The following is a 140,543-nucleotide window of genomic DNA, read 5'->3' on the forward strand; positions in this document are numbered from 1 at the left end:
ATATAAAATGTACCCATTTTTTATATAAACTTATATGAGTACATTCTATTTCGTTGATTTAAGAATGTATCAATGTCAAGCTTAACTGAAGAAATTCTTAATAATTATTAAGCCTAATGTCTTTTTTTTTTTTTTTTGAAAAATGTACCATGTTTTGGTAAAATAATTTTTTTGGTTTGTTTGAACGTACACATGTATACACATAATTTATTGGAGAGTATAATTTATCTTTAATATTTTTAATCCCATAAATTATGGGTTTTATTTAAAATATCATTAATATAAATAACTATAAATTTCATTTTTAGTTTAAAAATAAAATAACCTACATAGAAATACATTATTACATTAATGTCACGGACTTCAATCAAAAACTAAAAATCACAAAAGTTTTGGTCAAAGAACATTGATAGTTAAGGATCGTATCAAAGGTGTTCCAAAATGAAATCTATCAAAATCTTAAGAGATGAGACTAGATTTGCTATGACAATAATATAGTATAAAAGCAATCACAGTCCATCGGAATCCATGACTTCTAAAGACTATTTTAATTCAAAAATCAACTATTGATCCAGTTTATCTATTTTGGCTTATTCATTGAGACACCACATTTTGTAGACCACTAAGCAAATAGATTAGGTCCTTTGAAAATGTTATAAGGCACCAAGTCACCTGCTAAGCGACTGAGTGAAGAATGAGGATGGAGGTCGATCGAGGAAGATTGCAAAATCTTGAAATAAAGTCTCGTGTTTCTTCCTTCTTCCTTTCACGTGTGTTTGTCAACCAAACTGAGTAGTAAGGTCGGTCAAACTGGTTCCCACAAACAACCTCAATTATTATTATACAATAAAGAAAAATTCATAAATTGATTAATAAATCACAAAAAGGGAGAAATTGAAGAAAAGAGAGAGTAGTGTTTGGTTGAGTCTGCGGTTGTATATAAAAAGAGAATCTTTTTTCAAGAAACCAAGGCTTCAATTTTCTGGAAGATCATGGAGCTTTGTTTGAGCTTAGGAGGTCATGAGGAACCTGCAGAGCGATCAGATCAGAACACCACCACCACCACCAAAACGACAGAGTTTTGTATGAGCTTATCAATCGGTCCAAGCTGTGCAGCTGGTACTACTAGTACTCCTCATCCTCCTCCAAGACATGAAGCAGCTGCAGCAGATAAAAAGCAAGATGATGATGATGGTGATCATATCCATGTAGATGATCATGTACCACTTCAACTTGATCTTCTCCTTTGGCCTACTCCTCCTTGTAATCAGATTCAAAACGGTGAGATGGAGTTTATTAAATTCATTAATAATTACCATTTTAATTAATTTATCTTTTTGTTTTAGGGTTTAATCAATTATGTTTCTGGGTATTAATTAATGGCATAAATAGCTGGTGTGCTGTCCATGAACGTGATCAACAGAGTTGAGGAAGTGGTGGCTGCTGCGTCGTCATCGCACACAAACAGTGGTTCGTCGTCGTTTCAGATCATGGATATCGGCAGTAATAATCACAGCAAGGGCAGTGCAGGTGATGATCTGAATAATAATTACCACAACGTCTACAACTACAAGAGGATGGCTCACTCTGCAGAAGCACAAGGAGATGATGAGGGAGAAAGGGCATCTAATTCCAGGGTGGGCAGCGATGAGGTGGAGGATGACATCATCAATGGTAACACTAACACCTCTAGAAAGAAGCTCAGGCTCTCCAAGGAACAATCTGCTTTTCTTGAAGAAAGTTTCAAAGAACACCATACTCTCAATCCTGTAAGTGTAAAGTTTTAATTATATATAATTAAGGACACAAAACATATGAAAATGTTCTCTTATTGGACTCTTTGTCTTTGTCTCGCACCATGAATGAGGACCATATATAAACTAGGTATTGTTTCGCAAGGAACATATTAATTACACATATATATATATAGAGATCTAATTTATTTATGATATTAATTAATGGCGCAGAAGCAAAAGCTGGCACTGGCGAAACAGCTTAGTCTTCGTCCAAGACAAGTTGAAGTTTGGTTTCAGAATAAAAGAGCAAGGTATCTATACATCTAATCTAGCTATATCATCTGCATCTGTATTTGTATATGAACGTAGAAATCGTATTACCTAAAAGGGAGTTCTTGTTGACAGACAATTAGTTTACGCAAAATATTGGGACTTGAATAATGGATGATATGATGATGTGAATTAATTGAGTGCAGGACAAAGTTGAAGCAAACGGAGGTTGACTGTGAGTTCCTAAAGAGATGTTGCGAGACACTGACGGAAGAGAACAGAAGGCTAAACAAAGAGCTACAAGAGTTGAGGGCTTTGAAGGCTACTCATCACTCAAACCCATTCTCCATGCAATCACCAGCCACCACCCTCACCATGTGTCCTTCCTGCGAGCGCACAGCCACCACCGCTAACCCAGCCAGCAAAACCACCAACAATACTAATAACAATAATAATAATAAAGTTGAGTCAACTAGTACTACAAAAGTCCAAGCAGCTAAGTTCCCTCTCAAAAGACCCAGCTTCTATCCATTTTTTCAACCCAAATCCCACTCCTCTTCCGCAGCTTCATGAATACTACCAAAGCTTCCTTCCAAATAGGGTTATATTTATTTGGTGGGCATGTACATTACATATACATGTATAGAAAGAAAAAATAAGCATTAGGAAAGTTAACGGTTCATAGTTTTCTTTCTGGGGGTTTGTTCTGTTTCATTCAGGTTATGCCTCATGGGATTTATAGAATTGGGTTTCTTTTTTCTCCTTTATTTTCTCCCTCTTTTCCCCTTTCTGAAGCCCCAACAGTTTATTTGTCTTCCACTTTTCTATTGATAGAGAAATAGAATTAAGAAGGAAACATAGTTAAGAAATTCAAGAAATTAAGAAAAAGTCGGGGTGTGTATTATATAATAAACAAGAATTGTTGGATTTTGATTTCTGAAGCATGCATGCTTTGAAAGGTTATCTTTTGGGATTTGATGATTTCATTTCAAGAAATTGAAAATTCTAGAGGGCGGTGTTGCATCAATTAACATCGTATATCATAGCATAGGCATGCATATTACAACTTGATGGAAATTGGAAACTAGTAGTAGCTGGGAGATGGAGATGGAGATTGAGATGGGAGTGTTCCCAGCCTATAAAAGCAAAGCTGTCGTTGTGGGGAGAAGGGAGAAGAATCAGAAGACAATATGATTTAGGGTTTTAGGGTTTAAATTTTAATATAATCATATCATATCGTACTCTAATTCATCCTTGGCTTTTGAAGGAAGCAAAATAGAAATGGATCGTGCATCATGCATGCAGATGCAGGGTGATTATTGGAGCCCAGAAAACAAGTGTGAATCAGTGATTGGGTAGAAATATTGGTTTATGAATGCATGCATGCGTTGGCTCTCCTTGTCCAATGCACATCACACATGCAGGTGACATGCATGAAACAATAATACCATGTGAGATTGCGATAGGAAGTATGCATAATCATGCAAGTTTAAAGCATAAAAATATGAGACTGACCATGGACTCATCTCCGACGTCCTTATTGGCAAATAACGGGAATTAATCACCTATTTCACAAAGCTTATAAGAAATTTACGCGCGTAAAACAAAACAGAAGTTTATTCTATGTTTTGTGATTGTAAAATTAGTGATTAAGATACCTACCACAACTCTTTTGACATTTCAAAAGATATGGATAAGAACAACATCCTACTATTTTATTTTATATGTGGTGTAGGAAATTCTTAATCCTACACCTTTCCAAGTTTCAACCAATTTAAAGACTAGTTTCTAATTTTAGTTTCTTCTGATTCTTCTCCCCATTTTTTCCTCATTTCAACTTTTAATAGACACATGATAACCACGTATCATCTTTATCTTTCCCACATCTCTTTATTCTGACAAAAGCAAACAAAAATAATAGATAAGATTAAACAATGATGTGTAAGAAAAAAAATTGAGGCGCATTTTCTTTTCATAATTCCTTTATAAGCTCCCTCAGGTCTCATGAGGAGACATCCAATGATTCTATTTTTAAGGAAGATTAGAAAAATAACACAAACTTGAACCATGTGTGGAATACGAATATTGGAAAAGTTAACCAAAAGTTGATGCGACAATATTACACTACCAGGGGATAACATTCTGATGTGAAAAAATAATTTAATAGTTGGACATGAGAATGGCATTTTGACTGTCAGAAGCAACATTGCTGTAGTCAAAGTATTATTCCCTTGTCCAAATATTAGTTTATTATTCGAGGGCAAAAGTATATCGATGTGTGGTTTTATTTTATACATGGCATCGTCTATAGAAAAGATTGGTGTACGAAATATAATCTAGTTGATATGTTAAATAAAGCGGTTTGATCTGTTAAGTTTGAATCTTTTTTTAACATAACTCGTATACTTTGTGCTTGAATGTGTAAAGGTGAATCTCGTGGAGATTATTGACAAATGACTCGATATTAGAGAGAAGAGGAATTGCCATTTTGCATGAGATTTTACTTAATTTTCTCTAATTCAACCAATTGTTTGCGGTTTGTTCGTAGAAGAAGGAAAGCCACATATTTAGGCATAAACGATCGCTTCCGCAAGTTGCTCTTTGTATGTAAATTTTGTAAGAAAACTTGGTTATTTCTCTTTCTACTTTTTGTGACCTCGATCCGGATTGATAACAGAATAGCTTCTTAATTTTCAGTCATTAAAGGCAGGGTAATATTTTCACACCAACTTTGGGCTTAGAATTTTGAGAGGGGCAACTTTTGGCTACTATTCCAAATTTTCTTTCAAAATATGGAACGAGGCCTTCAAAAAATATGACAACTTCCCTTGCTTGCAGTTGCATGTCTAAAAGCTCATCTGTTAACGAAAATAAACGAAAAATGACCAGAGAAGGAATTATTACAATACAACTCAACTTTTTGGTGTCGTAACAGCTCACAACGCTCAACTTACAATCAAACGCATGGAAATACAAAAAATTGTAGCTCACTCGGTTCCCACAATTTTTTCCTATCAACTACCACGCCCACGTAACATACCACCAATGATGTTGACTGTTACAGCAAAGTACAATTTGTACAGCGAACTTGCTTGAATACCGTACACATTTTTCATCATTCCAGAAAAAAACTGATTTGGTAAGGAAGTCCATTGTGCTCAATGTTAAAGAGGTCCGATAGAGCAACATATGGGTCAGTTTCCTGAAGCTAGATCATTTCTGAACTGTTCTACCAAGGGAGGAAGGAGAAGCGCAAGCCTAGACTTGTACCTTGCAATTCGCTGTAAGCGTTCTTCTCTTAATCTACAAAATAAACACCAAATAGCTAGTCAACCTCTGCAGTCTGTTTTATCTGCAGAAAGTGTAATGCCAAAGCTTTTTGGAAAACAGAACATCCCAGGTATAGTGTATGACTTATCTTTACCTAGAGAGTGATAACCCTGTTAAAAAAATATAAGATATCAGGTTGTTAGACCCTTGTTTTTGTTTTTTGTTACAACGGAGGGAATCGAACTCTTGACATGGCCTAATCCTAATCCATTTTCCCACCCTCCCACACCACTTGAGCTATCCCTAAAATGTCTTTCTTCTATTTCTTTTATTTTTCATTTTCTTGGGGCAATTTAATATCTCAAATTAAAAGGTCCATTTTTCCTCCAGCTTTGGACTTCCATTGATTCAGTTTTAGTGGCAACCGAAATTCACTTCTCTTTCGAGATATTTTTCACAATCAAAGCTTCAACAGAAAAATAAAATGGATGAGATAAATCAACCGCAAATATACCCTAACTTAATCTTGCAAATGGTAATTATAATTCATATATGATATTCCATTAAACCCATTAACTTCAACTACGGTAAATTTAATGTTTGTAAATCAGCTTTCAAGGCTTAAAATGACTATCTGTGACAAAGGAAAGTCAACTCACTGTGTGTAAGAACCAGATTGTGAAAAACTTACCGTGCTCGAACCTTTCTGGCGCGTTTGACATGTCTTTTTAACAGATCATGTGGTGATAAACGCTCAATGTGTTCCTCAGCCTGGAAGCAAGAACAATGAAACTAAGTACATTTTTTATAAGCACTATACATCTAATCGTTAGGTATAGGAATCGACAGATTCGAAAACATAGAAGCCTCACTTTTTAATTTATGTGCCCTCTAAGCTTAAAACTTACTTGTTTAAAGGTAAAAACTACAAGCAGAATCAAAAAAAAAAATTCTGAAAAACCAAAATGAAAACCTAAAGACTAGCTAGAGGTTGGGGGGGGCAAGTGAAGAACCTATGATCCTCCAATTTGACAAACAAACTCTTGAAGTCATATATCTCAAATTTTTGTAGCTGGAATCAAACAAACTCTTGAAGTCATATATCTCAACTTTTTGTTTCCATTTATAACAATTCAAAATAATGATTACTGCTGCCAAATATAATGGTTATCATAAAAACCCAACCTCGTCCTTGTTATCATCTCCTTTTTCTTCTGCTTCACCGCCCTCCTTCTTTGGAAGAGTAGCACTTGCCATAGGTATTGGTGAAGGTTTCGGAAGAGACCTTACAGCATCACCATATTGTGGCTGCCAGCAGAGTAAAAATTTTCCAAGATCATTAGGGCAAAATCATTATAAATGAAATAGGTAACAACAGTACTGCATCAAAAATCAAATTAGTATATTCCCACATTAATGTGCAGTTTGAACTGCTAAGGAAAACAATACATCAGTGCAGAATACAATTATTCTATTACTGATGACTCCTTTTGTTTGGCCAAAAAAACCTAGAAAATTCAGGTATGCATATGGGCTTTCAGTTTCCTATCTTGTTTGGTCTAATTATTAACAATAATAATGTCAACAAGTTGTATCTAAATTTTTCCCCAGGGCACAATAGCTGGCGACATTATAGCCCATGATCTTTTTCTATTGTAAGAGGACCATTTTCATGGTACTGATGTGAGACTACTAGTATTATAGTAGGTCAATTTATCCTAATGAATGTGTTAAGACATTAATTGTCTAGATGAACTAGCTGGTAAAGGTAGTAACAAGATGTGGTATCATATATCCACTGTTTCGTCTGACCAGATAATTCACTCAGGAGGCATTAGCACAGAGTTAGACTGGACTCATTCCAACCCGATATTCCAGGGGATGGGTGTCAGCACTCTTGAATTATTAACAAATGTTACATGAAGGCACTTGTGGATCTAGGCTTTTCAAACAACAACTTGAGTACAAATTAGGCTTGTAAAAAGATCGAGTACTAGATTCTTATAGGATAAAAGCAAAGTATCAAATACTACACAAAACAAGATCTCAACCTATGATATGACGCCAACCTGAATTTCTTCAGGAAAACCGTTCCTCATCCATGACCGACAGTGCACATATAGAGAAGCTCCATCTGTCATCCTGACCTGCATAAAAATAATTCCAAATAATTAACACCAAAAAAAAGTATGTGAACTAAAGACAAGTTATAATTTGCATCCTGGTTATCCTACATACATCCAGAAGGGTTTGATGAAGGATCGATTCATTCATCTCAGAAAAGATAAAATCCAGGTTGTACTTGTGGTTTTTTTTTTTGTTTTTTTAATCTCTCTACCGTTTCTGCTGCCATTAGCATTACTTTGATATATAGTTAACCTTAAAACTACTTACTGAAACTACATTGGATTAACTGCAACATAAGTACTATATGTATTTGAAAATTTAGCTATATGGTTGATGGCAATCAACACGGTTGGACTTCATTGTAGGGTGTCCATGGGAGGAAGTAAATATCAAAAAGATGGGTTGCAGTTTCTAACTAAGTTTTGTGTCCTTCAACAGACATCCATCCGAGTCGACTGTGCCCAACAACAAGAGCACATTATTACATTTTCACAAATGGAACATTCATGTGTCTAAAAGGTTATCCTTTGTCTAGACATAAAGTATGTAGAGATGTGCACAATGCACACGCATGCAGAGGCACACATGATATGGGTTTGTAGAATGGCGCTCTCAACCCTTAGATGAATCTTAAATAGATGCCTGCACATTATTGTGCTCATTCTACACTGCCATCCTATTTTGTAGATATGAATATCAAGAAATACTCCAGGTATGCTACCATCAGAAAGGATGATTAAACAACTTCCCTGATGTGAAGGAAAGGGAGGAAGGAATTTAACTGATGGAAAAGAAAGAAAGAAAATATATCAGACAGATCCACTCTATCAATCATTCATATAAACTTAAACGAAAGAGTAACATCGAATGACATTTTTCCCTCAAAAGTCAAAGAAAACAGGCAAAGCAAGCAAAATATCCACACAATCACTAAATACCGTAAGGTTAATCATCAACTCATAACAATCCCTCCTATAAAGGGGGGGAAATGATCTTTAGAACAACTAAAGTCATCTCTCATTACAAATAATTCATGATATGTGTTTTATATGGGTGATGTATGTGACACACCAAGCACAGCTGCTGATTCACAACCACAATGCCCTTTACCTAAAAAACTGAGACTAGAAACTGAAAGACATAGAAACAAAGAAGTCATAATAATAGAGGGCTGAATAACAAAGTAAATGACAGTACAGACTGTTTCTGACATTCTATCATATTCAATTGCACCATAAACTTGAAGAACAAAGCCTTCAACCAACTACTAAAAATATATTGAAAAGCATATATTCAATATAGAATGAGGTAGCCATTTCTGCCACTAATTATGTTCCATTTTTAGCTATCAGTTCCTCTTACTTGAATGAACCTATGAAATGATCAAGGGACCTAAAATAGAAGTGAAATTAAGTGCTGTAAATGGATGTTATAAACCATGCAGCATATCCAAATAAATTAGACAATGATTTAAGTACACGACCCCCACACCAAGGGATCTTTGACATCGACTAGAGCAAATTAATAGATTTAACGAAAGTCTTAATAGCAAGATATTATAATGCATCTATAGATGCAGAGCCAATCAGAAAGCAAAGTGTTTTCTTACTTTTCGACCTCTAATGACAGCTAAGTTATCATCTTTGCTTTTATCCCTGCAGAAAGCACATCAAGAACAAGTTACATCAGTCCAAAATTTGAAAAAACAAATAGTCTTATTGCAAAAAATATTAAAAGAAACAAATGTTGAGACATTATATCCAACATTACCTCATGTCTTTAAAACCATTGCTGTCAGGAACTGAAGATGGAGCAACCTAAACCAGGAAGAAGACATACTGAATAAATCTCCAAATCTTGCATTCAGACTCAACAGGCAAAACTTTTTATGAAAACAAAATAAGAATAAAGCCACAGAAAATAATAATAAGAATTGCAAAAAAAAAAAAAAAAAAAACCTGTATTCGGTTTGGCATAGAATGTTCAATGGCCAAAAAGTTACTACGTTTCGATTGGCATAATATTCATGTCAAAACTAAATCCATTATCTAGTTTACCCATTCTGGCTGGCCAGTTTACTCAAAACTCATATTGCCTACCAAATACTAAAGATATTAACTGCATTAATTTCTTATGTCATCGACAATATTGAACCTAGTATTATTCAGAAGAGAATGAAACATAAGCAAGATGAATGCCTAACTTGACCTGTTCAAGATGTAGAACATTCTTTTAAGACAAGACTCATATAAGCCTGCTCACTGAGGAGTTTTTTTTATTGACCTTGGGCAAGCATTTGCAAAAGCAAATATAAAGTCTACATTACCACCAACACTTCTTTATTCTGATTACAAGTCGGAAACACCGCCAATCCATGTACAATACATACTTCAAAGTGCTAAAAATCAAAGCTTCTGATAAAGCATATTTTCCCTTATGGACTGATAGATACATAGGCAGAAAAAGAAGAACTTTCTACCCATCTTTTTGCTTATTCTAAATAACCTTTCTTATTTTCCGTAATAAATTCACCCCAATACAAGTTTTCAAGATGTTACGCAAAGAAAAAAAAGGCTTCTTTGAGTCAAAGAATACTACCAAACAGTAAAACTTTACTATGTGTTTGTGTGTAGTTCGCCCTACGAATAAATACCTATGTAAAAAATGTAGAATCAAAAGCACACCATCGAAAGATCAATTAAACCAACGAAAAAGAGGAGAAAAGTCGAGACCTCAGGAGCAGCAGAAGAAAGGGGAAGGCCCCTAATAGGAGGAGGAAGAGGAGAAGGTGCTAAGCTGTAGTTGGGTCTCATCAAATGCACAGAAATAGGCTGCTGCGGAGGGAAATTGAGATGGGGCCGAGATGGGTACGAAGTTCCTGCGTTGGCCACAGTGACAGGGGGTTCGCCTCCTGCAGCGGCGGCGGGGCGAATGGGCCGGGTAATGAAGCCTCGGCCTGAGGAAGCGAGTGGGTACAGAACCCCCTGATGATTAGCAGCTGCTGATGCTAATGGTGATGATGATGGCGATTGGGTCCGAATTTGGAGGGATTGGGCTGCGTAAAGATTAGGAGGAAGAGGAGATGATACGGCGGGTCTTACGGGCCTCGTCGTGGGTGTGTTGGGGGCGGCGGCTCCGGCGGTGGCCGTGGCGGCTGAAGCAGTGGTGTGGTTGGGATCCATGGCCATGGTGGTGTCTGCGGGCAGTGGCGGGGAAATTTGGGAATTTTGGTACGCTTTGGTTTTTAATTTTTGAATGTTAAAGAAAGATCCCCACTGCTTTATACACACAATTTGTATATAATAACTATTCACACTTCTCAAACATCCTTTTATCTTAATCTTTAAGTAAATACAATTTTCTTTTGATTTTCTCTCTATTTTTAGTAGGGTTTCCATGTTCTTTACGATGTTTTGACAATTGATAGCATTAGTTTGTCTAAATAGTTAGTTGTTAAGGGGAAAAATCAATAGAGATCAAACCACATTATAGTACAACAACAACAACAACAAAGCCTTTTCCCACTAAGTGGGGTCGGCTATATGAATCCTAGAACGCCATTGCGCTCGGTTTTGTGTCATGTCCTCCGTTAGATCCAAAATCAAGTCTTTTCTTAGGGTCTCTTCCAAAGTTTTCCTAGGTCTTCCTCTACCCCTTCGGCCCTGAACCTCTGTCCCGTAGTCACATTTTCGAACCGGAGCGTCAGTAGGCCTTCTTTGCACATGTCCAAACCACCGGGACCGATTTTCTCTCATATTTCCTTCAATTTTGGCTACTCCTACTTTACCTCGGATATCCTCATTCCCAATCTTATCCTTTCTCGTGTGCCCATACATCCCACGAAGCATCCTCATCTCCGCTACACCCATTTTGTGTACGTGTTGATGCTTCACCGCCCAACATTCTGTGCCATACAACATCGCTGGCCTTATTGTCGTCTTATAAAATTTTCCCTTGAGCTTCAGTGGCCTACGACGGTCACACAACACGCCGGATGCACTCTTACACTTCATCCATCCAGCTTGTATTCTATGGTTGAGATCTCCATCTAATTCTCCGTTCTCTTGCAAGATAGATCCTAGGTAGCGAAAACGGTCACTTTTTGTGATCTTCGCTAGATTGCTCCGGTCATTAGTGTGGATAAGTATATAAATGGATAGAGATAGGAAAGCAAACACAAGATGTACGTGGTTCACCCATATTGGCTACGTCCACGGAATAGAGAAGTTCTCATTAATTGTGAAGGGTTTACACAAGTACATAGGTTCAAGCTCTCCTTTAGTGAGTACAAGTGAATGATTTAGTACAAATGACATTAGGAAATATTGTGGGAGAATGATCTCGTAACCACGAAACTTCTAAGTACTGGAGTGTGGTATCGTCTTGACTTTCCTTATCTGCCTCATAGGTAGATGTGGCATCTTCTCTGGAAGTACTCTTCCTCCATCCAGGGGTGGTATCTATAACTGGTGGAGATGCACAAGGTAATGTATCAATGTCACTTGAAGCTTACTTGTAATTTCAGGCTTGGTCAAGCGCGATACAAACCATGTAGTAGGAGTCCCCCAAGTCGCCGAGCTAGGGGATCTGCTGAAAGAGGTGACAGACAAGGTAAGCAATCAGAGCTCCGGCTGATTGTTCACATTCTCCCTATCTTGCAGGCAGCATGAAGGATAAAGAGAAGAAAAATGAGAAGAGATGATATGGGATACTTTTGCTTTTGAAAAAGTAACTTTCCACAGGCCTATTCTTGAACTGGGCTAGAGGGTTTTCTGGTTTCCTCCAGAGATAAGGCCGACTGAAGAATTTGAGGGTCAAAACAAGTCCATCAAATCTAGAGTACGTTCGCCCCTGCTGATATGGGATACTTTTGCTTTTGACAGAGTAATGGATGTATCGGCACGTGTGCTGTTACGCTTGTCTCCACATGCTTCCTTGTATCCTTCTCACTTGCCCTATCTGTTCCTCAGGCAGATGCGGGATCTTCCCTGGAAGTATAAGGTGTTGAAGATGAGTACTCGAGAGCAATGCCAGGTAAGTAATCAGGTAAGGGGTTCCAGGCAGTCAGTTCCTGGCTGGAAGCTTGATTCCAAGTGCTGACTGATTGCTCTCTTTCTCCTTGTCTTGCAGGTAAGAACAAGGCCAAAGGAAAAGACAGGGAAAAAGCATGATATGGGATACTCTTGCTTTTAACCCTGATGATATGAGATATTCTTGCTCTAGTATAGCTTGTTTACAGAGGTATTATCAGGGGGAAAGAAAGCTGAATATTTCGAAAGGCTTCGTTGGGAGTGCCCTCTCAGATAAGAGGAATGGTTGAGCATTTTTGCAGGTCTGCCTGTCCGTTGGGGATGGAGGTCGACATATATAGGAGTCTCCCTAACATCAAGTAATAATGCTATTCCTTTACCTTGCTTGGTCATAGCACGGTAGTGGGAGCTGCCAGCTTCACAAGTTTTAACATCAAGTAATAATGCTATTCTTTGAATTTTCTTTTGTTGAAGCTTGTATGTTGAAGCTTTGTGAGTGGAGCATGTAGGTTGAGGTAGTGTTCCCTTAATTTCCCGAGTAAGGAAAACTTCTCGGTTGGAGACTTGGAAAATCCAAGTCACTGAGTGGGATCGGCTATATGAATCTTAGAACGCCATTGTGTTATGTCCTGTGTCATGTCCTCCGTTAGATCCAAGTACTCTAAGTCTTTTCTTAGGGTATCTTCCAAAGTTTTCCTAGGTCTTCCTCTACCCCTTCGGCCCTGAACCTCTATCCCATAGTCGCATCTTCTAATCGGAGCGTCAGTAGGCCTTCTTTGCACATGTCCAAACCACCGTAACCGATTTTCTCTCATCTTTCCTTCAATTTCGGCTACTCCTACTTGACCCCGGATATCCTCATTCCTAATCTTATCCTTTCTCGTGTGCCCACACATCCAACGAAGCATCCTCATCTCCGCTACACCCATTTTGTGTACGTGTTGATGCTTCACCGCCCAACATTCTGTGCCATACAGCATCGCCGGCCTTATTGCCGTCCTATAAAATTTTCCCTTGAGCTTCAGTGGCATACGGCAGTCACACAACACGCCGGATGCACTCTTCCACTTCATCCATCCAGCTTGTATTCTATGGTTGAGATCTCCATCTAATTCTCCGTTCTTTTGCAAGATAGATCCTAGGTAACGAAAACGGTCGCTCTTTGGTATTTCTTGATCTCCGATCCTCACCCCTAACTCGTTTTGGCCTCCATTTGCACTGAACTTGCACTCCATATATTCTGTCTTTGATCGGCTTAGGCAAAGACCTTTAGATTCCAACACTTCCCTCCAAAGGTTAAGCTTTGCATTTACCCCTTCCTGAGTTTCATCTATCAACACTATATCGTCTGCGAAAAGCATACACCAAGGAATATCATCTTGAATATGTCCTGTTAACTCATCCATTACCAACGCAAAAAGGTAAGGACTTAAGGATGAGCCTTGATGTAATCCTACAGTTATGGGGAAGCTTTCGGTTTGTCCTTCATGAGTTCTTACGGCAGTCTTTGCTCCTTCATACATATCCTGTATAGCTTGGATATATGCTACTCGTACTCCTTTATTCTCTAAAATCCTCCAAAGAATGTCTCTTGGGACCCTATCATACGCTTTTTCCAAATCTATAAAGACCATGTGTAAATCCTTTTTCCCATCTCTATATCTTTCCATCAATCTTCGTAAGAGATAGATTGCCTCCATGGTTGAGCGCCCTGGCATGAACCCGAATTGGTTGTCCGAAACCCGTGTCTCTTATAGTACATAAGCAAAAAAAATTTTTCCACTGCGGTAAAACTTTATTTGCTTTTTTATAATGTTTTGGGGGACAACCAAATCTTAAACGCAATTAAACACCTGATTAACCAAAAATTTGATGTTCAATCTTATTTTTTATTTGTTGTCCTTCCTACTTAGGAAGATGCTCTTCGGTCAGCTCGCTCGCTCCATACGAGTTGTCCAAGCAAGACTCATTGTTAGGTAAAGAGGGTGTGAAGTTTTTTTTTGTGTAAGTTGTAGGAATGAGGTAGTCCATATGGCCAGCCCTGGAATTTCTCTTATTTAGAACCATAAATTTCATTTTAAAACCTTCACTTGTGTTCTTTGTATCATATTCAAGATCATCTTTTATTTTTACAAGCGATATTGATGAATGAGAGCATTTCGCCACATCCACATTTTTTAATTTTGATGCCATCGTTGGCTTGGCTATAATAAATATTTTTTATTGAAGTAGGGTTTAGGGGTGTAACGGTGCCAAGTTCGTTTAAAATCTTGCTCCTTTCTCTCCACATTAATGAATAATGCATGTATCAAATACAAAATAGTTTGTTTTAAATCTAGAACTTGAGAGCATTGGGCCACACAGTTAAAGCATAGGCGGGGTATGAGTTTGAAAGCCCAAGTCAGCCGACTCCCAAACTAGCAACTTTCAAGTCCACACCCACCCCACTCACTACCAAAATATATAAAAATAAAAAAAGAGAGATCAAAGTTTCAGGCCTTCTCACTGAGTTGCTTAAGTTTCGAGTCTTGGTCGTCATCGTCGTCAGACTCCAACTTTGTCCGTCAGCAACCCTCTCCGTCTCTGAGTCTCTCTGTGTGTGTTTGTGTGAAATCATGATCTTTGTTGATGGGCTTCCCTTTTCTACAGACTCTTCTGCATCGCCTCAGGTACTCCCTCCCCCCTCTCTCTCTCTCTCTATAGATATATTGGTATATATGTGTTTGGTTTATGAGAAAAAATGTGGTGGGAAAGAGTAAAGTAGAAACTATAAAGTTGCCCAACTGTTTGCCTTCCTTGAGGCGATACTAATGGAAATATTTAAATTTGTGAAAAGTAGATATTTCAAATTTGTATCCAGCATTTCATCTGCAATTATAATTTATAATGCCTAAATTTGATGCTTATTGGATGGTTACGGTATGGGTTGTAGTTACCACCTTACCTAGCTGATGCGGTTCTAGTTACCACCTTACCCAGCTGATGCGGTTTGTAGTTACCACCCTACCTAGTTGTCTTCGATCATGGTTGTTAATCAATCATAGCCGTTGTAAGTTATGGTTGGTTCTGTAACTATGCGGAGTTGTTGACTCTCCTGCTTTCCTTCATGTATATATACATGTATCTTTGTAATTGTAAATCACAAAATCAATATACAATCTTTTTATCAAATTCCACAATGCTCTAAGTTTCTGATGCCATTACTTATGAAACAAATTTTTAAATTAAAAATTCTAGTTTGTTTGTTGCAACACCTTAATCTGCAAGATGAGTACTAACGAAGTTTATGTTTATTAGATTTACATACATTATTTATACATATAATAATAAAGTATACCGAAACTTCAAATAACTACATTTTTTGAGAAACAGAATCTGGAATTGTCTTCTGACGGATAATTTGCTTGCTCAAATTCCTCTACTTTACATTTTCCATAAAATATTTCTGCACTCCTTGCAATACATTTATAATAGAACTTCAAGCTTGTGCTCGTGAACAGGGACGGGATACTCTGGTTGCTCTACTGGAACACCCTGCTTTGGTAGAAGCCTCAAATTCGTTCAAAGCTATCCCGGAGAGGAGATTCTCTGTACGTGAAGAGTCAGTTCTGGACACATCGCCACGTAGTAAATGGGTTTATTTGTTCCAGAGAGAATATGCAACTGTTGATCCGGCATTGGTGGATGTATGTCTTTCACTATTCCTTTAGGCAAACACTCGTCAACATGTGGCATGAACTTTTTCTTGCACATATACAGCGGAGAGACATCAGTTTAACCTTTCTTTACTTAGTTCACTTATTAGTATATGATGCCAGTACAACCATTGAACCATTCTTCTAGTGTTAACATGCTATATTTCAAAGGCCTATTGAACTCAAAGAAAAGGGTTAGCATCTTGTCCATATGAACTTTGTAGTAACTACTGTTAGTGGAAACATGGTGGCCAAGAACCTTATGCATGTTGAAGGCCTTCATTTGAGGAAAGTGGCATTTGATAGTCCTGCATGCTGAAAGCTGTCCTGCTACTCTTTTCAGCTTTAATTCAGGCATCCTTGTGTTGCAATGTGCAACATAACATAGAGACTGCATGGTGAACTAAAATAAAAAGTACATGGGTTGATGGCTACGAGTATAGCCTTCCTTATTATCTTGTGCAAAATGGAAGTCATCTCATGATTTATTCATGGCATCTTTATAGTTCTTAAAGTTATCATATTTTCTGCCTTAAAGAGATGGATGAAAGCTAGTGTCATTGTAATTGTTGATGGTTTTTCTGAAATGGTTGCTAGCTATTAACTGATCACTTTCATTGCAATTGTAGTTTTAGTAGCAAGAGTACTACTAATTATTCCTTTGCTAACTTCAATTTTTTCTTCTTGGTCTTCCTCGTTAAAAGTTTGTTGGAACTGATGAAGCAACAACCTGTATCGGTGTGGCCATCTGGAATCCGAGAAATGGAATGTAAGAAACGGATTTATTGGGGATATAATTGTTTAGATCATACCAGTTTTCAAATAGTAATTTCATATTTGGTTCTACTTTTTCAACAAGAAATGCCATAGAGGCCAAAACAAACACCAAAATTTGGACTCCAATTGAAGTGGTAAATATGACTGGTTCTAGATCTCTTATCATTGTAACAAGTAAGACATTGTCATGTCATCTACCATTCCATTTGGCGATTAAAGTTAGGAAACTTTTGGTGCTCTAGTACTGTTGTTTCTCATTCTGTTTTCAAACTGTAGGACCTCAGTTGCTCATATGGATTCTCCAAACATTGTGGACACGGGTTTATCCCAAATGTTGTCACTTCTTGTTGACCATAACACGGATATGGAGTTAGATGTACTATTCCTAACCAAAATGATTTTGTGACTTAAATGGTTATATGCTTTTTATTGACTCATAGAATCTAGCATAAATAAAGGAATATTTCATGTTCACAAAATGCAGGTGCATCTAGTTGGTGGATTTGAAGATGTTTCAACTAATGTTTGCTCCAGGATCCTCTACTTTGTTATTGATTTTCCAGAGGTGTAGTTATCTACTCAGAAACAGGATACTTCAAGCTGAAAAATATTGAACTTTGTGTGCAGCATGGTAACTACAACACTGGATCAGAAAGTCAGGAAAACTTGGATGGTTATTCCTTCCCTTTAGGTGCCAAAATTGTTGAAACTTTATGGAAGAGACCGGAGAAATTCCATATACGTACTCTATGCATTCTTGGGCATAACACTAGAAGGGATCCCGAGGGAAATGCGTACCCAAACTTCAACGGTTTCATGGTTAGCTTCAACTCCGTGAATTAAATATCAATTTGTTGTATGGCTTATGTTCATTTAAGTCAGTTTAAAATGAGATAAACCTTCCCATTTTTTGTGTGCTCACCTGTGAAGTTTATAATGTTGTGTAATGTGTGTGAGTGAAACTTCTGTTAAATCCTTCACATTGTAGATATTTTTCACTATTTCAGATAGGAACTTCCACCGGATCTATTACCCCAGCTATCTTTGACAAAACCTCAAGATGCCCTGATGAAGTTGTCAGGAGAATTCGAGTTTCTGTATCATATGAGGACTCTAGTTGGAAAGGAAAGTTACTAGAAACATATGATACTCAAACTGATCATTTCAAGATAGCTCCATGTTGCTGGTAAGAGTTACTTCATCGATTATGCCTTCAACTTTTAATTACTCTGCAACATATCTTTGCTTCTCTTAAAGTCGTGCTCAACTTTGCCAGCAACATTGACCTCACATATATCGTTTCTATTCATGCAGGACACTGCAGCAGTTACATTTTGCTTTGTCATTACAACACTACTCTGATTCAGAAATCCTCCTCATGTGTTCTACTTCACCCTCAGCTGAGAACCCAGATTTTGTGGAGAATATGAGAAGGTATGCACAATCGAAAGTAGACCCGTCTTAAAGTTCTCAGTGATCACACACATGCAGAAAAAGAATTTGAATATAAAGAAAGAAAAGAGGATATTTTCCCATGATAAAAGAAGAGAGAATAAAAGATTGACAGGAACTGCACAGCAAGTTGATCACAAGTAGATGCATTGAAGTTTTTCTTGTTTCTGGCCCGTGTAATCATAATCTATCGGTCAAGACTCGTATACATTGCAATTCCTAGAAATAGGATGATGTTCATCCCATAGAATAATGTTAATTTCCGGATATTGCTTTAACTAAATTTGGTAATCTTGATTCAGGCAATGGGACTACCTAATTAAACACCCAGATTGGAGAGAAACCTTTCCCATGAAGCAGCCACGCATATTTGAGAGGACTGCTGAAGGTGGCTGGAGAAAGCCACAAGGTGCTGATACATCAATCAGTAGGAGGTTCTAGTTATTTTGCAATCTTACCCATGTCTCTAAATTATAAGTCCCGCAATTATTAGCAAACCAACTAAATCAATTTAGATGATCATGCAACAAATTTGAACTATCATGTTCTCGGCCTTTAAAAGAAGGATGTAAGTTGGTAACTCATCGCAATCTTAGCTGTTTTTGTCAGCGATTGCTTGTTGTTAACTGAGTACTTATGTTGCAATTTAAGGGTCTGTTTGATAACTATTTAGTTTTTAGTTTTTAATTTTACTTTTTGCGCTTGAGATATGAGGAAAAGTAAGAAAGGTGGTGGAAGGAAGGGGAAGAAATAAAGAAGAGTGAATGAAAACAAAATATTGGAAGTGAAAACAACTTAAATACTTACCATTTGATGACAATTTTGTTCAGTATTAATTTTTTCAGATTTTTGCTTGAGATATAGGAAGTGTGTGTCTATATATATATATATATGAGAAAAGTGATGGATGAAGAACGGTGATGGGAGGGAGAGGAAGAAACAGAGAAGAATGAATTAAAACAATATCTTGTTTTCAATGAAATGCTTTGTGTCGGTTATTTCCCATGAAATGCTTGTTGGGACTGAAGAAGCAACAACCTTAGGAATGTTGGTGTTGCCATATGGAAAATGGAATGTGAAGACGTGCTTTTATTGGGGACTTACATTAACATCTTAAAAAAGTTTTTAAAGGGTTGACATGCGCAACAAACTAAAATACTATTGAAAATACATGCGTATGTGTGTATAGTACACGTTTACGCGCATGCATATCATCGGCAAATTTATTAGCAAAAGTACAAAACTATAACGGGGCTGTTTGCACCTAAAATATACCAATTTTTACTCATTTAGGTCATTCGGGCTAAATATGGTATTTCAAAGATTATTGTGCAAGAAAGTTAACTTTGAAAGATATTTAGCTGCAAGTGGGGTAGTTTGACATTATAATATTGTTTTTCCCTTTTATTTGGGTGGTGGAGGTTTGCCAATATATTTGTTTAATCAAGACAAATGCATACTTTTTCATTGCAAGTGGATGGAAAGACACACACAAACATTCCTGCAAAGGACTGTGGACATGTGAAAGAAGCCAACTTGCTTCTATTAATTATTAGTTTATTGCAAGTGATGGAGACATGTGGTGAAAACATGTGGTGGAAGTACAAGTTGCCCTTTTTAATATCATTTCACATGCAAGCTGGCAGTGAAGTTTCTTTCGGGCAAGTGCAATGTTCTCAGCAATGGACTTTCTCAGATCTCTATATAAAGAAGTAGAGGCACAAGGATTATGGACACTCAAACAAACAATCAATCAACTCTACTCAAATCAGCTCATCAGCTTCCATGTAGACATTTAGCTTTAGCCAAGCATCCATTGCTTCCCTTGTTTATTAGCTCTGTTACTCACTAGTAGTATTGATCTCCTTTGTAGTTCATGTACAACTCATTTTCAGTTGTTTAAATTACAAGCAATCTACAATACCAGTCATTTACTTTCCTCTGTCAGTTGCACTTCTAGCAACCTTGTCATTTACATATTGTTTCATCTCTTCATATAAGTAAAGTCCTTATCTTTAAGGTAAAGAAAGAACCTTGATTTGAGTCACTTCCACTTAATGACACAATCTCTTGGTTGGAAGTTGAATTCAGACGCATCCTTAATCATTCAGATCCCGTCTACTAATGACATCTAGTAGTGGCACGTCCGCACCCACCAACATGTTTGAGTAAATTTCCGGCATGCCCGCAAGGCCCATGATGAATTTAGGGAGCAAACAGTGGCAATAGAGAGGCACAAAGCAAAGAAAAAGAGAGGCGGCAATAGTGACCTTTGAAAGCCCTAAAAAGCCACCTACTTGGACTCGTCGTGCTTTTAAGAGCCACCAGCCGAATTCCAAATCCAACTCCAACACAAACACTCGTTCAATACTTACAAATAACGAGAAGAACTCAAACTCGCAGCAAAACAAAAACACTTGTTCTCTTTCTCTCTTTGGTTGTTGGAGTTTTGTCTCTCTGAAATTCTGAATCCTTGCCATTTCTTCTCTTCTTATGGCTCTTGTGAGTCGGATTCAGTCTCTCTCTGCCTTCTCTTCTTCCTCCACCCATTTCAGAAAACCCCACTCCTCCTCCTCCTCCTTCAATCCCATTTCTTCATTACGCTTCAACTTCACTTCCTCCAATTCCTCCTCCTCCTCCTCCTCCTCACCTTTTACAGAGAAGGCTTCTATCGAGAGATACCAGCGAGACCACTGGCTCTACAAAAACCAACATTCAGAATCCGACCAACCAGTACCCACTACCTGCTGCTCTCTCCCGCCCGATTTTGATTCCTTGAGGGAAAACGACATCGCTTTGCAGCTACCCGAGCTCAGGAACCTGCTTCAGGTGCTCAGAGAAAAGAGGCAGACTGAAGGTGATCGAGGTGGCTGCGGGCCCGGGAATGTCTTCTTGGTGGGGACGGGGCCTGGGGACCCCGAGCTCCTGACAATGAAGGCTTACAGAGTTATTCAGACTGCTGATTTGTTGCTCTATGATAGGTTGGTGTCCAATGATGTCTTAGATTTGGTTGGCTCTGGTGCTAGACTCCTCTATGTGGGCAAGACTGCTGGGTACCATAGCAGAACCCAGGTAATCAAGCACTCATCTTTCTTAATTTCCATTTCCGAAACCAAAATCCAATTTTGTTTTGTTTTGTTTTGTTTTGAGTTTAAATTGGGTTTCGAATATATGGGTTCTGTGTCACAATAAATTTGAAAGCTTTGTGCAATTTGGTGAATTGGGTATTTGCGTTTGTGTTTGTTTGCATCTGGGTTTGTGGGATTCAAAGTTTTGGTGAAGTCAATTACGAAAACTTTACTTGATCTGATGCTACATAAAATTTGGTCTTTTCAATTGGGATTTCAGGAAATGAACTGAATTTGTTTTCCCCTCTTTCAGGAGGAGATACATGAATTGTTACTGAGTTTTGCCGAAGCTGGAGCTAATGTTGTGAGGCTAAAAGGAGGGGATCCGCTGGTGAGTTTTTATATTGGTCTTTCATAAAATTGTTTCTGTTTTTCCCTGTGATATCATGTTCCGTCTTGTAAAACATATCGATTTTCTTTAGGTGTTTGGAAGGGGTGGAGAGGAGATGGATTTTCTGCGGCAACAAGGAATTGAAGTTAACGTTATTCCAGGTACAATCACAAATCAATGTGGTAGCGCCGTTATTTAGTTGACATTTTTATAAGAATGGTGGAATGTCTCATGGACATAAGATGTCTACATTGTTTCCCCATTGCTTTTTGAAGAGAGAATGTTCAACATTGCCATCTCAACACATTGATAAAGTTTCAGTAATCTAATTTCAGAGAATTTAAGATGGTCCGCAGTCACAAAGATATGCTAAAGCTGAACATTATTAGCTATGCTATCCCTGTAGAAATGTTCTATTTTGTCAGTTAGTCCTTAAAATTATGACACTTCATCGGCATTTAAAATTTTTCCTCGTTGGAAATCATAGGTGAGAAGTCTTCCGTATGCAAAAGGGTGACTGAAAATTGAGATTAGTACACTTTGCTTCTTAATTCCTGAATTTTTTTTAACACATAGGCCATTAAGTATAAAGTTTTGGCTGGGAGCACTTGTAACTTGTAAGATGGAATGAATGGTTAAGAGGAAAGTAAAATGCCAAGTTAACACATTGAAAGATGGGGGGGAATTTTAGGTGAGTCTTCATCCATATGAATATGTTATATATTAGGAGTCTAGGAACAACTTTTTTCCTATCTAGGTTGTGGCCTAAAGAACTCATAGTTTGTGTCTGTTGGAAACAAATTTTCTCTTCCCTTATCCAAATTGTGCATCCATTGTTTTCTTTGACATGATTATTCTCTCAAAAGGTCAAGCTACTTGATCAAAATCTTTTTACCTTTCAGGTATTACTGCTGCTTCAGGGATAGCAGCAAATCTAGGGATTCCGTTAACTCATCGAGGTGTCGCAAATAGTGTCAGATTTCTCACCGGCCACTCCAGGAAGGGAGGAACAGATCCTCTGTTTGTGGCAGAGAATGCAGCTGACCCTGATTCGACCTTGGTGGTTTACATGGGTTTGTCGACTCTCCCTTCTCTGGCTCAAAAGTTGGTGCATCATGGTCTATCGCCAAATACACCAGCTGTTGCAGTTGAGCGAGGGACCACACCTCAACAACGCATGGTAAGGATGGTCTCCTGTTGTGTATTGGTATAGCACCATGTTGGACTTCAGATGGTGTCTTTTCTTTACCTGATTACCTGACATTTGTATCATTTTAGGACCTTTCTTATACAGATAGGAATTCAGATCATGTGAGTTTGCCCATTTCCATAATTCATGTATTTAATGGAATTGATCGTTGTTGCATGTGCATTCATACAGGTTTTTGCAGAACTGAAGGATGTTGCAGATGAAATTGTATCAGCAGAGTTAGTATCACCAACGTTGATCATCATTGGGAAAGTAGTGGCACTTTCACCATTGTGGCCATATGCTTCAAAGGAAGTATCCTGTCTTGTAGAAGCACTATAGGCGCATCTGAGGCTTGACCACAAGTGTTTTGCCCATCCAATTAAACTTCAGACCTTAGGCTCGCGGCTTGTGAATTTCGGTAATTAGAGCTTTAGTTCATAAGCCAGGATGATCTTCGATTTAAGCGGAAATTGTTTTTTTGCAGCATGAGAGCGTGATTTATTAATTAAAACAGTAGAGTTTTTGGAGTTTTTGAATATTTTTGGAGTGATTTGTACATGACAAGATTTTAATTAGGGGTGTTTGATCAAATTTGAAGGCCAAGGTAATGCAATGCGAGTTGGAATTTGAATAGTTTGGGTTGGATGGATGGGTCATCACATTGACAATTTGACGCAAGAAGATAAATATCAACAACTCTAATACAAACAGAGTAGCATGTGTGCATAGTTTCCTACACATCTCCACCCACTGACCCATTTGCACATCATAATTCACGAGGCAAAGAAACCATACCATTTTAAGAAACCAAAGAGAAAGAAACTGTTGCTGTTCACTATCCGCATATGGGCCATCTGTCCTGTTTGGTACGCTAGATGGGATAGGTTGTGACTAAATGAATGGACTTGAGTCCAGTCAAATGTTTGTTGTATCAAAACGTGAGATAGAACATGATAGGTTGTGAATCCACAATAGTGTTTTAGGGTTCGTTTGGATGTGCTTTTAAAATGACTGAAAACGCTTTTAGAGAAAATATTCTTGGGTTCCAAAAGCACTTAAAGTGCTTTCTGCAAGAAGCACCAATTTTGTGCTTCTTCCAAGAAGCACTTTAAGTGTTTTTTTTCAGGATTTACTTGCATTTTTACTAAAGATTGGTTCTAAAAACATTTTTACCAAAAGTGCTTTTAATCATTTTAAAAGTACATCCAAACGAACTCTTATTTAATATATCCTTATATATGGGTTACAAGTCTCTGACAGTCTAATCTTATTCCTAAGGTTAAATCTTATTCAACCCACAAACTCATGTCCCACCCAAATATCTTTATTACTGTTATGTAACGAGTGCCCTAATAATTTTATCTTTTCCTAAAATAAAAGAAAGTCACATTAATTGTAAGAGAATCGAGATTATTTGATAAACATTTTGTTTTTAGTTTTACCTTCAAAATCGAACAAAATAGTCGTTGCTTACCATTTGTTCTTAGTTATTTAATTTTTTTTGTTGTACTTTCTTTTATATTATATAATTAAAATCAAACAATGAGTGACTGAGATTTTCTTAGACCCTAAAATCTTGAAGAACAAGACTCATGTTGTTAGTACCAACATTTATAAATGAAAGTAATGGTTTAATGTTTCAATGTTATATTTGTCTAAATTTTTTCTCAAACAGTCATTATTATGACAACTCATTGTAAGGCTTCGTTCACTCATATACACTCTTAGTGTACATACAATAATAATAATAATAATAATAATTAATTACTTAAGAGATGTGTAAGACTAAGGGTGGAAAAAAATACCGAAAATTTCGGTATGAGAATCGGTCTCACATTTTCATTTGTTCAGTAATCCCGAACCGAACAGAAATAAATAAATAAATTATATTATTTAATTTTAAATATATATTTTGAATTGTAACAGCCGTCCGATTTGGTTGAGATTTATGAAATTTTTATATTTCACGATTTAGTATAGGTTTATGTTTTAGGATAGGTCGTGAAAATTTCTATATTTATGTTTACCATTAGGTTAGGGTTTGTGAAATTTTTTTTCGATTTAGTAATGCCGCTATTACTGGAATTTGGTTGACCCCAAAGTTTCAAGATGATCTGCATAGGTTAATAATTAGCTTCTTTTAAACATGATATGAATGTGACAGACATGATAGAGAATGAGAATTGCTATCCCTTTCTCTGCATTTCTTCTCATGTCTAGAGAATGTTAATGTTGATTGTCTTGAGTTAATTTTTAGGCATGAGGCAGAGGTCATGTTTGTGACATGCTTGCAGCTGAAGCCGACATTAAATGACCAATATGTGGTTAGATAGACCAAAGAATCTTTGAATAATTAAATGACCAATATTGTACCCGTGCATGGAATTATAAATATTCTGATGGTTTTTTATCATGTGTATGGAATGGCTTCCAGAAAGATAGGTTTGCATAAAAATGATCTTCGGTAGTTTATAAAGATCTGGACTAACATAGTTTTGCAAATGGACCTTCCTTATATGCTGTGAGCCTTTTCTAGTAGTGAAACATACTTGAGTTATATTTTCCTTTTGGCTGTGATTAATGTTGTTATAATTTGTTGTTATGTCACACTAATGAATGCTTGAGATATGTCAGAGATTTTTTGGAATACAGAAAATGAGTTGTTTTTTTCCTTCTTTTCTGTGCATGGGTGTTCGTTATATGCTTTTAGGTTTCACTTATTTACTTTCATGTCATCCAGGTTATCAGCACTGCTAGGACATGCAATTGCATTTTAATTGTTCTTGATGCAATAAAACCAATAACTCACATTCATCTAATTGAGAAAGAGCTCGAGGGATCTGGCATAAGGTCAGCTATAGCTTTGTTTGTGAAATCCCGTCCCCAAATTTCACTATTTAAAATTACGTATTTCGTATTCGTATTCTTAGTTTCAACGCTTTTATATTTACGGTGTATAGTTTTTTTTTTTGGATAAATAAAAGGACGAAATTACCCCTATTGTATTAAATGGGATTCTTCACGGATGTATTTGATCCCTACATATTTTTTTCATTTATCTTTACATATTTAGATAGTACTTGTTGATACGAACGCTTGAGCGCAAACGGAATGTAATTTGGAATTACAACGAAGAAGTTATAGACGAGCAAGGACAAGGGCGAAATTATCATTTGATCATTATCTAGAAGGTTCCAGATTTGCTGGAGCTGTGATATGGCATCACGTGTGTGGCCATAATGGAGATATGAGAGGAGATTGAGGGAAATGAGGGATTGGACTAATGAATCAAAAATAGGGGAAAAGTAGTGAACAAATGGGAAGGGAGGAAAGAAGGGAAAGGGGAGAGGGGAGAAACAGCCAACCCGAGTCGTTCCTTTGACCTGTTTCCCTACGCGACCTGACCCAGTTTCCTTTACTCCTTCCCGTCACTTTTCCGGCTAATTTTATGACAAATCACGTCGGGCCAACACCTTTAAACGAGTCACTGACCTTTCCTCTTCATTTCTCACTCAAGTTCGAGCCATCTTGGCTCTTGTTTCGTGAGAATCGAAGTTGTGGGCTTCGTGGGACTCACCGCGACGATCCACCGTTCCTGCAGATACCATCTTCGACTTCCACCATCAATTAACTTTCCTTGAACCTAGGAACCATGCCCAATCATTGGTCGGAGAGTCGGGGTTCAATTTGGTAGCAATTCAAACAACACCCAATTATAGGGTTCCGGCGGATCAAGGTGAATTCAAGCGTCTTTTCGGCTGAATTGGACTTTGGCCCAAGTATGGGTTCTTCCCCTTGTTGTGTTCTACAATTCTGTAAAATTTGGTAATTTTTGGAGTTTGTCGGAAAACTGGGTTTCCGTTTGCCAGAAACCGCCACCATCGGCGACGCGTGGCCAATGGGCCAACTTTGTCTTTCTAGGCTAAATGCGACATCCTGATTTTATATTTGACATTTGATTGATGAAATTTCGTCATTTGAACATATTTTCGTTAAGGTTCACTGCTTGACCATTATAACAATCAACGATCCAACCGTTAGATCGTTACCAAACTTTAATATGTTATAATACGTAGTATTTGAGGATCTTAGGAACTTAAGAATCGAGAATTCGATGTACGGATCTTTCTGAATTGAATTTCTAAGTTTGTAAAACCAAATGTTGACCGCCACTTAATTTTAGTGATTGGCGGAGATTCGGCCGTTGGATTGTTCTGAAATTTTAGGATATTGTTCTAAAAGTTAAATGAGACTCTTGAGAAATTACGGATTGGAAATCCGTGGGCAGATAATCTGGATCGAATTACGTAGGGTTGTGGACCCCACTATTGACTGAGAGTTGACTTTTGGTCAACATGTTTCGAATCGTTCTTAAATATTGAAATTAGTACTACTAGAGACTAAGTGAAGTCTAGTGGGCCTACATTGGTTAGTGAGTGACTTTAATACATGTGATCTGGTTATTACCCTGAAATCTCCATTCTAGTATTCTTTGTGGATACGGCATAATTTTAGAACTATGTTTTATATTAAATTGTTATTTTATATTTAGCCATCGATCTATTTTTATTAAATGTGATTTGACTTATAGATTGGGAATACTTGTGAAATGTGATTTGAAATGCAGGTTGAATTGTTTGTGAAATGTGAGGCCTAGTAGTGGATCGTTAACCCATTGTGATAGGGATTTGTTGCTTCAATATCGTTTCATTTCTTGCTTCATTGATCCGTTCTAAATTTAGTACTTGTGTTTGTTTCATATCTCGTTTCATTGTTTCATTGCGTTGTTATTAATTGAGTACTTTGATTCATGTCATGTTTCTTTGAGCCGTTGATTTGTTTCTTGGACTTTCGCTCAGTTTCGTTGAGTGGTCCGAAAGTAGGTTCCGCTGGGGTTCCGTAAGTGGTCCGGTTCCTTGCTCCGTCTAGATTATGTTGAGTGGTTCAGAATCCCTCATGCTTCGCGATTCCGTTGAGTGGTCTAGAATCGTATTTTGCCTTGGATTTCGTTGAGTGGTCCAATATCCATTGTACTTCACCATTCCGTTGAGTAGTCTGAAATCGTATCCAATCGGATTCCGTTTAGGTTCGGAATCCATTTACTCCGTGATTCCATTGAATGGTCCAGAATCGTATCCTGGTTTGGATTCCGTTGAGTGGTCAGGAATCTCGCTTAGTATTTTGGTTCCATTGAGTGGTCCGAAACCCGATGTTGTTGGATTTCGTTGAGTGGTCCGAAATCACATTCTTCAGAGATGTAGGCTTCAGCCGAATTATGTTGCTCTAACCCTGCATTTTGGTGTATTGTATGTGTTATTGATTTATGTGATTCTGGAATGGTGTTGGAAAGCACTTGGTTGTGTGAATGGCATGATGACAACTCTTGTTTGGATTATGGTTGATGTGTAATGTGGTACTCTTATGTTTTCTGCTAGGAAGTGTTTTACGAACAGTTCAAAGTTTAACAAATGGTGAACTACGAATGCCTTGACCTCGTCTGAGGGTACATAGGCAATCTAACTAGGAGGTTAGATGCATCAATAAAGTATACGAAAAATTACTACGCAATCAGAATCTTGAGTTGTGTTTTGTCCATATCCTGGAGGCGAGGTATGTTAGATATACAGGTACTTGGTGACGTTACGTGTTGATCCTAGACGTATGTCAGGATCAAGGCATGACATTGTTTCTGGTCTGTATAGCTTTGTCATTTTGTTACTTCGGTTTAGTAGATCTTAAGGCAATTTATGCATTGGTCAGTATGCATGACTTTCAAAAGTTCTCTGTTTCGTTTACATAATTTGAATATGCTGGAATGTCAAAATTTGATTGTACCTATGCTCTACATTTTGATTACGTCATATAAGCTCTTTTGGGGATTTCCGATTTGTCCCGAAATTCTGAAAATATTTCGGGATTCTTGAAAATTTGGTTTGGAATTGGTTTTCAAATTCCCGTCCTAAAAATTTTCTGTTTGGAATTCGGGATACTTGTTTCGGGTCGGTATCCCATACCAAACCATCCCTATCTAAGACACTTAAATTGCAGAAGATTATAAGATGAAAATTAACAAAAAAAAAAAGGAACTTTAACGAAAAGCAACCGGTACTGTTCACTTTAACGAAAAACCACATTTTTACACTAAAGAGTCAATCCTACTACTATTCACTTTACCCTTTATTTTGTCCTTATCATTAAAACTCAAAGTTTTCAAGCCATTTTCATTAGTTTTCCTAAAAAAAAAAAAAGATGTACAAGAGATTTAAACCGGTGTTTGAATAGCGCCAGCATTACAAAATAATTATAAAGAAGAAAGGTGCGGTGGTAATATTTGAAAGAAGAAAATGGAGGGATGAGAATGGAATATTGAAATGAAATTAAACCAAACCAAAATAAAATATGGACGATATAAAAAGCACGGAAGCAGCAGACTCCAATCCACAATCCAAACCCATAATTCAACATGAAAGGTGGCACTGCCGCTGCCGCTGACACTCCTAGTTTCAACAACAACAACAACAATATTACTACTACTAGTGATCAAACGACGACCTCTACGTCCTCCTGGGGCACGTGGGAGGAGCTTTTGCTAGCATGCGCCGTCAAGCGTCACGGCGTCCACGACTGGGACACCGTCGCCATGGAACTCCAAGCCAAGACCTCTCTCCCTCCCCTCCTCACCACCGCCTCCAACTGCAACCTCAAGTACCTCGACCTCAGCCGTCGTTTCCACTCCCGCCACCAAAACGACGACGTCCACCACGATCCTCATAACAATAATACTACTAATATTCCCTGGCTCGACGACCTCCGGAAACTCCGCGTCGCCCAGCTTCGTCAAGAGCTCCATGGCTACGACGTCTCCATCGTGTATTTCTTTTTATTTTTTCATTTTAAATTTCACGTAAATTTTTAGATCTGAGCCCGAGCGAGTTATTTTGATTGAATTGGATTAATTTTGGCAGGTCGTTGCAGTTGAAGGTGAAGAGGTTGGAGGAGGAGAGAGAAGACAGCTTCAAAGACGACGACCCCAAACCAGATCTGGAGGAGGAGGAGCAGCAGGACTCCAATCGGCACAGATCAGAAAACGACAAAACAGTTCGAGGCAAACCGGACCACGAGAACCAGTCGGTGAACGGCTCCAATTCGACCTGCTCCAAAAACCTGGACCATGACAACAAGCCAGGTCCAGGAGATCGCGCCCTCTCTGAACCGGGCCCGCTTTCGGCCTGTTCCGATGAACCGTCCAAAAAGACAGGGAGCGGGCAGTCGGATTCGGACTCAGACAAAGGAAGCTCCGAAACGGTGGCTAAGAAGCGGAGGGTACGGGGCCGGCAAGGGAAAGGTGGGGGTGACTCGGCGGGTGAGCTGAGGGAGAGCAGCGAGGTGCAGAGTTCGGTGAGCTTGACGAAGAAAAGGAACGGGAAACGCCATCGCAGAATGGAGGTCCCAGAGCAGCAGCAGCACAATAACGAAGATGTATCGTTGGTGAAATCAGAGCCGTTGATTGAGGTCCTGCAGTTGATCCGCGCGCAAGAGCATGGCTCGTTGTTCGAGCGACGGCTTTCTTCCCAGGTATTTTTGCTTATTTAAAATATCTTTATTTTTTTTTCTTTAGCGACTTTTACGAATCCACTTAGGAAAATAAAAAATAAACTTAAAGTCGGACATGATAGGTTGAACGATTTGTAACACCACGTCAATATGTCGTGATTTCGTGACGAAAAAACACCATGTCTGCCAAGAAGCATGCACAAAAACGAAAACAAGATAGTATAACCAAAAGGAAAAAAAAAAAAAAGGGGGGGGGGGGATATTATTATTAATCTGTTAAAAAACGACTGTTCGTTTTAATCGAAAGCTAATTGAGTTTTGGTTTAAAGTTTTGTGCATATAATTTGGTCATAACAAGGGTGTTATGGTTGCTATGTAATGGGACTGTGTGTGGGCGAAACAAGTGGTCATGATGTTTCCAAAAATGATTTATTGTTGTTGGTTTGAGAAAAGTAAAGTGAAAAATACGCGTGCGGCTGAAATTCCTGATCCGAGCCCTACGGGGGTCTAGGTTTAGGTTTTTGCATGAAAAACTCTCTGGTACTTGCTTACCTGCATTTTGTTAACATATTTATTTACATTTATGGATTAAAACCTAGTATACGATAATTATAAAAAATATTACTCTTCGCAAAATAAATGAATTTTTTTTATAAAATTCTTAAATGTATATGGTTAAATTCATCCGGTAACATTATAATTTACTTAAACTAAAAGAAATTAGAATTTGGATGTTTATTTTTCTGATAAACAATAGTATATCTGCATAAATTAAAGGAGAAATTTAAACACAGGACCTCGAGTGTAAGGATGAATACTCTTAACCAATTGAGCTATAAATCACTTGCTAATTTGGGTGTTAATGTGTAGTGTCTGGTGTCTAGTGAGTTGTGTGTGTGTGTGTTTCATAAAAGAGACATGGCTCCCTAAGATTGAGGAAGAACTCCTCCTCAAGATACGTTGTGGTTAATTTACGGAATTTCGTACTTATGATCAGAATCATTCATATTATAAATCACATTGTAAAGACCATCTCTATAAAAAAATTAATTAAGTATAAGTTCGGTTAGTCAATTAATTGTAGCAAATAGGTAGATGTTTTGTAATTTTTTTATCGGCTCCGTCAATCTGTTTTTATACAATTCGATGACTTAATATTGATTTTTTGCATAGATGATCTTTACAAAGTATAATATAAACAATTTCGATTTTAAATATGAAATTTCATAAATTAACCACGTAATGAATTGATAAGAAACTCCTCATTCATTGAGGAGCCAAGTTAGTCTCATTTCGTAATTCCTAAAATATAATGCTAGGGACACCTAAATTATTTTAACTACTAAATGATGTAGGAAGCACTATAACATGTTTGTTTGTAGTTGGCAAAAATGAGATTCAAGGTTACTGAAATATTAAGAAATAAAATTTGTCACATCAGTTGCCGTTCAAATCAGAATTTAAATTTAATTTTCTTTGAAAAATTAGATTAAATTTAATTTAAATCTTTTGGGTACATCCTTTTATAAAATATCCAGATTCTTTTGTTGCTATATACCTTTTTAAAACGCTCCTTTATTTGGTTTTTAGCAAAATATGGTACAAAAAAGCAAAAGAGACAAGTGCCTGGTTAAATTACCGTAAATAAACAAAAAAAAAAGATTTATTTATATTCTTAGTGCAATGTGGGCCCACAATGTGTGATGAATGTACAGAAAAGCGACAAGTACAAGAGCATTGTCCAGCAGCATGTGGACCTGGAAACCATCCAAAGCAAGCTCCGCAAAGAATCATACTCCTCCTGCTCTCTCTCCTTCTACCGAGACCTGCTCCTCCTCTTCAACAACGCCGTCGTTTTCTTCCCCAAATCTTCCCTCCACTCAAGGACCGCTCACCAACTCCGCCGCCTCGTCTTAAACGAAATGAAGAAGAAGAATCTCATCACTCGGCCCAACCACGACCCTGCGCCCGAACCGTCAGATTCGGTAGTTCCTGCACCCGCCACAAGTCAACAACCCAAACGCCCTGATCAGCTTGAAAGATCAGATTCCTTGCTTGCCAAGCAAAAGTCTACTGCCCCCATCATCGTCTGCCGCAAACGAAGCTCCATTTCGTCAAAGCCTTCCGCTGCTGCTTCTATTTATGGTCAAACTCTCAAAGGTGACGACAACATGAAACTAGCAGCTTTTGATCTTAAATCGTCCATTAAGAATAGCAAGGCCTCTTCAGATGATCATGCAGCAGCTGAAGAGCATGGCGGTTCAGTCGTAGTAAAGAGTGCTGCAGCTGCTAAAGCAAAAGACAACCCTGTGATCACTGCAACCAGAGGCTCAAGAAGGACGAGTACTAGTATTGCTCATCACGAGAATAATACCAGTGCTTCCAAAAAGAAACAAAGTGCGAGCCCGGCAAATTTGAAAGCGGAAACTCCCAAAGCGGATAAGAAGGGGAAAATGGAGGCAGCAGGATCAGACAAAAAGCGAATTGCAGCTGCTGATTTCTTAAAGAGAATAAAGCGGAATTCACCTGCGGACACATTGAAGAGTGGTGGTACTGGCACGGGCACTAGTTCTAGATCAGGTGGACAGCAGAAAAGGAGGGGAGGTATTGGTAAGGCTGACAAAGTTAAAGAAAGGGTGTTAAGGCAAAGTGGCAATAAGAAGAAACAAGCCAAGGAAGAAAGCAGCAGTCCATCCAGGCGAAGTGTAGGCAGGCCGCCCAAGAAGGCGGCTGCTGAGGCTGCAAATGCAGTAGCTTCACCAAAGCGGGCACGGGAAAGTGGAGGAAAGCAAGAGGCTTCTAGGCGCCCTAAAAAACGGTCTAGGAGGTAAAGTAGTCGTCTAGCTTCAATGCTTCATGCATGGCCAAGGAAATGAAGGTGTAACTTTATTCATGTATATTCTAGTGAGGGATAGGGAAACTAGAAATTAGCATTAGGCAGATAGTATTCCCTAATTAGTAGTCCCTAGGGTTTTTGTTTTGGTCGATATATTTCAAGTCTGTGCTTGAAGGATTTATTATTTTGTGTCAAAATATCTGTTACAAGCATATGCAATGTAACGTACAAAAACACACTTACGTAGAATTAACCCAAGAATAATCGTGCATGGCATCAAGTAGAATGACTCTGTTCTTGATCAGTGATAGTTTCTTGCTTCTGTTAGAGAATTTAACATATTGTTGATGACGTCTTTCTCACAAAGTCATTGAATTTGTGATTCATTCTGCTGTTTGTATGATGGATCCTTTTCTCTCCCTTTGAGAGATAACCTATGAGAAGAAGTGCGCATAGATCAAAATGAGGATGACTGAATGAGGAATGCTCATAGAATTGAAATGCGAAAAGGAATCGAAACAGGTTTCTATTGTGTTTATGTTCCCTTACCCGTGCCCTGTTATTATCCAAGTCATAAATTCTGGCATACAAAATTGCAGAAATGCGCGAGCCATCGGAAATGCAGGGTGCATTATCTTCAGAGTTGATAGATGCTGCAACCACAAGAACATGAAATGAGTACATTATTTTCTTCTTAAAAATAGAAAATTAGGACAAGCTTTATAAGAGGTTTAAGTGGGAAACTTGGTACAGAAAACTTACAGCCAGGGGACCAATTTTGAACTCTATGCAAGGTCGGTACATAGCAAGCATTTCCGGTGCCATTCGAGTGGCTGCATGCACTATACCAACACGCCTCATTCTTTTTGTTGCATATCTAATCACCATGAATCCAGAATGAAGCCAAAGTTAGTATGCCGGGTCAGAGATCTTTAAGTATACAGAAGCTTGTTCGTATTCTAATAAGTTACAGTGCTTCAGGATTTGAGCCTAAATCTTGGATCAAGAGATTTAACCCTAACCGTACCTTCTCAGGGCCAAGACAATTGCATCTGTCCTTTGAGCATCGGAGCCAGTACTGGAAACTTGATCAAGCTCATCTACAAGCTGGTAACTGTCCTGCACATAAAATCGTTTAAGTAATGAGTCCATGGGAGCTCAAAAGAGGGTATTCCGTCCAATTTTCTGATATGTGAAAGATAAAATCTATTTCTAAGACCCGATACCTCAACTGCCATGCATCCCCCTATTCCAAGATTTGGCTGCAATGGATGAGCAGCATCACCTAGCAGAGCAACACGCCCGGTTCCCCAGGAATATATCATGTCTCTATCGAAGATATCTCTTTGTAAAATCATGGACTCAGGTGTTTCTTGAATTAGAGCAACCACTTCCTGACACCATTTTCCAAATACCTCCAGGAGCCTCTTCTTTTTACCTGCAGCTTATAAGATTCAGATAACTGGTAAATGGTTAGGCATTACCACAAGTGAGAGAGAGAGAGAGAGAGAGAGAGAGAGTGCCTTCAGGAGGATCAGTGCTCATTGGCGGCTGCTTATGGAAGGCCAACCATTGCATATTCCCATGCCCAACTTCTACTGCACCAAAGTACTGGTTCGCTCCCAAGAAGATCCGATACCTTCAAACCAAGAACATGTTGATATCAAATGAAAATATTTGATCTACTAACTTTATTTAGGATTTTACGCCTTAACTTGTCAAAGTTCAAACATTCAGCATGTAAATATGAAAACATATGCATACCCAACACTATTAACATATGATGGGACAACTTTAGTGAGTCCACTGTAGCAGGTGTAATTTGAGTATCTCGCTTCCCGTATGCCAAACAATTTCGAGCGCACCTAGTGACGAAGAACCCAAAATGTATGAAGTTGAAAAGAGGATATGTTGGAGACATATGGTTCGAAGAAGAGACAACTTACCTTTGACCAGATTCCATCGGCTCCTACTAAAACATCACCATCATATCGTTGTCCATCTTCAAGGATCACTGTAACCTAATTGTTAATAATCCATACGGGAAGAGTTTGAGGAACTAGTACAGAATTCTGAAAAGTTACTAATCATATAAAGTATCTAATGAATTATGGTCTTTGCTGCCTTAATGCTTTTGCTGGGAGTCTCATAATGTTTTATATATTTCACTTCCTAAAAAAACCTTTATTTAGGAAGTGAAATATACAAAACATTACGAGACTCCCAGCAAAAGCATTAAGGCAGCAAAGACCAATGCACCAATATGTTAGGATTAGTTGAATCGAATGCCACTCAACCTTGTTAGGGTCTTGAATGAAGTCAACCACTTTTGATTTGTTTCTCAGAATGTCAGATCCAACTGCATTGACTAAGATATCCAGAAGCTCCATCCTGCATATTACTTGAGTGATAGGAAGCCCCCTACTTACAGCCGGCGATGACAGATCAAACTTGGTAAACCTGAAGCGAAAAGTACAAAACCAAAGATCAAATACAAACACGAACTAAGAAATCAATTAAGTCTTTCTCAATTTAAACTCACTAAACGGAGAAATTAGCAATGATATATCCTCTTATACAACATTCAGTTGCTGCCCGTATATAGTATAAGTGATTCATAAAGAAGTCTGATTCGGTGGTGTTGAGTTTCTATACTTCCAACAGTATTGGCCTGTTTTTAGCCATTCAAGCTTTTGGGGTCCAGTGATTGTCTAATATGGCATGAGAGCTCGGATTTAAGAAGTCATGGGCATGGTGATGAAGACCTCCAATCCCAATTCTCTACTTGTTTGTCGATTTTCAAGGTAAGTAAAAAGGGTGTTGGTTTTTATAACCGCGAGCGGAAGCTTTTGTGGTCGAGTACTTTGTGTAAGAGTTTAACAAACCTAAAACCCTCCAACTCAAAAGTCAGTAATAAATACCACTGGATGCCACTTACTACGGTCTAGTATTTCTCTTCACTTATAAGTAAAAGGTTTTAGGTTTGATTCTCCCCAAAGACGAATTTCAATATTTAAAACCTAAAATTTTCTGCTCCAACCCTTATGGATTAAATTTTTAATTTGAGATCATCAAAGAATGAATTTAGGATTCTTAAAGTAACTTTAAAAAAAAAAATATTAAGTAGGCTATCTAAATTTAATTTTATGAACATTTTAAACTCAAATATTTAGATACCGATAAATATTGGAAAATTACTAAATCAAGATCATGAAACTCGTGGAATACTATGAAAGAATATGAAATAAATGAATATTTTTTAATTAGTTTAGCCGTTTGATTTAAATTTAGACCGTTAGATCTTTTTCTTTACCGTTAGATTTGATCCTATTAGACCTTAGCTGTTGAATTCAATAAATTTATAAAGGGATGTGATATCCACACATCATTTTTTACTTCTCCCACACTCTTCTAATTTTCGGCCATCGGATCAAATGAATTGAAGAAGATCAAATGATAGAAATTAACCAGAAGTGTGTGAGAAAAGATTGCACATATATGATGGGTCAACCCACTAATTCGGTAGGAATTCTAAGCTAAATTTGCCCCAAAAATGAGTTTTAGGTTAAAACTCATATTTGGCCCAAGAATTGGAGCAAGTTAAGGTAGGTTTAGAACCTAAATTTTGAGTTTTACTTCAAGAGTTGAAAATAATCTTAGTGTAAAAATATCGTTTTTCAAAAAAAAACAGGAAAAACAATTGGAGGCTTATACCATTCACCTGAGACTCCGTCAGCATAGCCATTGATTCTGTTGCCAGTATCACAACCTGCTTCCATGATTTGTTTCACAACGTCCTCGTCAATGGCTTCCAGCACTGCCAATGCACTACTCACAAGTTGAATTGGTCCACGTCCTTTCCCCTCCCCTCTCACTGAACTCGAGTCTTTCTCAAACACCTGCACTTGGAATCCTCGGTGTTTCGCTGCCAATGCCAAAACTAGCCCCCCAATGCCCCCACCGGCGATCAGAATTTTAAGCTTCCTTTTGCCACCCTTCTCTTCGTCCGAAGTTTGATCTAATCTACTACTTTTACATCTTATTACACTGTTGCCTCTGATGATCCTAGTCTTACTGTATTTTTTTGCTCTAAACCCAAGACTCTGATGACATGAACTAAGATACAGAGAAAAGACCGCCATTGTTGACCAAAAACAGAAATACAAGGTTGCTTAGTGTGTATATGCATGTATATATATATGCATATCAGGTAACATAGTCATACCATATTACACAATCACATACAACATACACGCTATTGAATTTGTGTAGTTATTGAATTAAATACCCACCAACAGGAGACATGGGAGTTTGAAATTTTCAGTGCCTTGGACTATAAGGATGGTGAAATGTTTTTTTAAGTAGGGATTCTGAAATAAATAAAAACACGTGTCAATAGTGTCAATTTTTTGGGCATATAAATGTCTTAAAAAATATATATTGAAGTATTTTTTCAAGGTGGACCAAATGTCTGGTAAAGTGAAAAAATGAGAAGAGAAACCTTTAAGAGAAGGGATTCCTATTTTTTTTTATAAAAATAGAAATTAGTTGTAGGATCCACATCACATCAAACTTTAACGATCCGAACCGTCTATTTTTCAAGTTGCACCTCATAAATCATCCTTGCAAAATATTAGCCAAATCGGAAATGTTTAAGACATCTAATTGAGTTCAAAGAAATTAACGAATACTTTGTTATATAAGAAACAATGAAATTTTATCTTGATAAATAAATAAGCAAATGGTTTCGGATTGAATTGAATTTTTGTAAGGTAATCTATGAATCGAGACTTACAAAATAGATGGTTCGGATAGTTAAAATTCGATGTGGAGTGGGCTCCACACCTAATCCCTATTTTTTGAAAAAAAAAATTGAGAATCCTTTTGCATAAAGGGCCTGATTAGGGATGTGTAATGGTTATGGCGGGCGGGTAACCGCGGTTATTTATCCATAACCGTTTATTCTCAGACCCGTATAACCGTTTACCTGTTGGTTAATTGCCTAAACAGTTATAGCCATACCTATAACCGTTTATAAATGGTTAACCATACTCATAACCGTATACCCATTTAACCGTAACCGTTGAGTACCCGTTTACCCATTTATCATTTTTTAACCCGTTTATCCTTTCTTTTTTAATTTACTCATTTTTCATCTATCTACGTGTTTTTTTAACAACTTGAAAATTAAAAAAGAAAAATTTGTCATAATTTTCTTTTTCTAACAATTAAACACCGTTATAGGTACATTCATCATACATTTCCGCATTTTAATTTTTTAAGTCCTTATACCATTGCAATAATTGAAATAATAGTTTACGGACGATATTTTTAACTGTTAACAATGAAGGTAATATAAAATTTGCTAAGTATTCTTGGGTAACGAAAATTGTTAAAAGACAGTATTCTTGGGTTATTTAACTTGGAATGTAAAGTATTAACATAATATATATAATGGATCATGAAATTTAAAGTGGTTAAGGAAAACTATATTATATTAGCTACAGAAATCATGCACTATAGTCAATAGCATTGATCAAAGTTTTGTTCGATAGGGAACATGGTTTGTGTTAATTTTACATATATAAAATAAATGGGTAAACGGTTACATGTTTATAACCGCGGTTAATACCCATAACCGCCCATTAAATTTTCGCGGGTAAACGGTTATACCTATAACCGTTTATTTATCTAAACGGTTACGTATAACCGTAATCCTGAAATTTAAATGGGCGGGTAACCGCTGTTACTCATAACCGATGGGTATTTGCCCATCCCTAGGCCTGATGAGATAAATGTCCTATTTATTCTGCAGTTTGCATTGGCTTGTTTTCCTTTTGAGTCCTGAGACATAACCTGCCGGAAGAAGAGCAACATGAATGATATATAAATTTTGTATCTGTTTCCGGCTCCTCAAGTATAAGTTGAACATCTGAGTCAGTTTTGAAAGCTTGATCAACCTCAAGTATAAGTTGGTTACAGTCCTGCACACACAATCACCCGAGTAATGAGCGCATGAAAATATGGTTGCTCACGAGTCACAACTCACATGGACTTATAGTTTCTTTGATCCTAGCCATTAAGTCAAGTTTGAGAAATGTAAAAGCCAAAACGCATGAGGGGAGGGGGTGATTGCTCAACAACAAAATAACAAACGAGTGACGAGCAAAGCAACCAAGCTAAAGCACTCTTAGCACAGAAAATGAAGACAAAATTTTGCTTTCAGAAAACATAGGATTAAGTTGGATAACCCAGACCCCTTTCACGGTTCCCCTTATCAGTGCAGTGTAGAAGTAAATACTCTTAACCACTTGAACTACAAAATCCTTGCAATTTCCTTTAAAGGTCGGAATATTTTTTATTTTTTATTGGCAAAATTGGATCGCAATGACCACAATATTCTTGTCTTTAGAACTTCTTTCCCCCATAAGATTTGATTTTGTTGCTCTGTTGGATCGTGTCGACCACATTGACTCTTTTGTCTATAGAAATTTCCCCCGTAAGATTTGATTTTGTTGTTCTGTTGAATCGTGACAACCACAATAATTCTTTTGTCTTCAGAACAACTTTTTCCGATATTGCAACCAATGGAACCGGATCCCCTCCTGAGCATGGGGACCGGAGCCTACTAAGCAGCCCATCTGGACCTTTGAAATTTGATCCAATGGCTACAAACAAGAAGCCCCTCTAAAAGTTATAATGATTACAACCGTTGAATCAAATTTCAAGAGCCTAGATGGGCTGCACCGCAGGCTCCAGTCCCCATGCTCAGGAGGGGATCCAGTTCCGTAACCAATGAACCTCGGGATGCTCGCACATCCGAAAAATAAAGGTATGAGATAACCAAGGTAAGATTTTTCATCGCGTATCCATTCCTTCTCATTTGTGCCAAGTAAACATGCCCTAGCTTCGCATGATGCACTTCTGACTGGAGTTTAGACACTTTTATCTCCGAGGACAGCATGAGAGATTTGAACTTTTGAAACCTCTTCCAATATCGAAAAGAGAAATGACGCTAGGCCAAGAGAAAGAGAGTATATGTTCTCACATCACATGTATGCAACAGCTAAGGGGCAGTAAAAAGTAATTTACACAAGGCAGCACGCTAATCACTATCAAACAATGTTACAAAAGGCATCAGATCTTTCCTAGGTTGACTTTGCCTGCCCACTATTTATAACCAAGTAATTGCCCGACTGCAGTAGCTCTCATTCTACAATAATGCCTATCCTGGAAAGACCCAAGCCCCAGAGTTTTACACATGCTGGGTTGGGGTATGGAGTTATATAATAAAAAGATATATCATTGTACAAAAAGGCGGCCTTCACTTCAACCCATATCTGTTTCACCTCCACAGCCTAATTTCCTATCCTATCGTCACCCCCCTGCTTCCAGCCTTTTATGGGCTTTTTGACTGCTGCAGATTTTAAAACCAGCCATCTATCAGTCTCAATTCCATCCGTTGCCCGTGCAAGAACTGTGTCCGCGACCATCAGCTGTTTAAAGGCAAAGGTCCTACACGAGGCATCAAGAGAGGAAATAAAACTAAAATAATTGAGCATCAAACAGATGATACACACCAAAGTATTTGTTCTCAACCATAGCATTTGAGATATGTATATTCTATTTCCAGAAAATTACATATGAAGTGCCAGATTATTCAACATAAATTCTTCAAGAAAAATGAAATGCCAAATTAAGTTCTCACTTCTGTGTTTGATGCAACTTTCTATAAAATGACGAGGAATTTATGGGGGGGGGGCTCATATGAAATTGTGCAAGCAGACTTGGTGGACACTAATCAGTTAAAAGCTTACATACAACAAGGTAAGCTTTGAAAAACAAAACAAGATAAAGCAATGATTACCGCATTCACCGTCAGAAATGTCAGCAAGCTTTGCAATCGCATCAATAAGTGCTTGTTCATGATCCTGCTCAAAATCAATAGATCAGTTTTGCAAATAAGAACAAAAAACTTGTCATGAAACTTAAAAATGCGACAAAAGGAGTAAAAAAATTCTAAGGTTGCCCTTCTTACTTTCAACACTTTCTTTGCTTTCTCAATTTCAACAGAGTCTGGACGGTTTTCACCAAAGACCCTTTCTACCTGTTCAAATTTAACAAAGTTTAGTAAGCATCAATCAAATAAAAGTAAATTTATTGACTATTTATGGATTAACTAGCTTTTACTGACCTCCTTAATTAAAGTATCTGTGTGAAGTAACTGGATATTGTCTGGAGCCTTCTTTCCAATGCCATTCTGTGAAGGCGGAAAATCTTTTCTTGTTTGACCCTTTGGGATCCCTCTACCTCTTCCAGGAACTGGAACATTGTCACGGCCTACAAATCTATTCATTCCATGACCAGATCCACTATAACCCCCACGATGAGAGATTCCAGGATCTTCACCTACCCACTGAATATCCTCCGGAGATATCTGCACAAGAAATAATAAGCCAACATAAGAAAATATGTAAAACATCTGAAATTAATATATCATTATTGAGTGAGAAAAATCCACTCGGTCATCGTTCATAAACAGGACATGAAAACCAAATGAATTTCCGTTTCCTTCCTGTAATCCTGTTCATTCTCCCCATTAAGTGTGAACCAAACATAGTGTTAGTATTGTAACCGAAAACTATACGGTTAGTATTCAGTTGATTAAGTTGTCAGGCTTTTTCTTTTTTTTTTCTTTTTTCATAGTCATTATGAGCGTTAAAATATTCAAAACATACCTGATACAGATTCCAATATGTGTGTGACGGATAACCTATGAGCATTTTCATTAGTGCTTAGTTATGCCCGTTTCTAATTTCATAATCTCTTTTAATGCTGGGATGCTAATACTATCACTATGTGGAGCTTGTTTGGTTAAGTGATCATTCGGGATTAAGGGCCAGAATCACTTCCAGGGAGAAGCACCTACTCCCCAGAATCACTCCCAACCTAATTGTGATTTCTTAACTATTAAGCTGTTTCTATAATATTACAAGGGTTTACTTATTGAGTTTGGACCACCTAATTATATATAGGCCCTTGAAACCCTAACCTCCAAATTGTTTGTCCTATCGGTTCACATCACTGTCCCTTGTCAGATACCTTTTATACTTCACATTTTGTACGCCAAAAAGATAACAAACTTTTTTAATCAAGTAATGGTGGCAATGGAATGAACAGGAGCTACTTAGTAGGAGCAAAAGGCAAATATTACTGGGAGCATGTTATGATTAATCAGATAACAGCACCTAATTAGACAAATTGGACAATTCAGAAAACATTGGTTAACAAAGAGTAGAAAGCAAGAAGCAACCAATATTCATTAAAGAAAATTTTTAGGAAGTCTTGTCAGAATGTTTGAAGTACATACTACATACACAGAACATTAAGCACCAAGTACGGTATTATAACATTATTATATTTTTAAAATTTTTCAAGAAGAAACAAACTTCAAGTGGTCACTTATATTCAAGAGTTGACAATTCAGCTTCTACCATAGCATCTTTAATTCTTACCACTAAAATAAGCTTCTGGTATTTATAGCTTTACAATGCATAATTTGCAGAACACAATGTAATGAAAACGACATGCTGGCAATATAACTTCAATGCATCAAGCATACCTCTGATAGATTAACCCATTCCCATGTTTCATTTGCCGAATTAATATCATAGACTAGATGGTGCCGTCCCTAAAATTCAGAAATGAAAAAAAGAATAAATGTCAGGTACACGACCTTACATTACTACAAACTCCTTCAACGCATGTACGAGCAAAAGATACCTCTGCTTGATTGTAGTCTTTTATAACAGCTTCATAAAAAGTGTTGTCATCGGGCCACCTAGTCCTTACTTTCCTCCCAATCAAGGTATCATTTGTCTTTCCTTCAGCAGGTTCACTTACAACGGCACCAGTCGAAACTCTATTCGAAACTTGACCCCTTCCTGTTGGACCTGAGGAAGGGAACTGCTTCATTGAAGAAGCACCAGGCAAAATTTGACCCTGTTAACAGAATGTGACCGAAGGAAAACTAATAAATATGTGAATAAATAACCTGCAGACTTGTTTTTTGTTTTACTCAATATTCAACTCACGGGTTTATGTTTCTTGCCCTTGGCTCCTGATGTTGGGGCTGGGACAGATCCTCGTTTTACAGTAGATGAAGATGGCTGGTGGGATGTGGTAACTGCTGGTGGATGAAATGATGGTGTTGGCCCAGCAAAGGACTGTGTATGTACTGACTGCGTCATCTTCTGTTTCTTGCGTGATACAGAGACAGTAGGACTAGGTATTGGATCATGCACTGCTTGAACAGTACTCAGCATGCCCGGTTGAACCCCACCAGCCTGTCTCCAGTCCCTGTTGGCATCGCCCAACACAGTACCCATTAAAAGACACACACACACACACAAAAAATAAAAAAATAAAATCTAATGAATAGGTCTCATATCTCAACTAAACAAAAAGCCTGTATCTTGATTCTTCAATCTATCAGACCTTATCCTCTCTATGACATCATCTGCTGCATTAACCCGTCCTACAAGTTCTTTGTGCTCCTCATTTGATAACCTCAACTCCTTTCTAAGGTTTGTTAACAGAGCTTCCTTTTCCTGAAGAAAATACATTTCATGTAGCAGTCACTAAACCTGATCAAACAAATTAAAGATATTAGATCCATGAAAAAATAGATCACAAAAGTACCCAAGTAATGGCATCAGCTTGAGCTTTAAAGGCTCTCAGAACTGAACTGTATGCTTCTCGTTCAAGCTGGTGAATTTGTGCTTCCATGTCAGTTTCACCATACATCCTAGGATATGGGACGGAACCCCCACCAGATCTTCCATTCCCCGTAACACGGCCCCCTCTGGGAACTCTATGCTGGTGTGATGGAGGAAGATCGTCATCAGTTCCTGCAATTGTTTTTTGGGGTTCAGAATGGATGCAACAAAAAACAATAATGAAAACAAAATGAGACACGCTGTATGGCCAGAATTCACAGAAATATGGAACACTAGATTAGAAAGAGAATATCTTGCGGGTTGTCTATGCATGACAAGCAAAGAGGGATGCAATCATCTGATTTTAGATTCAGTGCATGGACACGGTTGTACAAGCTTCTAATTGATAGGTCCTTGAGTGAAAATGTATAGGAAAAAGTGAAATTGCAATAAAAATTCTCAAATCTCTAACTTCTAGTATAGGTGCAAACCCAAGAACTAAATAAGATGGCAATTTTAACCGGAAAAAGCTGAAGTTGCCAATTTCCCAAAAAACAAAAAAAAAAAAGAGTGTCTGCAACTAAACCGGAGGTTCCCTTTTTATTTGTAAAATGAACAACACGTTCAATAAACTCATCTTTAGAGTACAACTTCCAGACTAATTAGATCCTTGAGATACATTAAACTACATTACAGTAAACTACATTTCTCCTATCAAGTATAACTTAAAATAAACAAACATCCGGTCCCCAAGAAGGTCATCTCCCCTGCTGTTCCTGAATGGCCTATGGCTTCTAATTTTAATTCTGAGAAAGCTTGAAAGTTTTGGGTTTAACTTCCTTGGGAGCCTCCTGTGACTGGTAAGTTTAAACTTAATGTTGATGGTTCTCATAGGACCATGTCTAGTCAGATTGGGGCGGGAGGTGTTATAAGAGACTCTCATGGTGACTGGATGGGTGGGTTTGCTGTTAATTTGGGCAGGGGGAAAATTTTAGAAGTAGAGATATGGGGTTTATTGTTTGGTCTCAAAATTCTTGTTGATAGAAGTATATGCGATCTTATAATTGAGATGGACTCCGCCATTGCTGTTCAGCTTATCCAGATGTATGAGCATGCAAGTTTTCACCCTCTTTCTGCATTGGTTACTAGCCGCTGTTGTTACTGAGACGGATCAATAATTGTGAAGTCACCATGTCTACCAGGAGAAGGACTGTGTGGCAGACCGTCTAGCTAATGGAGTTTTAATTTGGGTTTAGGCGTTTATTATTTTGCCTTGCTGGGTTGGATCTAGTTTATTTGATGATGTTTTAGGGGCTTGCAGGACCCGTTGATTTGTACGGATAACTTATTGTAGTTGGTTTTGGGGTTCATTCCCTCCCCTCCCCCCCCCCCAAAAGAAAATCAAAGTTTGCCAAGAAAAATAAACAAACATCCAGAACCTCTCAAGTCACATTTATATTGAACCAGTTAAACTGCTAGTATATGCGAATACATAATGTATTGTATGATACAGGAAGCATGTTGTTAGATAGATGCATCCCAATCAAGATACAGGAAGCATGGTGAGATATGAAGAAATGGGAAAAGAAATGTGAGTAAACTGTAAAGAGATACTGATGAAAGAGAAAAGAAAGTGTAATACATCACAAAGAAGGTTTTTTCACAAGTTATTGTAACTTAGGTATGGAATGGAATATGCTTACCATGACAGACTTTGTTTAATAACTGAAACTAAACATGTATCGGACTTCAAGCATATACACTAGTGCCTAACGACACTGAAAAGAAGTTCAAAAGGTGCACAGAATAATAACCCAGATACACAGTGTAGGTGTTCTCCTTGAGAAATCAACGGCTCTTTTCTGTCAGCATGTACATGCTTAAAAGGATGATTTGTTTTTCTTATTAAAAAATTTCTTATGCATTCAAAAGAACTTGGAAAAACCAATGTCTCAAAATCCATAAAGATTCCTTCTTTTTTCCCTCAAACTCTGGAATATGGTCAGCAGCGGTATTTGCAAAGAAACAACAGACAGTCTAGAGCTTTACTGATGTTAACTCTCAAGTGTTCAATCATTTGTATTTAATTACTACTTCTTTCTTTCACATTCTAAAATCCAAGTATGAACTTCTCTGAAAAAATCAAAACCTCGCTCTGTGTCAACTAATGAATGGTCTGAATCGTAAAAAAATTCAATTTCAAATCGTCCTTCAGCAACCCAATGACGTACCCACGTTTTAAAAACAAAGAAGGGCTCATTAATGTATATGAACGTATATAGTAACGAAGTAAATTACATCAAAGAAACATCATGCTCTTCAGAAAAACACATCTAAAGTGGCCAAGAAAGTGAATTTAGGTTGCTCAACACCATAATTACGTTGGGGAAACCCTAATTCCTTCACTGCAACAAACCCCAAAACCCCCAATTACAGTTCCGAGTGCCATACACAGATTTTTTTTTATGAGAGTTTAAGAGAAGAACGTAACCTAAAACCCAAATTAAGCAGAGAAGTCACTTCATAAACCCTAATTACTAGGAAGAATCAATCTTTGAAAGGTAAGCTCACCGCTGCTATCGTAGGGCTCGTAGTCCATGGGCAGTTGATAAATCCTCAATCAAAACCAGAACCCAACAATCTCAAGCGCTGAACTTGGCAGCGATTCCAAATACGCTCCCAGAGACCTTGAGGTCCGAACAGCACCAAACGACACCGCAAGATGCCGCAGCAAAAGGTCGTCGTCGTGGAAGATTCAAGAGTGTTCCTTGTATGTTCTGCAGGAAACAGAATTGGAGGAGGTGGAGTAGTGGGGTTTCGGAGAGTAGAGAGAGTGAAATTAGCGGCGGTCGGTTTCGGAGGAGAAATCACTGCCACTGCGAGTTTCTTCTCATTTTTTCTTTTTAGCATTTTTTTTTAATTTTTTTATTTCCGTAATATTTTTGGTCAACATGATTCTTTCTCTAGTTGTACTTTTTGTTAATTTAGCTAATTATTCGCTCAATTTTTTTTTTCAATTTTTATATCCAATATATTTATGCTCAATGAGTAGAGAATAAATTGACTTCGAATTTTTTATTTTAAAAAAAAATATCATTGTAGTAGTGAATTTTTGCAGTTTTTGAACTTGACAAAAATATATTTACAAAATAATTAACATATTTGATCAGTGGCTTAAGCCTTACAAGGTAGAAGGTGAAGCCAAAGGATTTTTTAGAGCAAGTCCACCGGAGTGGACATTGCCCAGCACTCAGTCCAAAAAACAGCCCAGCACTTTGTCCATTACCTCCAGCCCGTGCAACAGCCTGGGGCCCAGCTCAAAACTGACTGACCAAGAAGCTGGACAAGTGGCCACGTGGCAACTCCCTGGCTCTTGGATTTGAATATTTTTCAAATCCAACAGTCCATATTAATTAACTATATTAAAAATTATAAAAAAATACAGAAAAAATATTAAAAAATACATAAATTTTTAAAAAAATACATAAATTTTTAAAAAAATACATAAATTTTTTTAAAATGTTATTTTTTTCTATAAATAATAAAGTTTGTGGTTGAAGAATAAAGTGTATTTGATGAGTTTATGTAATTTCATTTTAGTGTGTTTTTTTTTATAGTTTATTTGATGAGTTTATGTAATTTTATTTTAGTGTGTTTTTTTAAAGTTTATTTGATGAGTATGTAATTTTATTTTAGTGTGTATTTTTTTTTAAGTTTATTTGAAATTTTATCTGAAATTGGTTAAAAATCTTATCTGAAATAAACTAAAAAAAAAACACACCAAATAAATGCGTTGGGTGCCAGCGCATTTTTTTAGGGGTGGAGATGCCTTGGCCTATTACTGTTCACTCCAGTCTATTACTGTTCACACGAGTGGATAAATGCGCTGGGTGCTGGCGCAAAGTCCTTAGGGGTGGACTTGCTCTGATGTCTAAGTTAGTTTCTCTAAAAATAATGAGTGTTAGGACTTTTAGGGGTAGCCAAAAGCCCTTGATTGATGTTGTGAGATTTGAAGAGGTTTCTCAATGAATCTAAGAGCATCTCCAAATGATATATCAAATATAGTATGTCAAATTTTTATTTGATGGCTGATATGGCAAATTGAATACAAATGTTAAATCTTCTTTTTTTACAATGGATATGTCAAATATTGATTTTATTATTTTAATGGGACTAGAGTTACATTAACTATTAAAAAATAATCAAAATTAGTTTTAGTTTATATTCTATCGGTTGTTAATGGGACTCATGTATTAAAAAATAAAATTAAATATATTTGACTCTTTCTTTGTTTGCTGTTAAAAAAAAAGTTAGAAAGTAAGGAGTCAAATGACTTACATGCCACATCATATATGTCATATCAATTGGAGAACACTTGAATGTCTTTTAATCTTATTTGGCATATTTGACATCTTCTTTAGAGTGTCTAAAGGGACTTCTCAATGGAGCGAGATTTGACAATCTTTATTGATGTTATAAACCGTGTTATATGTGACATCCCACATCGCCCATGGGAGTGAATCTCGTATGCCTTATATGTATATTCTCATTTCTACCTAGCACGAGACCTTTTGGGAGCTCATTGGCTTCGGGTTCCATAGGAACTTCGAAGTTAAGCAAGTTAGCACGAAAGCAATCCTATGATGGGTGACCCACTGGAAAGTTCTTGTGTGAGTTCCCAGAAAAAAAACCATGAAGGCGTGGTCGGGGCACAAAGCGGACAATATCGTGCTACGGCGGAGTCGAGCCCGGGATGTGGTGGGGGCCTGGGCCAGGATGTGACAATTTGGTATCAGAACCAATCCCTGGCTAGAAGTGTGCCGACGAGGACGTCAGGCCCTTAAGGGGGGTGGATTGTGACATCCCACATCACCCAGGGAAGTGGATCCTATAAGCCTTATATGTATATTCTCATCTTTACTTAGCACGAGGCCTTTTGGGAGCTCACTAGCTTCGGGTTCCATCGGAACTCCGAAGTTAAGCGAGTTTGCACGAAAGCAATCCCATGATGAGTGACCCACTGGGAAGTTCTCATGTGAGTTCCAAAAAACAAAACCATAAAGGCGTGGTCAAGGCCCAAAGCGAACAATATCGTGCTATGGGGGAGTCGAGTCTGGGATGTGATAGGGGTCCGGCCAGGATGTGACATTATATCCCTTCTTTGTAACTTCAAAACGTAGTGTACAGTATTCAAAAGCTTGTTTGTAGATTCTAGAATCTCTTTCGCCACATTTATCAGAAACACAATTTTATAGCACTATTCTAAAAAATTTCACCTAGTGTTGCCTAAGTCCCGCATAAGCATTAGGTGGTTGGCCACCGCCTTGATTAATTTTTAAGCGTTTGAAAATTAAAAAAGTGCGCTCAGACATGCTTAAGCATCTGTCTAACCCGCCTAAACCCCCACTTTGATCGCTACTTTCACTTAGATAGAAAATAAATAACTTTTATTTGTGCATTTATTTTTTTAATAAATTATAACAGACTTGTTGAATACTTTGATGAACACTCATTATATTTTGTTTCCCCATATTTTCAATATGTTCTAATACTATCTAATCTACATGTCACTTTATTTTTCAATTTATGTATTTCAATACAATTATGTATTTTTTAAGTATGAATAGACACTTATTTATATGATGTATAATAAGTTTATTTAAATCCGCTCAGTTCACCTAGGTCCTCACCTAACTGCCTAGGTGCTAGGCCCTAATCCACAACCCACTAGTGCCTAAAATCTTTTAAAACCTTGCTTTATAGCAAATGTATTGACGGATGTGGGGTACTCATCTTCTAGTTTGCTTATAGGGATTTGTTTTAGTAGGCAAGTTGGAGACAAAGAGTTATGTCAAAAATAAAATGTCCATACTACTTTTTAATTTAACGTTTATTTAATAGAATGACGAAAATGAAGATGAATTGAGACTTAAAGAGACGAAAATAGCAGTTTTATAAAGTAAAGCGAGACAAAAGCAATTTCAAAGGTGAAGTGAAACTAAATAACAATTTTATGGTGCAAATCAATTAATAAACCTTTTAACCAATTTTGAATATATATTTTTTTCTATTTCAACATATCTAGTTTTAATATTATATGTAGTTTTCTTTATCAATAATATTGTATAATGTTTAAACTTTGGGATAAATTCTCTCATCCTTCACTAAAATTTGCTAGCCACATTATCCACAGTTTTGGTGTAACTTTACCTTTTGGTTGTGTATCCTTCAACATATCTAGTTTTAATATTATATGATAGTTTTCTTTATCAATAATATTGTATAATGTTTAAACTTTGGGATAAATTCTCTCATCCTTCACTAAAATTTGCTAGCCACATTATCCACAGTTTTGGTGTAACTTTACCTTTTGGTTGTGTATCCTTCAACATATCTAGTTTTAATATTATATGATAGTTTTCTTTATCAATAATATTGTATAATGTTTAAACTTTGGGATAAATTCTCTCATCCTTCACTAAAATTTGCTAGCCACATTATCCACAGTTTTGGTGTAACTTTACCTTTTGGTTGTGTATCCTTCACCCAAAGTTATACTAAAACTGTGGCTTTTAGTATAACTATTACTTAAGGGTTATTTTTTTATGGTTGTGTTTAAAAAAGAAAAAATACTCATGTTGTGTTATGAGAAAAATCAATTGTACTAAACAAGTACTAACATAAAAAAAATGTTTTATTTGGTTGAAAAGATAAAACTTTGTTCATTTAAAGATGAGTAGATTCAATAAGTAAAACATCACAAGTTAAATCCGGTTGTTCATCAAACCAACAAGAATTCAAATTGAAAAACAAAGTCATACGAGTTAATCTATGTGTCATTAAATTGGAAGACTGTCAGACATGTGATCAGCCTGGATTAGCAAGTCGAAGACCTACCTAAATGCCAAAAACTCCACATGATACGAACTGGAGATGTAAGAAAATCATTGGACAAAACCCCCCATAAATTCACCATTGTTATCACAAAACACCACCCTTGTGTCCCCTATTTTGTTTGAGCCATGGAGAGCCCCATCAACATTAACTTTCAGCCATGACGAAGGGGTAGAAGACAAGGAACACGGGAACGACAGGATAGAGATGTAGGGACTGGTTGAACCGCAAAAAAAAAAAAAAAAAAAATCCTTCAATCATAAAGAACAACTTATGTATGATGACCGAAATTGACGTGATAATGAAAGTTTATTTATTTAGGGTTGCTTTATTGGTGGTCTACATATTGTCCTCCCAGAAGGAAATGTTTAAGTATGTAGGAAGAAAAAAGATGTGGAAGGAAACGTTAATGTCGTCTTCAATTTTTGTCTGTAGGTTATCAATACGCTGGTATAGCACAATATTCAATAGAAAATGATTTGAGGCATGTTAGGAGTTGGGACTTTGGAGATGTTTTTTATTGTGCCCAAAATATAGAATAGCACATCACTAACCCGCTCCCCGTCGGATTTGGATCCTCTCCTGAGTTAATGGAGATGATCTTCCTGATCAAGTGTTATGGACCGTTGGATTTTCATTCAATGGTTATAGTTATTATAACTTTAAAATGACCAACCTGTTTGTAACCGTTGAATTTTTATCCAACGGCCCATACACTTGATCAGACCACTCTATTAGCTCAGCTCAGGAGAGAGAGGATCCAAATCCCCGCCGACTCCCCTCCATGCGGGTGGGGTATAATAGGTCAAAGTCAACATCCAACGAAACGACGTCGTGAGGATCTACTTCATAAACCCTACCGTGCTGGTCCTTCCCCAAACCCCCTTGTGTCTGTCAGTGCGCGTGAAAGAAGACCCATGGAGAAAGGCGGAGGAGAAGCAGGTACAGCAAATCCAAACCCCAAAGTATGCGAAGAGTGCAGAGAGAAAGCATCCAAGTACAAATGCCCAGGCTGCTCCGTACGCTCCTGCAGCCTTCCGTGCGTTAAAGCTCACAAGCTTCGCACTGGCTGTACGGGCAAGAGGCCCCAAACGAGCTTCGTCCCCCTCTCTCAGATCGACGACAATCAGCTCCTTTCAGGTCCCCTCTTTTTCTAATTTATTCCTATCTTTGATATTTTTGGAATTTAAGTTCGACCCCTTTAAGTTTTTTTAATTAGATTTTCCAATTGTTTCTATCTGTGGGGAATGCATTTGTTAAGCAAATTTGACTTCTTTTTGGTAAATTTCAGTGCTTTTTCTTTCACTGTGAATGTTTTCATGGACAGATTGCAGTTTTTTCGTGGTAGTTTTGCCATTTTTTTGCATAATCTTTTGACTTTTGAGCACCTCGTTTGGGGTTTTTGAATATAAATTCATATTTTTTTTCTGGATCGGTTTGATGTCCGTTTGCGTATGGGTTTTAGATTGCATTGTGAAGGTTGCTACTTGTACTCGCGTATTTTAACCATTGCATTTGTATTGACAATTCTGTTTTTAGATTACAATTTGCTAGAGGAAGTGAAGAGGGTTGCTGAGTCTGCTCAGAGATTGAGAAATAAGTTGTGCAGATACAATAATTTTAGGCTACCCTTTTACCTTAAAAGCCTTCGGAGTGCTGCTGCCAGTCGCAGGACAAAACTCTTATTTCTACCAAGTGGAATGTCAAAAAGGGAGAAAAACCAAACTCGATATGATCAAAGGTAAAATTTATCAAAGCTTTGGGGGACGGATTATTGCTTGGTCCTGTATATAATTTGAGATACGCTCTTATAATAAAGATGATAGTGAGTGGTCCAACATGTTTTGGAGGATTTGAATCGGTCATTACTTTTCTTATATATTTGTTTCTGTTGGTCTGATCTGCTTCAGGAAGAAATGCATCTCCTGGACAATTGAATGGCGATTTCATTCAACGGATGTTGTTTTAATTGACCATGAGTAAGCTGCTTCGCTTTTTGAGAAGTCTAGTAATGTTTAATTTCTTTGTCTAGGCTTGGGTCATGTGTTTTGATAACTGATGCATATTGATGCTCGTGCAGAGTAAATGAAAACATGAACATCTGCTCTGTTATTGAGAACCATCTAAAACCTGGGCCATGGAATCATCACCTAAAGCTATTCTGTGAGGAACAGCTTGACTCTCTCAAGCTTTTCGTTCGTAAATATCCGAAGGTTTGTAGTTTTGTTTCGTAGTCTAGGCCTTAATATATATTTTTTCCTTTTAAATTGATAAAAAAGGAAAATCATTCTTAAGGTGCAGGAATCTTTGAAGAATCATGAAAATGAAAAGAATGATTGGAATTTTTATAGTAAACCAGATGTGGAAGCAGCTTTTGTAAAATCAAGAAGATAGTGAGAGTAGAAAATATGGAAATGGTGACAAGGACAGTGAAAGAAAAAGTTATCGATAGAAAAGAAAAGCTTTAAAGAAGATAAAAGATAGTTTGAACTTTGAAGAAAAAGCTATCGATTATGTTCTTTGTACCTTTCGTTGTGTTAGATGGATTGAGCATCACTTTTGCTGATGTTACTTCATTTTCTTACCACCTCTTAGTCTTCTGGGCTTACCTATGCTTTTTCCACCTGCTATGGGTGCTGAAGTTGCAACCTACAACTAGCTTGGTTTTTCTATGCACACTTTTCTTGCAGTAATGTAAATATCACAGAAGTGTGTACACAAGCACAATTTATACATGGTATGGCGAATAGTTTTGTTCATTGGGTCAAATTAGAATTCACTTTTAATCCTATTGTCGCACTTGGTGCGATGGCAAGTGCCTTCGCCCATGAGCGGTAGGTCTCGGGTTCGAGACTTGGGAGCAGCCTCTCCATAAATGGGGGTAAGGCTAGCCGACATTCACCTCTCCCAAACCCTGCGTAAAGCGGGAGCCTTGTGCACTGGGTACGACCTTTTAATCCTATTGTACCTGCTTTGGTAGTATTTTGATTATTTTTCTCAGAAATATAAAACTACTGCCCCATAATTGTTTCTGATTTTATCTTTTGGATGTTATTACAGGGGGCTAGGTCACCTTTCTGTGAGTTGGATGTAAGAGTTCCGATAAGGCAGCAGTTAGCAAACTTAGTTATTTTGGAATACCCTGTCATTTATGTTTTTCTCCCTTCGCAGAGTCTTGATTTTGAAGTAGTTAAAAATTCCCCTCCTACTTTCGGCAAACCAGAGCTTAAGACTTATGGAAGAAATGATTTGAGCGCAGGAGGTGTTCACTTTAAGGAGGAGGAAATAGAAGAAGACAACAGCTATCCTAAGGTCTTTGATCTCATGAAACATGTGACTTCAAGTTCCCCACCTCATATCTCTAATAAAAGGAGGTGCGAGAAACCACTCACTGATTCATTTGCTAGGCCTTTGTCTACAACTGTGGAAACTGGCAACGATTCACATTCCAGCTCCGATGCTAAGAAGCAAGTGCTTTTTGAAGACATGGACTTTGATTTTGATCAAGGCTTAATAGATGAGTACTCAGATCTTATGGCAGAAATTAATCCTGATGATTTTCTTGATTTGGAAGGCGAATTTAGCAAGGAAGGAGTAGCAGAAAGAAATCTTTCGAGTGTCAGGAAGTTCTTATTAGCAGATGACGACATAGAGGAGGGAGAAATTTTAGAATAATTGGACTTGATAGGATTCCCCAAAAAAGGAATTAGAAGAGGGAACTTTGAGAGGAGCATCGCTAAGAGTTCTGCTGCCAACTGCATTTTAGTTTCTCGGTGATATTCAACTCTGCGGTTCTAGTTATTCTTTGTCTTAAGTAGCTAGTAACAACTGGCTAGAACCGTTTGATTGCTTGATTTGAGATCTTAAGAGGCTTTCGTGTGTACCTAGGTTTTGTCCATCTCCTACCGCATGCCAAGTCGATACTCTGGGGATGCTTTACTGGCAATACAATTACAATCACGGTCCAAATAGGACTGGAGTCCAGTTTCTTCAGCTTGGCGCAATTAAGAAGTTGGATATCCTTGCATCGGTTTATTCAGACAAATCTAATGCTCCTGGCAATTTGTCGCTATGCGGTATGGCTCCGATATACACTGATTTGAGGATGATGTATGTGTAATATTTGTTGCAATGTCCTTTCTTTCCCCAATTTACTTGAAGCAAAAGCTATTGTACAATTATATTTTTTTGACAAAATATTATTGCCTTGTAGTAGTAGTAGTGCTAGTACTAGATGGACTTCAGTCTGGCGTCGGCCTGTACAGTCTTCATCCAAAGATTTCCAATTTTCCAATTTTCCTAGAGGGCTTCTCGGGGACTGTATCATCTGTTTATCAGGTGACATACCTAATTAATGGTCGTTAAAGATCGAAAAATAGAAATCTAGCTAGGTAGTAATCCACCAAGTATCCATGTTATGGATGCAGGACAACTAACTCTTTAACAAATAAATCTCTCTCTCTCTCTCTCTCTCTCTCTCTCTCATGATCTGAGTTTTCATGACTGCCAAAATTTTCTAAAGAGCAATCGCTAATGGTTAAAGGATCTTTCGATTTCATCAACTTACCATCATTAAACTCGTCCACTCCTGCACGAGGATACAAGTCTTGTTAATCTGATCAAAATGGACAGAGCAATACTTGAGAGACCAAATTTCTAAACCAAATGACGTGGATGTTGATGATTAAATTATTACTCAATGATCATAAATGACTTAGTGATTTCCGGTTTAACTTTGCCAAACAAGGTGCTAAGTAAATCAGATGAGTGATTATTTTTTTAATAATTAGTATAAGCTCTTTAAGTTCTTTAATACTGTCAATGGAGTTTAACTGTTGAAGTTATAACGAATTCAACCTATGCTTCGATGAGGGATCTTCAAAAGCACCGAGGAATTTTAGACTCAAAAGTTGGAAATGCACCACAAAGCATTACAAACCTCATGACTTAAATCTTGATTGATTGAAGATTTATTTTATAATTGCACCCTTGTTGGTGTTGAGGGAGGGGGACGCCCTATAGGGAGATGACCAAACCCAGAGAGGATCCCTTGGTCCTAATCCACCAAGTTCAAAGATCCAGATCATTGAAATTTAATCTAATACCAACAAACAGAAGCTCACTCTAAAAATTATAATAACTTTAGCCGTTGAATCAAATTTTAATGGATTGAATCCCCGAACGAGATGGAAGGAATCTAGAGAGGATCCCTTTCCCTTGCTAGTTACAAGCTTTGAAGATAAATAAAAAAAAAATTTGGGGTTGTTGTAAAATCGACAGTGGGTGCAATGGAATAAATAAACAAGACACAAAATTTACGAGGTTCCTTTACAGTCAGTGTGACTAGAGTACATCATCGGGGCAGCATCAATGTTTTTATTATAACCTGGAATAATAGGAGTACAAAGATAACTCCCTCTATTATCTCCTCTCCTCTTCCTTCCTCTCTTTTCTTTCTTTCTTTTCCTTCCTCTCTCCCATGAGTCTCTCACATTCATTTCCTTTCTTCTTCCTTTTTATAAACAAAAGAAAGCACTATTCACTTTACAAATTTTCCACAAATGAATAATGAAAATACTGTACATAAATAGTAACAAACTATACATGTAGGTCATCCACGTATTATTCACAACATGATAAATTATGCTGCAATTTTCTTTGTCTATTTTTAGCAAGTGGCTTGTAGCTCACTTGTTGAGAGCATTCATGCATTCCAAGTCACTGGTCTTTATTTTTTTTTAAAGAAAATCGGAGTATTGTTCTATGAATTTGAGACTAATTGGAACATTGATCCATGAACTAAAATTTCATGAGTGTTGGGCTCTAAACTTGTCACAATGAAGCATTGATCCTTTTCGAGTAACTCTAGATTAGAACTTCCGTCCAAAAAAAAGGTTTAAAGAGGAAAATCAGACATAAAAAATTTAAAAGTTACACAAAGAATTATTCTTCGTCCGTTCGTTTTGAATCGCGGAGAACCCATAATCAAGTCGCGCTCTCTCTCTTCTCTTGCCATCGTCCGTTCACCTCCGGCCTCGCCGGTATACAAAGACAGAGAACTTGGTAGGCGGACAACCATGGCCGACGCCCACTTCCATCTGCAACCACAAGTAGATAGGGAAAAAAAAAAACTTCGGGCTTACAAGTAGATAGATGATGAGTTTCGTTTTCCATATGAAATTTGAATGTGTTCTTGAATAAATCGTTAGGTGTTTTTTTTTTATTTACTAACCTTGTTAATATGGGACTAAAAAATAATGATGTTTTTGAGTCTTTATTTGATATGTATTATTAATGAATGGGCACTAAATTAAACATTTTGATGACACGTCATATAATTTGCAAATTTGGTCTACGTATTATTCTTTGTTGAAGATTAGACTTGAATTAAAACGAATATTTAAAAATAACAACCCACATGGCTACTAGATAGTAACTAAAAATAAATTAACAACCAAACAAAAATTTGTAAAAATTGAAAAGAATAAACATGCACATAACATTTCGAACTTAGGATCTCTTGTTAATTTTAAACAACAAAAATCATTGTTTCTAATTAAACTTTTTAATCATTTAACCAAATTTTATAAATTTATACTCTTATAAAAAGAAATTTGTAAAAAATGGAAAGTAAATAAGCACACATGGTGTTTTGAACTCAAGACCTCCTCATTATTTTCAAATGATAAACCACCACTTCTAGTTAAATTTCTGTGTCTTTGAACCAAATTTTATAAATTTATACTCTTATAAAAACATATATAAATATATCACCCTAATAATTTTGGTGCTCCTAATTTTTTTGGGTCCCGGACGGTCGCCCTGCCTGCACTGGACCTGGGCCAGCCCTGCTCCTCTCCACTTGGCTCTGTCTGAGAGAGAGGATAACACTGCGCGTGGGCGGAGTAAAGGATAATAGCTTTAGATAGAGGAAGTGGAAGATGATTCTAGAAAACAGAAAATGATAACTAATATTAAATATTAGTAGATTATATTAAATAATAATAAAATATTATAGATATAGATTACATAATATAATATTAGAACCTTGTTTTTAGTCAGTCACTGCACCAAACATTTCACTAAATCAGTCTAGCTTAGTCTATTCTAAACTAGTCCAGTTTAGTTCAAGATAGTTTGGTGCAACAAACATACCCTTAAAGATCAAAGTTTTCATTCAACTAAAATTAAGAGATCAATGCTCCGATTTTCTCGTGTTCATGATGAATATCGTTGAGTGTTAATGTGTCATACACCGGGTCCGTCCCCGATGATGAAAGTCTTGATGTAGTGCTTACAAGATCTTAAGCCTCCTTCCCTATTCGTTGTGATGGTAATTAAAATGCCTAAAAGATCCATGGAATCGGATACGATTGGTTTGAGATGTGCTCAGCCAAATGGATGGTTCAGGTTTAGCATGTTTGCATGGATCCATTGGGGGAAGAGGATCCTCTCCTGAGCTTAAGATGAGGATCCTTCTGATCAGATCATCCAGACCGTTCAAATTTAATTCAACGGTTTTAAATAAGAAGATTCTTTAAAAATTATAATAATTATAATCATTGAATTAAGTTTGAACGGTCCTAAGAGAGGATCCTCTTCCTCAGGACTAATCAGCCATTGCGGTATGTAGAAGTATGGTCTAATTGAGGAATTTGCCTTTTCATTGTACGTAACCCAGCCCATAATATGGGACAAGGATTGTCTGCCCTCCACTTCCGGTGCCTCCCCGTGCCCTCCTGTTTTATCTGATCACAGTTAAGTCACGTCAACATTTTATATTATTTTTTTTATAGATATAATAAGAAAAAAATGAATAGTAATATAAAATGTTGACGTGACTTAACCATGACCACACAAACAGAAAAGCACGGGGAGGGCACCATAAGTGAAAGGCAGACAATCCTTGTCCAATAATATGAGTTGTCCGCTTCAGGGACAATTTAAATTACTTTTAACTTTTTAATAATATATATAAAATAGGTCCACGTGAGAAACATGCACGGCTTTTTATAACGTAGGAGTGTGCCCAGTTCGCAATTATTTTTGAACTTTATGAAAAAAAGATATTTTCACATCATTTTCATCAAATCCTTTCAATCCGTCAATCGAATTCTTAAAATTTGATTCAACGATTACAATTATTATAACTTTTAAAAAGAATAAGGATCTGAGGATCCTTACCGGGCTCTCTCTCTGTATAGTATATGATAAGACTTGAGAGGTTGAAGATAGTATTCCAAAATGTTCAATGCATTTGAGCGGCAGAAGAGAACCAGTTGTAGAAACATGTTGGGTACTAAAGGAGGACGTCTTCCTTTTTGCTTCATCCTCGTACTTTTTGCTTTGTTCGCAAGTGCTGCTGTGGAAGTTGAACCGAGTCATTATTCGATGCCATTTAATCGAACTAGCTTCCCACCTGGGTTCATCTTTGGAGCCGGTTTAGCTGCTTATCAGGTGAGTACATTTACTTTCAGACATATTGAGAGCAAAGCTAGCACTACGTGTAATTATATATATGATCTCTTCTAAATATTTTCTCCCACGCATAGTCTGAAGGAGCAGCTCTTGTTCATGGAAAGGGACCAAGTATATGGGATACCTTCACTAGGGAACATCCAGGTCTCTCTCTCTCTCTCTCTCTCTCTCTCTCGTAATTGGAAGTAGAAAGCGTATTAATACTCTGAGCTTAATTCACATCATACATGCTTGGTAGTTTGTTAAGGAAACGAAGAAAGGGCTATATGTATTTTATAACATATGCGGGATAAACGGAACCGGATCCCCTTCGAACCCAATGAAATTAAGCCTAATGATCAAATAATCCGGACTATTGAAATTTGATCAAACGACTACAATTATTATAATTTTTAAAGGGTCTCTTGTTTGTAGCCGTTAGAGCAAATTTCAATGATCCGAATAATTTGATGAGTGAGCTCAGTTCTTTTGGGTCCGGATGGGATCCGATATCAGGCAAACGTGTACTTTTAACATTCTGTTGACCCTAAAAACTACAAAGCCTACGTGGCGCTCAGGCCGAGTAATTAATGAGCTAACTACGTCCTTCGGTGAATGCGGGGTGTGCCAACTCGTCGGCCGAGCTCGGCCGAGGAGTAAATTTGTTGATGTTGCGTGGGGTGCGCGGCTGACTTCTGCGTCTTGCGATTGCGGCCGAGAAAGGAACACGTCTCGGCCTCTTGGGCTCTCGAACCTGAAGACAAGGTTACTATTCTTACAAAGTTCAATATCAAATTCGGCTTTCAATATGCCGAACGTAATAACGTGTAACACCTCACTTCGCTGGGAAGGCTGATGAGATGACCTCGACCAATAAGGGTTCAGAAACCCTTCTCGACCGAGACTTGGATAGGTAATCAACCGTTCTCGCCGCAGTGCTGTTGATGCCAACGGAAGATACTGCGAGACCGACTGATTCTACGGTGACAGAGCTATCTATGCCGACTTAAGATATCACTGGTTGCTTCCACAGTGCTGTTGATGCCAACGGAAGATGTGTCAGCGAAAAAGGAAAAAGAAAAAATCACTGCGCAGGGCAATTTTGTATTGATTTGCAGGGGGCTTCCTTGATGCACAGCTTCCCCTATTTATAGCACTGGACCTTGAGTCCGTGTTAAAATCCTACTCGGACTAGGTTTCCCTCTCCGGATCAACATCACCTCGACCAGTCCTATCTTCACTAGGACTACGAATCTAGTCTTTAACTGAGCCGGATTCGCTTTCTGGATTACTGATCCCGTCAAGACTCCTTATTGTACTAGGACTCGACTTGCGTTCTGATTTAACCGACCTAGGCTTGGAAGCCCATGAGCTGAACGATCCATGGTCCTTTCGCCGCACGGCCTCCCGGGCCGAGAATGATCCTACGCTCGGCCCAAACTATTATTTTGGGCCCAAACACATTCTTTAGTGGATTTTTATCGCAAATGATAAAAAATCATTGTCTTAATTATAAGAGAGAATTTTTCATGGCAGAAAAAATTTCGGATGGTAGCAATGGGAATGTAGCCGATGATTTTTACAATCACTATAAGGTTTGCTCCATCACTCGTATTATATATGTATGTATGCATGTTTGACTGTTAGTTATCCATCACTCGAATATATTATATATGTTTGACTGTTAGTTATACTTTAGGGTAAATTACATATTAGCTTCTCAGGTTTGATGTCTATTACAACTTCATACAACATCTTTAAAATATGTCAATTTCATGCCTCAACTACTATTTTATTTTAAAATAATACATCCGTTACATTTTTCATCTATTGATATGTTAAGCGTTGACATGACTGTCAAATATGTGCCACTTGGCAATTTTTTTTTATTTTAAAGCATTAATCTTCTTTAAAAAAACCAAAAATTAAAAAAACTTAGCAGAACCCACATTCCCCAGCCCTTTCTCCTCTTCACCCCCACCCCCTTTCTCCCTTCTCTCATCTGCAACCCCACCCACAACATTCCAACATATTCAAATCATGAAATTGAACAAAAATTTTCTCAATTCATACACAGAAATCCAAGGCATTAGACCCACAACATTAAAAATTGGTTTTCACATAATTCCCTCAGAGCCAAAAAATCGCCAGGAACAACGACCACCATACCTTTAAGCTCTGGAGGGAGGTGGCTCTGCGGCGACCACGACGGCTGCTTGTCACGGTGAGGGGGGACAGCTTCCTGCATTTCGCAGAGGGGGGGGGGGGAAAGGGGGAACGGCTTCCTGCGTTTCGCGGCGGGGGTGGGGGGAGGGGGAGGGGGGGAGGGTTTGGCTCAGGTGGGTCGCCGGAGGACGAGGGGGGTGAGGAATGAGGTTTTTGTGAGGTGGGTGGGGTGGGGGAAAAGGGTTATGGGTTATGGGTTGTGGGGTTTCTGGGTTTGGGGGTTGCCGGGAGGAGTAGCTTTTGTTGATGTTGTTGTTGTTTTATTTTATTTTATTTTTTAAAAATTTAGAAGTTTCAGGTTTTAAAAAAAAATAAAAAATTATTTTTTTTGTCACATGACACACATTTAGCAATCACGTCAGCGTTTAACGGATTAATGGATGAAAAATGTAACGGAGATATGATTTTGAAATAAAATAGTACGTAGAGTATGAAAGTGAAATGTTTTAAAGATGTTGTATGTGGTTGTAATAGACTTCAAACTTGAGGAACTACTATAATTTGCCCTATACTTTACCTACTTGAAAAAGAAATTAATTATGTTTGGATTAATTGAATGCTATATCGTCACACGCAGGAGGACATAAAATTGATAAAAAAGATCGGCTTGGACTCCTTCAGATTTTCTTTCTCATGGTCAAGAATACTACCTAGTAAGATTATAGATGCATCTATGAATTTCCATTATACTGCTCAAAATTTGACTAAATTATTAACTACATTGAAAAAGGTATGAAACTATGCATATTAATTACAGTGAAACAGAGAAAAAGGTTAAGATTTAGAAAGGAATGAAAGCTTGTATTGATGTTTATGAGCTGAACAGGCTATAGAAAATGAGAAGGAGAGCTTACAATTTATACTCACAAAACAGTGAACAACAAAGTTCTCAAGCCTACAAAATAAACTAACTGTATAACCTTCTAACATACTCTTCTAATAACTTTCATCAGCTAAACCAATCTCCGTCTTTCAATCAAAATCCATTCTCCACCATATATCTGTTACTATAAAAGAGTATTGGTCATTCTTTTGAAAATAGAAAGTGCTAGTCAACATCACAGCCAGTTCCCAATTGTTCTACAATATATATATATATATATATATATATATATATATATATATTTCTAAGGGTCGTAATTGAATAATGAATGTAAGTAAACTAGGTTCAAGGTTCGATTAACTTAACAACTTTAGTTATTTTTTTGTCACAGATGGTACAATTAAAGGTGGAGTGAACCAAGAAGGAGTCAACTTCTACAACAATCTGATAGATGAGCTCTTATCCAATGGTATATATCCACTATTCTTCTTCAAAATTAATGCCTCCCTTTTATTTGTTCATTAATTCAGTGCGATAAATCAGTCCTCCCAAGATCTTTGGCTTATCCCTGCTCTCCCATGTAAACAGGAATTGTGCCTTTTGTGACCCTTTTCCATTGGGATACACCACAAGCACTTGAAGATGAGTACGGTGGATTTTTAAGCCCTAAGATTGTGTAAGTATATTGAACTGAAGGATACAAATAATTAACCAAGTTTTTATCTACCCTGATGATAAAGTTGTATATGAGAATATGGATCATTTGATCATTAACAGGAATGATTTTCAAGATTATGCCAATTTTTGTTTCAAAACATTTGGGGATCGTGTTAAGCATTGGGTGACATTGAACGAGCCTGTTACATATTGTGTTGATGGATACAGTGGCGGTACTTATGCACCCGGTCGATGTTCAAACTATGTCGGAAATTGCACTGCTGGTAACTCTGCCACTGAGCCTTACATTGTTGGTCATCATCTACTACTTGCTCATGCACACGCTGTGAAGATATACAGGCACAAGTATCAGGTTGGCTCCTATCATGTTTTCATTTGTTTTAAAATAGTGCATGGCTACATTATTTCACGGCTATTTCATATGAAATATTCCAGAGTTTTTATTTAAAATGGGTCCGTCTATGGTACCTTAATAAAGTATTCGGTACCATTTAATTTGAACATTCAACTATAATGCAATAATGTCCAAATATAATGTACTATCTTAAGTTCTTAACAGTGTAATCTAACATTCACACCATAAAGTGCAACCTTAGTATGGTAATACCAACGTCATTTGGTGTAATTAAATATAATGTGAAGATAATTATGTAACTTAACTTGGAGTGTACATTTGAAGTAACCTAACGTACAGCGTAAAGGGAAACCTTGGTATAATTAATAATACCAACGTCTTTTTGTTTAATTAAATATAATGTTAAGATAAATTATGTAATCTTGGAATGTAAATTTGAACGATCATGGTGTGTCCGTACTTTAATTGTAGGTTGACATCATGTTGTAAATCATGTGTAAGTTCATAACATTAATCTCTAGTAATAATATATGTCTATACTGTAATAGTACATCATTGGTATATAATAATAAACTTTAATTTCATAATTCAACCACGTTGAAGTACAAAAATCTACACTGACCAGTGGCGTAGCCAGAATTTTTAAATAATAGGGTCATAATATCGATAAAAAAGCTTCATTGGGCATTTCATTGAGCACCTAGTAGACACCTATCAATTCTTGTCAATATATGCCGAAAGTTTATGCTAACATATGTCGACAACTACAATTACTTGTAGAGGCTTGTCGAGGATGGATGCAGGACACTGTGTAGTAATGTTGAAGACTGTCAAGCTTTTTCAACTAAAGTATTTCATACAAGAAGAGATAAAAGGATATATGATAGAAGAAAATAGAAGAAGTAGGAAAATGATGTTGTAATTTAGTTTGTCTTAACTATTTATAGAGGTCAACTACAATATACAAACAAATATATATGAGTTTTTAAATATTGAGATCAAAAATAACTAATGATCCCATGATAGCTCTGCCATTGACTTAAACTTTATCATAATTATTTAGTCTTAAAATGTAAGTGTGAGCTATCATAGTGTATCTTAAATGGTACTGAACGAAAAGTGAATTTTTAGAGAAAAGAAAAAGAAAAGGGTCTGTGGCCCATCTCGTTTGATAGATAGGTGGTGTTTGTTCATTTCGTCCTCGCGTCTCTCATCCGCATCTCTTTGTTTTTCTCATAGGTCACCATATTCACTCTTGGATATTTCTCATTTTTGTGTCTCCAACATAAACTTGGGAATGATCTTATCTACAGAAAAACACTTGGCTCCTTAATTATACTTCCCAAAAAATATTTTTTTTTCACTTATAAGTGAGAGGTTTTAAGTTCAATTCTTGCTAAAAGCGAATTTGAACCACATTATTACTACTAGCTGATTATGAGAATTAACCTACTCCTTCATCCTTTAATATAGATAATATCGTTTGCTAAAAAAAATAAAAAAAGTAAGACACTTTAAAGTTGCTTTAAACTTGAGTTATATATATGCAGGCCTCTCAGAAAGGACAAATTGGGATTACGGTTGTGACATTCTGGTATGTAGCAAAATCTGAAACAGCTGCAAGTAAGAGGGCGGCCTCTAAGTCTCTTGATTGTATTTTCGGCTGGTGAGCAATTAACCAAATTTCTAAATCTCCAATCAAAATTAATTTTATTAGTTAGGTAGCTAGCATCGTTGCATTTGAATTATTAAAAAAATAAAAAGAATTTTTACGTAGGTTTACGCATCCTGTTACATTCGGTGAGTATCCCAAAACTATGAGGTCTGCGGTGGGAAATCGGTTGCCTAAATTCAGCGAAGCAGAATCAAAGCTTCTTAAAGGATCCTTGGATTTCCTTGGTGTCAATTATTACACGAGTTGTTATGCAGATGCTTCCTCACTCTCCACTGTTACAACTGTTAACCAAAGTTTCTATGGAGACTTGAATACTGCTCTCTCTAGTAAGTAGTGCTTAAGCTATATGCATGCTCAACTCATATATATTAATATTAATCCATCCTCATTTACTTTATACAAAATTTGACATATATATATATATATATATATATGTATATGTATATATAACTCAAATGTGTGCGTTTCTTCTGCTAATTTGCTCTTCTGCCATGCGCATGCAGCGGAGAAAAATGGGGTTCCTTTGGGCACACTGGTACTCTCTCTCTCTCTCTCTCTCTCTCTCTCTCTCTCTCTCTCTCACACACACACACACACATTTCAGCCTGCTTTGATTTTTGCAGACTGCTTTGAGCTGGCTGTACATCTACCCAAGGGGAATTCGAGAGCTTATGCTGCATATAAAGGAAAATTACAACAACCCGGAGATTTACATTAGCGAAAATGGTATTGTATACAAATGAATTATTTCGCATAATTGATGCTATATATATTATATGAATTTGAAATGTTAAACTTTGATGTTTTGTAGGTGTTGGCGAGGCAAATAATAGCTCCATGCCTATCAAGACTGCCCTCAAGGATAGTACCAGGATTAGATACCATTATCAACATCTTCAATATCTTTCGAAAGCCATCAAGTCAGTACAAAGGATTTACGGATATGGTGTCAACTACATTTAACTAATCAAAAAGCAAAACACACATGTAATATATACATTGCAAATCAATTCAAATTTTGATACGGCGTTGAAGTTTAATTCAATACGTGTGCAGGGAGGGCGTTAAGGTGAAGGGATACTTTGCATGGGCACTTCTGGATGTGTATGAATGGGACTCAGGCTACACTGTTCGATTTGGGTTCACATATATTGACTACAAAAATAATATGAAAAGGTACCTCAAGCACTCTGCATATTGGTTTAAGATGTTCCTCCTCAAATGATTGATGGTGCAAGAGTGTGGAATAAGGTTATAAGAGTATTTCAATAACTCAAACTCCCTCCATCTACGTGACAGAATATTATGTTTTTTCTTTCTTGCATCAATAAGGTCTGGTAGCATATAGCATCGAGACCCATCAGAAACTGTATCACTTGTTCTTGAGTAGTGTACTATTTAAGAAACTGATTGCTACTCCTGTTTATATTCAACTTTTTTCTTCTTGGTTAGGAAAACATCGGCGTTACGAGAATATTTATTGATATGTTTAATAGTTGATCACACGTTGAATATCAAATATTCGTCAACTATTACCTCGTGAAAACCAGCCCTTTAGATCAGCCCAAACTTCAACTAGTGTATAGCAATACAACAAGCTCCTGATTCAAGGAATTCAATAACCAAGAGGCAACTATATCGTTGTGTTGCCTTTATAGCAAATCATATACGAAGGAACCACCCATACTTGCGCTAAAATTGGTCAATCGTGCAGGATCTTTTGACCTGTCCAGGCTCCTTGTTTACTCGATCGAAACTCAACCAGTCTATAAAGGTCGACAAGCATTTGATGATAAAGCTGCTTCTTTGTTAGGTCTAGTACAGGTTGATTTCTAGTTAGTAGTGACGTTTGGGATTCCCCCCTACTATTACCAAAAATGGAAACCGATCGATTCAATTGGCCATATTGCTAGTCTAAGTTGCCTACAAATAAGGCCCAGCTAGGCTAACATATCAAAATCTCCTTTTTTTCCCCTCTATCTCGTAGAAAATACTACATCTATCTAAAAGGCACTTACATTATTTAATAATTTTTTATACAATGATATATCTACACTAAGGGGTGGAGAAATATTAGTATCAAACTTGCCACCATTAGATTCTTACACAAAACCTCTCATTTACAAGTAAAGAAAAATATTATTCGATCGTAAGATTAAGGTCATCTCTAACCATGGAGGGCTAATAAAAGCTCTAGGCACAATTTTAGCCCTCAAAAATATAATTAAAGCCCAAAACCTAGGGGAAAAAAGTTCAGGGTGAATAGCATTGTTGTCCTCCAAATTCTAGAGCAAAAGTTGAAGGGTGACAACCCTACCGACCTTCAAAACTCTAGAGTCGTGACAACAAGATGGGGTTTCACTCATTTAGCTTATTCATTCGTAATTTAGGCAAACTATTGATCCTTCATTAAGTTTTGAATTTGTAACTTTTTATGCTTAAGTAAATTTTTACGTTCTCATGCACTATAATTATCTTTAGGAGATCAAAGTCCCTTCCATGATGAAGGAGAAGGGATGAATTTTCGTGGTGTATGGGTTTAGAAGTTAGTTAGAACCAAAGGTAGTACATCAAATAATTAAAAGTTGCTACATCTTTGAGGGACAAAAATTTATCATGCAACAAAAAAAGTGTCCAAGAGCCAAACAAAATGGGATGAGAAATTATAGCCACTAGAAGCGAACATGAAATAAATGAACATGGAGGGGGGGACAACACTCACATGTAAGAAACATGGGTCGATCGATCAGCCTTTTGGCATTTGCCTTGTTTCCTCTAGCTACTCAATTCAAAGCAATCTCTGTTTGCTTTGGTTTGGTTCCTCGTTAGCACTCATTTACATCTGTATCTTATCCTCTTTAATTTGTCAAATCATTCTTCAAACACTTTGATTTTATGTTTTTTTTTCTTCTTTTATGTAATTACATATATAAGCATGAATTAAATCCTGAACTTATACTAAATCTAACTTACCTTATCCATCTCTCGTGATCATTTAGGCTAACTTCAAGGTTTGGCACACACTTTCGTATTGATAATTTGATACAAACAAGAACACTGTCCCCCACTTCCCCTGCCTTGTCTGCTAAATTTACACTTCAAATAGTGTAATATATATTTGATGAGCAATGAAAGATTAGGATGGGGGATAGCATGGTTAGTTCACAAGCTTTGCACATGTATGAAAAAGTGCCAAACTATTATTTTGAAATAACTTGGTGCCACATTTCACTGCAAGTTATGTGTCTGTCAAAACATATGAGAATTGATAACCACACATTCTTTTTCTCCTCGTATACAAATGGGGCTACCAAAATTATAATTTTTTTTCCTTCTGTTTTTCTAATTAAAAGCCCGAAGGCTATCTATTATTCAAGAGGAGGCAAAAAATCACAAATTTTCTTTTCGAGAGGTTGGGGGAAAAAAGCCGGGAAAGGAGGCGAGTTGGTTTGCCATTTAATAGTGGTGCATATGAGGAATTTGTGGACCCAATAATCAATACTATTGTTCCACATTTGAGATGTCTAAGAGAAGCCCAACTTAAAGAAATTGAGGTTTCACCATAAAATTTATTGCCAATATGAATAATAGCATGCCGCCTTATAAGCACATGAAAAGTCACTTGCCTTGATCACCTAGTGTTGAACTTGAACCTGTGGATGTCTGAGGGACAATGTTACACTGGTGTAAAATTTATGGCCGGGTGGGATCCCAATAACGGTGGGGTGGGGGAAGGGCGACCTACGACTAATGCTTGATTTGCAACTGCCATTTAAGTCAACATTATGATACCTTCGTCTCCAAGAAAGAATTTGTCATATTTGTTCAGCGATGAAATCGTATGTAAAGATTACAGTTGAATTTGTAGCGTTAATGGGTACAGGTTTTTACCTGTTTTTTTCCCATGGCAAGGTGGGGCAGCTCCACTTACCAATTTCCTTAACTACTTCTAAGAAATGTAATTTTCAAGAACTAATAATAATAATAATAATTATTATTATTATGCACATCTTCTCTACTCTTATTTTCCTTTTATTTAAAAGCCTGGTTGTTCAACTTCTCATTCGTATATGAGCTTAACCACTCAACAACCCCCATATTTGGTTAATATAATAAAATTAATTTTGTTTTAATAATTAATTAGGTGAGTACTACTCCATCAGAAAGATAATGACGATTGGATTGCTAAACATTTGAAGAGTCATTGGAAGACATTCACATGTATATTTTTCAAATTTCTGAGATTACTTTGGTTTCAATGTGCATCTGCCATTGTGGATATCAGTTAGTTGCTTAAGTTATATTATTGTTGAACCAACAAGTAGTAGTGTGTTAAATCTTTGGCAAGATGCAGAAGGAAAGCCAGAGACACAAATTAATTAGCACACGGAGACAACCAGCTATTAGGAAGCGATGACTTTTGCACCTACTCTGAGTCTCTCAGTCTCTCACTTTGGAGACGATAATTCATATAAATTAGTTAAGCTAGGTAGGGTTGGTTGTACAGATAGTACTTTTAGTTATAACCACCCAAATGATATCTTAATTATTTATAGAAACTAAAATGGTTAGGACATATAATTAGAGTTGTTAAGCAATGACAATTACAACTTGATTCTTATATTATTTATGATATAGGTCAAATAACCAGCAACATATGGTAGAACAAAAAGAAGAAAAATTAATGATCGTATATATAGGAGAAAAGAAATAAAAATAGTGATACAAAAATATGTTTTTGATAGATATAATATTCTTTGTTCTTTTTTTCATACAATGATATTGAAGGTGGGAGATTTGGAATGATATTGTAGCGGACGATTTGGAACAAGCCACACAATATGACATCGTAATTAAATATCGAATTTGTCATCAATAAAAGAAATACTACTAAATCCTAATGCATAATTTTTTATTCCTTTGAATGGAATTATATGACGACTATTCTCTACGTCCAATCAATAAGAAGAGACCAGAATGTGTCCAGATTAATTAAGCAGAATCAGTCTCTTTAGTATAAGATATTATTTATGCTAAAGATTACAATATTGAACATGCTTGCATATCTCACAATATACAATAAACTTAAATAATGCTATGATCCTTACATTTAAACTACCATATATTATTTTAATTCAGACATGTATTTGTCACCATCTTGCATCTTTAATTGTTTATAGTGAAGCATACATTTGGAGTTTGCACATATAGAAAAGTCTTTCTGTTTTTATCTTTGTCGAGACGGAGATGGAATACTCTAATCAAAGTGAAAACTACTTGTTTTATATCGGTGTGTGTATGCCTATTAAACGACCACGTCGAAATCTTATTAATAAATTCTGGCAAGTCTCACGAAATTGAGATAATCCTAACATAATATATTGGGTTAATTGTCAATTTGGTCATTGAATTATCACCTAAGTGAAAATTAAATCCAAAACTTTTTTTTTTCCAAAAACACTCAGTCATTGAATTAAAAAAATCTGTTAGTTACATCCTTAATCAGTCATTGAATTAAAAAAATCTGTTAGTTACATCCTTAGTATTATATTCGAAGCTACTATATTCAATTTTCCATCAATTTAAGTCACGTTACATGCATGTGATACATATTAGGGGATAGATTGATATATTTTCATAAAGAAAATAGTGTATGGAGTTAACTTTGAAGGGTAAATTAGACATTAGATTTGCAACCTATATGAAATGTTAACGGTTTATAGGCAAGAAAATGACGGTATTACACCCTAAAGTGTATAAAGTGACTTAGGTTGACGAAAAATTGGATAAAATAGCTTTGAATATAATAGTAGGGATGAAATTAGTAATTTTTAATGATTAGGGACTTATTTTCACTAAGGTGATAGTTCAATGACTAAATCGGCACTTCACCTTTATATATATACATTGAGTTTCAGGTCATTTAAATTCACAATTTATTTTTGTCACACATATCTTTTTTATAACTTAATAATTTTATAAAATGATAAGGGAATTGGCCTCATTTGGCATGCGAGAGCTAGAGATTATGTCAAATTGACTAAGAAAAATTATGAAAATAAAAGGTGGGTCAGAAACTATGGATCGATGCTCATGTTTTACCAACCACAACCATGAATGAAATAAAGAGTGTTTTTAGACAAAAAATAAAATAAAATAAAAACAAAGAGTGTGTTGCGAAAAAAGTAAGAAAAAGAAAAAAAGAAATGTATTTGGTATGCCGCAACAAAGAGCTCTAAAAATTAAAATTCTCCACTTCACATTAAAGTAGAACAATAAAACACATGCAAATGCATCATATATAATTAAGTGCTTCGCAAGTGGAGGTTTGTTAGTGTCCTGATGAATCTATAGCATTTTTCATCTATCCACTACATCTCAGATTTACCTCCTGCAGGCTGCAGCTTACATGCATGATGAAATAGTAGTTGGTTGGCTTGACGTGTATGACTGAAGAATATATGACTCAACTACCTAGACCACAGGCACCAATGGGACGGCTGACAAGTTATTCTGTAGCAGCTAGCTGGTCATGAATCATGACACGATTCATCACTACAATATATATGCAAGGGCAAAGGCGAATCCTAAGAGCATTTCCTCTTCATACCTTGCATTTTAATGTTGTATTATTGTAAAAGAATGTCAATTCAATCATATGCTTCCACGTATTTACATTTATTCTATATCACAACGAGATAATTCTTCGATAATAAAGCTATGTCGCTACCTTAGTATTTCACAAGGTATTAATACAAAATTATTATACATCGAACATAAGACCTATATTTAAGTGAAAACAACTTCTTCTAGTTGAAAATTATTCATAAATTAAAAATTTTGAATGCATCATTCAATATTGAAACAATACAAACTTAAGCGAGGTCCACTAAAGTCTATTGGCATATTTGGTATATGCAATCATACTTGGTGAGAAATGTGTCACAAATGATGAGATATGAGATATCTGCTTTGTGGTCCAATATTCTAGTGGATGTAGTATTGAGTTTCTACTCATGCACCATGATTTCAAACTCTTCCCTCTCCTTAATTATTGTAATAGTTTTGAACTCTCCCCCTCCCCTTAAAATATAAAAATAAATAAATAAAAATTGGCATATGAGATATATGGCGTTTCAGTTGGCATTAGTGCATTGGCGTTTCAGTTGACATTAATTAGTGCATTGGATTTGCACTTGTATAAGAAGTTACAGTGTTCTTATAAATTATGGCTTATGAGATAACTTGAGCATGATTGTAACCTTATGGCCAATGGATTTGCACTTGTATAAATTTATAATGATGAACTCACATACTCGCACTTCGAAACACACTCTCGCACGTAAAGTGCATATATGATGTATTGTAAAAAACTTAATATGTAAGTAATGTTCAAAACTCTCCATCATTCAAATTAATGTAATAGTTTCGAAATCTTTTTTGTTCTTTTTAATTGTTATTGGCATGTGCGCCATTTTTTCCTTCACCAGAATTTTCTACATTCAAGTATAAGAAAAAGAAAGTGGATCACATTAGATAAATAAACCTCGAGTGCAACTAGGACCTAGACAATCAAACATGAACACAAGAAGAGTTGTCAAAGGTTGTGACCTGTTCTAGATATTGGTGTTTTTAGGCGAGTGTGCTAAACTAGTAATAACATCAACTATAAAGTTTGTCTTCTCTATGAATATGACTCCCTGAAATATGTGGACAAAAGAAAAAAAATGACCTAACGAATATCTTCAATAATAGCCTTCAATAATGCATCTATTTTGAATGGTATGAACAAGAAGCTTTGAATCTTCAATCTATCGAAAGAGATTATATTGAATAGAGACTTTATGTGAGTTAGAAGAGTATATGATAAGAGTGTGGTGACTGGCGTGAATGTGGACAAAACAAAAAAAAAGGACCTAACGAATATCTTCAATAATGCATCTATTTTGAATGGTATGAATAAGAAGCTTTGAATCTTCAATCTCTCGAAAGAGATTATATCGAGTAGAGACTTTATGTGAGTTTGAAGAGTATATAATAAGAGTGTGGTGAGTGGAATGAATGTGGAGAGAAGCCATCATTGGAAATTTGGAACCTTGAAAGGAAGATAGTGACACTCTGGTATGAGAAAAAGACATGCGAATAAGATGTTTAAGGCGATTGGCCACACAGATGTCCAACACGAGAGAGGCACAGCTGGAGCCTCCAAGGAGGGTATGTAGGTTTTTCAGTTTTGACCAAAGGTCGAGAATAGCGTGAGTCGTCATTTAGTGCTACAGTCCGAGTGGGCCCCACTCCATAATTCCTAATCCTCTAACTTGTCCATGTCATGGCTTGAGATTTCAGTTTGGTACTTTTCCACTTTGGTTGTTTAATCACCAATCACCCACTCATAATTAACTGATCATTTCTGTGAATTGATCAATAAGATAATAAGGTTAATTACTTTATGAACAAGAAAACATGATTGTATTGTACGTTTGATTTGAAGAGCTTTTCACTTTTATTTTTTGGGTTTGGGGGTTTGAGGGAAGACAATATGAGCTCGTTTGGATATGCTTTTAAAATGGTTGAAAGCGATTTTAGAGAAAATATTTTTGGGTTCCAAAAGCACTTTGAGTGCTTTTCTTAGATTTACTAGCATTTTTACTAAGGATTGATTTCAAAAATATTTTCACCAAAAACGCTTTCAGTCGTTTTAAAAGCACGTCTAAACGAGCCTTATATTTGGATGTATCTTGATTAATCACCTTGAATGGACTTGTCCCTTTCAAAATCCCCCACTCATTCATTTTACAATTATCATGGATTACCCAATTATGATGAATGAGTGTGTGTTGAGTAGTGGTTAAGAATGTACATGCAATTATAGATCCTTGTTGTCATTACAAGTAAGGTAAATCGACATCACTCATCCATGTACCACTCACAAAAGTTCTTTAACCATAAAGAGAATATCGAACTTAAAATGTTTAACACATGGCTTAATGTTTTTAACCAATTGAATCATAAGTCTTTATGGCCATTTTTTTAAGAAACAAATTGTATTACTTTAAACATAAAGATAGTGGTATTTCTCTTTACAATGAAAAATCTTATTGATGACGATTTAAAATCAATTTATTCTCTCACCGTTAAATATAAATATGTCATATTAACTTTATTATATTAACAAGGGAGGGAGAGGAGATTTTCACTTTGAACCTCTTCAAACATTAACAAGAGGAATGTTTTATCAAGAACTGATTTATATATGAAATAATGTCCTTTCTTCACACAAATTTATACGAGGCAATATTGTATATATCTTTCTTGATCTCTCTAGCCATTCTATGTGGACTAGCTAATAGTTTGATTCTTAATAATTGGTTGTAACTACTAAATTTGCACCACTAAAATAATCGTCTTTAAGGGGATTAGCCTTAGTCAATCTGGTCCCCTACAGGAATCGAACTCACAATAAAAATTACTTGCAAAGAACTTAATCACAAAGAAAAGAAGAGAGAAAAAAGAGAGGGTAAATTACACTTTACCATATCAGGTTTGAAGTTTATTACAATCTCATACAACATCTTAAAACATTTCACTTTCATACCTTACATACTATTTATTTCAATATAATACATCCGTTACATTTTTCATCCATTGACCCGTTAAGAGTTGACGTGGTGGCCACATTTGTGCCACGTGGCTGCCAAATGTGTGCCACGTGACAAATTTTTTTTTTTTATTCATTTAAAATATTATAATAATTTACCCTTAAAAAAAAAACCAAATTGAAACCCCCACCCCTGCAAACAAACCCAGAAACCTTCCTCCATCTCCCTCTCCTCCCATCACCACCGCAGCCCTTCCCCATCACCATCGCAGCCCCCAGACCACTCATCCCTCTTCACCTTCTCGACCCACATTCTCCCTCCTCAACTCTCTTCATCTCCCATTCCCTGGCCAAAACCTACCGCCGAAGACGACGCCGAACCGGAACCCAAATCCTTCTGTCTGAACTATTTATAGAGCCTCGTTTCCAACTCCTTCCCTTCCCTCAACTCCCTTCCCCCGCCGCCACTCAACCCCTCGCCTGCCTCTAATTTGCTATCTCTCTCTCTCTCTCTCTCTCTCTCTTGTTATTTTACATTTACTTCCAATTTTTTCTTTCTTTTTTGTGATTCTTTCTTATTTGGTTTATGGGTTGGTGAGTTTGTTTCAGATTTGATGTGAAGGTTATGTGACCGGATTTGGGAATCCCGATTAGGCCCGAACAAGTGGTGAAGAGAGTGGGTCCTGGGGAGAGAGAAGGGAGGGTGGTCGGAGTGGGCCCCGGTAGCAACGAGTAGGTGGATGAGGAGTGTGAGGAAGAGAGGGTTGGACATGGTGGCGATGAAGAGCATCAGAGGTGGAGGGGTTTGGGCTCGGTGAAGGTGAGGGGGGGTCGGGATAGGTGGGAGAAGATGGGTAATCTGGGTTTGTTTGGTTTTTTATTTTATTTTATTTTAAAATTTAAATAGGGTAAATTATTATAATATTGTAAATGAATAAAAAATTATTTTTTTGCCACGTGGCACAAATGTGGCCGCCATGTCATATCTTAACGGATCGATGGATGGAAAATATAATGGATGTATTATATTGAAATAAAATAGTACGTGAGGTATGAAAGTGAAATGTTTTGAAGATGTTGTTTGTACCATACTTGATCAATCCCGAAACTACTAACAACCGGTCAACGTTATACTGTCAAGGACCCATAAGAGTTTCCCTCCAACTAGGAGGTCAATCACAGCGCGACACGTGTCAACATCAGAAGCCAATCACAACACGACATGTGTCTATGTCAAAACAAAGCTAGAAACTTTCTTCTATAAAAGGAGATCATTTTCCCATAATATTTCCTAATGTCATTTGTACTAGATCATTCACTAGTACTCACTAAAGGAGAGCTTGAACCTATGTACTTGTGTAAACCCTTCACAATTAATGAGAACTCCTTTACTCCGTGGACATAGCCAATTTTGGTGAACCACGTACATCTTGTGTTTGCTTCCATGTCTCTATCCATTTACATACTTATCCACACTAGTGACCGGAGCAATCTAGGAAAGGTCACAAACTTAACACTTTCTGTTGTACCAAAGTCCCCACTGATTTTGTGCATCAACATTTGGCACCGTCTGTAGGAAACTAGGGGTGGGCACGGTTTGGTTTGGTGCGGTTTTGAGTGAAACTGAAACCAAAATTGAAATTTTTTACGGTTTGGTTCGGTGCGGTTTTGAAGCCAAAATGAAATGAAACCAAACCGTTCGGTTCGGTTCGGTGCGGTTTCAAACAGTTTTGGTTTGGTTTTTAAGAAAAAATGTACAATTTGCAATTTAACATATTAATAAACATTTCCCAATAGCAATAAGAAAAAGACATTTGTTATGTAAACAATTAGCATGTTGCATGCAGTTGTGATGTTAAAATATGGTTTGTGCAACAAAAGGGTGTCCCGTACAAGGTATAACATAAAACAAGTTAAATAACTTTGAATTCATTAAATGTGAGCGAAACTTTCATACTAGAATATGTGATATCATGCTTCAAATGAGTGGACTTCATTAGATCATTGTTCGACTCTTGATAACATGATTAGTCCACCCTTGTACATGTATGTGTGTGTGTGTGTATGATGGTATAAAATAACAAAGGTCCTTCAAGTTAATGATCGAAAAAAGTGATGAATGATGATATTCTAGTGTGGTTGAGTCCATATTAAGTGTATAGATTCTAACAAGCAACCAATTAAAACATGAAATCTAATATGGACATTTAATTAAATGTTTATTAATATTTATGGTACGGTTTTCAAAAGCCAAAACCGAAACCAAACCATTTTCTATATTGCGGTTCTATTTCAAAACCGAAATCGTTTCAAAACAGCAAAACCAAATCGTTCAATGCGGTTCATATCATCTCTTCTCATTTTTCTTCTCTTTATCCTTCTTGTTGCCTGCAAGATAGGGAGAATGAGGACAATCAGCCGGAACTCAAAATGAAACTTCTGATATGGGATTTTTTTATTTTTTTTGTCAAAGTCTGATATGGGATTGATTGCTTGGAACTCTGATTGCTTACCTTGTCTATCACCTCTTTCGACATATCTCCTAGCTCGGCGACTTGGGGAACTCCTATTACATGGTTTGTATCGCGCTTGATCAAGCCTGAAACTACAAGTAAGCTTCAAGTGAAATTGATACATTACCTTGTGCATCTCCACCGGTTAAAGATACCACCCATGGATGGAGGAAAAGTATTTCCAGAGAAGATGCGACATCTACCTATGAGACAAATAAGGCAAGTGAAAACGATACCACACTTCGGTACTTAGAAGTTTCGTGATTACTCAGCGGCTTAGATCTTGCAAGTCCCCAACCGAGGAGCTTCCCTCACTCGGGAACTTAAGGGAGCACTGTTCGTACCATACTTGATCAATCCCGAAACTACCGAGCACCGATCAACGTTATACCGTCAAGGACCCATAAGAGTTTCCCTCCAACCAGAAGGCCAATCATAGCGCGACATGTGTTGACATCAGAAGTCAATCATAGCGCGACACATGTTAACATCAGAAGCTAATCACAACACGACACTTGTCAATGTCAAAACAAAGCTAGAAACTCTCTTTTATAAAAGGAGATCATTCTCCCACAATATTTCCTAATGTCATTTGTACTAGATCATTCACTAGTACTCACTAAATGAGAGCTTGAACCTATTTACTTGTGTAAACCCTTCACATTAATGAGAACTCCTCTACTCCGTGGACGTAGCCAATCTGGGTGAACCACGTACATCTTGTGTTTGCTTCCCTGTCTTTATCCATTTACATACTTATCCACACTAGTGACCGGAGCAATCTAGCAAAGGTCACAAACTTAACACTTTTTGTTGTACCAAAGTCCCCACTGATTTTATGCATCAACATATGTTGTATGAGATTGTAATATACCTCAAACCTAAGGTGGTAAAGTGTAATTCCCCCCCCCTAAAAAAAAAGTAAAAAGACCATCTCCAATGCAAAGACTCAATTCTTAAACCTATTTTCTTATATTTGAGTCTCAAAAAAGTGGTGAGTGTGAAATTTTTTTTTTCTTCTTCCATGCAAGGACTTGTATTCTTAAACCTATGTTCTTATATTTTGAATTTTAAGATTTAAGTCTTTGCATTAGAGAAGAAAACATTGCATTTTTAGAACTTAAATTTTGAGAGTTTTGACTATGTGCATTGAAAATTATTGTGCTCAAAATTCATATCTTATTTTTTTTGGATGAATAATATCTTTCTCGTTGGCATAGGGTCCATCTTAAACTCAAATTTCATATTGAAAACCAAATTTAAATCTTATTTTCGAAAAAATAAATATAAATTTTCTCTCTTGTAAATTGGAAATGATTGGCTTCATATTTAGACTCAAATATAAGGTTTGAATTCATAAATCGATTATAGCTATTGGTGGGTTCGGTACGGTTACTGTACCAAAGCCCTAATACCAATTACCGTACCAAACTTTCAATTTGGCAAAATCTATTACCATTACCGTATCAAACTTTCAGTGTACCGAAGTTCGGTATTACCAAATAGTTCGGTTGGTAAGGAATGACAATGGTAATTGCCACTTTGTTTTGGGACAGTCTGTTTTTGTTTTTTTTAACCCAATTCAAGGGCATAACTTTTTTTGGGGTACCTTTATCTCATACATTGTAGCCTAAATTCATCTATTATTTTTCATTCACAATTCACACACACAATAATTCAAATGATGCATCAAGATTCATGATGAAAATTAAGTTTACATTCCAAATAGAAGTTACGAACCAAAACAAATAGAAGTTAACAATCCAAATAGAAGTTAAAGTTTCAAACGAAATGAAAATTGGAACTAAACTTCAAAAAGTAAAATTCATTGATCAATTCTTCAAGCTTGAAATATCGAAACTTTTGGAGGTGGCATTGAACTTGTTGAAGATTGAGCTTGTGTCAAACCTAGATTACAAACAAAGAAAACATATTAGTAGTAAGAAGAATTAAAGTTGAAAACCATTTAATAACAAATTTACTAAAATGTTTAAAGCATATCTTACTTGTTTTCACTTCTTCCATTTTCTTGTTAAATTGAAGCATATCTTCCGTTGGGTTCTTCTTGAAATTTACTTTATCCACCCTAAGCCCATCATTAGTACACACTAGTACCTCTATCATTTTAGGAGTCAAGGATGGCCTAAAAGGGTCCATAACCCTCCTCCATAGGCTAAATGCATTTTCACTAGCAACGATAGAAGTGGAGATTGCAAAGATATATTTGGTTATTTGTAAAAGAATTGGAAACTCTTTTGTGTTTGATTTCAAATTCAAGTCACAAACAACAATGCTAATATAAGTAGGTTTTATTTTCAAATTATTGGAATATTATAAATAAATATATATATATATATATATTATAAATATGTGTTCTATAATTATATATTATATTTTTGATACGATACATTAATACTGTGGTAATGGTATCTATTACCAAACCGTACCACAAAATTTTGATATGGTATAATATCGTACCATTACCGATTGACATAAAAAATTTGGTATAAAATCGATATGATACAATTGGTAATTCGATTGACATGTTAATTTGGCAAAAAAATCCATCCATAATTACAGCCAAAAGAAACATCCCATTATCCATTCTTTATTTGTCCCAAATCCAACTCTACATGTAACCTGGGATTAAGTAATTTTTTGGGCCCCAGAAAATGATCAAACCCCAACAACAGAAAAGTAAGAAAAAGGAAAATCCCATGTGGCAGGGGAATTGAGAAGTCACTATCTGCCACGTGGGAAAGTATGCCAGCATGGTAAAGCAGAGCAGTGCCAGTTGGGCAGCTTCGGGAGGGAGTTGGGTATGTCATAGGTCTATAGCTCCCTATTGGTCTGATTTGGGAGGGACATTAGGCATAGAGACCAATAATAATCCAGGCTGTTGGGAAGAGAGTCACATGGTGGTGCCCCCCCCCCTTCACCCTCTCTCTCTCTCTCTCTCTCTCTGCTGGCTGCACCTTTCATCTTGTTTATTTAGCCAGCGGGCTATACTTCAACACGACACGCATACTCCTCGAGATGTAAGTTGTCCCTCCCTTTTTAAAATAAATTTAAAACTGCACCTTAGTATTACAATTTATTAAAATTCTTCTATTTATAAGTAAAAAATTTTAAATTCGATTTTCGTTAAAAGTTAATTTGAACTATATTATTATAAAATTAAATTCACTCCTTCCCAAATAATTACAGTTGCTGAAAAAAAAAAACTAGGTAAATAAACTTGAAACTTAATTTTGTTGACCCATGCCAAAATGTTGCTCGGCTTATACCATTAATTAACCATGTGTTTCTTTTTTGGTCAATTAACCATGTGTTTAATATTGGACTCCTTGTATCCAAATAAAAATACAACCATTAAACACGTATAAAAGGATAATACTAGAAAAATCAAATTTGCATATTAAATGATATGTTACTAATAGAAAATAAGTATGTTAATTGATATTTAGTTAATAATTTAGTCATCAACAACCACATCATTAGGTTTACATTTTGGTCTCTCTAGCATTACCTTAAAATCTTTTACAAAATTCGTGTAATAATCATATCAGTTTTTATTTTTATAAATTAAAATTTATTTTGTAATTACATTTGAAAACTGGAAGTTTTTTTTTTAGTTTTCAAACTTTGTTTCAATTATTAGTTTTCATATTTGTGAAAACTTAAAAAAACTAAAATTAGTTTTCAATCAATTTTTAACTTTAAAAAAATTAAAATTAAAAACGAAACGGTTATTAACTATCTCATAATAAAACAATAGGATGTTTGTAGCTCAAATATATATATATATATATATATATATAACTATTTACTTTTGAATCTTGAAATTCTATGTTCGAATTCCTTGTGAATATAGTTGTTTTTACTTTCTAAATAGGTTGCTCAACAAATTGTGCTAAATAAAGTCATTTGTTAGGAAGATATCGTTGATATTGCTGATGCAGCTAGTAACGCAGATATGACATTGTGTGTGTATATAATCACCGGTATGTGTTTTTGCCCAAAAAAAAAGGTTTATAAGAAACCATGTATAATGTATTTAGAGATAGAGTCCTGTCAGAAAATTAAAAAAAAAATTAATTAAACAATGTTAGGGACAGGATTTAATAGTTCACATCCCACTTAGCCAATTGTATATAAATAAACCAGCTGAAGTCTCTCTGTGAAGCTGCGGGCTTACCTTTCCTACCCCTTGTTCTTTCATAAATATAAACGTTAACGCGTACGATTCTTCTCAGGCTTCCGCGTTCCCGCCGCCTGTTTCACACCATCTCTCTCTCTCTCTCTCTCTCTCTCTCTCTCTCTCTCCCTCCCTCTCCCTCCGAGTGGTCAATGCGAGTGAAGGAATCTCATAAATAAATAAACCCATAAAAAAATCTCAACTTTTTTCTTTTCTTTCTTGAAATAAGAAGAAGAGAGAGTTATTACAGTGTTTCTCAGCCTATCAATGGCGAGGTCGAAGAACAACAGCACCACCAAGAAGCTTTCTTACATTTCAGTCCCTTCTCAGATTATCAACTCTCTGTCTTCCTCTTCTCTGCAATCGCTCCTCGTTTCTCCCAAGAAATCTTCAAGGAGCAAAAGTAGCAGCTGCTTGAGCTGGCTCAGCAACTACAGGACCCCAAAGTTCTGGGTTTTCTTCCTCTTCCTCTTTGGAATTATTGGGATGCTGAAGCTGGGATTCAATTTCGACCGTTTAGTCCCGTACTCTCCATACCCATGTTCCACAACTCAGCTCCAGGACTTGGTCTCCAATAGGTACTTAAAATCACACATGGGTTTTGCTTCAAACGGTGAAAACAGCCACCAAGTCGAGGTTTTGAGCGAATCCCAGCCGTTGATTTCGAGTGGGGTTTTGCAATCAGAGGTGGGGGTTGAGCCAAACAGTGGGAAGGTCGGAGAGGAAGCTGATGGGAGTCAGTTTTGGAAGCAGCCGGATGGTTTGAGGTATCGGCCGTGCTTGGATTTGACGACGGAGTATAAAAGAGCTAGTGAAGGGATAGTGAAGGACAGGACTAAATACCTGATTGTTGTGGTTTCTGGTGGGATGAACCAGCAGAGGAATCAGATTGTCGATGCTGTTGTTATTGCCAGGATTCTTGGAGCTGCTCTGGTGGTTCCTATTTTTCAAGTTAATGTCATCTGGGGAGATGAAAGGTATACAATGTTGCAACTCAACTCACATTTTTCTCACTAAATTACTTGCCTTTTATTGGATTCAATGAGTTAGTGTTGTTGTGTATCATGATTCATAGAATTATGCTAAATTATTATATTTCCTTTTTAGAATGGTTTATTACCCGATTCCGCCCCCACGAATAGTTAGGATTTGTTGTTGTTGGTTTATGAATAGCTTATGTTGCAATATATTTGCTTAGGAGACTGAAATTGATTTTCTGTGTTTCGTTTGATGGGTGCAGTGAATTTTCTGATATATTTGATTTGAAGCACTTTAAGGAAGTTCTTGCTGACGATGTTCGGATAGTTTCTGCACTACCATCGACGCATATAATGACAAGGCCAGTGGAGGAGAAACGGACTCCTCTACATGCTTCGCCTAATTGGATTCGGTCGCATTATCACAAGAGGGTAAGAATCATTGCTGTCTTTGTGCTTGCATTGAAGCAACCCGGTTGTTTTTCCTAAATATTTGAATTAAGGAAATATGGAATAGAGGAAAAGATGCTTTAGCAGTTGTTTAGTTTGTTATTTGTGGGCCTAGTGACACCAAAAAAATTTTGTTTGGTTGTTTGTTTTTGCTGGTGCGTTCCTACGAAAAATGTCAGCTTTCTAACGGTTGTTCTCATATTTTAGTCTACAAGTGTTGCTACAATAGCATGGGAAGCCCTCAATAGCTATAACTGTTAGAAATATAGTCTAACCATGCCGTGGTAACACAATTGAAGAGCCGTCCAGTCCAACCTTTATGACTAAAATATTGTCCTTATTATGTAAACCTTGTGCAGACTGCAGATATACTTTATGTGCTGCCGAACATTTTAACTATATAAAACAAATGACGATTTCAGGGTTTTCTGATCATGCTTAATTCATTTTCCTTGTGTCTAATATCGTAACATGATTTTTTTAACCCTGTTTATCGGTTTTGTTATTTGTGGTTTTACAAACGAATTTCCTGTGGAATTTCAATTGGCACTATAAATTATGCTAATTCCTCCTTTTCTATGCAGATTAAAAGAGAAGGGGTTCTGCTTCTAAGAGGCTTGGATTCAAGGCTCTCTAAGGATCTTCCCTCTGATCTTCAAAAGCTTCGATTCAAGGTAATTCGCTAAATATGTTTATATTTTATTTTTGTATATGCTAGCTGACTTTGTTTCATTACAGAATTGGAACAAGGTCCTATAGACGGCTGACTGTAATCTCTTCCTTGTTTGACTTCAGGTTGCTTTTCATGCATTGAGGTTTGCTCCTCCAATTTTGGGAATTGGTAACAAGCTTGCAGAGAGGATGCGCAATAAGGGTCCTTACCTTGCGCTTCATTTAAGAATGGAGAAGGACGTATGGGTGAGGACCGGTTGTCTTCCTGGTTTGAGTCCTGAATATGATGAGATAGTTTACAATGAGAGGATACGGCGGCCAGAGCTCCTAACTGGAAGATCAAACATGACTTACCATGAAAGAAAACTTGCAGGTCTCTGCCCCTTGAATGCCGTGGAGGTGACCAGGTATGATAGTCACATTTAGGCATTTTAATTAAACCAAATAGATTTTTTTTTTTTTTTTTTTGTAGCAGAGAGTTTTCTGACAAACCAAATCTTGTGTTTTAGGTTGCTTAAAGCTCTTGGAGCTCCAAAAAGTGCAAGAATATATTGGGCTGGCGGGCAGCCTTTTGGTGGAAAAGAAGCCTTACTACCGTTAATTGAAGAATTTCCCCATTTTTACAATAAGGAAGATCTTGCTTTGCCTGGTGAACTAGAACCTTTTGCAAACAGAGCTTCTGTCATGGCTGCCATTGATTATATAGTTTCCGAGAATAGTGATGTCTTCATGCCTTCTCATGGGGGAAATATGGGCCATGTTATGCAGGTATAGTTATTCGTTTTTGTTTTAGTAAATGTATATACTATATGCTAGATAAAACAATTAACAAATATGATCAAAATACATCAAGTTAACCAGTAATGCTTAGATAAATGCACAAAATGCTCAAAATAAATCTAGTGAAACAAATGAAATGCTTGGATAAATGCACAACTGATCTCACATTGTCAACTGATCTGAAATATGAGCGATGTGTCATTGAGGCCTTTCCAATTTGGAGCAATAAAAAGAAATATGTGTTGAGAAAATATGCATGGAAGACGAACAATATGAAATTATCATACTAATAGTTCTTTTACATAGTTTGCTTATCTAAATTGATGGAGACTTCACTTACACCAAGTTTTGTATTCTCTTTCAGGGACATCGTGCCTATGCTGGCCACAAGAAGTATATAACCCCAGACAAGAGGCATATGCTTCCGTACTTTCTGAACTCTTCTCTCCCTGAAGCAGAGTTCAATAGGATCATAAAGGAATTGCACAGAGATTCCTTAGGACAGCCAGACCTCAGGAGTAGTAGAGTTGGAAAAGATGTCACAAAGTACCCCGTTCCGGAGTGCATGTGCAATGATACTAATACTCATTCGTACATGTGAGTCACTGCTGAAGATTTCGAGCACAATGCTAACTCTGCAATGGACCACCTAATCGAAAAATTTGAATTTCTCAGCAAATCCCTTGAATTTGAGCCTTCTGAAAAGTGGTTTGTTCTCCAGTGCAATGATGGTTCTTTGGATGGACGGTGATTTTAAGAGCAACCGCAGCATCACACTCATTTTGTGAGTTTGCTCACATTGTTTCTTCTACACTCCTTCCTTGGTGTACAAATTCAAGTGAGGCAAGACAAATGTCTGCTTATAAGACAACATCGTATAAGGTTCTGTGGAGAGAAACTCTGAAGCTTCACTGTCACCTGGATTCACTTCCGGACTTTCATGAGCAACTCAGCAGAAGGCGAAGGTCCCCTAATTCTTTAATTCTTTGTAGGAAGAATTCTTTTAGGATAGATTTTCCACATTTTGGTTCATTCATTTATTGTACCACGTCGATGTATAATATAGACATACGTGTATATAAGCATACTTCAAGTAATAAGCTATATATCTGTTTCACAAGCTCACATCATGTTGCTGTTGACATATTTTCCGGCTCTGCATACGGAAGTTGCAGCAGCGTCAGTTAGCGCTGAAATTTGTAACTTTCATGTAATGATCTCTGTACTTTGAAACAAAGAAACAAGTTACACTCTGGACCTTAACCTTTCCCATTAGTGATCTGATATTACTTGTTCCAATCCGCAAATTATCTGATGTTACTAGTTCGAGTTGGGTGGAATCATGGAACAGTTTTCATCAGAACTTTAAGCACCCCGTATTATTGATTTATTAAGGGCCAAATAGAATACATAAAGAGTTTTTACAACATCAACCTAAAATCTAGACAGAGATGCTGTTTGGAACACCGATTCCTCATCATCAAATTTAGATAGAGATGCTGTTTGGAACTCCCATTCCTGTGACACCGGAGGTTGAGAATGGCTTCAAAAGCTCGTATGGAACAACGCCTGCTCCAACTCTGTTTTTCAGTTTCATATTGGTATTTCTCTCATCAATAATTCCTTCTAGCCTCTTCAAATTGCCACTGAATCTCTCATATGCGGCCTTTATAACAGGATTTTCAGCCCAAGCTGGCTCTAGACTATCACCAATATACTCCTCATCGGGTGAATGATTCGATAGTACATCTATCACGGCCATCACTGTTGTTGCTTGAATCTGTGAGGGGAAGCACATCAGCAGAGCCATTTCTGGTTTCTTCATGAAGTTCTGGAAAAACTCGTCAGATGGATCTTCAGTTGGCATGTTGGTTCGAGCAATTGTAGGGTGGTTAGGGAAATATCCGGCAAACGTGTACTGACCAAAGTTCACTGCTGAATGATGACCAGCGGTTACCCAAATGATAGTAGTCAAAGCGTGAATCAGACTTTCCGTGGTTTTCAAAACAGGCCACCATGGCTCATCTTTCTTGTCTGCATGACCTTTGGTTCTAACATCTGTCCACCAACCTTGAAGCTCCGTATCAGACTCAATAAGATTTGGGTCTGGATAGTAATGGTTCACATAAGCACTCACCCACTCCTTAATGGCGTCCCACAGAATGAGACCATCATTTGCAAATGGGTAGTCTTCAATTGTTAGCTTCAAGCCATGCTCAGATGTAGGATCCTTAACTGCCATTCCCCTGAAATCCAATCAACCAAATATGAACAAGCAATTCAAATTCTGTGGGATTTTCAGTGAAGTTTTCTTTGTAAAAATTGAAAATCTTCTTTGTATAAAGTTTCCTGCATCAAATAGTTTGGATTAGTCTTATGCTAGTTTTATCAAGTATAATACCTTCTGATGAGATCTTCTGGCAAAGCTTCCATGTCAAAGCGCCAAAGCTGGTCGTAAGCAACAGAACTGAACTCCGTGCAGTACTTTCCAAGTGAAAAGTTGCTCTCAATGATTCCATCTGCATTGATGAGGCTTTCTCGAGCCAGAGCATTGATTGCCATTGTATATCGCAAATGAGGGTGCAGAAGTCTGTAGATGGGATTCATTGCGCGTAATTGTCGATTAGCTGCAATTATGTAAGGCTCTGTACTGCAATGAGTCCTCAGCCTGTGAAAATATAAAAGTACAAACAAGTTATTATCCATGACTTAGTCTCATAGTTCCCAATTGCCACAGCTACAATAACCGAAGTTGCACACTTGAGCAGGAGGCATGATGTGAAGTTCCACATTCGTGGTTTCCTAATTGCTACAGCTTAAATGCCATTTACACGACTAGTTTGGTAGCTCAATGCCAATATAAAAAGGGATTTGAGCCATCTTGGGTACGCGTTTCTTACCAGTGCACGACAAGCTGATGATTGGCAGAGTCATGAGCAAGAACGTGGACTTTAGCAAGAATCCACAGCCAATGACCGGTGGCATCCCAGGTTGGAGTAAAGACTTGCTTCCATTGTGGCTTGTCAGCAACAGGCGGTCGAGTGAGTTCAATGGCAATAGGCCTCAGTGTCCCATCTTCAGTGAGGAAGAATAGTGTACGAGAACCATACAGTGTGGTACCTTCAATCTCTCTTACTTTGTTTATGTAAGGCATGAGCAGGTCATGGTAATCCAAAATAAACATCTTTTTTTCCTTCCAAGGCCTACATTTCATGTTCAAGCAATTTTGCATAACCTGGTTGCATGTTAAAGAGATTGGGGTGTGTTTATTATATCTCATTGACAGTCATACAACCTTTGATCGCCTTCTCAACCACTTCTGTTGTGATCAATGATTCAGGGGATCCATAAATCTCGGGGTCAAGTTTACTATTCAATTGCCATTCCTGCATCAGGAAATTACAGAATTTATTGCCACTAGAGGAAAAAATAGAGTTTAACCAGCTAAAACAAGATACGCTTGTAACTCTTTAATTACTTGATCACCAAGGAAGATGGCGACCTCGGGTGATAAATGGAATATACAAATTTGAATTTCTTGATTGAAGTGAAGGAGTTCTACTTGTATCAGCAAAATAATAAAGAAAGCATACCGTCACTATCTCGATACTACATGGATTAAGACCAGCTAGAGTTTGCCTGGAAAATGCATCAACTCTAAACCAAGCAAATTTATCACCTGCAATAGAAGACAAGTGATATACAGGGTGAAGCCAACAATTTCGTGGTCTGTTTTCCTCAAGAGGGAATCATCATTTAGAAATTTGAGGGAGGGAGGCTTACGGTCAATTATTTCAGGGGTCTTGAAGAGCAGAAGTTTGTTTTCGCCACCTGTAATAGCCTCGACTAGCAATGGGATAGTCTTGACTAGCCCTTTGAAGATTGTCTGGGAAATCTTCTAACGTGACTCCTTCGTTAAACAGTGAATCTATGGCTGTGAAGTCTGTAAATTCTGGTTCTGGATCAAGAATTCCTGCTGCCTCGAGCGAAGGGATCAACGTACGTAGCACAGAATTCAGTGTCTTTGTAAAAAATGTCAGATGTTTCACCTCTGAAAACGCTTCATCTCTTGTTACATACACACTGCTGATTCTTTGTTTTCTTGGTGCATAGTCACTGCTGCTTCTTTGTTCCGATAAAGGATCTGCAATATTGGTAGAAAATATATGATACAATAATCACATTGCTCTCATAGTTTCTCAGTCATACAGTTTCCCACATCCGAAATTAGCATATAATAAAAGAAAATGGTTCATAGCTTGAATCATTGTCCTTAACATTAAGTTCTTGAAGCACATGAGCTTCCATTTCAAAAGGCATAAACACAAATTTATTTTTGTACATGTGTGTTATGAGACACAAACCAAAACAAACTTTTAGTTTTCAGTGTCTAGAACACTGTTTTATTTTGGAGAAATTAGGTTCTCATCCTTCATTTTGCTACTCTATTGATTAAAATCCTAATCATTTTCAATTTTTGATCAAGGTCCTTGGTATTAATAACATCATTAATTATTTCAATAATAAAATATTTTTTTATTTCTAAATATATTCATTTAATGTTAAAAATGTTACAATTAGTATATTTATATTTATGACTAAAATTTTTTATCATATATTTTTAGTTTTAGTTTGTACCCATTTTTAATTTGTAATTCTTTTTTAACTTATACCAATTTTCTTTTCAGTTTTAATTTGTACCCATATATTAATTTCTTTTTGTGCCCATATTTTTTAAAGTTTATTTGTATTTGTACCCATATATTTTTTTTATTTGTACTTTTTATTTTGCTAAATGTACCCATGCTAATTATATGTACTCATTCATGTAAAACTTTTTAATCTTAAAATGTGCTCATTCTTAAATATACCAATTTGTTATATGTAAAATGTACCCTTTTTTTATATAAAATCTATTCAATTTTTTTCTAATCCATTTTTAAACTTATATGGGTACATTCTTTTTTCTTTGATTTTAAAATGTATCCATGTCAAATTAAATCGAAGAAATTTACTAATGTTATTAAGCCTAATATCTTTTTTTTGTTGTTGTGATTTTGAAGAATGTACCCATGTTTTGATACAATAATTTTTTTAGTTAATTTTGACGAATGTACCCATGTTTATATATATACACACACACAATAGAAAATTTATATTTTAATATTTTTAATCCCACAAATTATGGTTTTTTTATATTTAAAATCTCATTTATATAAACAACTAAAATTTCTAATTTTTAATTAAAAAAATATAGTAACGTACATAGAAATAAATTATTACATTAATTTCAAGGACCTCGATCAAAATTAAAAACAAACAAGGTTTCAATAAAAGAATATTCATAACTAAAGACTGCATCCAAAGTCTCCCTTTTATTTTCATATATATGGGAGCTAATTGGCTGCTAAGGGTTTCTACCCCTCTTTTCCCTATATCTCTCGTGCCGTGACTTCATATTCCAAGTGAGATAGAAAGAAGAGGTTGAGGGATTAGTATGTAATTAGTTGGTTATATAATTACCCTTTTCAGAGCGTGGTCTTCCAGTTCTGCAGCTCCTCGGGTACGGGTGATCTTTGCCGCCAAGGACAGGCCTAGCCAGTTTATCATCGTGGTCTGGATCGCCAAGGTCGTTATAAGTATCATAATCGTAGATCCTATTAGATGTTTTTCTTTGGCCCGCCCCATCTCCTTGCAAAGTCTGTAGCTCAGATTCTCTTAGCTTCTTCAACCCACTTGGAGTCTCTGATGGTATGTACGACTGCTTCGAATCATTACATGTTCACACAAATTAACACATCAACTAATTTTGTGGAAGACTAAGGGGTGGTTTGGGAGTGAGGTGCTTAAAACAAAAGCACCCATGAAAAAAAGCTGTGAGGGTTTTAGATGTTTGGTAAACTGAAAAAAAAAAGGGCTTATTTTGGAAGCTGATGTGAGAATAAGCTGAAATCAAAGGAAAAAGCTGAAGCTGCTATTTGTAGCTTTGGAAAACTGGTTTTTTTTCAAAGCACACGGAACTACAGTGCTCCTTTAATGAAAAGACCCACTATCAGACTGCTTTTTTTTTTTCAAAAGCACTTTTACAAAAAAGTTTACCAAACACTCAACTAATTTTTTTCACAGCCGCTTATTCTCACAGCACAGCCGCTTATTCTCACAGCAGCTTTTTTCAAAGCACAGCAATACCAAACCAGCCCTGAGTCAGCCAAAACCAGTCAAAACACATGGTAATTTCTGTTAGTTTATAAGTGTATATGCTGAAATATAATAAGAAGTCAGCTTTAAATATCAGCCCTTGGATCATAGTCCAAGTGTGCAGCTAAGATGTAATCTTAGATTAAGTAATATTTGCTCTTGCTACATGTGCTCAGTGTGTGCGTATGAATCAAATAGAGTGCAGAGTCTTTTCTTCTTCTTCAAGCTTAACTCTCTCTTTCTCTAAAACTCTCATTTCCTCTTCTTTAGTACTCATAGATTGATTGAAACTTATATACAAGATTATAGTCTGTATGCTAACATGGCCTCAGAGCCAGGTTTGATCAATTGATACTGGACGTTTGGATCTGTGAAGAGTGTTACCCAGAAATCGAGTCGATTGTGATCTGAGTCTAACATGGCAGGATCGAGTAGTAGTGAGGTGAGAACACCGATTTTCAAAGGTGATAATTATGAGTTCTGGAGTATTAAGATGAAAACGATTTTCAAATTTCACGGACTGTGGGATCTGGTTGAGAAAGGTTTCGAGAGTTCAGATTCGAAGGATGATGGTGAATCTGATGGAAAGAAGAAAGAAAAGGAGGAGTCGAGCAGTATTGAGAAGCTATCTCTAGCTGAGAGACTGATGAAAGATGCTAAAGTTCTGGGTCTGATTCAAGGAGCTGTTTCAGATGAAATATTTCCCAGAATCTCTTATGAAGAAACCTCAAAAGGCGCATGAGATACTCTGCAACAAGAGTACCATGGTGATAAACAGGTTAGAAATGTTAAATTGCAAGGTCTTCGTAGGGAATTTGAATATACAAGAATGCGAGATGATGAATCACTTTCTGTTTATCTTACAAAGTTATTTGATCTGATAAATCAAATGCGGAGTTATGGAGATGAGTTATCTCGAGAGAGGATTGTTCAAAAGTTATTGATTAGTTTGCCATCAGCTTATGATTCTATATGCTCTGTTATTGAACATTCGAAGGATTTGGATGTGATTGAGGTACAAGAAGTAGTGGCTTCCTTGAAGAGTTTTGAGCTACGTCTAGATAGACATTCTGAGCACAAAACTGAGAAAGCATTTGCTAGTCTCAATGTGAATCCCAAACCAGCTAAATTCACTGGAAATCAAAGTGCAAGGTACCATAAGAATTGGAAAGAAAAAGGGAAGAGGTGGGATAACAAACCCACTGATGGTGCTAGAAATCCTTGTAAATATTGTGATAAGCTACATTTTGGTGAGTGCCGATTCAAGGGTAAACCAAAGTGTTATAACTGTGATAAGTTTGGTCATCTTGCAAGGGATTGTAATAGCAAGAAACCAGTGCAACAACTCAATTATGCAAATAAGGTAGAATCTACACCTACCATGTTTTATGCTAGTAATCAAATTAATACTAGTGTAAAGGACTGTGATGATGTATGGTATGTAGATAGTGGGTGTAGCAATCATATGACTGGAATGGAGGATTTACTTGTGGATATTGATAAGAATGTAACTGCAAAAGTTGAAATGGGTACTGGACAGCTTGTTGATGTAACTGGTAAATGGAGTCTTGTAGTTGAAACTAAACTAGGCAAGAGATATATCAAGGAGGTTATGCTTGTGCGTGGACTGAAAGAAAATTTGCTCAGTGTGGGTCAAATGATGGAGCACGGTTATTATTTGGTGTTTGGAGGTCACAAGGTGGAAATCTATGATGATAGCTCATATTCCAACATGGTTGCTAAAGTTCCAATGAAGGGAAATCGAAGTTTTCCAATGAAATTACAGACTGGAATACATATTGCTTTCAAGGCAAATGTATGTGCTTCTACTACTATGTGGCATAAAAGATTGGGACACCTAAACATGAGCAGTTTGAAATTGATGCAGGAACAAGAAATGGTAGTAGGATTACCAGAAATCAAAGTAGTTAAAGGAGTATGTGAAGGTTGTGTTCTCGGCAAACAATGTAGAGAAGCATTTCCAAGGGAAGCTAATACTAGAGCATCAATTCCTCTAGAGCTTGTGCATAGTGACATTTGTGGTCCGATGCAGACAACTACAAAAGCTGGCAATAGATATTTTCTTACTTTCATAGATGACTGCACCCGGATGTGTTGGGTTTATTTTTTAAGGCATAAATCTGAAGTTCTCAGTGTGTTTAAAAAGTTCAAAGCCACTGTGGAGTTGCAGAGTGGTTATAATCTAAAGCAGCTTAGGAGTGATCGAGGAGGTGAATACACTTCAATGGAGTTTAACAAGTTTGTTGAAGATGTAGGCATGGAAAGACAACTTACCACTCCATACACACCACAACAAAACGGTGTGGCAGAGCGAAAGAACAGAACCATTGTGGAAATGGCTAAGTGTCTCATGTTGGAGAAGGACATCCCACTTGAATTTTGGGCTGAGGCAGTTAATACCTCAGTGTATATTCTGAATAGATGTCCAACCAAAGCTTTACATAAGAAGACACCTTTTGAAGCTTACAGTGGGAGAAAACCAGGAATTAAGCATCTAAAGGTGTTTGGTTCTTTGTGTTATGCTCATGTGCCAAGTCAACAGAGACAAAAATTCGATTTGGCAAGCAAGAGGTGTATTTTCTTGGGATATGGTAGTTGTGAGAAGGGATATAGACTTTATAACATTGAATGTTGTGTTTAATGAAGAAGCATGTTGGGATTGGAATGCACAGAAGGAAAGAAGGGAGAGTATCCAGATCATTGAAATGTCTGAAGGAGAACAAAACTGTGAAGGAGGTGCTTGTGATTCTGAAACACTCAGTGAAGAGAATGTTGGGCCAAGCTTAGTTACTGAGCTCTCTGATCAAGAAAGAATGACAGGTCCACAGGATTTTGATCACACTCCTCTCAAGTACAAAAACATTGCAGAAATTTATGAGAAGTGTAATCTGTGCATTATAGAACCCGAATGTTTTGAAGAAGCTGCCAAGGATGAATCATGGCAGAAGGCTATGGAAGATGAAATTTCTATGATTGAGAAGAATCATACTTGGGATCTTGTTGATAGACCATTTGATAAACCAATCATTGGAGTCAAATGGGTTTATAAAACAAAACTAAATCTGGATGGTTCAGTGCAGAAAAACAAAGCACGGTTGGTTGCAAAAGGTTACTCTCAGAAGCCTGGAATCGATTTTAATGAAACTTTTGCACCAGTGGCAAGACTTGATACTGTGAGAACTTTGGTGGCCCTTGCTGCACAGAAAGGATGGAAATTATTTCAGTTAGATGTAAAGTCTGCATTTCTAAATGGAGTGTTGAATGAAGAGGTGTATGTGGATCAACCATCTGGTTTTGTTATACAGGGCAAGGAAGACAAAGTGTACAGGCTCAGGAAAGCTTTATATGGTTTGAAACAAGCTCCAAGAGCTTGGTATGAAGAAATAAATTCCTATTTTGCAAAGGCTGGATTCCACAGAAGTCCGAGTGAAGCTACTCTTTATATCAAGACATTTCACAGTGGCATTCTCATTGTGTCACTATATGTAGATGATATTATCTACACTGGAAGTTTAAAGGAGATGATAGCAGAGTTCAAAGGTGAGATGATGAGACAATATGAGATGACTGATCTAGGATTACTTCATCATTTCCTTGGTCTTGGGGTACTGCAGACAGATAATTACATCTTCTTGCATCAAAAGAAATATGCAAAGACTTTGCTTGAGAAATTTGGACTTAGGGATTGCAAGCCGGTTGCAACACCATTAGCTATGAATGAAAGACTTACAAAAGTAGATGGAAGTGATCTGGCAGATGAGACTTTATATAGACAAATGGTGGGAAGTTTGCTATATTTGACAGCAACAAGGCCAGATATTATGTTTGCAGCAAGCTTATTGGCTAGGTTTATGCACAATCCTACCAAGAAGCATATGGGGACAGCTAAGAGAGTTCTGAGATACATACAAGGCACTGTGAACTATGGAGTTGTTTATGAGAAGGGAAAATGAGTAGTGTTGGTTGGTTATTGTGATAGTGATTGGAGTGGAAGTGAAGATGATATGAGGAGTACATCTGGCTATGCATTCAATCTTGGTTCTGGTGTGTTTTCTTGGGCCTCAATCAAACAAAGCAGTGTTTCTCTTTCAACCGCAGAGGCAGAATACATCAGTGCAGCAGAAGCTACTGCACAGGCCATTTGGCTAAGATTTGTACTCTCTAATTTCGGGGAAGAACAAGCAGAACCAACTAAGTTGTTGTGTGATAATACTTCAGCAATTGCCATATCAAAGAATCCAGTTCATCATCACAAAACCAGGCACATTAATCGGAAATTTCATTTCATCCGAGATGCACTTCAAGATGGTGAAATTGATCTGGTATACTGCAAGACTGAAGAGCAGATTGCAGATATATTCACTAAAGCTTTGGCAAGGGATCGATTTGAATTACTGAGGACAGCTTTGGGAGTGATTTCAGCACATCACTTAGAATGGAGTGTTAGTTTATAAGTGTATATGCTGAAATATAATAAGAAGTCAGCTTTAAATATCAGCCCTTGGATCATAGTCCAAGTGTGCAGCTAAGATGTAATCTTAGATTAAGTAATATTTGCTCTTGCTACATGTGCTCAGTGTGTGCGTATGAATCAAATAGAGTGCAGAGTCTTTTCTTCTTCTTCAAGCTTAACTCTCTCTTTCTCTAAAACTCTCATTTCCTCTTCTTCAATACTCATAGATTGATTGAAACTTATATACAAGATTATAGTCTGTATGCTAACAATTTCAATGTTCTAAAAGACGCTTGGCGCTAGACGGGCATCAGGTTGGGGCCAAGTGCCTAGGTAGCTAGACATGATTTAGGCGCGGGTCTACGCACTAGGTGGATTTAAGTAAATTTATAATATATTGTATAAATAAGTGTCTATTTATACTTAAAAGAACACCTAATTGTAATGACATACATTAATTGCAAAAAAAAAAAAAAAAATTGAAATATAGATTGTATGGTGTTAGAAAATATTGAAAAACAAGTTTCTTACATTTTATTGCCAAAATAGAACGCAAAAAGAAAGTTATTGATTTTGTGTCTTAGTGAGGGTCACGACATAGGCAGGTGCCTAGGGACTAATTGGGACAGTGACTAGCTGCCTAGCGCCTAGGCGGGGTTTAGGCAGAGATTTTGAGAGAAGTGGTAATCTTAAGAAAGAAGATAAGAAAGTGATCACTTTTTCCTTCTTGAACAAAGCATTATTGATTAAAAAAAAAACTTCAACAATACATCAACGACGTGTACAAAACATAAATATTGACTGCACTGCAAAATTGGAATAGTATAGCCTTCTAAAAGGCTAAACTAAAGTGCAGGGGAGTGCCAAAATTTATCATTAGTTATAATCCACATCATCATCAAAGTCTTAAAAGCTTCCACATCACTATTAATCAAGACCATTAGATGTTATAAGATTTGATGGCTAAAAAAAGTGTAAAAATATTTGTCCCTTGAGCCTGATCTTCCACACACACGTACATATATAATAATGAGAAAGCAAGGAAAATTTATAAGGATCTAAAATAGAGGACCTTGTTGGTGAAGAAAATTCTCTTCTGAGGGTTGTCAAACTTGGAATGAACCCAGGAATTGCAGGGAATATTAACAGTGCCGTTCGGGAAGCCATCGAGGTCGATGCTCTTGATGAAGATCTCCTCGTGGTGTTCATTCTCTATCTGAACAGCTCCAACGTCTCCAAACCTTGCTGGGATGGTGAAAGTAGCCTCATACACCACCTCTCGTCGTTGTGGCTCACATTGTACGCATACCCCTTTGTTTCCTTCTCCAACCTCGTCTCCACAAAGCCCAATTCAAAAACATGTAGTGAATAAATTAATCCGTATTTGTAAAATTTAAATTGCTATTTGTTCATACAATTGTAAAATCATATGCTATATGAAGAAATTAAGTTGAGGTTCCACCGGAAAGTTGAGGTCCCATTAATGTGATAAAAATCCACCATAAAACCCATTAATGTGAAGAATTGAGGTTCCGCTATGCAAGGTCTCTCCTCTCATCAATGTAGGATTCATGTTTGCAAAAAACAATATTGCGGAAAGAGAAACAATGACCAAGTGGTGAATGGTTTGGATGGATATGGCATTCCTCTTTAAACCACTGCGTCTCAGATTCAAACCTTTCCCTCTTCTTATGGTGTAGATCTAGATCCTGTTGTTTGTCCACAAAAACTTTCTAAGGTTTTGGAAAATACACTCAACAGCTCCTCAGGTACCAAATTATTTTCACAAAGCCCCTAAACCCTTAATTTTCATCCAAAAATGATGATACCATCATAAATTTTCTTCAAATGACAAAAACAACCTCAAAGATTAAATTCACATTCATCCCTGAGATTTGTGTTGCACACACATTCCGTAAGGCTACAAATTGTTTTCACAAAATTCCTTCCGTTAATTTTCCATCAAAAAACAAATTTAACCTGAAAGATTAAATTAGATATACATCCCCGAGATCTATTTTGTATTTTCACATTTCACGTAACCTCCTCGTACGAAATAAAAAAGAATCATGATAAAATGTAACATTTTTAGTGTAAAAATTATTTATTTTTTATTTATAATGTACCCATATTTTATGATAAAATTTAACTATATTTAAATTTAAAACGTACCTATATATTTATAAATAAAAATAAAACATTTTATTTTTGAAAAAAAAAATCTGATCATATTTCTCACAATTCAATTTGAAGAGAAAAAAATAAAAAATTCCTATTTGGTATTAATCTTTGCATGATTTTGGGAAGGACTTGATAAGTGTTGTTAGTAAATTTCTTAATTAATACCGAAATAACATTTTTGTCCTTCAATTAAAGTATTCAAATTAATAAACTTTAAATCTAAGATTTTGGTCAATTAGAAGCCGGAACCAAAGATTTTCCCACTAAAAAAAAGAAAAAAAAATGAAAACAACAAAAGAGTTGGTAAAATGAGCAGCCCTAATGAAAATAGTTATTTGTGTTTGCGTGCACGCGCACACACACATATATGAAATCTTTAAGGGAATGGATCTCTTTTTATTTTATTTTATATAAAAATGGGGATTAGTTTACACACACACTCTTTAAGGGAATGGATCTCTTTTTATTTTATTTTATTTTATTTTTTATAAAAATGGGGATTAGTTTACACACACACATATATATGAAATCTTTAAGGAAAGAGATCTCTATTTTTTTTTATATAAAAATGGGGATTAGTTGTATGGTCCACACTACATTGAACTTTAACGATCCGAACTGTTTATTTTTCAAGTTGCACCTCATGATAGATCATCCTTACAAAATATTAGCTAAATCGGAAATGTTTAAAACATCTAGTTGGGTTCAAAGAAATTAACGAATACTTTGTTATATAAGAAACAATGAAATTTTATTTTGATAATTAAATAGGCAAATGGTTTAATTTTTGTAAGGATGATCTATGAATCAAGACTTACAAAATAGACTGTTCGGATCGTTGAAGTTCGATGTGGAGTGAGCCCAACACCTAATCCCCATTTTTTAAAAAAAAATGGGAATCCCTTTGCATAAAAGGGCCTGATATATGTGTGTAATATATAGTCTCCTACCATGAAGGGATCCCACATAGAGATTCTTTGTGTTCACTTCACATCGTATTCGAATTATCAAACTATCAATCTTTTTGGTATTCCTTCAAAGATTATCTCTATGAAATATCACTTTAATGTGAAACCATTTGACCATTGGATTAAATGGTCAAATGAGTGTTTTTCTTTTTTAAACCGTACACGTCTATGTTCTTCACTACAAATGGATACTGATAGGTATTTTTACCACCTGCAAAACTAAGGATAAAAACACTAAAAAATACTTGCAAGAGAACAAGTTAGTCGTAGTATAGTAGCTCAAGCAAGGTCGTTTTCCACAGAGATTGAATGAATAATTTGTATTTAAACTAATCCTTAGCTAATTATTTAAAACAAGATTTCGAAAAGGTTGATTTTGGAATTTTAAATAATAAAAACAATTTAAGAAATTAACAAAGAAAAACTAAAGAAAATAGTTTTGAAAAATAAAGTTTAAAGCCTAGGGTTCCGCCATCTCCTTAACAATCCTATGTAGTTTTATCAATTACTTATAAATTACACATGCAACTTTGAAGGTTAGGTTTTCCTAATTTATATTCTACTTGGAACCTCCAACATAGAACGTATATCTAACATGCAACCTGTCCGGACGTTCGGATCAGATTTGAACATGAGAGATTCATTATGCTTTATGAAAACCCTTTGAAAAACCATGCAACCCTTAAGACGTGGTGTTCATCTTAAGTGAAATTGCAATTATTAATCACAAGAAGCCAGCGTCAATTTTAGGGAACCTTCCGACCAAAATTGCATCAAATATCTAAACATCCTAATGGTAGCTAAGCATTAAGACATAGAGACAGTTTAAGCACAGTGATTAATAATTCAAAGTAAACATGCATAATATCATAAGCAATTGAATAAAGACTACATATTCATGCTAAGGCTCAATGCTTCACCCTAGCAAACGGAAATTAGTTACGAACAACCATAAAACAAAATATTATTAAAAATAAGGATAGAAAACACCTAGAAAATAAACTTGAATCCAGAAGTTGTGCGTTTCCTCTCCTCTCCTTCTCTTCTTTTTTCCTAACTGCTAAAAAGTCTTATTTATACTACTACAAAATAAAACCCTAAAAAGTCTTAGAATAAAACTATGAAACATAATAAAATAATAAAACAGAAAATAAAAGGTTTCCTATTTGAACTAAAATTCGGATTTCTCAGAAAATCACACTTTTGACCAACCAAATTAACTCCGATTTGATCTCAAAATGTCTCTTTTTAAAGCTTGAGACGTCCCCTACAAATCCTCAGAAGGAATCTTCCTCAAAATATCCCATCTTGACCTCCAAAATACCCAAAATATCCAGAAACGTCAATTTGGGAAAGCTGCGCGCTGGGCCTTTATTTCGTCACCACGGTCAAACGGCTTGGTAGAAAAATCTGGAATTTCGATATAATCATCTTGAAAGACTCACGAACATCTTCCACTTGGAATCACTCCAAAATTCATTCGTTTGATCACTTTTTGCTTCAGAGGAAGTCGAATGTCCGATATTAGAAATATAACTCAAAGTATCAAAATTCTACCAAAATAACCAATAAACTGTAACTAAGAATAGGGTAAAATATATGGTATAATATGGGATCATAAGATACCTTAATGATTTTGGATTTGTCTAATTTTGTACAAGTATGATCTATAATGATGAGCTGAAATATAGATAATTTGAATCGTTGAAAAAAAGTTATGAAATGAGCACCACAAAGTGTCACTCTTCCTCAAATAATTTTATTTGAGGCATCCTTCAACTGGAGGGGGCTATATAAATATGGAAAGTAATTTTCACACATCATTTTTAGCTTCTTACACATCCCTATTATGTAATTCTGATAGTAGATTCTGTTTGATTTATTTAATTCAATTAACATAAATAAGGAACAATGTGTTAGAAGCTAAAACTGATATGTTAAAATCACTTGTATAGACCTGAAACCAATCGATTATCCAAGTACAGAAAGAGTCCGAAAATAGATTTGAAAGGGGATTTCTGTCCATTGAATCAGGTGTCTGATTAGAGTTGATTTCCAATTGGTTTCTTTATAAAGATAAAAAGAAAGGCTGTTTTGAATAACCTTGGGGCAAATCGTTTGTTATTTTCGTGCAAAAAAAATAAAACTCGAACGAATTAATGAACAACAAATATAATAGAAAGAAAAAAAACTCACTTGTATCAAACAAAAAAACTCTCAACTCTAAAAATATTTGTGGATGTAAAGATATAAATTTAAGATAATTATTAACTACGTACGGTCAAACTGGCTGAGGCTGTGAGACAATCTATTTGTGTTTATTCTAATGGGAAATGTTATATATATATATATATATATATATATATTCTGTATGCTTAGAGTACTGCTTGCTTACTGGGGTCAAGCTCGGCGCCAACAAGCTCCAAAAGCAAGGTTTTTCGAAGCAAGTCGATATTGTCATCGGGGGGACGATTCAAGCGTATGCTGGACCCTCCAGCTGTTACCGTCACCGTCACCAAAGCCTTTACCGTAAACGCCTGATTCTCCGTTGAAGTAACCGTGAACACTGATGCAGGTGATGATTTGAGCTCACCAGAAGTGGCACGGATCACCAAGGATGAGGATTTTTTCTTATTACGATTTTGATGGACATGGTGGCGCGGAACGATGCTGATCAGGGAGGGGCTACCATCCTTAATCAGATGATTAGGGTTAATGGACGATTTTGGTAAGAGAGAGAAGGATGGGGCATAAAGCTGAGACGTCATCATCTCACCTACGAGTTGGATTAATATGCTTTCTAATTTGGTATAATTTTTTTTGGAAGCTTCTAATTTGCTAGAATAGCTTTGCAAGTTCATGCATTTATAGAGAGACCAGCCTTCATGCACGTGCTCATGCACGAGCAGAAAGTATTTTTTAAATCACGGCATGTTATGCATGATTTACATGTTTTAAATGTATTTATATGCGTAAATTGACAAAATGAAAGTTAAATATTTGAAGTAAATGAATAATCTTAGATCAGATATCGTTTGTTAAAAAAAAACAATCATTTGACAACTAATTTAATTACATTATTATCCGCTTGGGAAAGATCTTTTTTATAACTAGCAAATCACATTATTATCCGCGTGGAAAATATCTTTTTTTAACCGACATTACACACCTCTTAAGATATTTTGAATGTACTTAAAAATAGAGAAAATAATATTTCAAGAACATCTGATTGAATCACATTATTCCAAGCTTATTGTAAGGTACTAATTAAAAAAAAAAACAGTACTAATTTATCACCGACGCTACACGCCTCTTAAGATATTTTGAACACAGCATTTATGATTTTCTTTATTTTTTATTATATTTTTCTTTCCCCTTCACGTGGGCACCATCAACTTTCACTTATCCTTCTATTATTTTATTTTTTTCTCCCTCCCCACTTATTATTTGTATTATAATATTATATTTTTTGATGATCAAATTACCAAATTACCCTTGCATTATTTGATATATTGCTATAATATTATATTTTATGATGATCAAATTACCAAATTACCCTTGCATTATTTGATATATTGTATTGGGCTGCTTTTGGATTTTTTGGCCGAGGGGCAGTTTGGTCCAATTTTTTTTATCGAAGCTGGTGACACCAAAACAGCCTTCCAGTTTTATATATAGATAAATGAGAGAGAGGGTGAGGACTCGAATCTTCTCCACCCAAAACGGGATAATGTTTGTGTTCTCATGTGAATCCTAGAATGCCACACATTTGGTTTTGAGACTAGTCTTCCGTCAGCTCCAAGTACTTCATGTCTTATATTCAAATCTCTTTTGAAGTCTTCCTAAATGACGAATGACTTAACTATATGTCTCCAAATTGAATGTTTTTTTTTTTTACAAATATGATATTTAGATGATGATAAAGAGAATGAACGGCTCCGACTATGATGTTCAGATGGTAAAGATTCGTTATTTGTAAGTAGGAATACTAATTGGTTTTCTCACTGGAGGAACACAAGAATTATCCTCCAAATGTAAGTGGCCTCTTTGTGACTTTTCTAATTTCGTGACAACTCCACTTAACACAACAGTGTTAATTATCTTGTTATCTCCGAAACCTAAATGTAAAGAACCAAGGGGCTCTTCCTCTCGCCTAAACCCTTTTTCGTATCGCCGATAAAACTTGCAGTGCACAAGAACTACTTTTTTTACTCATCTATCAAATTCTGCGTTACGGGTTCTAATAAAACGAGATTTTGTTGGCGAAATTCTGGATTTTTTTTTTGGTTTCAAATTTGTAAAATTGGGATTGAAACTATCATTATCTGAGGTTTTTGATTGTTGGATTTTAATTGAAGAAAGTTGAAAGTTCCACTACAAAACTAATTGGCAATATAAGGAGTAGTTCAATCTCTTATAAGCCATTGTAAAAAATTTTCTTTTATTGATGTGAAACTCTTTTACATTTACATCCTCACGTTGATCTGGGTCTCTCTGTTTTGAAAAATAAATGGGAAACTCAGTGTTTCAGTGTGTAAAAATGAAGGCTTGGATTTTTAGTGTGGGTTTGGTTTCTGCTTTGTGGGGTTGTTTGTGCTGGAGAGAACAGCTTCGAAGAAAAAGAGAAGAGAAAGAGCATGGAGACTTGGCCGGTAGTGGCAGGTGGCGAGGAGGGCGATGTTCACTGGCGAAATAGGGTGGTCGGGGTACGTCGTCAGAGACGAAGTCAGAGATTTGTATGAGCGGAGGCATCCTCAAATAACAAAATCACAATTAAAAATCTCAAGAATTTATTGAACAAAACACTAATATATTAATCCATAAATTTTTTCATACAACATATTACATTATTTCTCAAATCGATTTCATGTTTTGAAAGCGTTGCATAACAATATCATTACTAATACCATTAAATATCTCTTTATATAAAAGTAATCATGTTATCATTCATCCAATGATCTCAAAATTAGAAAGCTAAATTCTAAATTGAAATGCCAAAAACAAATTAATGAAGTAAAGTCGTATAAAATACCTTGTGGAGTAAAATTCTTGTGTTGAATTTTGATAATTGATTACTTGAACTCCAACTATCTATAACACTCCAAAGTCAATTGAGTTTTGGTTGAATAAAAGGGGAGGAAAAATCTGGAGAAATTGAGGACTGGAATTACTTTGCCGTACGTGGTGGGATGAGTTTTGTGTGAATTAACGACCTAGGGTTAGAAAAACAGGGAGGCTCAATTAAATTAATTGTTAATTAAATTGTCATTAGGTAGGACATTTGGGATCCAAAACGGTAGACTAGTTTAGTTGCCTACCAATTTTTTTAATTGTAGTTTAATTAGAGCTGATTATTGAGAATTGGAACGCATCCATACATTTTTTTTAAATGAGTTGGGACATCCACCCCCTAGACCTACACTAGCTTCGTCCTTGTATGCGGTTGCGACTAAGGAAGACAGTAGGGATCATGTGGCCTCATCATCTCCATTTTCCCTTGTGTGCCAACAAGGATCATGTGACAGCTGTTTTTATGTGATTGCAATTATAGCTTAAGGTGTAAAGCTTGCTTAGTAGGTGTAAAGTTTGACTTGTAATGTTTATAAGTAATAGCCTTCCCGTAAGGCTCATCAATAAGAAATATTACAAAAAAATAATATGGTATCAGAGCAGGATTAATCCTTGCTCTGCTCTGCCTTCACTCTTCCGCTGCTATATTCTCTCCTAGGAGACACACACACACAGAGCTCTTCACCCACCGAGCGGCCGGCAACCCCGACGGTACAAAACGCGCTTTAACATAATTTCACGATTAAATTGTGTTTTGACCCAAGAAAAAAATGATTTCAACAAGGCTTGTGTATCAGATTTAAAACGCATGAGATGAACCCATGTGAAGCGAGTAAAATCATCTACAATAGTTAGGAAATAACGTGCTCCGGTGTGTGTATGAATTTTGTGTGGTCCCCAAATATCACAATGAATCAAATCAAAAGGTGCAACCGATTTTATGGAACTTGAAACAAAAGATAAACGAGTTTGCTTTGCTAAAGGACAAACCTCACAAACATGCTTGGAATCAAATATGATTTCTGGGATGGTTTGGAATAAAGAGTGAAGAGGGGCTGATGATGGGTGCCCAAGATGTTGGTGCCAAAGTCCTGAGGTGCGGTTAACATGATTAACTAGGTGAGGATTTTGGCTTGGTGTGAGGTAGTAAAGCCCATGAAAATGCTTGCCCAAGCCAATCGTCCTCTTCGTATCCATGTCCTGCACAATACAAAAATCGGGATAAAATATTACGTTACATTTCAACCCCCGAGTAAATTTGCTCACAGACAATAAGTTTACACAAAATTTCGGCACATGTAAAACTCCAACAAGAGATATCTCTTATGACAATTTAATGGACCCAATGCTTTCAATTGCACCTTGTCCTCCATTAGGTAAACCAACAAAATCATGTTGTGTTGTTGTTTTGTTATCGTTGGGTGATAGATGAGAAATGTCATATGTTACCCCGTTATCCACAATCCAATATAATGTTGAATGCTGATCATGTTGTGCAATATTGCAAATGGGTGTATATATACTACCACCTCTTGGTTTTCGTCGTTAGGGGAGAACATGGTTTGTCGACTGCACAAGTCCTTATACGGACTCAAACATGCCTTTCGTAGTTGGTTCCAACGATTCTCATCTGCCATTCAAGGGACTGGTTTCCAACAATCATGTGTTGATTATTCATTGTTTACTCAGGTTCGTGAAGATTCTATCAATGTGGTATTGCTTTATGTTGTCGATAATAAGGGTGAATTTGTATTGATGAGTGCGTTTTTAAAGGCTTATGACACCATTTTTCAACATACTTGTGCTCACACTCCTCAACAAAACGGGATGGTTAAGCGCAAACATAGGCATCTTTTGAATGTTAGTCGTGCATTACGTTTTCAAGCCAATTTACATTTAAAGTTTTGGGGGGAAAGCATACAAACCGCTTGTTATCTCATAAATTGCCTTCCTACACCCTTACTTTCATATAAATCTCCCTATAAACTTTTGCACGGCACACCACCCGAATATTCTCATCTTCGGGTTTTTGGGTGTTTATGTTATGCCACCAATCTTACTCCCTTGCACAAGTTCGACACACATGCACGTCGCTGTTTTTTCTTCTTTTGGGATATCCCTTTGGTTAAAAGGGCTATCGAGTTTATGACCTTGATAGCAAGCAAATTTTCATATCTCGTGACGTCGTTTTTCACGAGCACATTTTTCATCTTGCTACCTCACCACCAGAAAATCAATTAGATTCCCCCGTATTACCCATTCCACATGATGACACATATTCTCCTTTAGTCTCAGCCCAAACACCCACACCACCAAATCCAAATCCACCTACAGACCCCACTAATTCCAACTCTTACACAAAAAATTTAGAAAACCTCTCACCACCCACCCCTAAACCCACTTCACCACCACAACCCGCCCTTCCACCCCAGCCCGCTCTTCTTCCACTTCGTCGTTCTGACCGAATTAAACATCCATCTGTTCATTTCAATGACTATCAGACCCATCATGCTGCTTTGCTCATGCCCAGCATTGTCCCTTCCTCTATGTACGGTACGCGATATCCGCTTCAACGGTACGTCTCATACTCTCGATTATCTCATTCTCACAAATCATTTGTACACAACATATCCTACCTGGTCGAACCAGCCTCTTATGAGGGGGCCGTCATGACCCTAAATGGATTGCAGCCATGAATTCTGAGATTCAAGCTCTTGAAGACAAACACACATGGTCCATGGTTTCTTTACCTCCTAGCCAACGACCCATTTGATGCAAATGGGTCTTCAAGATCAAGTACCATTTCGATAGTACCATCGAACGATACAAAGTCCGTCTTGTAGCAAAGGGGTTCACTCAACATGAGGGCATCAATTACAAAGAAACATTCGCTCCGGTTGCTAAACTAATTATTGTTCGTTGTCTCTTGACTGTTGCCGTTGTTTGGAATAAGCCTTTGTACCAGATGGATGTGCAAAATGCATTTCTTTATGGTACATTACATGAGGAAGTATATATGCTACAACCTTCTGGTTTTCATCGTCAGGGGGAGAACATAATTTTTCGACTCCACAAGTCCTTATATGGACTCAAACAGGCCTCTTGCAGTTGTTTCCAACGATTCTCATCTACCATTAAAGGGATTGGTTTCCAATAGTCACGTGCTAATTATTCATTGTTTACTCAGGTTCGTGAAGATTCTATCACTGTGGTATTGCTTTATGCTGACAACATGATCATTACAGGGAATGATGAGGAAACAATTAGCAACCTCAAGAAATTTCTTAGTGGTTATTTCCGAATTCAAGATCTCAGACAGTTAAAATACTTGGTGTTGAAGTTGCATGTTCCAAAGCTGGGATTTCTATTTGTCAATGTAAATATACCTTGGATATATTGGAGGAAGCCAGTTTACTCGGAGTAAGACATGTGAAAGTACCTAGGGAACCTGATTTGGTATTGACAACAATAGAAAGTGATGCTTTCAAGGATCCAACTCGATATCGACGGTTGATTGGGAAATTGATTTATCTTACAATCATAAGGCTAGAGATTATGTATGCAGTGAACAAGAGAGAACAAAGTATGGAATGCCCTTAATAACCGGAGAATCCAGCAGGAAAGAAGAGTCTGCAGCTGTGGACAAACCTCCTCCGTATTGGCCACCCCCGTTGGCTAACAAGGGAGGAGGAACTAACTGAAGAAAGCCCGAACCGAGGAAGGAAACACTGGTGAGCCACGACCGAAGGGAAGAGGTTTGTCCACAATAATACAGCTACTCAGCAACTACGGAGGAGAATGCTAGAGGTTTGATTTAATTAAATTATCTGAGGGCCTTCTTGAGGGCCTCCCAAATCTGGTCCAATTTGGAGGGCTACCTTGTAAGTCGAGGGCCAAGGCGTAGCTTTAATCCACAATACATTATCCCATGCTACAAACGGGCTGGGCCGAGGGCCCGTTCCTTCTTATTTTTGGACTCGTCCCGCCCTACTAATTTCGTAGACCCGCCTCGCCCCGCCCTGTTTTGTGTTTCAAATTTTTGGACCGGCCCCGTACCCGCCCCGAACCGCATATACCCACCCTGACCCGCGGGTCCAGGACCCGTTTGCCCACCCCTAACACACACACACACACACACACACACACACACACACACACACACAGTTGAGCCAGCTTTGGTTTTTGCATACTGCTTTGAGCTGGCTGTACATCTACCCAAAGGGAAAGGGAATTCGAGAGCTTATGCATATAAAGGAAAATTACAACAACCCGGAGATTTACATTACCAAAGGGAATTCGAGAGCTTATGCTGCATATGAATTTGAAATGTTAAACTTTGATGTTTTGTAGGTGTTGGCGAGGGAAATAATAGCTCCCTGCCTATCAAGACTGCCCTCAAGGATAGTACCAGGATTAGATACCATTATCAACATCTTCAATATCTTTCGAAAGCCATCAAGTCAGTACAAAGGATTTACGGATATGGTGTCAACTACATTTAACTAATCAAAAAGCAAAACACACATATAATATATACATTGCAAATCAATTCAAATTTTGATACGGAGTTGAAGTTTTATTCAATACGTGCGCAGGGAGGGCGTTAAGGTGAAGGGATACTTTGCATGGGCACTTCTGGATGTGTATGAATGGGACTCAGGCTACACTGTTCGATTTGGGCTCACTTATATTGACTACAAACATAAAATGAAAAGGTACCTCAAGTACTCTGCATATTGGTTTAAGATGTTCCTCCTCAAATGATTGATGGTGCAAGAGTGTGGAATAAGGTTATAAGAGTATTTCAATAACTCATTACTTGAAGACGAAACTCCCTCCATCTACGTGACAAAATATTATGTTTTTTCTCTTCTTGCATCAATAAGGTCTGGATCACATATAACATCGAGACCCATCAGAAACTGTATCACTTGTTCATGAGTCGTGTACTATTTAAGAAACTGATTGCTGCTTCCGTTTATATTCTTTTTTCTTCTTGGTTAGGAATACATCGGCGTTACGAGGATATTTATTGATAAGTTCAATAATTGATCACACGTTGAATATCAAATATTCGTCAACTATTACCTCGTGAAAACCAGTCCTTTAGATCAGCCCAAACTTCAACTAGTGTATGGCAATAGAACAAGCTCCTGATTCAAGGAATTCAATAACCAAGAGGCAACTATATCGTTGTGTTGCCCTTATAGCAAATCATATACGAAGGAACACCTATACTTGCGCTAAAATTGGTCAAGCGTGCAGGATCTTTTGACCTGTCCAGGCTCCTTGCTTACTCGATCGAAACTCAACCAGTAGATAAAGGTCGACTGGCATTTGATGATAAATCTGCTTCTTTGTTAGGTCTAGTACAGGTTGATTTCTAGTTAGTAGTGACGTTTGGGATTCCACCCCTACTATTACCAAAAATGGAAACCAATTCAATTAGCCATATTGCACGTCTAAGGCCATCTCTAACCGAGGGCTGGCCAGAGGGCTCATTTGAGCCCTCTGGCCCTCCAAGATTCCCCAAGATATTAATATTTTAATGAACAGTACAGGGCCATATTTGCCTCCGTCTCCAACCGAGGGCCAGAGGGCCAAATGGCTCGTTTTAGCCTTGTCACAAAAAACTGTCTCTAACTGAGGGCCAAAGGGCCATAAGGCCAAACATAATTTATTATTTAAATTTAAAAACTACAACAACTTAAATTTAAAAACAACTTATATTTAAACACTACAAATTAAATTTAAAAATTACAACGACTTAAATTTAATATCCATAATCAATATCATCTTCATCATCTGCCATTGTAGGATTATAGTCAGAGGTAAACAATTGCCGCCGAGCCATAATTTCTTTTTTTTTTCCTATCAAAATAGGCCTTACTCATTGGAGTGTAATTCGAAGTGTTCCTTTCCATATTCTTATCATCCATCTCTTCTTGTATTTGTTTGGCTCGTTCTTCATGTCTACACTTCCTTTCTTCCGCCTCACGGGCATTTTGCTCCGCCAGTAATCGAAATGAGGCCGCCACTTCATGTTGAGCGGCGTAATCAGCATTTGCCTTGCCCTTTTCCCTCAACCTTCGGGCCTTGTTTCGTCCCATAGCCCTAGGTAAAGAACTTTCGGACGGAGTCGGATTTTCTACCCTTGTTTGTTGATTGGTAGGAGATCCATCTTCATTCATATCTACAGATGGGGATGCAGCTTCCAAAGGATCCACTTTATGTTGAGGTGGATCTTCAAATAACACCCACCCTTTACAAATTTCCCAACAACCGTGAAACTGAAAGGGTTTTGAGCTGCCCTCCATATACAATTCCTCCGCTTGGCGTACCTAGAAAATATAATTAAAAAAATTTTAGGAAATTAATGTAATATAATTAAACATTTAAAATAAACTATAAAAACACTAACTTCGTCATAGTAATTGGTGCCGCTTTCATGTCTACTTGCTACTGCTAATAGTGCTTGATGCCATTTATTCAAACTTGGATGAAGATGTTTCTTCCATCTTGAAGAACAACTTTCGTGGTTTCGGGTATTCGGTGGAATGGTGCCTTCGTAGAACTCTAAGTATTTTTTGGACACACGAGTCCAAACACCTTCACTTGTTTGAGAAATCCCCCTCACACTATCTTCTGAGATCCATCTATAAGCCTTGCAAAGAGCTTCATTTCTTTTCGGGTCCAAGCCCTACCTTTCATTGCAGATGAGGCCATTTTTTTTGAAAAAAAAATGAAGGAAATATTGAAGGAAATATTGCAAATGAAGTGAAGAAATATTATAGAAGAAGGAAATATTGAAAAATTGAAACAAATATTATAGATGAAGGAAATATTCGAAAATATATTGAAGGAAATATTGAAAAATTGAAACAAATATTATAGATAAAGGAAATATTAGAAAATATATTGAAGGAAATATTGAGAAATATTGAAAAATATTGAAGAAGGAAATATTGCAAATGAAGTGAAGAATTGAAAGAACTTCACCATATTTATAGAAGAAAAAAATGTTTAAAATAAAAAATAAAAAATAAAAAAATAATAAAGAAAAAACCAACGGCTAGCTGACTCAGCTAGCCGTTATATTAAAAAACATTTCAAACTATTAGTGTCGGTTATAACCGACACTAATTGTAGAACTATTAAAAAAAAATAGCCAGCCCTCCAGCCCTCCAGCCCTCTCTGATCCCGTGGGGCTCTCCCAGATTCCAGAGCCCTCTGGCCTAGCCCTTGGTTAGATACGGTTTTAGGCTATTTTCGGCCCTCTGGCCCTCTGGACCCTTCGGTTGGAGATGGCCTAAGGTGCCAACAAATAAGGCCCAGCTAGGCTAGCATATGGAATCTCCTTTTTTCCCCTCTATCTTGTAGGAAATACTACATCTATTCTAAAACATTGATCCTTGCACTTACATTATTTAATAATTTTTTATATAGTGATATATATACACTAAGGGGTGGAGAAATATGGAATTGGATCCATTCCGAACCTTAGTGTCCGGAGCCTAGGAATCAATTCATCTAGGCTGCACAAATTCAATCCAACGGTCCCTATTAACTCATTTCCCTATCCATCACACAAAACCAATTGCTCTGATTTTTTTTAAACACCAATCAACAGCCCAGATGATTTGATCCCTAGGCTTCGGACACTAAGGTCCGGAACGGATCCAATTCCAAGAAATATTAATATCAAACTTGCACCACTAGATTCTTACTTAAAACCTCCCACTTACATTAAAATTCTCCACTTTACATTAAAGTAGAACAATAAAACACATGCAAATGCATCATATATAATTAAGTGCTTCGCAAGTGGAGGATTGTGAGTGTCCTGATGAATCTATAGCATTTTTCATCTATCCATTACATCTCATTCAATATATTGCAGTGATGAATCGTGTCATGATTCATGACCAGCTAGCTGCTATAGAATAATTTGAAGAGTATATGATAAGACGTGGTGACTGGTGTGAACGTGGAGAGAAGCCATCATTGGAACGAGAGATTTTTTAATGTGACCGTCACACGAGGTGGTACACCACGTGTCTTTATATAAATGGTGGGTTATGTGTGTTAAAAGGTTATAACTTAAAAATTAAAATTGTCCACCGCTTGCATAAAAACACGTGGTGTACCATCCGTGTTCCCATCACAACTAAAAATTTCTCAATTGGAACCTTGAAAGGGAGAGAGTGAGACTCTGGTATGAGAAAAAGACATGCGAATAAGATGTTTAAGGCGATTGGCCACACAGACGTCCAACACAAGAGAGGCGCCATTATTTCCTTTACCGGAATTTTCTCCATTCAAGTATAAGAAAAAGAAAGTAGATCACATTAGATAAATAAACCTTGAGTGCAAGGGTATAAAATATCGATGATATCGGAAATATCAGTAGTAAAAAAACACGGAAATATCTATGGAAATATGGGGATATTATCGATATCGATAAAAATTGAATAAAAACCACGGAAATTGTAAGAAAAACTTGGAAATTTTTATTGAAACTTTGGAGAATGTTTATTTAGTCAATTATCTATTAGTTTATCAAAAAAAAATAGAAGGAAATGTATTACATGATGGATTTAACTGATTTAAGTTGATTATACAGCAAGTTGGCAAATACTGTAAGTGTAGAAAATATGTAGTAATTAATGAAAAAAAGATTAAACACACCATAATCATTTATATATAATGATTTACTACAATATTTACACTTTATACATTGCATGGTAAGATACGTGAGTGATTTAGAATCTTGATGAAACCACCATTACTTTTTGTCTTGTCAAAAGTTGTAAAAGTTGTAAAAGTTGTCAAGAGTCAGAGATAGGTCTAAGAATTATGTGGACCGTCGGATTGGTTGAGATTTAATCTCAACCGTCCAATCCAACTTCAGTTTTTCAGTCATCTCCTCTATGTCTCTCATTCTGAATCTCTGATTCACAGACACGCACACACATTCTCGAACTCTCTCAAGTCTGAACCCAATCTCATATCTCTCAATCTCAACTTCCCAATCTCATCTTTCTCAGTCTCGACTCCACAGTCGTCGAGATGCTGTCGTCGTCATCCAAGAGTCACCGCAAAAAAAAAGGGGTGTCGTTGTCGTCAGAAGTAAGGAGGCGCCGTCGTCAAGACTCTTGCCTCTCATTTTGTAGAAGTATGAAGGAGGCGTCGTCGTCGTCATCCAAGAGTTGTCGATGTTGTTGTTATCCAATAGTCACCGTAGAAGATCTGACAACAATTCTGCATCGTATACTGAGTCCAATGGTTTCGATAGTCGCAACTCCTCTCCGGCGGAGCTCCAGGGAGTGGAAGGAACGAAGCAGTCGTAGAAAAAGCAGCCGCCAGAATGAACGATGAGATTTATGGGTTGATTTCAAAATATAAGGTTTTATTTCGATTTTTGTTTCTGGGTTGATTTCTAGGGTTTGTCAAGATTGGGGTTGAATCTGTTTTGATTGTTTCTTGATCTGCAATTGGAACGAGATCGACCCGGGGGAAGGCACACCCAGCTCTGGCGAGGCCGTGAGTGTCGAGGAACTTTCCGAACACCTCCGACCGTTTCACGGTAAACGAAAGTTGTAAAAATATTCCTCTCGTCTTGTATTTCATTTTGATACCTAGATCGGAGTCTATGGTGCTCTTTTACAGTCGGCCGAAGCTGTAGAAGCTCCGGCGTTCTTCTCTGATTCGCACTAGCCTAAAATATCGCGATATTATCGATAATATCGCGATATTATCAATATTATCGCGATATTTTGACGATAATTAAGTGGATAAGTGTGAAAATATCGCTCTTTCACAAAACCGATATTATCGGCATTTTAGACCATGAGTGCAACTAGAACCTAGACAATCAAACATGAACACAACATGAGCTATCAAAGGTTGTAACCTGATCCATATTTTGGTGTTCTTAGGCGAGTGTGCCAAACTATTAATAACATCTGCTAGAAAGTTTATCTTCTCTAAGAATATGACTCCCTGAAATATGTGGACAAAAGAAAAAAAAAAGACCTAATGAATATCTTCAATAATAGCCTTCATAATGCATCTATTTTGAATGGTATGAATAAGAAGCTTTGAATCTTCAATCTCTCGAAAGAGATATATTGAGTAGAGACTTTATGTGAGTTTGAAGAGTATATGATAAGAGTGTGGTGGCTGGTGTGAATGTGGAGAGAAGCCATCTTTGGAACTAGAGATTTTTTAATGTGACTGTCACATGAGGTGGTACACCACGTGTCCCTATACAAATGGTGGGTTATGTGTGTTAAAAGGTTAATAACTTAAAAATTAAAATTTTCCACCACTTGCATAAAAACACGTGGTGTACTATCCATATTCCCGTCACAACTAAAAATTTCTCCATTGGAACCTTGAAAGGGAGAGAGTGAGACTCTGGTATGAGAAAAAGACATGCGAATAAGATGTTTAAGGCGATTGGCCACACAGACATCCAACACGAGAGAGGCGCCATTTTTCCTTTAGCGGAATTTTCTCCATTCAAGTATAAGAAAAAGAAAGTAGATCACATTAGATAAATAAACCTTGAGTGCAACTAGAACCTAGACAATCAAACATGAACACAAGATGAGCTATCAAAGGTTGTAACCTGATCCAGATTTTGGTGTTCTTAGGCGAATGTGCCAAACTAGTAATAACATATGCTAGAAAGTTTATCTTTTCTAAGAATATGACTCCCTGAAATATGTGGACAAAAGAAAAAAAATGACCTAATGAATATCTTCAATAATAGCCTTTAATAATGCATCTATTTTGAATTGCATGAATAAGAAGCTTTGAATCTTCAATCTCTCGAAAGAGATATATCGAGTAGAGACTTTATGTGAGTTTGAAGAGTATATGATAAGAGTGTGGTGGCTGGTGTGAATGCGAAGAGAAGCCATCATTGGAACTAGAGATTTTTTAATGTGACTGTCACACGAGGTGGTACACCACGTGTCCCTATACAAATGGTGGGTTATGTGTGTTAAAAGGTTAATAACTTAAAAATTAAAATTTTCCACCACTTGCATAAAAACACGTGGTGTACTATCCGTATTCTCGTCACAACTAAAAATTTCTCCATTGGAACCTTGAAAGGGAGAGTGTGAGACTCTGGTATGAGAAAAAGACATGCGAATAAGATGTTTAAGGCGATTGGCCACACAGACGTCCAACACGAGAGAGGCGAAATTTTTTCCTTTACCGGAATTTTCTCCATTCAAGAATAAGAAAAAGAAAGTAGATCACATTAGATAAATAAACCTTGAGTGCAACTAGAACCTAGACAATCAAACATGAACACAAGATGAGCTATCAAAGGTTGTAACCTGATCCAGATTTTGGTGTTCTTAGGCGAGTGTGCCAAACTAGTAATAACATATGCTAGAAAGTTTATCTTCTCTAAGAATATGACTCCCTGAAATATGTGGACAAAAGAAAAAAAAAAGACCTAATGAATATCTTCAATAATAGCCTTTAATAATGCATCTATTTTGAATTGCATGAATAAGAAGCTTTGAATCTTCAATCTCTCGAAAGAGATATATTGAGTAGAGACTTTGTCTGAGTTTGAAGAGTATATAATAAGAGTGTGGTGACTGGCGTGGATGTGGAGAGAAGTCATCATTGAGAGAGATTTTTCAGTGTGACCGTCGCACGGGGTGATACACCACGTGTCACTATATAAATGGTAGGGTATGTGTGTTAAAAAGTCACTATTCTAAAAATCCCCACCTAAGCGCTAGGCGGTTGGTCACCACTCCGATTAATGCCTAGGCGTTTGAAAATTAAGAAATGATGCCTAAACCTGCTGAGACGCCTGCCTAGACCACCTAGGCACCCGCCTAGGTTGCAACTCATTTAGACAGAAAATAGATAACTTTCATTTTAAATTTTATTTTTTTAATAAATTGTAAGAGACTTGTTGAATACTTAAATGAGCACACATTATAGGCTTGTTCTCCATGTTTTCATTATGTTCTAATACTTCATAATATATATGTCATTCTGTTTTGTAGTTTATGATGAAATTATATATATATATATTAAGTAGAAACAGACACTTATTTACATGAAATATAATAGATTTACTTAAATCCGTCTAGGCGTCTGCTTAAGCCACGCCTAGCCGCCTAGGCGTCTGCTTAAGCCACGCCTAGCCGCCTAGGCGCTAGGCCCCAACCCGCTGCCCGACTAGCGTCTAGCGTCTTTTAGAACCTTGTAAAAAGTTAATAACTTAAAAAAAAAATTTCTCACCATTTACATAAAAACACATGATGTACCATCCGTATTCCCGTCACAACTAAAAATTTCTCCATCAAAACCTTGAAAGGGAGAGAATGAGACTCTGGTGTGAGAAAATGACATACGAATAAGATATTTAAGGTGATTAGCCACACAGATGTCCAGCACGAGAGAGCCACACATATTCAAGGAGGGTATGTAGGTTTTTGAGTTTTGACCAACCAAAGGCCGGTAATAGAGTAATCTGAGTGTGAATCGTCATTTATTGCTACAGTCCGAGTGGGCCCCACTCCATAATTCCTAATACTCCAACTTGTCCATGTCATGGCTTGGGATTTCAGTTTGGTACTTTTCCACTTTGGTATCTTGAATAATCAACTTGAACGGACTTGTCCCTTTCAAAATAATCCCCCACTCATTCATTTTAAAAGTGTCATGGATTACCCAATTATGATGAATGAGTGTGCGTTGAGTAGTGGTTAAGAATGTACATGCAATTATAGATCCATGTTATTATTACAAGTAAGGTAAATCGACATCACTCACCCATGTACCACTCACAAAAGCTGTTTAACCGTATATTTTTATACTTGCAATACTGAGAAAGAGAATGTCGAACTTAAAATGTTTAAACACATGGCTTAACGTTTTTAACCAATGGAATCATAAGTCTTTATAGCCATTTTTTAAGAAACAAATTGTATTACTTTAAACATAAAGATAAAGATAGTGGCATTCCTCTTCACAATGAAAAATCTTATTGATGACGATTTAAAACTAATTTATTCTCTTACCATTAAATATAAATATATCATATTAACTTTATTATATTAACAAGGGAGGGGAGATTTTCACTTTGAACCTCTTCAAACATTAACAAGAGGAATATTTTATCAAGAACTGATTTATATATGAAATTATGTAATTTCTTCACACAAATTTATACAAGTCAATATTCTATATATCTTTCTTGATCTGTCTAGCCTATTCTATGTGGACTAGCTAATAGTTTCATTCTTAATAATTGGTTGTAACTATTAAATTTGCACCACTAAAATAATCGTCTTAAGGGGATTAGCCTTAGACAATCCGGTCCCCTACAGGAATCAAACTCACAAAAAAAAAAAAAAAAAAAAAAAAACTTGGGAAGAATTTAATCAAAAAGAAAATAAGAGAGAAAAAAAAAAGTAAAAAGACCATCTCCAATGCAAAGACTCAAATCTTAAACCTATTTTCTTATATTTGAGTCCCAAAAAGGTGTTGAGTTTGAAATTTTTGTTTTTCTTCTTCCATGCAAGGACTTGTATTCTTAAACCTATGTTCTTATATTTTGAATTTTAAGATTTAAGTCTTTGCGTTAGAGAAGAAAACATTGAATTTTTAAAACTTAAATTTTGAGTTTTGACTATGAGCATTGAAAATTATTGTGCTCAAAATTCAAATCTTATTTTTCTTGGATGAATAATATCTTTCTCGTTGGCATAGGGTCCTTCTTAACTCAAATTTCATATTGAAAACCAAATTTAAATCTTATTTCCGAAAAAATAATTATAAATTTTGTCTCCCGTAAATTGGAAATGATTGGCTTCATATTTAGACTCAAATACAAGATTTGAATTCGTAAACCGATTACAGCTAGGGGTGGGTTCGATACAGTTATCGTACCAAAATTCTCGTACCAATTACCATACCAAACTTTTGATTTGGCAAAATCTATTAACATTACCGTACCAAACTTTCGATATACCAAAGTTCAGTATTGCCAAATAATTTGGTTGGCATAGTATGACAATGGTAATTGCCACTTTGTTTTGGGACAAAATATGTTTATGTTTTTTTAACCCAATTCAAGGGAAAAACTTTTTTTTTTGTACCTTTATCTCATACATTGTAGCCTAAATTCATCTATTATTTATTATTCCCAATTCACACACAATAATTCAAATTATGCATCAAGATTCATGATGAAAATTAAGTTTACAATCCAAATAGAAGTTACGAACCAAAACAAGTAGAAGTTAACAATCCAACTAAAAGTTAAAGTTTCAAACCAAATGAAAATTGGAACTAAACTTCAAAAAGTAAAATTCATTGATCAATTATTCAAGTTTGAGATGCCGAAGCTTTTGGAGGTGACATTGAACTTGTAGAAGATTGAGCTTGTGTCAAACCTACATTACAAACAAAGAAAACATATTAGTAGCAAGAAGAATTAAAGTTGAAAACCATTTAATAACAAATTTACTAAAAAGTTTAAAGCATATCTTATTTGTTTTCACTTCTTCCATTTCCTTGTAAAATTGAAGCATATCTTCCGTTGGTTCCTTGTTCAAGTTCACTTCATCTGCCCTAAGTCAATCATTAGTACACACTAGTGCCTCTATCATTTTCGGAGTCAGGCATGCCCTAAAAGGGTCCACAACCCTCCTCCCTAGGCTAAATGCATTTTCACTAGCAATGATAGAAGTGGAGATTGCAAAGATATCCTTGGCTATTTGTGAAAGAATTGGGAACTCTTTTGTATTTGATTTCCACCAACTTAAGAGATCAAATTCACCAACAACAATGCTAATATAAGTAGGGTTTTATTTTCAAATTATTGGAATATTATAAATATGTGTTATAAAATCATACATTTGTTGTAAACATTCCTAATTTAATTGTGATTGTGTAAATCCTAGATTAGATTTGATTCTAGTTATTCTTTCCTATTGTATCTTGTATTCCTTGGGGATGAAGGAATATCTTCTCTCCTTTACTACTATAAATAAAGGCACAATGCAGAATGGATAACAACACACATTCCCCTACAATTCTACAAACACATCTCTCTTTTATCTCCTCTCCTTGCCGTCGGCCACCCTAAATATTGTCAGATAAAATAGACCACAACACGTTATCAGCACGCTCCTACCGCTGCACTTAGGAATTTAACGTTAGAGAATTTTTCTACATCAAACCAATTCATGCATATCATCACGCAATCAGGTTCTTTCAAAACAATGGTTTTTATCTCAATATTTTTGCAGCCCTGATAGCATGAACATTCACCATGATGTATGACCCAACTTTACGTTTTACGTATTTTAGATTCTACATAAATTGTGTATGCCTCATAACCATAATTGTTGAAATTATGTGCATTTGATATTTGCTATGAATTGCATCAAATATATTTGTACATGCATTGAAATTATTGTTTTTCATATGCATATAATTGAGTTATATTTGAATTGAAAAAAAAAATTGCGATTGGAAACCTAGCATGGCAGACCCCTTGGTTCAAAGGATTCACACCCCCGGAAGAGGAAAACCACGACACAAAGTCCTAAAGAACCTACCGTGAATCCGACTATCGCTTACTCATTCTATCCAACTCATGAGGAAATTCTAGATTATGGAAGCATCCTTGAATAGACGAATCCTTCTCTCGAGAATCGTGAGATTTCGGTCTATTATGCTAGCTTAGATGATGTGTGGCGTAGAAATGAGATGATTGTCGAAGATGCAATAACATTTATAGTAACTACTGAGATCATGTTAAGTGATGACATTGAATCGTAAGACTCGATACTATCTTGGTCTCAAGATAGAGCATTGTTCGGATGGAATCCTAGTACATCAATTGAGCTACACCCAGAAGGTGTTGCGCCGCTTTAATGAGGATAAAGCGAAGTCTTTGAGTACTCCTATGGTCGTTCGCATGCTAGATGCAAAACAAGATCCTTTTCGTCCGAATGAGGATGATGAAGAGATTTTGGAGCCTGAAGTTCCTTATCTAAGTACGATATGTGCTTTATTGTATTTAGCTCAATGCACTAGACCCGATATCTCATTCGCTGTTAATCTTTTAGCAAGATACAGTAATGCATCTACACGCAGACACTAGACTGGCGTGAAAGACATCTTCCGTTACCTTAAGGGTACTACGGATTTGGGTTTGTTCTATCCCTACGAATCCTCGAATGATGCCGCACCATACGCTTCTTGAGTCAATTCTCGCCTTGTTGGTTATGCCGACGCAGGATACTTATCTGATCCGTACAAGGCGCGTTCTCAAACGGGTTATGTCTTTACCATTGGAGGCACCGCAATCTCTTGGAGGTAAACTAAATAGACCTTAGTTGCCACTTCGTCTAACCATGTTGAAATTCTCGCCTTACATGAAGGAGCTCGGGAATGCTTTTGGTTGAGAGCTGTAGTGGGCCATATTCGAAGCTCATACGATGTTTATCTCGCTGTTGATGTCCCAACGACGATCTTTGAAGATAACGCAGCTTGCATCGAACAGCTCAAGAAGGGTTACATTAAAGAAGACAACACCAAGCACATTGCGCCGAAGTTTTTCTTTACACATCAACAACAAGAGAACCAAAAGATTGAAGTCACACAAATCCGTTCACAAGACAATCTGGCCGACCTCTTCACCAAATCACTGCCGAAGACGACGTTTCAGAAGCTTGTTCATGGAATTGGTATGCGTAAACTTTCTGAGTTGTAACTTTGCTATTTCTCTTTGGAATTATGTCAAACTCAGGGGGAGTATCCTGTAGATACCTCCTTGATCTTAATGTACTCTTTTTCCCTATGATTAGGAGCATTTTTCCCACTGGGTTTTTGCTACCTAACTAGGTTTTAACGAGGCACCCACCTTGGGCTGGTCATATCCCTGATGACGTCCTGTAGACGTTTTTTTTTACTTTTCATTTCTCACGCATTTTTCCTTAGACTATGGATTTTGTCCCTACTCGGGTTTTTGCCATAGCCTTAGGGTTTTTTAGTAAGACTTACTACTTATGCAAGTTCCTACCTTATTGAGAATAAGCGTTGCTCCTTGGAATCAGTGTCGACGAGTCAACTTCCTCAACTTCTGCATGATGCTAAATCTACCTTGAGTATTTACACACTCAAGGGGGAGCGTTGTAAACATTCCTAGTTGAATTGTGATTGTGTAAATCCTAGATTAGATTTGATTATGGTTATCCTTTCCTACTGTATCTTGTATTCCTTGGGGATGAAGGAATATCTTCTCTCCTTTACTACTATAAATAAAGGCACAATGTAGGAGGGATAACAACACACATTCCCCTACAATTCTACTAACACATCTCTCTTTTCTCTCTTCTCCTTGCCGCCAGCCACCCTAAATATTGTTAGATAAAATAGACCACAACAATATTATATAATTTATAAATTATATATTATATTATATTTTTGGTACGGTACAGTAATACCGTGGTAATTGTATCATTACCAAACCATATCATGAAATTTCTGACACGCCCGACCTTGATATCCTCCAAACACCAGGGTAAGCACGTGTTGGCCGATACCCGAAGGTGACAAAACCACACTAACATGCATGAGAAAAATGAAGAAATACGAATATAAATAAAACTTATAGATTTAAATACAATGCTTATGCAATTATGGAACTGTGAACACGGAAATTTCTTGAAACAAGAACACGTGGGTGTAGATTTGTGGGTGGGCTGTTGATCCAAGGGTTGTCGAGGCTTGATCTAGGAATGAACAGTTGTGCAGATTTGTGGATGAACTGTTGATCCAAGGGCCATCGAGGCTTGATCTAGGAATGAACAGTTGTGCAGATTTGTGGATGAGGCTTGATCTAGGAATGAACAGTTGTGCAGATTTGTGGATGAACTGTTGATCCAAGGGCCATCGAGGCTTGATCTAGGAATGAACAGTTGTGTAGATTTGTGAATGGGTTGTTGATCCAAAAGGCCGTCGGGGCTTGATCTTTAGGATGAACAGTTATGTATGGATGGTTTCTTCATGGGCCGTTGGGCTTGATCTTGAAGGTTGGATGCTTGAAAGCTTTAGAGTTTCAAAGCTTCAAGGATTTCAGGAATTCTCTTCCAATTTGGGAGTAGAGAAATGTATTTATGAATTCCTTGATGTTTGATACCTTGATGGAGAAACCTATTTATAGGCTTTTGAGAATGAATCATCACCACAAAAGTTTCCCACCCAAGCACCATTACCTAATTTTCCCACTTAATGCAATATTGAAATTGAAGTGGTCTAATTTATGGCCTAATTTCCCACTTAATACAATTTTAAACTTAAAATGTGCATGCTTTGTCATTGCCCAAATGAGAAGAACTTGCTTTGATCAGTAATGGATTGAAATGATGCTTGCCTTGTCATTGCCCAAAATGAGAAGAAAAACTTGTTTAATCCTCCAAGGGTATTTCTTCCTATTTTGTTGAGTCACACGCCATGTGTACAATTTGTACGACACGTGGCATATGCCATGTATGCCCTGATACGTCAAAATTTAAATGCGTTGGTGAACATTTGCTTTCACCGAAATTTCGATGTCTACAGGAACATATTCAGAGCATACAACTAAATCTGAGACACTATAAAGGAAATAATGTAAAATTGAATGAACAAAAGGATGGGTCCTACACCGAGAGGACTCAAAGATGCTGATGCGGGAGTGCCTTGACGTTGGGATTGTACACCTCGATTCTAAGTCCTGAGGGGGGGCTCAGAACAAAACATGGATGGACCAAGTTGATAAATAAGTAATACTAAAATAGTTATTCAACAACATACTAACCCCTAAAGTTGATGAAAACTCAATAGCATAATATGTAATAGGTTTCCAAAAATATTAGCATGCCATAAAACCTTTGATAAAACATATAAAACATATATGATATATAGTGAGCTAAGTAGTGGTATTATCTCCTGCCTGAAGGCATATAGAACACTTCATTCGCCCGTAGGCCTGCATTCATCCGTAGGCAGTATCATTCGCCCGAAGGCTCTTACATCACCTGACCGAAGCCAATATATAAGTAACATTCGCTCATAGGCAGTATCATTCGCCCGTAGGCCCTACATCACTCGACCGAATCCAATTAATGATTTCATTCGCCCGTAGGCAGGACCATTAGCTCGTTGGCAGTATCATTCTCCCGTAAACCCTACATCACCCGACCGAAGCCAATTAATGATTTCATTCGCCTGTAAATAGAACCATTCCCCGTAGGCAAATCATAAGAATGACCATTAAGTAAGCACATCAAAGCATTAACATAATATTTCTAATATATATCTCAAATCGAATCTCAGTAACTAAAACTTCATATCGTAAAACCATGTTCATAAGTAGGCATATAGTCATCAACCATATATACCCCAAAGGACGTAAAGTCGAATAAGCATGATAATTCATAAACGTAAAACCAATTTACTCATAAACGTTTCATAAAACATAGACATAAAATTATGTTTTTCATGTATGCATTTCTAATAGTAAAATATGCATTTTTAAAAAGGGTCCACTCACAGATACTTCACCGCCGAAGAGCAGTGCAAACAAGAGAGGACGAAAATGCCATAAATAATTGCACATAAGCACATAAAGGGTCCAATTAATCAAACTTTATCATAACGATTGAATTTCAAGAAACAGACGTCATAAACAAATTTAGGACATCGAAAAACATAATGAGGGACCTCGGGTACCCCCACGCATCACCATTGGGCAGCGGCTGGGACGGCCACGCGCCAATCTGGGTCGCCCGAAAGTTGGCCAGAAAATTCGTTAGCGCCGACGTGGACGACATCGAAGCACAGTACCTTCGGTAGAGGTGCGTGTGCTCCACGCGCTGGCCAAGACCTACGCCCACGCACTGCCTGGGTTCTGGGTTCGGCCGATTCTCATTTAGGTTTGGGCTTGCAACTGAGCTGGGTTCAATGGCTCACAATTATGGATTGGGCCGAGAGTTTAGGCCGGGTTATATGGCCTAATAACTTTGGGCCGGCTAGGGTTGTGGATCTGGGTTTAGGGCTACCAGGTCGAGTCGACCCGGTTTTCAAACCGATTCTCACAGAGAAGGAAGCCAGAGCTTCCCAAACTCCGATCAACCTCGATTATTAACCCTAACATATGATTTACTCACCAAATTGAAGATAACCAAGTGTAGATTAGGATTATACCTTTTGTTTCCCTAGTAGAGCTCGAAGTTGGCCGGAAATTGGCTCGAAGGTCGTTGAACCTCGCCGTGCATAGAGAGAGAGCGTGCGAGAGACGTATGAGAGTTAGTTCCAGTTCAGGTCTCGGGGAGAGAGGCATGATGAACTGTGTGATGGTGGTGGGCTCACCAGTGAGGTGGGCGGTGGTGGTGGTGCAACAGTGCACTGAGAGGGGTGAGAGCTAAGAGAGAGAGAGCTCGGGGGAGTTGAGAGAAAGAAAGAAAGCAAGGGAGAGAAAGAGAGAAAGATGAAGTGTTTGGGCTGGGGGGACAAAACCAAGGGTGGGCCCCACTTGGGCACACCAAACAAGACCCAAAAGCAACAATTTGAAATAGGAAACTTTAACGAAAAGCTCCCGGTACTGTTCACTTTAACGAAATACCATATTTTTACACTAAAAAGTCAAACCTGGTACTATTCACTTTACCCTTTAGTTTATCCTTATCGTTAAAACTCAAAGTTTTCAAGCCCTTTTAAAGTAAAGCTAATGAAAAGGGCTTGAAAACTATGAGTTTTAACGATAAGGACAAATTAAAGGGTAAAGTGAATAGTATCAGGATTGACTTTTTAGTGTAAAAATGTGGTTTTTCGTTAAAGTGAATAATACCGTGGGCTTTTCATTAAAACTCCCTTTAAAATATCTATCAACCCCACTGAAATTACCAAACTACCCCTTCGTTCCAAAATCCGTAAATAAAAATGGGAACAGGTTGTTACAATTTTGGTACGGTATAATATTGTACCATTACCGATTGGCACAAAAAATTTGGTACAAAATTAATATAACACGGTTGGCATGTTAATTTAGCAAAAAAATCCATCCTTAATTACAGCCAAAAGAAATATCCCATTATCCATTCTTTATTTGTCCCAAATCCAACTCTACATGTAACCTGGGATTAAGTAATTTTTTGGGCCACAGAAAATGATCAAACCCCAACAACATAAAAGTAAGAAAAAGGAAAATCCCATGTGGCAAGGGAATTGAGAAGTCACTATCTGCCACGTGGAAAAGAATGCCAGCACGGTAAACCAGAGCAGTGCCAATTGGGCAGCTTCGGGAGTTAGGTATGTCATAGGTCTATAGCTCCCTGTTGGTCTAATTTGGCAGGGACATTAGGCATAGAGACCAATAATAATCCAAGCTGTTGGGAAGAAAGTCACATGGTAGTGCCCCGGAGGTGGATTGTCTGCCCTCATATTTTCATACTCTTTCCCTGCCCTCCTGTGATGTGTGGTCACTGTTAAGCCACGTCAACATTTTATATTAATTTTTTATAGAAATAATAAAACAAAAAGTAATAAAAATATAAAATATTGACGTGGCTTAACCGTGACCACACAAACAGAAGGGCATGAGGAGAGTATGGAAATGGTAGGGCAGACAATGAAAATGGGAGGGCAGACAATCCACCGGTGCCCCCCTCTCTCTCTCTGCTGACTGCACCTTTCATTTTGTTTATTTAGCCAGCAGGCTATACTACAACACGACACGTATTCTCCTCGAGATGTAAGTTGTCCCTCCCCTTTAAAAATAAAGTTAAAACTGCCCTTAGTATTACAGTTTATTAAAATTCTTCTATTTATAAGCGAAATTTTTTAAATTTGATTCTTGTTAAAAGTAAATTTGAACCATATTATTCTTAACTTATTGCAAGGCTAAATCCACACCCCTCCCCAAATAATATCATTTGCTAAAAAAAAACCTAGGTAAATAAATTTGAAACTTAATTTTGTTGACCCAACTACCAAAATGTTGCTCTGCTTATACCATTAATTAACCATGTGTTTCTTTTTTGGTCCATTAACCATGTGTTTAATATTGTACTCATTGTATCCAAAGAAAAATACAACCATTAACCACGTATAAAAGGATAATACTAGAAAAATTAAATTTGCATATTAAATGATATGTTACTAATAGAAAATAAGTATGTTAATTGATACTTAATTAATAATTTAGTCATCAACAACCATATCATTAGGTTTACACTTTGGTCTCCCTAGCATTACCCTAAAATATTTTACAAAATTCGTGTAATAATCATATCAATTATTATTTTTATAAATTAAAATTTATTTCGTAATTACATTTGAAAACTGAAAGTTTTTTTTTAGTTTTCAAACTTTGTTTCAATTATTAGTTTTCATATTTGTGAAAACTAAAATTTGTTTTCAATCAATTTTTTAGTTTTAAAAAAAATTAAAATTAAAAACAAAACGGTTATTAAATTGTCTCATAATAAAACAATAGGATGTCTTAGGCTCTTATATATATATATATATATATATAAACTATTTACTTTTGAATCTTGATATTCTGTGTTCGAATTCCTCGTGAATGTAGTTGTTTAACGCAGACATGACATTGTGTGTGTATATAATCATTGGTAGGTATTTTTGCCAAAAAATAAAATAAAATAATGGTTTATCAGAAATCATGTATAATGTATTTAGATAGAGTCCTGTCAGAAAATTAAAAAAAAAATTAATTAAACAAAGTTAGGGACAGGATTTAATAGTTCACGTCCCACTTAGCCAATTGTATATAAATAAACCAGCTGAAGTGTCTCCGTTTAAAGAGAAGCTGCGAGCTTTCCTTTCCTAGTATTCCTTGTTAACTACATTGGAAAAGTTAAAGAGCAGTGAAGAATTGAGAAGATGAAGAGCTAGAGAACAGAGAACAGAGAACAGAGAAGAAATGAAATGATCTTTATTATCAAAAGACTTGAATGAATTACAATATGATTCACCACTCAGTTATATAGAGTACAAAGCTTAGCTCCAAAGCTAACAGAAATAACCAACTCTATCAATCTAACAACGTTTCAACAAACTCTTGATGACATGGCACTCTGATGCGGATATTGCCAACATTCCTATCCCCATGTTCTTTCATAAATACAAACGTTAACGCGTACGCTTCTTCTCAGACTTCCGTGTTCCCGCCGCCTGTTTCACACCATCTCTCTCTCTCTCCCTCTGCCTCTGAGTGGTAATGCGAGTGAAGGAATCTCATAAATAAAAAACCCATAAAAAAATCTCAACTTTTTTCTTTTCTTTCTTCAAATAAGAAGAAGAGACAGCGTTATTACAGAGTTTCTCAGCCTATCAATGGCGAAGTCGGAGAACAACAGCACCACCAAGAAGCTTTCTTACATTTCAGTCCCTTCTCAGATTATCAACTCTCTGTCTTCCTCTTCTCTGCAATCGCTCCTCGTTTCTGCCAAGAAATCTTCAAGGAGCAAAAGCAGCCGCTGCTTGAGCTGGCTCAGCAACTACAGGACCCCAAAGTTCTGGGTTTTCTTCCTCTTCCTCTTTGGAATTATTGGGATGCTGAAGCTGGGATTCAATCTCTACCGTTTCGTCCCGTACTCTCCATACCCATGTTCCACAACTCAGCTCCAGGACTTGGTCTCCAATAGGTACTCAAAATCACACATGGGTTTTGCTTCAAACGGTGAAAACAGCAACCAAGTCGAGGTTTTGAGCGAATCCCAGCCGTTGATTTCGAGTGGGGTTTTGCAATCAGAGGTGGGGGTTGAGCCAAACAGTGGGAAGGTCGGAGAGGAAGCTGATGGGAGTCAGTTTTGGAAGCAGCCGGATGGTTTGGGGTATCGGCCGTGCTTGGATTTGACGACGAAGTATAAGAGAGCTAGTGAGGGGATAGTGAAGGACAGGACTAAATACCTGCTTGTTATGGTTTCTGGTGGGATGAACCAGCAGAGGAATCAGATTGTCGATGCTGTCGTTATTGCCAGGATTCTTGGAGCTGCTCTGGTGGTTCCTATTTTGCAAGTTAATGTCATCTGGGGAGATAAAAGGTATACAATGTTCCAACTCAACTCACATTTTTCTCACTAAATTACTTGCCTTTTTTTGGATTCAATGAGTTGGTTTATGTATAGCTTATGTTGCAATATATTTGCTTAGGAGACTGAAATTGATTTTCTGTGTTTCGTTTGATGGGTGCAGTGAATTTTCTGATATATTTGATTTGAAGCACTTTAAGGAAGTTCTTGCTGACGATGTTCGTATAGTTTCTGCACTACCATCGACGCATAGAATGACGAGTCCAGTGGAGGTGAACCAGATTCCTCTACATGCTTCGCCTAATTGGATTCGGTCGCATTATCACAAGAGGGTAACAATCATTGCTGTCTTTGTGCTTGCATTGAAGCAACCCGGTTGTTTTTACTAAATATTTAAGGAAATATGGAATAGAGGAAAAGATGCTTTAGCAGCTGTTTAGTTTGTTATCTGTGGGCCTAGTGACACCAAATTTTTTTTGTTTGGTTGTTTGTTTTTGCTGGTGCGTTCCTACGAAAAAATGTCAGCTTTCTAACGGTTGTTCTCATATTTTAGTCTACAAGTGTTGCTACAATAGCATGGGAAGGCCTCAATAGCTCTACAGTGAGGGGCTCTATATGGGACTGAAAAAGTGGTGGATATAGCTCATTTTAGAGCTTCAAGGAATCTTTGAGGCTTTATAAAATAATATCTCCCAATGAGGGGCTATATTTTTCGGGCTCTATATGGGGCTATATATATTTATTTATGTAGTAATTTTATTAAGCAATGCTTTTTTTTTTTTTGTTAGCTTTTCTTAAGTTGATTTTTGGATGTGCTTAATTTTTTTTTTTTATGAACCCTTCAACCTAAAAAGTTCAAATTGTGACAAGGTTAGATTTCATCACTTATGAATCGTTTGTTGGACTAGATTCTCTTATCTCAAACTCATCTGTTTAAAGAAACAAACCCCCACTTCGCCCTCTAAAATAATTTGATTTTTCACGTATAACACGACAATTTACCTAGCACCAATTGGTAAATTAGGATCATACAATTTTGAAAAAAAAAATTTATTTGAAAATTTCTCCCATCAATGCCCATGAACGTTAAATCAATTTGAAATTTTAATTCTTATCGAATTTAAAACAATCATTAATTAGCCAAATTGCAAGAAAAATAAGTAAGAAAAAAGAATTAAAATAATAATAAAAGGAGAGTATAAGTGTCTTCGCAAGTGGAGGGAGATTGATAGAATTTTGCTCACATAGGTTGCTACTTTTTTTGTGGGACCCACTGTTTTTTGGGGCTAGATGTAGCCTAATTTTATGCTACCCAAGAAAGGAAATTGCCAACCCCAGTGGTGGATTTAGCCCCATTTTCCGGCTCATTGGAGATGAAATTTATCGCTAAGGCTGGAAATGTAGTAGCCTCATGGAGGATAAAGCCCCCGGGGATGCTCTAACACAATTGAAGAGCCGTCCAGTCCAACCCTTATTACAATTTGTACTTATTATGTAAACCTTATGTGCAGACTGCAGATCGACTTTGTGTGCTGCCAAACATTTTAACTATGTAAAACAAATGACGATTTCAGGGTTTTCTGATCATGCTTAAGTCATTTTCCTTGTGTCTAATTTCGTAACATGATTTTTTAACCCTGTTTATCTGTTTTGTTATTTGTGGTTTTATAAACGAATTTCCTGTGGAATTCCAATTGACACTATAAATTATGCTAATTCCTCCTTTTTTATGCAGATTAAAAGAGAAAGGGTTCTGCTTCTAGGAGGCTTGGATTCAAAGCTCTCTAAGGATCTTCCCTCTGATCTTCAAAAGCTTCGATGCAAGGTAATTCGCTGAATATGTTTATAATTTATTTTTGTATATGCAAGCTGACTTTGTTTCATTACAGAATTGGAACAAGGTCCTATAGACAGCTGACTGTAATCTCTTCCTTATTTGACTTCAGGTTGCTTTTCATGCATTGAGGTTTGCTCCTCCAATTTTGGGAATTGGTAACAAGCTTGCAGAGAGGGTGCGCAATAAGGGTCCATACCTTGCGCTTCATTTAAGAATGGAGAAGGACGTATGGGTGAGGACCGGTTGTCTTCCTGGTTTGAGTCCTGAATATGATGAGATAGTTTACAATGAGAGGATACAGCGGCCAGAGCTCCTAACTGGAAGATCAAACATGACTTACCATGAAAGAAAACTTGCAGGTCACTGCCCCTTGAAAGCCTTGGAGGTGACCAGGTATGGTAGTCACATTTAGGCATTTTAATTAAACCAAATAGGTTGCTTTTTTCTTTTCTTTTTTTTTTTTTTTTTTTTTTTTGTATTTATTGTATGTAGCAGAGAGTTTTCTGACAAACCAAATCTTGTGTTTTAGGTTGCTTAAAGCTCTTGGAGCTCCAAAAAGTGCAAGAATATATTGGGCTGGCGGGCAGCCTTTTGGTGGAAAAGAAGCCTTACTACCGTTAATCGAAGAATTTCCCCATTTTTACAATAAGGAAGATCTTGCTTTGCCTGGTGAACTAGAACCTTTTGCAAACAGAGCTTCTGTCATGGCTGCCATTGATTATATAGTTTCCGAGAATAGTGATGTCTTCATGCCTTCTCATGGGGGAAATATGGGCCGTATTATGCAGGTATAATTATTTGTTTTTGTTTTAGTAAATGTATATACTATATGCTAGATCAAACAATTAGCAAATATGATCAAAATAAATCACGTTAACCGGTAATGCTTAGATAAATGCACGAAATGCTCAAAATAAATCGAGTGAAACAAATGAAATGCTTAGATAAGTGCACAACTGATCTGAAATATGAGCGATGTGTCATTGAGGCCTTTCCAATTTGGAGCAACAAAAAGAAATGTGTTGAGAAAATATGCATGGAAGACGAACAATATGAAATTATCGTACCTATGCTTTTCTAATTTGATGGAGACTTCACTTACACCAAGTTTTGTTTTCTCCTTCAGGGACAACGTGCCTATGCTGGCCACAAGAAGTATATAACCCCAGACAAGAGACATATGCTTCCGTACTTTCTGAACTCTTCTCTCCCTGAAGCAGAGTTCAATAGGATCATAAAGGAATTGCACAGAGATTCCTTAGGACAGCCAGACCTCAGGAGTAGTAGAGTTGGAAAAGATGTCACAAAGTACCCCATTCCGGAGTGCATGTGCAATGATACTAATACTCATTCGTACATGTGAGTCAATGCTGAAGATTTCGAGCACAATGCTAACTCTGCAATGGACCACCTAATCGAAAAATTTGAATTTCTCAGCAAATCCCTTGAATTTGAGCCTTCTGAAAAGTGGTTTGTTCTCCAGTGCAATGATGGTTCTTTGGATGGACGGTGATTTTAAGAGCAACCGCAGCATCACACTCATTTTGTGAGTTTGCTCACATTGTTTCTTCTACACTCCTTCCTTGGTGTACAAATTCAAGTGAGGCAAGACAAATGTCTGCTTATAAGACAACATCGTATAAGGTTCTGTGGAGAGAAACTCTGAAGCTTCACTGTCACCTGGATTCACTTCCGGACTTTCATGAGCAACTCAGCAGAAGGCGAAGGTCCCCTAATTCTTTAATTCTTTGTAGGAAGAATTCTTTTAGGATAGATTTTCCACATTTTGGTTCATTCATTTATTGTACCACGTCGATGTATAATATAGACATACGTGTATATAAGCATACTTCAAGTAATAAGCTATATATCTGTTTCACAAGCTCACATCATGTTGCTGTTGACATATTTTCCGGCTCTGCATACGGAAGTTGCAGCAGCGTCAGTTAGCGCTGAAATTTGTAACTTTCATGTAATGATCTCTGTACTTTGAAACAAATAAACAAGTAATACTCTGGACCTTAACCTTTCCCATTAGAGATTTGATATTACTTGTTCCAATCCGCAAATTATCTGATGTTACTAGTTCGAGTTGGGTGGAATCATGGAACAGTTTTCATCAGAACTTTAAGCACCCCATATTATTGATTTATTAAGGGCCAAATAGAATACATAAAGAGTTTTTACAACATCAACCTAAAATCTAGACAGAGATGCTGTTTGGAACACCGATTCCTCATCATCAAATTTAGATGGAGATGCTGTTTGGAACTCCCATTCCTGTGACACCGTGGGTTGAGAATGGCTTCAAAAGCTCATATGGAACAACGCCTGCTCCAACTCTGTTTTTCAGTTTCAAATTTTTATTTCTCTCATCAATAATTCCTTCTAGCCTCTTCAAATTGCCACTGAATTTCTCATATGCTGCCTTTATAACAGGATTCTCAGCCCAAGCTGACTTTAGACTCTCACCAATATACTCCTCATCGGGTGAATGATTCGATAGTAAATCTAACACGGCCATCACTTTTGTTGCTTGAATCTTTGAGGGGAAGCACAACAGCAGAGCCATTTCTGGGTTCTCCATGAACTTCTGGAGAAATTCAGATGAATCTTCAGTTGGCATGTTGGTTCGAGCAATTGTAGGGCGGTTAGGGAAATATCCACCATACATGTACTGACCAAAGTTCACGGCTACATGATGACCAGCGGTTACCCAAATGATAGTAGTCAAAGTGTGAATCAGACTTTCCGGAGTTTTCAAAACAGGCCACCATGGCTCATCTTTCTTGTCTGCATGACCTTTGGTTCTAACTTCTGTCCACCAACCTTGAAGCTCCGTATCAGACTCAATAAGATTTGGGTCTGGATAGTAGTGGTTCACATAAGCACTCACCCACTCCTTAATGGCATCCCACAGAATGAGACCATCATTTGCAAATGGGTAGTCTTCAATTGTTAGCTTCAAGCCATGCTCAGCTGTAGGATCCTCAACTGCCATTCCCCTGAAATCCAATCAACCAAATATGAACAAGCAATTCAAATTCCGTGGGGTTTTCAGTGAAGTTTTCTTTGTAAAAATCGAAAATCTTCTTTGTACAAAGTTTCCTGCATCAAATAGTTTGGATTAGTCTTATGCTAGTTTTATCAAGTAAAATACCTTCTAATGAGATCTTCTGGCAAAGCTTCCATGTCAAATCTCCAAAGCTGGTCGTAAGCAACAGAACTGAACTCCGTGGAGTACTTTCCAAGTGAAAAGCTGCTCTCAATGATTCCACCTGCATTGATGAGGGTTTCTCGAGCCAGAGCATTGATTGCCATTGTATACCGGAAATGAGGGTGCAGAAGTCTGTAGATGGGATGCATTGCGCTTAATTGTCGATTAGCTGCAATTATGTATGGCTCTGTACTGCAATGAGTCCTCAGCCTGTGAAAATATAAAAGTACAAACAAGTTATTATCCATGACCTAGTCTCATAGTTCTCAATTGCCACAGCTACAATAACCGAAGTTACACACTTGAGCAGGAGGCATGATGTGAAGTTCCACATTCGTGGTTTCCTAATTACCACAGCTTAAATGCCATTTACACGACTAATTTGGTAGCTCAATGCCAATATAAAAAGGGATTTGAGCCATCTTGGGTACGCGTTTCTTACCAGTGCACGACAAGCTGATGATAGGCAGAGTCATGAGCAAGAACGTGGACCTTAGCAAGAATCCACAGCCAATGACCGGTGGCATCCCAGGTTGGAGTAAAGACTTGCTTCCATTGTGGCTTGTTACCAACAGGCGGTCGAGTGAGTTCAATGGCAATAGGCCTCAGTGTCCCATCTTCAGTGAGGAAGAATAGTGTACGAGAACCATACAGTGTGGTACCTTCAATCTCTCTTACTTTGTTCACGTAAGGCATGAGCAGGTCATGGTAATCCAAAATAAACATCTTTTTTCCTTCCAAGGCCTACATTTCATGTTCAAGCAATTTTCTTTTACTTAAAGCATAACCCGGTTGCAAGTCAAAGAGGTTGGGGTGTGTTTATTATACCTCATTGACAGTCATACAACCTTTGATCGCCTTCTCAACCACTTCTGTTGTGATCAATGATTCAGGGGGGCCATAAATCTCGGGGTCAAGTTTACTTTTCAATGGCCATTCCTGCATCAGGAAATTACAGAATTTATTGCCACTAGAGGAAAAAATAGAGTTTAACCAGCTAAAACAAGATACGCTTATCACTCTTTAATTACTTGATCAACAAGGAAGATGGCGACCTCGTGTGATAAATGGAATATACAAATTTGAATTTCTTGATTGAAGTGAAGGAGTTCTACAACTTCTACTTGTATCAGCAAAATAATAAAGAAAGCATACCGTCACTAGCTCAATACTATATGGATTAAGACCAGCTAGAGTTTGCCTGGAAAATGCATCGTCTCTAAACCAAGCAAATTTATCACCTGCAATAGAAGACAAGTGATATACAGGGTGAAGCCAACAATTTCGTGGTCTGTTTTCCTCAAGAGGGAATCATCATTTAGAAATTTGAGGGAGGGAGGCTTACGGTCAATTATTTCAGGGGTCTTAAAGTCCAGAAGTTTGTTTTCGCCACCTGTAATAGCCTTGACTACCCATGGGATAGTCTTGCCTAGCGCTTTCCAGAATGTCTTGGAAGACTCACCAGCCTTTGGCTTAGCTAACGTGACTCCTTCGTTAAACAGTGAATCTATGGCTGTGAAGTCTGTAAATTCTGGGGCTGGATCAAGAACTCCTGCTGCCTCGAGCGAAGGGATCAACATATGTAGCACAGAATTCAGGGTCTTTGTCAAAAATGTCAGCTGTTTCACCTCCGAAAACGCTTCATCTCTTGGTACATACACACTGCTGATTCTTTGTTTTCTTGGTACATACTCACTGCTGCTTCTTTGTTCTGACAAAGGATCTGCAATATTGGTAGAAAATATATGATACAAAAATCACATTGCTCTCATAGTTTCTCAGTCATACAATTTCCCACATCCGAAATTAGCATGTAATAAAAGAAAATGGTTCATAGCTTGAATCATTGTCCTCAACATTAAGTTCTTGAAGCACATGAGTTTCCATTTCAAAAGGCATAAACACAAATTTATTTTTGTACATGTGTGTTATGAGACACGAACCAAAACAAACTTTTAGTTTTCAGCGTCTAGAACACTGTTTTACTTTCATATATATGGGAGCTAATTGGCTGGTAAGGGTTTCTACACTCTTTTTCGTATATCTCTCTTGACGTGACTTCATATTCCAAGTGAGATAGAAAGAAGAGGTTGAGGGATTAGTATGCAATTAGTTGGTTATATAATTACCCTTTTCAGTGCGTGGTCTTCCAGTTCTGCAGCGCCTCGGGTACGGGTGATCTTTTCCGCCAAGGACAGGCCTAGCCAGTTCATCATCGTGGTCCGGATCGCCAAGGTCGTCATAAGTATCATAATCGTAGATCCTATCAGATGTTTTTCTTTGGCCCAACCCATCTCCTCGCAAAGTCTGCAGCTCAGATTCTCTTAGCTTCTTCAACCCACTTGGCGTCTCTGATGGTATGTACGACTGCTTCGAATCATTACATGTTCACACAAATTAACACATCAACTAATTTTGTGGAAGACTAAGTCAGCCAAAACCAGTAAAAACAAATGGTAATTTCAATGTTCTAAAAGACGCTTGACGCTAGACGGGCATCGGGCTGGGGCCAAGTGCCTAGGCAACTAGACATGATTTAGGCACGGGTCTACGCACTAAGCGGATTTAAGTAAATTTATAATATATTGTATAAATAAGTGCCTATATATACTTGAAAGAACACCTAATTGTAATGACATACATTAATTACAAAAAAAAAAAGACATATAGATTGTATGGTATTAGAAAATATTGAAAAACAAGTTTCTTACATTTTATTGCCAAAATAGAACACAAAAAGAAAGTTATTCATTTTGTTTCTTAGTGAGGGTCATACATAGGCAAGTGCCTAGGGACTAATTGGGGCGGTGACTAGCTAGCGCCTAGGTGGGGTCTAGGTAGGGATTTTTAGAGAAGTGGTAATCTTAAGAAAGAAGATAAGAAAGTGATCACTTTTTCCTTCTTGAACAAAGCATTATTGATTAAAAAAAAACTTCAACAGTACATCAACGATGTATACAGAACATAAATATTAACTGCACTGCAAAATTGGAATAGTATAGCCTTCTAAAAGGCTAAATTAAAGTGCAGGGGAGTGCCAAAATTTATCATTAGTTATAATCCACATCTTCATCCAAGTCTTAAAAGCTTCCACATCACTATTAATCAAGACCATCAGATGTTATAAGATCTGATGGCTAAAAAAAATGTCAAAATATTTATCCATTGAGCCTAATCTCCCACACACACATACATGTATAATAATGAGAAAGCAAGGAAAATTTATAAGGATCTAAAATAGAGGACCAAAGCAAGGAAAATTTATAAGGATCTAAAATAGAGGACCTTGTTGGTGAAAAAAACTCTCTTCAGAGAATGAACCCAGGAATTGCAGGGAATATTAACAGTGCCGTTCGGGAAGCCATCGAGGTCGATGCTCTTGATGAAGATCTCCTCGTTGTGTTCATTCTCTATCTGAACAGCTCCAACGTCTCCAAACCCTGCTGGGATGGTGAAAGTAGCCTCATACACCACCTCGTCGTCTTTGTGGCTCACATTGTACGCATACCCCTCTGTTTCCTTCTCCAACCCCGTCTCTACAAAGCCCAATTCAAAAATATGTAGTGAATAAATTAATCCGTATTTGTAAAATTTAAATTGCTATTTGTTCATACAATTGTAAAATCATATGCTATATGAAGAAATTAAGTTGAGGTCCCATTAATGTGATAAAAATCCAACATAAAACCCATTAATGTGAAGAATTGAGGTTCTGCTATGTAAGGTCTCTCATCTCATCAATGTAGGATTCATGTTTGCAAAAAACAATATTGCGAAAAATAGTGGGCAAGTGGTGAATGGTTCGGATGGATATGGCATTCCTCTTTAAACTATCAGATTCAAACCTTTCCCCCTTCTTATGGTGTAGATCTAGATCCTGTTGTTCGTCCACAAAAACTTTCTAAGGTTTTGGAAAATACACTCAACACCTCCTAAGGTACCAAATTATTTTCACAAAGCCCCTAAACCCTTGATTTCCATCCAAAAATGATGATACCATCATAAATTTTCTTCAAATGACAAATACAAGCTCAAAGATTAAATTCACATTCATCCCTGAGTTTGTGTTACACACACATTCCGTAAGGCTTCAAATTGTTTTCACAAAATCCCTTCCGTTAATTTTCCATCAAAAAACAAATTTAACCTGAAAGATTAAATTAGATATACATCCTCGAGATCTATTTTGTATTTTCACATTTCACGTAACCTCTTTGTGGAGCCAAAAATAATCACAAGGCGACACGTGATTTTTTTGGTAAAAAGGACAAAGTTATCCCTGAGACACACCGGTTGTCTTACGCGCGAGCAGTGGACAATCATTCTTTAATCAAGCCAAGAGTGTCCAAAAAAGGTAACCAATTCCAAATTATCTCATCCATCCTCATCTTAGGTAATTACTTCATAACCTACAAATGATTCCATATAATGGATTAATTCCTAATTAATCTATGAATCACCAATTAAATCACCCATTTTCACACAAAAAACCTCTAAGGGCGGGCCACCTCCATTCCCTATACATATGACTCTATTTTCTCTAAAAAGCTAAGTTCCACACTCTTGCAAAAACTCCAAAAACTCTCTAAACACTTTTTCTCTCTAAATTCTAACTTTGGCATCGGAGGTTCTTCGGCCAAAGCCCCCTATTCATCGTCGGCGCGTGAGGCTCTTGGCCTTAACCCTAAGGTGTTAATTGTTTTGTAGGTGCAATTTTGTCCAAGAAGAAGAAGGAATAAATTTGCATCCACACTCTTCGTACGAAATAAAAAAGAATCATGATAAAATGTAACATTTTTAACGTAAAAATTATTCATTTTTTATTTATAATGTACCCATATTTTATGATAAAATTTAATTATATTTAAATTTAAAACGTACCTATATATTTAAAAATAAAAATAAAACAGTTTAATTTGAAAAAAAAATCTGATCATATTTCTCACAATTCAATTTGAAGAGAAAAAAATAAAAAATTCCTATTTGGTATTAATCTTTGCATGATTTTGGGAAGGATTTGATAAGTGTTGTTAGTAAATTTCTTAATTAATACCGAAATAATATTTTTGTCCTTCAATTAAAGTATTCAAATTAATAAACTTTAAATCTAAGATTTTGGTCAATTAGAAGCCGGAACCAAAGATTTTCCCACTAAAAAAAAGAAAAAAAAAATGAAACCAACAAAAGAGTTGGTAAAATGAGCAGCCCTAATGAAAATAGTTATTTGTGTTTGTGCGCGCGCGCACACACACATATATGAAATCTTTAAGGGAAGGGATCTCTATTTTTTTTTATAATAAAAATGGGGATTAGTTTACACACACACACACAAATATATATGAAATCTTTAAGGGAATGGATCTTTATTTTATTTTTTTATAAAAATGAGGATTAGTTGTATGGTCCACACTACATCGAACTTTAACGATCCAAACTTTCTATTTTTCAAGTTGCACCTCATGATAGATCATCCTTACAAAATATTAGCCAAATCGGAAATGTTTAAGACATCTAGTTGGGTTCAAAGAAATTAACGAATACTTTGTTATATAAGAAACTATGAAATTTTATCTTGATAATTAAATAGGCAAATGGTTTCAGATTGAATTGAATTTTTGCAAGGATGATCTATGAATCGAGACTTACAAAATAGACTGTTCGGATCGTTGAAGTTCGATGTGGAGTGAGCCCAACACTTAATCCCCATTTTTTGAAAAAAAAAATGGGAATCCCTTTGCATAAAAGGGCCTGATATATGTGTGTGTAATATATAGTCTCCTACCATGAAGGGATCCCACATAGAGATTCTTTGTGGATTCACTTCACATCGTATTCGAATGATCAAACTATCAATCTTTTAGGTATTCCTTCAAAGATTATCTCTATGAAATACCACTTTAATATGAAACCATTTGACCATTGGATTAAATGGTCAAATGAGTGTTTTTTTTTAAAAACCGTACACGTCTATGTTCTTCACTACAAATTGATACCTTAATGATTTTGGATTTGTCTAATTTTGTGCAAGAATGATATATAATGATGAACTGAAATATAGATAATTTGAATCATTGAAAAAAAGTTATGAAATGAGCACCACAAAGTGTCCCTCTTCCTCAAATAATTTTATTTGAGGCATCCTTCAACTGGAGGGGGTTATATAAATATGGAAAGTAATTTTCACACATCATTTTTAGCTTCTTACACAGCCCTATTATGTAATTCTAATAGTAGATTCTGTTTGATTTATTCAATTCAATTAACATAAATAAGGAACAATGTGTTAGAAGCTAAAACTGATATGTTAAAATCACTTGTATAGACCTTGAAACCAATTGATTATCCAAGTACAGAAAGAGTCCGAATATAGATTTGAAAGGGGATTTCTGTCCATTGAATCAGGTGTCTGATTAGAGTTGATTTCCAATTGGTTTCTTTATATAGAAAAAAAAACAAGAAAGGCTGTTTTGAATAACCTTGGGGCAAATCGTTTGTTATTTTCGTGAAAAAAAAATAAAACTCGAACGAATAATGAACAACAAATATAATAGAAAAAAAAACTCACTTGTATCAAACAAAAAAAACTCTCAACTCTAAAAATATTTGTGGATGTAAAGATATAAATTTAAGATAATTATTAACTACGGTCAAACTGGCTGAGGCTGTAAGACAACTAATGGGAAATGTTATATATATATTCTGTATGCTTAAAGTACTGCTTGCTTACTGGGGTCAAGCTCGGCGCCAACAAGCTCCAAAAGCAAGGTTTTTCGAAGCAAGTCGATATTGTCATCGGGGGGACGATTCAAGCGTATGCTGGACCCTCCAGCTGTTACCGTCACCGTCACCAAAGCCTTTACCGTAAACGCCTGATTCTCCGTTGAAGTAACGGTGGACACTGCTGCAGGTGATGATTTGAGCTCACCAGAAGTGGCACGGATCACCAAGGAGGAGGATTTTTTCTTCTTACGATTTTGATGGACATGGTGGCGCGGAACGATGCTGATCAGGGAGGGGCTACCATCCTTAATCAGATGATTAGGGTTAATGGACGATTTTGGTAAGAGAGAGAAGGATGGAGCATAAAGCTGAGAAGTCATCATCTCACCTCAGAGTTGGATTAATATGCTTTCTAATTTGGTATAATTGTTTTTGAAAGCTTCTAATTTGCTAGAATAGTTTTGCAAGTTCATGCATTTATAGAGAGACTAGCCTTCATGCACGCGCTCACGCACGTGCAGAAGACATTTTTTGAATCACGGCATGTTATGCGTGATTTACACGTTTTAAATACATTTATATGTGTAAATTGACAAAAGGAAAGTCAAATATTTGAAGTAAATGAATAATCTTAGATCAAATATCGTTTGTTAAAAAAAACAATCATTTGACAACTAATTTAATCACATTATTATCCGCGTGGGAAAGATCTTTTTATAACCAGTGAATCACATTATTATTATCCGCGTGGAAAATACTTTTTTTATAACCGGCATTACACACCTCTTAAGATGTTTTGAACGTATTTAAAAATAGAGAAAATAATATTTCATGAACATCTGATTGAATCACATTATTGCTAGCCTATTGTAAGGTACTAATTTAAAAAAAAAACTGTACTAATTTATCACCGGTGCTACGTGCCTCTTAAGATGTTTTGAACAAAGCATTTATGATTTTCTTTATTTTTTATTATATTTTTTCCCCTTCACGTGGGCACCATCAACTTTCACTCATCCTTCTATTTTTTATATTTTTTTTCTCCCTCCCCACTTATTATTTATATTATAATACTATATTTTATGATGATCAAATTACCAAATTACCCTTGCATTATTTGGTATATTATTGGCCGAATTTGGTTGACAAACAAGTGAGATATGGAGTTCCAAAGTTTGCCCAGAAAATCTGCAAGATCTGCAGAATCAGGCGAAATTTTGTTAAGGTCCGCCACTTGAATATTATAGCAATCGACGATCCGACTGTTGGATTGTCACTAAACTTTAATACATTATAGTACGTAATATTTGAGGACCATAGAAACTTACGGATCGGGAATCCGACGTATGGATCTTCCCGAATTAGATTTGT

General features: G+C 36.8%; 13 protein-coding genes across 20 annotated transcripts; 8 read left to right on the forward strand and 5 right to left on the reverse strand.

Annotated features, from left to right (window-relative positions):
• Positions 1-784: 784 nt before the first annotated feature.
• Positions 785-2,984, forward strand: LOC103438362 (homeobox-leucine zipper protein HOX11-like). Its single transcript, XM_008376909.4, has 4 exons — positions 785-1,281; positions 1,393-1,769; positions 1,968-2,047; positions 2,213-2,984. The coding sequence occupies exons 1-4, from the start codon at positions 993-995 to the stop codon at positions 2,577-2,579; spliced, it is 1,113 nt and encodes a 370-aa protein (XP_008375131.2). The 5' UTR covers positions 785-992; the 3' UTR covers positions 2,580-2,984.
• Positions 2,985-4,888: 1,904 nt separating this feature from the next.
• LOC103438361 (uncharacterized) lies at positions 4,889-10,802 on the reverse strand. Of its 2 annotated transcripts, none has more exons than XR_011582529.1 (7): positions 10,136-10,802; positions 9,174-9,220; positions 9,013-9,058; positions 7,328-7,423; positions 6,462-6,584; positions 5,968-6,047; positions 4,889-5,309 (listed from the first exon to the last, which is right to left on the reverse strand). XR_011582529.1 is itself a non-coding variant. In XM_008376908.4 (7 exons), the coding sequence occupies exons 1-7, from the start codon at positions 10,589-10,591 to the stop codon at positions 5,201-5,203; spliced, it is 939 nt and encodes a 312-aa protein (XP_008375130.2). In that variant the 5' UTR covers positions 10,592-10,784; the 3' UTR covers positions 4,889-5,200. The 2 variants fall into 2 exon arrangements, 1 of the variants encoding a protein (XP_008375130.2); XM_008376908.4 differs by having other exon boundaries at positions 7,346-7,423; positions 10,136-10,784.
• A 4,116-nt stretch (positions 10,803-14,918) lies between these two features.
• LOC103409956 (protein N-terminal asparagine amidohydrolase) lies at positions 14,919-19,022 on the forward strand. Of its 2 annotated transcripts, none has more exons than XM_029104994.2 (9): positions 14,919-15,102; positions 15,934-16,119; positions 16,833-16,897; positions 17,182-17,281; positions 17,390-17,452; positions 17,566-17,724; positions 17,913-18,091; positions 18,220-18,339; positions 18,660-19,022. In XM_029104994.2, the coding sequence occupies exons 1-9, from the start codon at positions 15,049-15,051 to the stop codon at positions 18,796-18,798; spliced, it is 1,065 nt and encodes a 354-aa protein (XP_028960827.1). In that variant the 5' UTR covers positions 14,919-15,048; the 3' UTR covers positions 18,799-19,022. The 2 variants fall into 2 exon arrangements, with proteins under 2 accessions (XP_028960827.1, XP_070680387.1); XM_070824286.1 differs by having other exon boundaries at positions 14,920-15,102; positions 17,390-17,428; positions 17,533-17,724.
• A 1,565-nt stretch (positions 19,023-20,587) lies between these two features.
• LOC103438359 (S-adenosyl-L-methionine-dependent uroporphyrinogen III methyltransferase, chloroplastic) lies at positions 20,588-23,639 on the forward strand. The gene is made up of 5 exons (XM_008376906.4): positions 20,588-21,429; positions 21,739-21,816; positions 21,908-21,977; positions 22,719-22,996; positions 23,198-23,639. Exons 1-5 carry the CDS (start codon positions 20,851-20,853, stop codon positions 23,345-23,347), a joined length of 1,155 nt encoding a protein of 384 aa, XP_008375128.1. The 5' UTR covers positions 20,588-20,850; the 3' UTR covers positions 23,348-23,639.
• Positions 23,640-29,373: 5,734 nt separating this feature from the next.
• LOC103420474 (uncharacterized) lies at positions 29,374-33,684 on the forward strand. The gene is made up of 3 exons (XM_029104991.2): positions 29,374-29,878; positions 29,974-30,583; positions 32,278-33,684. The coding sequence occupies exons 1-3, from the start codon at positions 29,472-29,474 to the stop codon at positions 33,391-33,393; spliced, it is 2,133 nt and encodes a 710-aa protein (XP_028960824.2). The 5' UTR covers positions 29,374-29,471; the 3' UTR covers positions 33,394-33,684.
• Positions 33,563-37,624, reverse strand: LOC103438489 (zeaxanthin epoxidase, chloroplastic-like). Its single transcript, XM_070824285.1, has 10 exons — positions 37,113-37,624; positions 35,696-35,858; positions 35,345-35,419; positions 35,163-35,263; positions 34,922-35,037; positions 34,625-34,836; positions 34,426-34,517; positions 34,161-34,275; positions 33,948-34,051; positions 33,563-33,832 (listed from the first exon to the last, which is right to left on the reverse strand). Exons 1-10 carry the CDS (start codon positions 37,538-37,540, stop codon positions 33,766-33,768), a joined length of 1,473 nt encoding a protein of 490 aa, XP_070680386.1. The 5' UTR covers positions 37,541-37,624; the 3' UTR covers positions 33,563-33,765.
• Positions 37,625-40,421: 2,797 nt separating this feature from the next.
• On the reverse strand, positions 40,422-47,054 carry LOC103438363 (protein EMSY-LIKE 3). Of its 3 annotated transcripts, none has more exons than XM_008376911.4 (10): positions 46,688-47,054; positions 44,100-44,308; positions 43,896-44,008; positions 43,493-43,757; positions 43,182-43,364; positions 43,021-43,089; positions 41,593-41,835; positions 41,437-41,505; positions 41,266-41,329; positions 40,422-40,913 (listed from the first exon to the last, which is right to left on the reverse strand). In XM_008376911.4, exons 1-10 carry the CDS (start codon positions 46,713-46,715, stop codon positions 40,891-40,893), a joined length of 1,266 nt encoding a protein of 421 aa, XP_008375133.2. In that variant the 5' UTR covers positions 46,716-47,054; the 3' UTR covers positions 40,422-40,890. The 3 variants fall into 3 exon arrangements, with proteins under 3 accessions (XP_008375133.2, XP_008375134.2, XP_008375132.2); XM_008376912.4 differs by having other exon boundaries at positions 43,182-43,400; XM_008376910.4 differs by lacking the exon at positions 43,021-43,089 and having other exon boundaries at positions 43,140-43,400.
• A 4,743-nt stretch (positions 47,055-51,797) lies between these two features.
• Positions 51,798-55,228, forward strand: LOC103438365 (uncharacterized). The gene is made up of 5 exons (XM_070825090.1): positions 51,798-52,150; positions 52,550-52,751; positions 52,921-52,989; positions 53,091-53,223; positions 54,071-55,228. Exons 1-5 carry the CDS (start codon positions 51,928-51,930, stop codon positions 54,683-54,685), a joined length of 1,242 nt encoding a protein of 413 aa, XP_070681191.1. The 5' UTR covers positions 51,798-51,927; the 3' UTR covers positions 54,686-55,228.
• A 3,976-nt stretch (positions 55,229-59,204) lies between these two features.
• Positions 59,205-108,191, forward strand: LOC103420476 (vicianin hydrolase-like). Of its 4 annotated transcripts, XR_011582959.1 has the most exons (14): positions 59,212-59,467; positions 59,563-59,632; positions 61,004-61,062; positions 62,271-62,346; positions 62,908-62,985; positions 63,105-63,192; positions 63,294-63,546; positions 65,100-65,215; positions 65,327-65,550; positions 65,728-65,759; positions 65,848-65,950; positions 66,036-66,144; positions 66,281-66,523; positions 108,156-108,191. XR_011582959.1 is itself a non-coding variant. In XM_029104995.2 (13 exons), the coding sequence occupies exons 1-13, from the start codon at positions 59,255-59,257 to the stop codon at positions 66,447-66,449; spliced, it is 1,590 nt and encodes a 529-aa protein (XP_028960828.1). In that variant the 5' UTR covers positions 59,205-59,254; the 3' UTR covers positions 66,450-66,681. The 4 variants fall into 4 exon arrangements, 3 of the variants coding, with proteins under 3 accessions (XP_028960828.1, XP_070681192.1, XP_028960830.1); XM_029104995.2 differs by lacking the exon at positions 108,156-108,191 and having other exon boundaries at positions 59,205-59,467; positions 66,281-66,681; XM_070825091.1 differs by lacking the exons at positions 61,004-61,062; positions 108,156-108,191 and having other exon boundaries at positions 59,216-59,467; positions 66,281-66,681.
• LOC103413468 (O-fucosyltransferase 20-like) lies at positions 81,524-85,675 on the forward strand. Its single transcript, XM_029104999.2, has 6 exons — positions 81,524-82,510; positions 82,774-82,942; positions 83,545-83,634; positions 83,756-84,039; positions 84,142-84,400; positions 84,777-85,675. Exons 1-6 carry the CDS (start codon positions 81,801-81,803, stop codon positions 85,011-85,013), a joined length of 1,749 nt encoding a protein of 582 aa, XP_028960832.1. The 5' UTR covers positions 81,524-81,800; the 3' UTR covers positions 85,014-85,675.
• LOC103438492 (linoleate 13S-lipoxygenase 2-1, chloroplastic-like) lies at positions 85,764-87,642 on the reverse strand. Its single transcript, XM_029105001.2, has 3 exons — positions 87,313-87,642; positions 86,814-87,080; positions 85,764-86,658 (listed from the first exon to the last, which is right to left on the reverse strand). Exons 1-3 carry the CDS (start codon positions 87,624-87,626, stop codon positions 85,899-85,901), a joined length of 1,341 nt encoding a protein of 446 aa, XP_028960834.1. The 5' UTR covers positions 87,627-87,642; the 3' UTR covers positions 85,764-85,898.
• An 18,205-nt stretch (positions 108,192-126,396) lies between the features above and the next one.
• LOC114825932 (O-fucosyltransferase 20-like) lies at positions 126,397-131,122 on the forward strand. The gene is made up of 6 exons (XM_029105000.2): positions 126,397-127,410; positions 127,562-127,730; positions 129,134-129,223; positions 129,345-129,628; positions 129,765-130,023; positions 130,362-131,122. The coding sequence occupies exons 1-6, from the start codon at positions 126,701-126,703 to the stop codon at positions 130,596-130,598; spliced, it is 1,749 nt and encodes a 582-aa protein (XP_028960833.1). The 5' UTR covers positions 126,397-126,700; the 3' UTR covers positions 130,599-131,122.
• A 226-nt stretch (positions 131,123-131,348) lies between these two features.
• On the reverse strand, positions 131,349-139,660 carry LOC114825931 (linoleate 13S-lipoxygenase 2-1, chloroplastic-like). Its single transcript, XM_029104998.2, has 9 exons — positions 139,180-139,660; positions 135,738-135,988; positions 134,582-134,819; positions 133,798-134,175; positions 133,608-133,693; positions 133,281-133,391; positions 132,895-133,196; positions 132,396-132,662; positions 131,349-132,240 (listed from the first exon to the last, which is right to left on the reverse strand). Exons 1-9 carry the CDS (start codon positions 139,553-139,555, stop codon positions 131,484-131,486), a joined length of 2,766 nt encoding a protein of 921 aa, XP_028960831.1. The 5' UTR covers positions 139,556-139,660; the 3' UTR covers positions 131,349-131,483.
• Between the last annotated feature and the right edge of the window lie 883 nt (positions 139,661-140,543).

Source organism: Malus domestica, chromosome 07, assembly GCF_042453785.1.
Source record: "Malus domestica chromosome 07, GDT2T_hap1".
Lineage (NCBI taxonomy): Eukaryota > Viridiplantae > Streptophyta > Magnoliopsida > Rosales > Rosaceae > Malus > Malus domestica.

What these genes read in the sequence shown, in the direction of transcription:
- LOC103420474 (XM_029104991.2), top strand. Translation starts at nt 29,472, where the DNA reads ATGAAAGGTGGCACTGCCGCTGCCGCTGACACTCCTAGTTTCAACAAC. An exon ending in GGCTACGACGTCTCCATCGT is followed by an intron (nt 29,879 to 29,973) that starts GTATTTCTTTTT and finishes TAATTTTGGCAG; the next exon opens with GTCGTTGCAGTTGAAGGTGA. An exon ending in AGCGACGGCTTTCTTCCCAG is followed by an intron (nt 30,584 to 32,277) that starts GTATTTTTGCTT and finishes ATGAATGTACAG; the next exon opens with AAAAGCGACAAGTACAAGAG.
- LOC103438489 (XM_070824285.1), bottom strand. Translation starts at nt 37,540, where the DNA reads ATGGCGGTCTTTTCTCTGTATCTTAGTTCATGTCATCAGAGTCTTGGG. An exon ending in GGGGATGCATGGCAGTTGAG is followed by an intron (nt 34,518 to 34,624) that starts GTATCGGGTCTT and finishes TTTTATGTGCAG; the next exon opens with GACAGTTACCAGCTTGTAGA. An exon ending in ATTGTCTTGGCCCTGAGAAG is followed by an intron (nt 34,276 to 34,425) that starts GTACGGTTAGGG and finishes CATGGTGATTAG; the next exon opens with ATATGCAACAAAAAGAATGA.
- LOC103413468 (XM_029104999.2), top strand. Translation starts at nt 81,801, where the DNA reads ATGGCGAGGTCGAAGAACAACAGCACCACCAAGAAGCTTTCTTACATT. An exon ending in GTCATCTGGGGAGATGAAAG is followed by an intron (nt 82,511 to 82,773) that starts GTATACAATGTT and finishes TGATGGGTGCAG; the next exon opens with TGAATTTTCTGATATATTTG. An exon ending in ATATGGGCCATGTTATGCAG is followed by an intron (nt 84,401 to 84,776) that starts GTATAGTTATTC and finishes ATTCTCTTTCAG; the next exon opens with GGACATCGTGCCTATGCTGG.
- LOC114825931 (XM_029104998.2), bottom strand. Translation starts at nt 139,555, where the DNA reads ATGATGACTTCTCAGCTTTATGCTCCATCCTTCTCTCTCTTACCAAAA. An exon ending in TGGCGCCGAGCTTGACCCCA is followed by an intron (nt 135,989 to 139,179) that starts GTAAGCAAGCAG and finishes TGGGCTTTGTAG; the next exon opens with AGACGGGGTTGGAGAAGGAA. An exon ending in ATAGTATTGAGCTAGTGACG is followed by an intron (nt 133,392 to 133,607) that starts GTATGCTTTCTT and finishes TTCCTGATGCAG; the next exon opens with GAATGGCCATTGAAAAGTAA.
- LOC103438359 (XM_008376906.4), top strand. Translation starts at nt 20,851, where the DNA reads ATGGCTCTTGTGAGTCGGATTCAGTCTCTCTCTGCCTTCTCTTCTTCC. An exon ending in GGTACCATAGCAGAACCCAG is followed by an intron (nt 21,430 to 21,738) that starts GTAATCAAGCAC and finishes CCCCTCTTTCAG; the next exon opens with GAGGAGATACATGAATTGTT. An exon ending in TAAAAGGAGGGGATCCGCTG is followed by an intron (nt 21,817 to 21,907) that starts GTGAGTTTTTAT and finishes GATTTTCTTTAG; the next exon opens with GTGTTTGGAAGGGGTGGAGA.
- LOC103438365 (XM_070825090.1), top strand. Translation starts at nt 51,928, where the DNA reads ATGGAGAAAGGCGGAGGAGAAGCAGGTACAGCAAATCCAAACCCCAAA. An exon ending in CGACAATCAGCTCCTTTCAG is followed by an intron (nt 52,151 to 52,549) that starts GTCCCCTCTTTT and finishes TTCTGTTTTTAG; the next exon opens with ATTACAATTTGCTAGAGGAA. An exon ending in GTTGTTTTAATTGACCATGA is followed by an intron (nt 52,990 to 53,090) that starts GTAAGCTGCTTC and finishes ATGCTCGTGCAG; the next exon opens with AGTAAATGAAAACATGAACA.
- LOC103409956 (XM_070824286.1), top strand. Translation starts at nt 15,049, where the DNA reads ATGATCTTTGTTGATGGGCTTCCCTTTTCTACAGACTCTTCTGCATCG. An exon ending in ACTCTTCTGCATCGCCTCAG is followed by an intron (nt 15,103 to 15,933) that starts GTACTCCCTCCC and finishes GCTCGTGAACAG; the next exon opens with GGACGGGATACTCTGGTTGC. An exon ending in TTGATCCGGCATTGGTGGAT is followed by an intron (nt 16,120 to 16,832) that starts GTATGTCTTTCA and finishes CCTCGTTAAAAG; the next exon opens with TTTGTTGGAACTGATGAAGC.
- LOC103438492 (XM_029105001.2), bottom strand. Translation starts at nt 87,626, where the DNA reads ATGAAATGTAGGCCTTGGAAGGAAAAAAAGATGTTTATTTTGGATTAC. An exon ending in CATCAGCTTGTCGTGCACTG is followed by an intron (nt 87,081 to 87,312) that starts GTAAGAAACGCG and finishes ATATTTTCACAG; the next exon opens with GCTGAGGACTCATTGCAGTA. An exon ending in CCAGAAGATCTCATCAGAAG is followed by an intron (nt 86,659 to 86,813) that starts GTATTATACTTG and finishes ATTGGATTTCAG; the next exon opens with GGGAATGGCAGTTAAGGATC.
- LOC103438361 (XM_008376908.4), bottom strand. Translation starts at nt 10,591, where the DNA reads ATGGCCATGGATCCCAACCACACCACTGCTTCAGCCGCCACGGCCACC. An exon ending in AATGGTTTTAAAGACATGAG is followed by an intron (nt 9,059 to 9,173) that starts GTAATGTTGGAT and finishes TGCTTTCTGCAG; the next exon opens with GGATAAAAGCAAAGATGATA. An exon ending in GTTTTCCTGAAGAAATTCAG is followed by an intron (nt 6,585 to 7,345) that starts GTTGGCGTCATA and finishes CTCTGCTGGCAG; the next exon opens with CCACAATATGGTGATGCTGT.
- LOC103438362 (XM_008376909.4), top strand. Translation starts at nt 993, where the DNA reads ATGGAGCTTTGTTTGAGCTTAGGAGGTCATGAGGAACCTGCAGAGCGA. An exon ending in AACACCATACTCTCAATCCT is followed by an intron (nt 1,770 to 1,967) that starts GTAAGTGTAAAG and finishes TTAATGGCGCAG; the next exon opens with AAGCAAAAGCTGGCACTGGC. An exon ending in TTTCAGAATAAAAGAGCAAG is followed by an intron (nt 2,048 to 2,212) that starts GTATCTATACAT and finishes AATTGAGTGCAG; the next exon opens with GACAAAGTTGAAGCAAACGG.
- LOC114825932 (XM_029105000.2), top strand. Translation starts at nt 126,701, where the DNA reads ATGGCGAAGTCGGAGAACAACAGCACCACCAAGAAGCTTTCTTACATT. An exon ending in GGTCGCATTATCACAAGAGG is followed by an intron (nt 127,731 to 129,133) that starts GTAACAATCATT and finishes TTTTTTATGCAG; the next exon opens with ATTAAAAGAGAAAGGGTTCT. An exon ending in ATATGGGCCGTATTATGCAG is followed by an intron (nt 130,024 to 130,361) that starts GTATAATTATTT and finishes TTTCTCCTTCAG; the next exon opens with GGACAACGTGCCTATGCTGG.
- LOC103420476 (XM_029104995.2), top strand. Translation starts at nt 59,255, where the DNA reads ATGTTCAATGCATTTGAGCGGCAGAAGAGAACCAGTTGTAGAAACATG. An exon ending in CTTGAATACTGCTCTCTCTA is followed by an intron (nt 65,551 to 65,727) that starts GTAAGTAGTGCT and finishes ATGCGCATGCAG; the next exon opens with CGGAGAAAAATGGGGTTCCT. An exon ending in GGGTTCCTTTGGGCACACTG is followed by an intron (nt 65,760 to 65,847) that starts GTACTCTCTCTC and finishes TGATTTTTGCAG; the next exon opens with ACTGCTTTGAGCTGGCTGTA.
- LOC103438363 (XM_008376912.4), bottom strand. Translation starts at nt 46,715, where the DNA reads ATGGACTACGAGCCCTACGATAGCAGCG. An exon ending in CGAGCCCTACGATAGCAGCG is followed by an intron (nt 44,309 to 46,687) that starts GTGAGCTTACCT and finishes AAACAATTGCAG; the next exon opens with GAACTGATGACGATCTTCCT. An exon ending in GATGTCATAGAGAGGATAAG is followed by an intron (nt 43,758 to 43,895) that starts GTCTGATAGATT and finishes CGATGCCAACAG; the next exon opens with GGACTGGAGACAGGCTGGTG.